Here is a 141,597-nt window from a genome sequence, read left to right as displayed (position 1 = left end):
TCCATAAATTGCCATATAGCATATATTCAACACAAAAAAACAGCGACAATTTGTTGTTGACAAAGGACAGCTGGACATATAAAGGGCCCCATTACATTCAGTAGCTTAGGGCCTTATCAAACCTAAATCCTGCCCTGGATGGTGTGATGGGGCCTGGAGGGACACTGGCTGAAAGGGCTCCGTCTGTACAAGTTGGATTCACTTACACTCCATGGGCTGATTTCCTCCTCGCAAGCAGCTGGAGCCGTGAGATAGCAAGCCAGAAAACAAGCGATCCACCTCCAGCCCATTGTTGTCCACTCCGACTGGCAATGCAACGACTGGCAAACACACACACAGTGTGGGGAGCCTGCATCTTGAGATCTGCTATTGTAGCTTCGGTTCAGCATTGTGGTGGGCAACTAGGATGGTGTAAAATGTGTCTCATCCAGTGCTTTTTTTCTAAAATGTTTAGGGGTACTAATTTTTGACTTAATAAAATCGCCATTTTATAGTTCAAATTGGAAAAAAATAAATACAGTAAATGGACAAAAGTATCTGCATTATTATTATTATTATTACAGTGGTACCTCGGGTTAAGAACTTAATTCGTTCTGGAGGTCTGTTCTTAACCTAAAGCTGTTCTTAATCTGAAGCACCACTTTAGCTAATGGGGCCTCCTGCTGCTGCCACACTGCCACCACATGATTTCTGTTCTCATCCTGAAGCAAAGTTCTTAACCTGAGGTACTATTTCTGGGTTAGCGGAGTCTGTAACCTGAAGAGTCTGTAACCCCAGGTACCACTGTATTATTATTATTATTCCACCCTTCATCATAAGATCTCAGGGCGGTTCACAGAATAAAATGTCTGCCTTTACTTAGATGGTTTTGGGTACCAATACTGGTGATTGAATTAGTCTGCATTTCAGCTCTTAAGTGCTTAAATAGCATATGAGATACCATAACTGCAGTCTCCCTAGATGTGCCCTTCCTGTGAGTTTGATGTGTGCAAAGGTTCTGGATTCTACCCTACATTCATAATTTCTATATTCTAGCTGGTTGGATTTCTGCTTTAAAATCAAGCATATATTCTTCTAACATCTTATGATATTACTTGTGAATTGCCCAGGAGGACATTTTTGTTGCTTTAAAAGGCAGCATTAGAAAACACACACACACACAGAGAGAGAGAGAGAGAGAGAGAGAGAGAGAGAGAAAAGAGCCTTTCACACCTTCAATATACACATGTGTATGCATGCGAAAGTATATGTTTTTGTATTTGGAAAGGAAATGAAGAAAAGGGAAATGAAGAAAATGAGAAACCCTAACAGCTGAACTCATCCTGAGTTCAAGGGGGTTGGCTCCCAGGTAAGTGAGTATATATAGGATTTTCTAAATTTAGTAATAAAACTATGTGTAATTAGATTAAATAAATTTATATCGTGCCTTTCCTCCCCAAGGAACCCAGGTTGAATGGTAGCCTTCGTGGCTCTATATTAGTGTTATTGGAACCATCAGGGTATATATTTCCTGGGAGGACAGTTGTATCTCCTGCCTCCATTTGTATGAGAAGAGTTAGTGGTTGATTATAACATTGCAGGATTTGGCCTTTGGGGCCCTTCAAGGGCTGCAGGTGAAGGTAAATGTGCTTCGTGGTTCCTTGGGGTTAAATTCTGTCGTGTGTCTAAGGTTTTTATCCCCTGCCTCTGAAGAGTCTGGAATATAGATGTCGTGACATTCCAAGCCAGGAAGATTATGTCAGCAGCCTTGGCCACAAACGGAACTTGGTAATCTGCACAAATGTCCTGGTATCAAAACAAAAATGGTGAATGGACAACCAAATCCTCTGTTTTTGAAGGATGATATTATTTCCTTCCCTGTAGCGCAGCACATCTAATTACCGGGATGACATGAGAAATTTGTCCCCTTTTCTGTCCCATTTAATAAAATTTGTTGGCTAAATTGTTGCACCCTTAAGATCCAACATTTGACATGAGTGGGCTTGGTTTTGAAATATGTACAATGATGCCAGTTAGTAACTTGTTTACAAGATTGCACTTGGAAGTACATTTTGATGAACTAGTGAAAATATAAACACAAATATGACCACTTGTAAAATAAAAAAATGTTGATTTAGAAAACATCCTACAAGACACAAATATTTGCAAAAGCATGACCGTTTGGTGTATTGTTACATTAGCTAATCTTGCGTTTGTTTTCCAGACTCCTGGATAAAATTGACTGTTGAATAAGGTACTTGGGCTTGCAAAAACCAGTTGCTCATTGTGACGTACTAAATCATTGTCTGCAATCTTACTATCAGGTATTTGTGATTAGGCTCCAATTATACTGAGAGTTGGTACACATCATATTTTTCAGATTATCAAATATTTGAATGACATTAAAAATGGTTTATGTTGAAATACAAATGAAACTGAACAGAATCAGTATGAATACATAAATAAATACTGGCATATATATTGGGTTTCTTGTTTTAATTGGTTTTAATTGAACGTATGGTTTTTTTGTTTTTGTAAAGATGCTTTGTGGGACACGGGTGGCGCTGTGGTTAAAACCACTGAGCCTAGGGCTTGCCGATCAGAAGGTCAGAGGTTCGAATCCCCGCAACGGGGTGAGCTCCCATTGCTCTGTCTCTGCTCCTGCCAACCTAGCAGTTCGAAAGCACGTCAAACTGCAAGTAGATAAATAGGTACTGCTCTGGCAGGAAGGTAAACGGCATTTCCGTGCACTGCTCTGGTTCACCAGAAGCGGCTTAGTCATGCTGGCCACATGACCCGGAAGCTGTATGCCGACTCCCTCAGCCAGTAAAGCAAGATGAGCGCCGCAACCCCAGAGTCGGCCACGACTGGACCTAATGGTCAGGGGTCCCTTTACCTTTACCTTAAAGATGCTTTGAGTTGCCTGTGGCAAGAAAAAGCATCCAATAAATTTAACTAATTAACAGTTTGTTGTTGTTAACAACTGGATATAGTATATTTACAGTGCATGGTATATTGTTATAGCTATTTTCCTAACCCTATAAAAACACTTTTTTACTGAATTAACCGAAAGTGTTAGGATATAATATTAGGGAAAGAGTCTGTTTCCTGTACAACTTCACAATCTGCTAGAGACTTCTGAAACTGATCTGACAGTTTCCAGTATGATACAATTAATGTTTAGGCTTTCCATTGTACAGGCCCTTACCTGCAGCCTTTGTCTAGCAATTTGCTGACCTTCTGATAGCCTCTGTATCAGATTCCGATGCTAAGTTGTACCATGAAATAATATTTTTAGACATTCATTTTAATCTGGAAGTTTTCAGTACCCAGTGCACAGTCGGGCAGAAATAATTCAATTCATTATATAAGCTTGTTCTTACACCAGCTGTTCTCGGTCTGATTGCTAACCCTTTTCTGAACTAGAAAGACAAAATGTTTCGTTCTTTAAGGATTCAGTAGAGTCTTAGGTAAATATTTAATTTCAGGTGAAGCTGCATTCAGCTGTTGTCCTGATCAGGATGCATCCTGGCAGAACTTGGCTCCAGTTCTGTTGCTAAGTTGACTTTTGCTGCTTCTGGCTCTGCTACTGATGCTGTTTCTTCCACTTCCTCTGCTAATGATGATCTGAATATTCTGGGGGCAGAGACAAACCCATGAGTGTTCTTTCGGTTGACAACCGAGAAAACTAGAATTTATTCTATTACATTTTTATTTTACCTTAAGCTAGCATGCTGTAGTGGTTAAGAACGGTGGACTTGTAATCTGGTGAAATGGGTTCGCTTCCCCGCTCCTCCACATGCAGCTGCTGGGTGACCTTGGGCTAGTCACACTTCTCTGAAGTCTCTCAGACTCACTCACCTCACAGAGTGTTTGTTGTTGTAAGAGAGGAAGGGAAAGGAGATTGTTAGCCACTTTGAGACTCCTTAAGTGGAGTGAAAGGCGGGATATCAAGTCCAAACTCCCCCTCCTCCTCCTCTTCTTCTTCTTTCAGCTCAGGAAAAAGTGATATCCTGATATCCTGGAAAAGGTCCACCCTATTTTATCTTCATAATAACCCTACAAGTTAGGTAAGGCTGAGAGGGAGTGAGTGACTGATCCAAGGGGAATGCCACATGTGAACAGGGAACTAAATCCAATTGCAAGTCTGAAAACTTATCCATTATACCACATAGGCTCTCTTAGAACTTGAAAGAGACCCGAAAGCAAAAGTAGCACACGCAAAGGCAGGGGAGTGTTGATGGAGGCAGAGGAGCAAAAAGATGCCAACCTTCAATAGCATGACACAATTGTTCTGTATGTATGAGCATAGTAAACATAGTTAATATCAGTTGGAATGTAACAGTTTCGGCGCAGGATTCATAATTGCTTTCCTGTTCTCTTCTCTCCAGCCAGGACTATGTCTAGTGATAGACTGAGTTTAATGGTGGTAGTGTATAGTTCAACAAAAGCAGCAAAAGGAAATCATTGGACCTATAAAGACTGAAACATGTAATGGCTCTAAGATAAAACTGAACACATTTATGTATGGGAATAGCTGTATAGGAGTTTTCTCAATAATCCGATGCATTGCTGGCCATTCATTGCATCTGATCCATGTTGCACAAGCCCTAAGCTGAGCCTGCCTTAGTCTCCTGCCCACCTGCATGGCAGAAGGAGACAACTGTGTCATTACAGACTCTGCTGTCTACACGGCATTTTATGTATCTGATGAAAGTATGTGAAAATACACGTAAATTAAAAAATCCATATTTGAACAAAAAAGAAATCCCATTAAAACAATATGATTTGTTTGCTCTTATGTTAATTTTTATGTGAAAGACTTATACCATCATTGGATGGAAAAATGCTCCTACTGCAACTATTTCAAAATTCTGTATTTTGCTTACTTCAGTGGGAGCTGGCAATGTGAGAGTGAAGGGTTATTACTATATGGTCTGTTTTATTCTTCTTTCATTGAGTTCAGTTCCTTTGCTATTCATTTATTTCCTCCTGCTCCTCTCTCTTCTGCCAATCTATTCTGGTAACCAGCACTGGAAAACTCAGTTAGAACAGTAAATCAAAGGAGACATGGATTTTGTTTCTTTTCCTTTTTGTTTCAAAAGAAAAATTACCAAAGAACTAAGTCTAGCTTTTGACATACATCATTTTCTTAAGTGTTGCCTTTTGTTGTTGTACAACTTAATACTATGCACTTTTACTTGGAAAATATGGTGCACTGTCTCTGCCAGCATCTGTAAACCTTTCTGTCCCCATCCCCACCAGGGGCCCTGACTTGTCCCCCACATTGAGGGGGCCCGGAGTCGCATGACGTCATATGCACATCATACACAATTGGGGTGTGTGTGAACCAGGCGCCCCACCCCACAGAGATCCCAAATCTGCCCTACTGGCGGTGGGGGATGGGGAGCATGGAGGGCATGTTTGCAGGCAGAAGGCCGAACTGTTGGGGGGGGGGCGACTCAGCTCCCTGCCCACAAATATTGAGGGGGCCGAAGGCCATTCTGCCCCCTGTAGTTGGCGCCCCTGAGCACCACCATAATCACACACTCTTTCCTGTCAACAAAGGCCAAGATTTCAGGTAAACTGATGATTTAAAAGCCATTAGTTTGCATATAACCCCACCCAAAAAACATACAATATTTGGCTTTTAACTGTTATAGCCCTTCTTCTTCTTCTTCTTCTTCTTCTTCTTCTTCTTCTTCTTCTTCTTCCTCTTCCTCTTCCTCTTCCTCTTCCTCACTTTCGAAGCATACACATGTAAGAGACTGTCCATTCCCCACACCTACCGGAACATCAAATACATTTCTCTCATCTCTCTCATCTCTCACCTGGGAGGGGCCCAGTTCTATAACAGTGTAGGCTTTTACCCTGGGGTGAATGGCTATAAAGCCACCTCCATCCACCAGCTCCCAGCTACATAACTGCATGTTATTTCACACTCCCAACCCCTGGCAAAGAACCAGTCAGCACTGACAGCAGACACAAATATCAACCTCACACTAAAAGGGGCCCTGAAGGTCACCGTAAATTCAGCTGCTTATTGCTCCACTCCCTTTCTGCACCTCCTCAAAGTATCTGGTATAACTTGAAAATTGAAAATCATGGTGCTGTTGTGATGACAACAAGCTTGGCTCCTGGTACATTGCAAGTTGGCCTGGTCCATCTCATGCTTCATTGACATCTTGTTGGCCAGCATTGCATGCTCTGGCTGCTCTCCCTTGGCTGATAGCTGAAGGACAAGATCCTTTTTGCTCTCACTCTTCGGCTCATGCCAAGGATTAAGTACAGTACCTGGGGACATAGGGTAAAAAGCAATGAATACAGCAAATCCTAGTAATTCAAAACCAGAATGTATACAGAGGGAGTTCTTCACAGAGCCTAAAGCTAAAAGGGAAGATACCTCATTTGTTCACACCTCATTCTTCAGTTTTAGTGCACAAATGCCAGTTGAGAGAAAACTATTTTCTCAATGTAATCTTGGCTGTATTTCTGAAGTTTTGAAATATGACCTGTTTGTTTTAGTATTTTTTTCCAGTACAAACTTCTGTACTTCTTCACACTTGTAACAGTGCATAGTTGAACTGTGCAGTTTGCTCCATTAAGATGTATTGTTGTCCACCAACCTGGATGGCTTTAAAACAGGTTTAGACAGGAGAGCCAGGAGAAGGCTCTCAATGCCTACTACATATGATGGTTGTGTTCCACCTTCAGTGTGCCCTACTGTGTACCAATTGCTAGGAAACACAAGTGGGGAGAGTGCTGTTGCACTCAGTGCCTTCTTGCAGGCTTCCATAGGCAACTGGTGAAAACAGGATGCTGGAATGGATGGGTCCTTGGTCTGATCCTGTGGAACTTCCCTTATGTTCTTACATTATTATTGTGTAATTCCAATGCTATGTTATTTCCCTGTTATTCAGCCCATTTAACTCCTTATTAATTTTTGATTCCTATACTATTGCATGTTGTCTAGTATAATCAGGCTTGGGCTCAATTTGCATACACCAGGAATGGGGAATCTTTTGGCCTGATGGACCAGATCTTTATCTCTTATTTGTCAGGTGGGCAGAGCCATACACCATATGATGTCAGCTGATTGATACTAGTCCATGTTGGCCTGTTATAGGAGATAGTTCAAAGGACTTGGTCAGCTCTTCTAAAACACACCACAACCAGCTGATTGTCAGTTGTCAACAAGTCAGTTGTTGAAAAGTGCTGAGCACAGGTTTTGCAAATCACTTAGTGCAGTGCTTCTCAAATGCCTGATATTCAGATTATTGTTGGGTGTATGGGAATAACAACGATGGCAACAATAACATTTATACCCCGCCTGTCTGGCTGGGAAGTGATGCACAAAGGGCTTTGAAAGCTCTGTGCTCAGCACTTCCCAAACACCAAAAAGAGATCTTGCAAAGTGCTCTGAGCAGTGCTTCCAAAGCACTCAACAATCAAGTGGTTGTCAGGCATTTGGGAAGCACTGCACTGCACAAGGGGTTTTTGCAGGTTCTGCCCATTTGCAATTCCTGCAAAGACACTTTTGCCCAAGCCCCACCCCTAATGTGCTTACTCTGTTCCTTGAGAGTAAGCCATATCCACCCTGATGAGATATTTCACTGCTTTTACCACAGAGCCTAGGGCTTGCCGGTCAGAAGGTCGGCAGTTCGAATCCCCGTGACGGGGCGAGCTCCCGTTGCTCGGTCCCTGCGCCTGCCAACCTAGCAGTTCAAAAGCACGTCCAAGTGCAAGTAGATAAATAGGTACCACTCCGGTGGGAAGGTAAACGGCATTTCCGTGCACTGCTCTGGTTCGCCAGAAGCGGCTTCGTCATGCTGGCCACAGGACCTGGAAGCTGCACGCCGGCTCCTTTGGCCAATAAATCGAGATGAACGCCGCAACCCCAGAGTCGTCCGCGACTGGACCTAACAGTCAGGGGTCCCTTTACCTTTACCTTACAGTAATGTAGCAGAACTGTCCCTTACATTGCAGTCCCTTGTACCTTTACTTTGTAATAGTCTGTATACCATTCCATGCATTTGCTGAAGTGGAATTTGTCCTACAAAAGCTTATGACACAATAAATGCTGCAAAACACTTTGTCATTTGTCAGAGCACATTCATGCCTTGTTAATATCATTGCAGTACTACTAATACTAGTCTCTCTGGAATTTTAAAACTAGCTTAGTTTTTTTTTTTTCTTGGCAAGAGAGAACAATCAGTTCAAGGGTTGAAAGCACCAGTAATCTTCTGTTTTGCAGATGGCTTAAGGTGTGGCCCTAACAGATATGGCTGCATTCTTAAACATCGGTCAATAGAAGTGGCAAAGATTCTGGTGCAATTAAGCCTTTAGGTTTCTATTTGGTATGCACTTAAAACATTGATAGCATCCTTTTACTGGGCTTGGTTTTATACATTGGATCACATCACTATAGTGTGAGAAAAACAGACGAGACATATAAAAATAGCTTTGCTGAAGTCCATCTGCAATAGTCATTAAGGTTTTTATCTCTAGATCAACAATTTAAACAATATTAAACATGTCAGAGAAGAAGATGGAGCCGTTATGTAGCTGCTTTGTACATATTGTATAAGCTGCCCGGCTCATATATTCATTTAGCCATAATAATTGTGGTTTTAAAGATACTTTGGGGTCCTGTTTTCTATTGTACTTATGGTAGGACTTTCCACCCTCCTTTTACATACTGAAGGTTTCCTGTATGATGTTAGTAGTGTCGTTGTCAATAATGGTGTACACACACAAAATATATCAGAAAATTATATAGAATCAGAAGAAAGGATGTGCAGTTCAGCTATTGAGCCAAGCAGAATATATTACTGTTCAGTTCAGTTTGGAGTTGTTGATTAGCTTGTTACTTATTGGACTTCTTTTTATGGAATCTGTAATTTTTGTATCCTGTCATCTTTTCCCTGTAATTTTTTACTGTTATTTTATTTTGTTGCTCCCTGCTCTGGGATTGAAATATTCAATGACAAGAGGGTTATGAATATGCATTACAACTACTACAACAAGATAACATTCTGTTGCTAAAATGATTGAATCACACTACCAGAATAATCTTTGTAAAGGGGATCATATTTCAATAAAGCATTTAGCCTTATGTGACATTAGACATGCCTAATGGATTGAAGCTGCCAGTGGCACAAATTGTATTTCAAGAAAGATTCCACTAATTCAGGAATGTCTTTGAAAAGCGTTTTAGTAATACTGAAACAACAAACAAATGCAATCCCAAACAAACTATAGGGCCATCTTGAGTGGTCAGCTGATGCCCAAATAGGTGTTAGCACAAGGGAGACATTTTGTAACCTTTGTTCAGTCTGAACAGGGTGTACTCAGGTGACTTGTTCTGAGTGAATGCCCAGCATTCATGGTCTGCTCATAAATCAAGAGGCATTTTGAAGCTCTGCTTCAAAAGAGAGAATGTCACGTCAATGCCAACATCTGCTGGTATGTCAAGAGTGGCCTGAGACGAAAAGTACTGACTGACTGTTGGAATCAAAGAGGACGGAAAGAAGTAAAACTTTATTCAGTCAGGCCAGGGACTGTATCGCCTAATGCTTGCTGGAATGCACACAGTTCTATTCCAGAGAGAAAGGAACGGATGAATACAATCTCAACATAGTAGGAATGTTGTGAGATGATAAACATGTAAGTTTCCCACTTACGTCTACCCAAGGCTCCCTTTCCCCACACAAATCCAACCCCCTTTTTTAACATAAATAAAACAGTTAAAAACACTTTCATCTCCACCCATCCATTTATTCAGTCTGAGGCATGAACTGGGTTCCCCCACTCAGAGTCTACCCATATTAATATTCCCTTGCATGCAGATTTCTAGATTTCTAGAGCAAGTCTTTCTAACACATGAAATTAAGTTTATAAAAGTTCCCATTATTTGGCAGGACTTCATCCATCACTCCCAAATCAGACTGCTATTACATTCCTCCTTAAGCTTGCCAGGTCACAACCCAGAGAACCATCTTCTTTTCACCCTCTGTGAAGTGATTTCAGCCACAGACTCTCCAGTTTGCCCACTAATCCTCCTCCAGCCCTATTGTTGCACCTTCCTCTTCCCTTTTATCAGCTGTAGGAAGCAGGATTCTTGGTCCACAGAAAGAAGTGGGGTAGCCTGGGTAGGTGGCAGGATGGCATAGATGAACTAATAGAGAAGAGGGCTATAGATTGATACTAGCCATGATTCTGGATGCTGGGAACCACAGGAAGGAAAAAAGATATTGTGACTGGATTCTGCTTGCAGGTTCCCTATAGGCATCTGGTTGGCTGGACTAGAACAGGATGCCGGACTAGATGAGCCACTGGCCTGATCCAGCAGGCTTTTCCGGTGTTCTTATGTTCTTATACTTCTTCACATCTCTGGAGTTAATAACTGTGAAACAAAAACTAAAAACGTAAGTGATTTTTCTACCTGAAGCCAAATCCTAGTGTACCTTTGAGTAGTAAAATGTCCCAAAACAAGGGCTTGTGTGTCTGTATAAGAAGGAAAAGCACTTTCCTTCTGTAAATGAAGGAAAGAGAGCGACCCTGCCCCTTTGCACTGGGCTGGGAGGTAGGTTGGATTCATAGCTGTCAACCTTACCCTTTTCTTGCGAGGAATCCTATTCAGAATAAAGGAATTTCCCTTAAAAAATGGGAAACGTTGACAGCTATGGTTGGATTGGGTGGAGATGGACCATAGCCCTTCCAGGCAGTGCCAGCAGTGAGCAAAGTGTCCCCTTCTGCCCACCAAAAGTGCAGGGAGACAGAAGTGCTGCCACTGTTAGAGGCAGGCAGCAGAAAGCTCAAGAATGTGGGGAGGGCTGAGCCTGCCGGAAGTCACTTGCTTCCCAAGACTGCCACACTGCCAGCACATGATGGCATTTAGTCCCAATCTGGATGGCCTGCCCTCTGTGTTATGCCCCACCTGGCATGCTTGGCAGGGCTGGGGATATGGCAGTGGCCCTACCACTCTGTTAAACCCCACTGGGCAGTGGCTGGGGTTAGGCTTGCACCCTGTATGAAGCAATTCTATGACTCCAAGTTCCCATGTTACAGGCCCTCCAAGTGTCCCTATTTTCCAGGGATGTCCCTGATCTAGAGAAGGTGTCCCGGTTCCTGATTTGATCCCAGAGTGTCCCATTTTTCCTTAGGATGTCCCCATTTTCATCAGAGAAATGTTGGAGGGTATGCATGTTATGGGGGGACACAGGGGGAAGGAGTGAGAACTTTAAACAATGTGGTGGGGAGAAAATGAAATGCAGAAAAATACTGACAGAGAAAATTACCAGCTTCTTGTGTGGGGTGAGAGGGCTGCCTTTCTCTCCCAAAGATGGCGACCTGGCATGTCACAAGTTTCTGCTTCATAGTTACAAAATAAAAATATGCATAATAACTAAGATAAGAAGCTGAAAAAAGTACTTCTCATGAAAGAGAGGCAGATTCTCTTTTATCAACACCAATAATGCCATGAATGTACCAAAGCTACGAAGAAATAGCTCACGTTCTTTTATCTTATTATTGTGCATGTAGAAGCCTGCAATAACTGACATTATGCAAACCCCTGTTTCCTGCTTTTCATCACTGCATTCTAATAGCTCATTCTTTCAGTACAGTGGCTGACTCTGTTTGGTGTGCTTGCAGTTTCTTAATGGTTTTGACATTTCCACTTACTTTTTTGTGCTCCCGTGTTCCAAATATGCCTTTCCTTGGGTGTAAGTGCATCATTAAAGTCATTGCACTGGCACGTAGAAAGCATATTGAGCATGCATTTAAGTGGAAGAGATTTCTCCAGTGCATATCATTGGTATCCCAGTAGGTTTGGCTGGAATTAATTATATATGTGCAGCTCAGCTAAGTGAACTACATGTGATACTTAGTTAGGTTAACTTCAGACAAGGAACTATGTAAAAATGAAAACAGATCTTCCTCTTGGGTATGCTGAGCTTTAGTGATTTCAACCTTTTAAAAACATTGTTGAAAAGTACGCTATTTGAACTTTGACAGCTGAAGTCTAAGCTCCAGCTGCAGAAAAGTACTTCAGGGAACAGATGAAGTGTAGCAGTTAAGAAGGTGAGCTACAAGCTGACAGACCACCTCCTTCCCTACAGACCCTCCTGCGTGTTTCAGTCAACAAAGGGTAATTAATTCCTCTTGGTAATTCCAGCCCCATCAGAAGTTTGAGTGGTGGTGGTCGAACTAATACCAGTGTACTGGAAGAAGCAAAGATCACCAGTGTTGAAGCAATGATTCTTCAACATCAACTTTGTTGGACTGGTCATGTTGTGCGGATGCCTGATGATCGTCTTCCAAAGCAACTACTCTACTCAACTACTCAAACTTAAAAATGGAAAGCCTAATGCTGGTGGTCAACAAAAGAGGTTTAAAGACTGTGTCAAGGCAAATCTAAAAAAATGTAGTATAAACACCAACAATTGGGAAACACTTGCCTGCGAGTGCTCCAATTGGAGAACAGCCTTTACCAAAGGTGTCATGGGCTTTGAAGACACTTGAACTCAGGACGCAAGGGAGAAATGTGCTAAGAGGAAGGCACCCTTGGCAAACCCTCACCATTATCAACTCCTGCCCAGAAACCAATGTACCCACTGTGGAAGGACGTGCGGATCCAGAATTGACCTCCACAGTCACTTACGGACTCATCGTTAAAACTGTTTATGGAAGACACTCTTACTCGTCTACGAGTGATTGCAAAAGAAAGAAAGAAAGAAAGAAAGAAAGAAAGAAAGAAAGAAAGAAAGAAAAAGAAAGTCTGGAAGAGGGTATTCTCTGTGGCAGCTCCTAAATTCTGAAATCCCCTCTTCACAGAGCTGAGTCTGGCTTCATTATAGAACTTCTGACAGATGCTGAAGACACACCTCTTTACCCTGGCCTTAAGCACCTGAGATGTATGTTTTCAGGTCCCACGGTATTTCTCTGAGTGTAATCTGTTTTAACAGTTCTTAATTCTGAATGTTGAACTGTTGCAACCCAGCCTGGGAATTACTAGAGAAAGCTGGGCCATAAATTTATTATTATTAGCCAGAAGCTCTCGGTTTCATTTCATTTCACTTTTAATTTGTATACCACCTTTCTTTATTACTATACGCAAGGTGGTTTACAGCAACAAAATGTACAACAAAGAACAAAACCTTATAATAATAATCTGACAATACAGAAAGTCATAATAAAACATAACTTTAAAATAAAACAACTTATATCAGATAAAGTAATATTCAATAATATTAGAATATAATAGTATACAATAAAAGTAACTCAAAACACCAGTGATTAATAATTAAACAGAAATTCACTCTTAACAATTACAATAAATAGCTAATTACTAATTACAGTTCAAAACTCGGTTCAGTCAAGAATTTATGGGGAGGTTTTAGTCTAGCAATCGCCTCTTAGTTTAGACCACCTCTGCCACAAAGAAAAGATGACACTATTTTTGGCGATGGAGATTGCTTTATTTTGAGGAATTAATAGACGCTGCACATGCTAGGGTAGTGCAATGTCCTACCTTAAATCCATTTTTTTCTATTAAAAAAAATGTCAGTGAAGTAGTTATCATAATATTATATTATTATTATATTCCAGGAGAAGGGCCTTCCCACAATGCCAACAGACTAATGACTATGACCGTTAGCAATTCTAATTTACATTTTAAAAACCTTGACACACCACATGCAGAAAATGATGGGACTAACTGTGCCATTGCTGCAGTACAGAAGTATTGGGAACTTCTGGCCTGTGGGCCAAATTATGCATTTCCACCCACTCCCCAGCCATGCCCATTTGCCCCACACCAGCCATCAGATATGGGACTGGTAAAGTCACAACTGCAGGGAACAATCTGAAGTGTTAGAGTGAGTGGTCAGTTGTTCTTCTGTAAGTGGGACTTGGGTTCAGCGCTGTTTAAATTCAGCACCTAATGCAAGTCTGTTGATTGGAGCTCTCAAGTGCAGTCAATCTCTCTTGCACGTCAGGCAACACAGAATTTAAATTCAGTGCCAAGCGCAAGCCCGACTTGTGACAGGAATCTTTATTTGCAGATGCAGCTCAATTAAAAAAAAAATGTTCCTTTGAGAGTGTGGCTTGAATCCTGCAAAGGAAGAATGGGGGGGGGGGGAATCAGGAATATACAAGTTAAGTCACTTGACAACATGCTTTCAGCAGAAGTCTTAACTACAAAATAACAAACTATTTTGTCAAAAAATTAAAATAGAGATTTAAAAAAATTGGCTCAAGGGGCAAATAAATTCTTCTATAATGTTTCCATTGTGATGAATCTGGAGATACAATAATCTTCTGCTAAAGTAATCTGTTGACACACACAGAAAAAAATGAGTTGTGAGGAGCCAGCAACCACAGTTATAAAACACTCTTTAAAAATATCTTAATAGTATATCTGTTGATTCAGTAGCACTGGAGACAGAGCCAATCTAAGATACTGAGTCAAATTTCAGCCTTGCTAATTATTCAAGGGGTGGGATTTTAAGCTGTGTCAAAATGTGAACTGCAGAAAACCTCACGAACTGCAAACTCAAAAATAAAAGTATTCATTTCAAAAATAAACCACTTTTAATTTTGTTTTATTATGTGTCCCTTTGCATCCCACTTTTTTCTTTTTAATATTCACACATAGGCTTATTTTAGTACTTTATTTAAAGTTACATCTATGAGGTATCATTTGAAGACATTCAGAGGAAGTGGGTGTGTTTTTTTACACATTCAAAAACAAATTGACCGCTAGGACAGCATATATATAAGGCAGCACAAAAGCACTATTCTCAAGGTAATATGAGTTCACCACTGGCAGGACATTTTCTACCATATAAACAAAATATCTCTTGTCTGTGGTTTCTTGGGATAGAAAGTCTATGGTTACATCCTGGAGCAGAAATTTAGGCAACATCCTGTTTTAGGAAAAAGAGAATTGTCCTGATATGTTAAACATTTTCTTATACCTGATCCTCTGAACGATTGAACTGGCCCAGAAACAGAGATGGCAATGGCTGCAGCATCCCAGGGGCTTTCTGAGAACCTAAGAAACAGAATCCATATTGAAGACCTACATGAGTTTGTGTCTGTAAATGTCTTGTTTCTCTCCCCTCCCCCCATACAATTTGTTTCATGCAATTTATACACTGCTAGATTGTAAAAACAAAACTCAGTTTTAAAAATCAGAGTAGGGAGTTTGTCATAGGGCTCATCCACACTTTTGCTCGACTCGCATTTTGATCGCATTGTAAACAGATGAATTCCCCTGTGTCCAAGAGCTTTTCTCGTTCCGAAGCTGTGCCTTGCGAAAATTCGATCTCACCCACTGAACGAAAGCTTGCTTCAGCAAAACCTCTCTTTGGGCTGTCCACACATCTGTTAAGAGCCAATACAGTGGGTAAGATTGGATTTTTATAAGGTACAGCAGCAGAACAATAGGAAAAGCTCCGGGGAAATTAATTGGTACACGATATGATCAAAACACAGGTCAGGTGAAAATTTGGACAAGCCCATAGTAAGTGGCTTCATTCTCTTCTGTGTAAACAGCTTATTGTGAAGTCCTAAAGATGCTGGGGATGATGGAAATCTGAAGGTGGTTTAACCTCTCATTGAAAGCCCTGCTGGGTTTTCAAAAGTTAAGTCAGGAGGGTGGTCTTGGACTCAGGGCCAGCCTAATACATCTAGGCACCTGAGGTGAACACCAAAATGGCACCCCCCTCCCTGCCAGGGCAGGAGGGCTCAGCTCTACATCTGGAACAAGGGGGGGAGAGAAAGTTTGACATCAGGATCTACAGCCGCTGGCAATCCTTTCACCTGAGGCAGTCGCCTCACCTAGCCTCATGGGTGGGCAGGCCCTGCTCAGACTCCTCCATTCTTTTATATTTTTCCCTTTTCCTTAAATAATGGATGGATTTAAATCTCTCCTGAGTTTCAGGGCCTGTTGCTGGCCCCTGCCTGCCCTCTGCCCCCCGGTGCCAGAGCATAAAGCTCTGCCACTGGCTGGACTGCAGTAGCTTTGGATCCTTTGGGTCCAAGCTGTTTCCCATTCCTCCCTTAGCATGTTCCCCTTTGGGCCCTACCAATGTTGTAGCTCTAGCATCGCTTGGTCCAGGGTGTTGAACATATCTGTGGCAGTAGGTGTGGGGCTACAACATCAGTGCTTCTTTGGTGTCCCCCCTTTCTCAGCCAGGCCAGGGGATTGCACCCTTAATGTTTTATAGATTTATTATTAAATTTATACTGTGCTTTGCATTCAAAACATAAGGTTGGCTTAGAATAATAAGATTAGTGTTATTTCTGGTTTCTGTGGAACTGGAAAAAACATTAACTTAATAACAGGAGATCTCCAGTGATAACAGACACCACTGAGAACCCATTAAAATCAACCTATTAATTTGCAGGCTGCTGTTGCCGTATGGCAACCAAAGAGGGCCTTGGCGACCTCATGTCTACACTTGCAGTCTGTAACTAATCATAGCCCTTCAAAGCACAATGCTTGAGCAGGAGGGACCAGGTGATAGGGAGGGGGAGGGGGAATTCAATTCCATTTTTAAAAGGTGAACTTACCTAATTTGCACTTCCTGAAACCATATGAGGAGCAGAAGAACAGCAATCCTTCAAAACCGACACTTCTCTCAGTTTTGCAGTGTAGCCTCCAGCCAAGTAATGTGTACAAAAAAATGCATACACTGAGGTAAAGTTTGCATAGAAATACATGAATTAGTGCAAACCACATTGTACTAAGGAAAATTGCTTTGCAAAAAATGTGTACATTAGGGGAAATTCCATTAAAAAAACAAGTTTTATTAGGAGAAATTCACAATCAAATGCTACCGAATTTTCACAAGGACTTAAAAAAAAAATCACAAACTGCAGTGAAAATGGAGAGAACCAAACTTAAAATGGGGAAAATGAGAAACTGAAATATTTGCCTACCTGGTGCTGACAGTGTTTCCTGGTTTACTGGCACGAGTTATTCCTGCAACACCCCATCCTGTTTATTATTTTGTATCCCACCTTCCCTCCATGGTGCTTCACGTGTCCCATCCTCCCAATTTCATAGAATAACTCTGTGAGGTAGCTACTAGTGACTTGTTCAACTGACCCAGTGAACTTCAAGTCTTAACAGGGATTTGATCCCCCAAGTTTCCTCAAACTATGTCCAGCAGTTTAGTCACCCAGGTTCTCTATTTTGCTCGAGATCTCAGTATACTGCCACTGATTATATGATTAATAGCATCAGGGTCATTGTGTCCCATCCTAAGCATTTATTGCTGGTTTGGTGATTCTAGGATTGGACCTGTATCCAAATTCAGTATAAAAGCTTATTCATACTCAAAAGCAAAGTGGCTGAAAAAGAGAGGAACTGGGAGCTGAAAGTATTGTTTCAAATGCTCTAATTCTCCAGGAAGGCAATGAAATCAGGTGAGAGATAGAGAACATTCTTAGGAAAAATTCCAATGGTTTCAGAGCATCAGAATAGTTGCAGATAAATTTGTTGCGTATCACAGGAATGTGGTAAAGTCTAACCTAGAAAATGGTTTTGTTTCATTTTTGTCCAGGTTCATTTTAACGAGGGAAGGCCAGTTTTGGAAACCTGAGTTTATTTTTTTAATTTCCATTTAGAATATGTGGCTTTGCATAATACATGGGGTTCTTGGCTGCTAGAAAACACTAAGAAGAAAGCTCTGCTTGAATATAGGAATCGTTAACTGAGGTGTAGAATTTCTGCTTGCGCAACACAGAAGGAACCGGAATGTGACTTGTATTTTGAAAACACACTGGTTTATTTTAAATGCTAATATAAAGCTCCTGCAAAGATTTGCCATGTTTGCTCAAGTAATTAAATGAAAGTGAACAGTCAGAAGACCAAGCAGGCAGTTGAAGTCTTTCTTTAGATTGTTGATGAATTATTCCCCCCCCTGCCCCCGGTAATATAGACTTTTTAAAACTAGATCATAATATGGTTGAAATAATACCTGTTCTTATTTACTCCAAAGACCTATTTCTCTCTTCCTGTTGTTGTTGATATTGGCTTGTAAAGTATCAACCTTAGAAAAGAAAAATGTTTTATGGAAACACCACTGGATCCCTGAGAAAACATTTAAAACCAGTTCTGAGGTATTATTTGAATTCCACTGAGCTCACTCTGCTCTTTTAAAATCAATATGGGGTAAACATATCCAGCTGGCCACCTCATGTGGATATTGGCTATTAACTGTTCTCAAGTGTTTGCAGTCACATTATTTTTTTGCCAACTGAAGATTTAATGAGCTCACTTTCTGTCCCTGTACCCATGTTATTAATCAAAATATTGCACAGACCCACGGCCAACCTTTGAAAGAGTCAACTTCATCTCCCTCCTTTCTCTTATTATGGATTGCTACTGGCATGGGGAATTTGCATTTTCATCTAATATTTTTTTTATTCCCACATCCTCTAGTGATAGAATCTTCCAATGTGGTGTCGTTGGACAACCATGGCGCACACCCCTTGCTACCCAGCCAAACCTCCTGCCCTTCCCAATTTATATTTTTAAAATAAATTCAAAATGGTTCTGTTGGCGGTTTGGTTGGTGGGTTTCAGCTATTTGGAGGTGAGAGTATTGCCTGGGTTTTTTTGTGTGTCCATGTTTAATTTGCTGAGGGCAGATATCAGTGTTCTTCCTGTTTTGGATTGGAGTACTGAGTATCACCACTTTTTCTTCTGTGAAATGGGTTATTTTGTGGTGCCCACAACTATTTTTTAGATTTCCAAATGTTACCTCAGAAGGGTCAGGGACACCCACTCTAGTGCAAACTAAGAATTCTGTTAAAAATCAAATTCCCAGGTCAAGATCCCTTAAATTAACATGTGCAAAATTTGCATGTTTTAATGTTTTTATTACATTTTTTTAATCTTCTCTTTTCCTCTAAGGAGTTCAAAGTAGCATGAATAATTTTTGTCTCCTGGCCCCTGAATGTTATTCTCACAACAACCCTATGAGGAAGGCTAGGCTGATAGATAATAATTAGCCCAAGATTACCCAGTGACTTTCAAGACTGGGTGGGAATTTGAACCTGGTTTTCCCTATGCTGATACCTAACCACTATGCAACACTGCCATATATGGGCTTCTCCTTTTGGAGCTACTTTTTCCGTTGAAATCAGTGCAGCTTGGGGGACCTGTCTGTGGAGCCTGAAAGTCTCATTTCCTGAACAAATTTCTAGATTGAGGCACAAGGACCTTATGTCTTTTTCTTTGGTTGTTTCTGGTGCCTATATTGTGCAGAGCAGCTGTATACCACACATTTATTTGGATTAATCCCTGCTTTACTCCTTAAGACTGCCAAGCAGTCTTCTTTCTCTTTTTTTGTCAAGTTCTTCTTTAATGAGTCTTAGGCATAGCTGCATCAACAAAACATATCTTTTTCGATTGTTTTATATACATCTAAAGTTAAGTAACAAAAAATCTAGTTCATATTGTGCTTGTCATGCAGCACTTGATATAAAAACCCAAGAAATTTTTATTGAAGCGTAGCAAGTGGAGATAGGGTTTCTTTGGACATTTTCCCCACCAAGAGCTACAGCAGGAAAGAACAAACATGGCAGACCCAAAGTGACAGGTCAATGTGAAGGTTTGCCGTTATGTTGGCCTCTGTGGCGCTCTGTGGTCTGGAAAGAAGCAGTGCTTAAATGTTTATAGTAGGTCGCTTAGATCTTGTTGCATCCAAGTGTGGACGTACCTTATTACTCAAATTAGACACAATTTGCAAACGCCACACCGTGCTGTGCCAGTTGCCACATATCTAGGGCCTTAGTGATGGAGTAAAAGGAATAAATCTGGTTTTCATCTCAACGAGAATGCACTATGATTCATACTCACGTGGTAAATATGCTGTTGTGCTTAAAGTTCAAGAATGAGACCCATATGGCGATGGGTGTAGCTTCCCATCCCATGCCAAATAAATCACTTAATTCCCCCAGTTCTCACATCTTTAAAGTAGGACATACGCATGTGAATGAAGACAATTAAAAATATATATAAAAGTGGCTGGTTTCATGGTCTGCATTGAGTTGCACCAAATTGGAAAGGATTCCTTCTCAGCCAGCTTAAAATTTTCTATTTTGTTTTGGTTGCATTTCTGGCAGGAAGCTAGATTATTTTGTTGGTGACGAGAATCAAAGCAGCTGCCATTTTGTCTTTCTCAGAAAACCCTGGCCTGAAGAGCTTGTTGAATTGTGCCATAAAACGATGGCTCCCTTCTTCGCCACTCAGTGGGGGTTGGAGCCATTGTATTGCCGTGATTCCACTCTGACTTGCAGGGCCGCTCTGGGGAACGACTGCTCAGAAGTAATACATTTATGCTGCTTAACGTCTATATGAAGCTGTTGGGATGGCACTCATCTCTAGCTCTCCATGTGAATTAAGAGAGGCTGTTCAGGTGCTGAACCAATGTCTTGGAGCAGTGATGGGTTGGGTGACACCTGATAAACTGAATCTAAATCCTGACACAATGATGGTCTTGTGGGTCAACAGTGCTCAGGTCTTGGAATTGAGATGGGGCATCACTCCACCGGAGAGAACAAGTATGCAGCTTGGGGTACTCCTGTCTCTTGAGGCAGTCTCAGTGACGAGGAGTGTTTACTTAGTAAATTGGCAAAATACAGTGACACTTGTATGATTTTACCCCAGATCCAATGGTTTATGGGTTGCTATCTAAATACAAAATAACATAAGAAACTGGCTGTCTACAGTAACACAACATTTATCAGATGATCAAGGCAACCAGGGACTGGCTGTCACCATTCTAACTTGTGTATAGTCTTCCAATAAGCCATTCATTGACGACTGTGGATCTTGATATAGACTGTTCTGGTCTGTTCCAACAAGATAATCCTTGGGGAGGTGAGCAAAATGACTGTGGGTATTTGGGAAACAAGCAGAGTGTGGCAACAACACATGTTTTGGCTGCTTGATATGTTTTTATATGTTTCCTATGGCAATAATTTTTGTTTCTCTTTTACAGCCAAAGTGATGAATCCTAAAATTCTTTGCTTCTAATCAGTTGGATCTCTGTAAAGATTTTAAGGTGAAAACTTCCATCTAAAGTTTCCCTAGTCGTCTGATGCTCTTGTTTCATTTGTTATGCATATGCAAACACTGCACTATTAGGTCATTGAAACAGTATGTGATTAAAACGAAAATTTTCTTAGTATTCTGGCTGGGAATCCCAAAGACTTTAAGCTTTTCGGAAGGGCTCTAATTCTACTGGCTGAGCCGAACTGACCTTTTCTTTCAGGTCAAAGCTTCAGGATTTTTATTTGGGGGGAAGGGCTGGGAAAGGTGCCTTCAGTGGGCCCACCGCTTTTTCACTGTCCTCCATTTGCTTACCTTTCTCTATGGATCTAGTTCACACAGCGGAAGAGTGCAAGGTGAACAGAAGCTGCTGCTTCTCTTTGCTCTGGTCACTGCCCACTTGTTTAGGAGAGACAGGCGAAGATGCAGTGAATATCAAGCAGCAATTGGCCAAGAACCTCCAATGGGGCCGCTGCTGGGATGTGGGTCTTAGCGGGTGTCGTACAATACAGACCCTTGACACGAGCTCTTGCCTTGGACACCTGATTCCCCCTTGCCCTCAATTCCCCTTCCCAAATGGCTGTAGCTCTGTGAGGGGTAAACTAGATTTCAGATGATTTTGGTGGGGATACCATGACTGTTTAAGTGGTACACATGTGCTTGAAATGTATGATGGGAATGTGTCCTTTCACCATCTACACTCCAGAAGATTAAAAAAACAGATACTCTGCTTAAGGGAGTTTTAAAATGAAAGGGAAACAAAGGGCCTTTAAGTTACTGAGATAAAATTGAGGATGGAAAGCAGAGCAATAAGGGGCTAGGAAACATAAATAAAACTAGAATGGGTAGGTAGGTGTTGATCAGGGTTGGGGAACCTGTGGGTCTCCAGCTATTTTGGGATTACAATTCTCACAATCCCTGGTCATTTGCCAGGCTGGCTAGCTGGGGGGGCTACAAACTTCCCAGCACCCTTGTGCAAATGATGAATTCATCATTATATAAAGGGAAATTGTCTTCTTCTGCCTGCAGATAGTGGCTTTGTGGATGTAGTTATTCTGCTGGATTAAATTCTTGCTAGCAAGATTTTAGCATTCCTCTTCAATATTAGACTAACTTTGGGTAGGTGGACAAAGTGTTTTATTCAATCAGCAAAGAAAACAGCTCCAGAGAATTCTTATCAAGCATCACAAATAATAAGGGCTAAAAGTGATGGGCAGGGAAGAGATAGTATGGTTTGCTTATGGATAGATATTTTGGCAAGCTTACAGGCTTGCCAATTTGGAAGATTACAGGCTTAAAGGCTTAACAGATTTTATTAGAATGGGGACAATTCTAGAAACTACATAGCACGCAATCTTCATTTCTTGAGGAGGCCCCCCTACCCCTTTTGGCTATACATAGGAAACTGATTTATACCGATTCAGTGGTCCATCACTCCCAGTATTATCTCCTGTAAGGCTGTGATGGCAGCTTGCACCTGTCTCTACACGGCACAAAGTTTGCCTTGACTAGATGTAGACCCAGGAAAGTGCAACATGGTGTTGTGTGGTGATGGCTGGTTATTGTCGGTGCTCTCGCCTCCCACACTAGTATATTAAAAGCCAATGAGCTCTCCAGAGTAGCAGCTGTCCAGGCTTCCATGCAGGTTTCTCTCCCACCTGAAGAGGCTCAGGACTGAAGTTCAGACCTTTTGAGTGCGCAAGCATGCACTCTGATACTGAGCTAAGGCCCTTCACCTAACATATATCCAAAGATAATGGCAGTAGTAGGAAAAGAACTAAAGCAGCGAATGACCATGTTGGGCAACAGGAAGTTTTATATCAGATCTTCTTCCCATATATCTAATTTTCTGTGGATTAGGAAAATCCTAATTTGTGGGTTGCAGCTATGGATGTGTGCTTTAAAATGGAAGGGAAATGAAGAGCCTTTGTATTAAGATATTGCGCTTAGGGATAAAACTGAGGGTAGGAAGCACAGAAATAAAGGGGTTAGAAACAAAGACAGAACTAGAATGGGTAGGAGGGTGTGGATCAGGGATGGGGAGCCTGCGGGCTTCCATATGTTGATGATTAAAACTCCCACAATCCCTGGCCATTTGCTAGGAGTTCAACAGAAACCAGATGCCTCAGGGTATATGTCACCTTCAAAACAAATAGCTCAGTGACAGCAGCTGCAATGTCTGCTGAAGGTCTGAGGTCCAGTACCTGGAATCTCCCATGTATAGCTGGGAGAGTACATTGGCTAATATCATAGAGATCCACTGCCAGTCAGTATACTGAGTTAGATGGACCAATGGTTTAACTCCGTTTCCTTTGTAATATCTCAGTTATACTCAGGTACTTAGTACTGAGTACTCAGTAGCTTAAGTACGCTATCATCTTTTTTTATTTAAAGCTCACAAGAGGTGACTCTCCTGCCCCAATTATATAATTCACAGCTCCTAAAGTTTGTCCACCAGTTTCTGGGCTCTGTTGTTGTTGTTCTAAACTCTCTGGATCATCTTTTGAAGGCTTCAGGGCTTGATGCCTCTACCAAGCTGATAAGATGGCCCGCTGTACTGTTAAATAATATCCTAGGCTGCTGTGTGCTCTTATGGCTCGCCAAGAAAAGCACTGTTGCTTACCAAAATATCCAGTGAGTCAACATAAACATATCTCCAGCCAGCCTAATATGCTGCTACCTTCTTCTACTAAGAATACATTTAACTTTTATTTTTGTTTTAAAAAGCTATTAGCATCTTCCCACAAATCATTCTAATAAATACAGTTCAGACCACCAGTGAAAATCAGTCCAGGAAAATGCCATCAAATTATTATGATTTCGAAAACACATTTAAATCCAAGGCAGGCTCTCCCTGCAGGCTTACAGACTAACAGACCTGAACAGAATCTGCTGGTAGAATCTAGAGTGAGGAGGTAAAAGCTGATATGTTTGAATTGGAAATTTATTTTAAAGAGAGATGGCTCACTGCAAAATTCCCTGTTGTCATCTGACCTTCTCACATGCAGAACCTCTGCAATCCACTCTATTCTCCCTGCTTGGAAGGGTTTCCAGGTCTCCTGCTTTGGCCCAGTGCATCTAGACCTGGGGCCCAATATTTGGGCTATCAAGGCTGTAAAGTGGTACCTCAGGTTACATATGCTTCAAGTTACATATGCTTCAGGTTACAGACTCCGCTAACCCAGAAATAGTGCTTCAGGTTAAGAACTTCAGGATGAGAACAGAAATTGTGCTCCGGTGGCATGGCAGCAGTGGGAGGCCCCATTAGCTAAAGTGGTGCTTCAGGTTAAGAACAGTTTCAGGTTAAGAACGGACCTCCGGAACGAATTAAATACGTAACCAGAGATACCACTGTAACTCAAATTTGTAGATTGTAGGGCCTGTCCTGGAAGACTGAGGGGTGGGGGAAGGTGAGAAATGGGTGCCACGCCATGCCGTTTCCCTCTCTCCCATTTCCAGTTTGCCATCACCACATTGTTCCTCCTCAAGCCACATGAACTGTTTGCCACTGTTTTGGAAAGAGAAGTGGACGTGGCTTGACACACTGTCAGCAGTTGTAAAAGAGAGGTGGTACAGCGGCACACGTGAGCATTCTTCACACAAGCGCACAGCCAAACCAGTGCTGGATTTACGTATGAGCTAAACAAGCTATAGCTTAGGGCCCCACTCTCTTGGGGTTCCCCAAAAAAATTAAGGGAAAAAAACACCTGGATGTACATTTCCAAAATATAAGATAAAAAACAAATAAAATAAACCTTACATACAGCAAAAGTGTTTTGTGTTGTGTAGGCTCCTGTGGTGTAAGCAATGGGCCCCGCCTGCTAGCCTGCTCCCTAAAATGTCACTGGTTTGCTCCTTTCTATATATAGGGTGCCTACATTCTGCATGTGCAAATGGCTTTAGATACCTATTAGGTCCATAAATTACCATATAGCATATATTCAACACAAAAAACAGCGACAAAGGACAGCTGGACATATAAAGGGGCCCATTACCTTCAGTAGCTTAGGGCCTCATCAAACCTAAATCCGGCCCTGAGCCGAACTATGAAATTCACTTCCACAAAATGTAAAGGATCACACAAATTCATGGTGAACAAGGCTATCAATGACTACTAGTTATGATGGCTATATTATTACTATTACTGCTGCTATAATGGTGTCTCCGAAAAATTTTACATATTACTTGGGAAGACAGGCAAACTAATATCATTGTACTGACAGAAGCAAAGATCACCAGTGTCTTCAACATCAACTTCGTTGGACTGGTCATGTTGTGTGGATGCCTGATCATTGTCTTCCAAAGCAACTACTCTATTCCGAACTTAAAAATGGAAAGTGCAATGCTGGTGGTCCACAAAAGAGTTTTAAAGACTCTCAAGGCAAATATAAAAAAAATGTAGTATAAACACTGACAATCGGGAAACACTAGCCTGCATGCGCTCCAATTGGAGAACAGCCTTTACCAAAGGTGTCATGGGCTTTGAAGATACTCAAACTCAGGATGCAAGGGAGAAACGTGCTAAGAGGAAGGCACTCTTGGCAAATCCACACTGTGATCAACTCCCGCCCGGAAACCAATGTCCCCACTATGGAAGGACGTGTGAATCCAAAATTGGCCTCCACAGTCACTTACGGACTTATTGTTAAAACCGTGTTTATGGAAGACAATCTTACTTGGCCATGAGTGATTGCCAAAGAAGAAGAAGAAGAAGAAGAAGAAGAAGAGCTATAACCATAACTGGATCATTTAAAAAAAGAAACCTGCAAATTGATGTGTAGATGGGAACTCATCTCAATAATGGAAAAATGAGAAACGGGGAGAAGCCAAAACCAAGACACCTCCCCATTCCTAATCGCTATACAGTGGTACCTCGGGTTAAGAACTTAATTTGTTCTGGAGGTCCATTCTTAACCTGAAACTGTTCTTAACCTGAAGCACCACTTTAGCTAATGGGGCCTCCCGCTGCTGCCGCACCGCCACCACATGATTTCTGTTCTCATCCTGAAGCAAAGTTCTTAACCCGAGGTACTATTTCTGGGTTAGCAGAGTCTGTAACCTGAAGCGTCTGTAACCTGAAGCATATGTAACCTGAGGTACCACTGTACACAATCATACATACAAATAATGAATCTTATAAACTTCCTAACTTTGTTGCTCAGTTCAATCTCATGGCATGGTCTATATATGTACTGTGGTATTTTACATATTATGATCTTGCTGCTTTTTATTGATTTTAATTTAGTAATGATTTATTGCAATTGTTGAGAGTAAATTATTTTAAATTATTATTTCCTGATATTTTGAGAGTTAATTTTATTGCGCAATATATTCAAAGCGGATTATCAGCTATTACCTTATTTCATATAAGTTGCTTCTTTTAAAGTAATATGTTTCATTGTAACTTATTTGTATTGGGTCAGATTGTTAGAGGACATGGGATCCTTGTTGCGTATTTTGTTGCTTCTACAGCTTGCAAATGGCCTTGTGCATAGAAAGGTAGTATATGAATGAAAAGTGAAATGAAATGAATGCAGGGGCTGAGACCATAGATGCATTTGCATGCATTGACTCCACCAGCATCCGATCGCAGAGATTTCATTTCTGAAGACTCAGAGATAGAACTGAAGCCTGAAGACTGGCAGCTGAAACAAACCATGGTAAGACTGGTGACTCAAATCAGTGGAAGGTGAGAAGGCTCCCCCCCCCCTCACTGCTTCCTTTTCTTGTCAGGTTTTCCCCTTGCCCTTCTGTTGGTTACAGACTGGCATAGTTTTCTCCATGTTCTGGGGAAATGAGGGGCCTTGAATCCAGCAGATCAAAAGCCTCCCCCAGTCTGCCCCTGACACGCTCCAAAAACAAACCATTCTTGCCTTTATTGCCTCCAGAGCAGCTTGGCAACAGCACAGCTTCCCATTACCTATCATAAATGTAAAGGTAAAAGCAAAGAGACCCTTGACCATTAGGTCCAGTCGTGACCGACTCTGGGGTTGCGGCGCTCATCTCGCTTTATTGGCCAAGGGAGCCGGTGTACAGCTTGCAGATCATGTGGCCAGCGTGACTAAGCCACTTCTGGCGAACCAGAGCAACGCAAGGAAATGCTGTTTCCCTTCCTGCCGGAGCGGTCCCTATTTATCTACTTGCACTTTGATGTGCTTTTGAACTGCTAGGTTGGCAGGAGCAGGGACCGAGCAATGGGAGCTCACTCCATTGTGGGGATTCGAACCACCGACCTTCTGATCGGCAAGCCCTAGGCTCTGTGGTTTAACCCACAGCGCCACCTGTGTCCCTATAATGGCAACTGGCAAAAAGGCCATTATTAAACTTAAGCTCTCAAATACATAGATATGAACCTAGGATGTACAGTTTAGAAGTTATGTTCTGTTTGAACAAAAGTAAATTGTTGTTCTTTTTTTTTAAAATAAATGCTTTCTTAAAAAAAAAAAAAAAAGATGTCGCCAATGTATTGTCTTAGATATGGAAAACGTTAGGTGTACATTGTGATTAGAAGGCTGTAAGCCACAGCAGTGTATTCAGAGCAGGAAAATACAAAGACGAGTGCTATAAATTCATACAAATAATTAGGCTTGGCAGATCTTTTGTTTTCCTTCTGTAGGTAAGACAAATTGACCCAATTGAATATTATACCTCTCTTAAGAATGCAAAACTCTTGAGAGAGTAAATTGCTTTTATAATTGTCTGTTGTTATTTATTTTCTTAATGATTCTGGAGATTGTCAATCCAGTTGCACCAAAACGAAGCATTTATCTGGGATATTTGAAAGGCATGATTTATGCCCATGTACATTTCTCCTGGAAATTTAAAGCAAATTAGAATAGACAACGCAAAATTTTTGGAATAAAGAAACAAAGGAAATATTCAAGTTGTGTGGTCATTTTTGGCTCATCAGGGTGGCACCGTAGAATTGTTTAGTTACAGCCTTCAGATGGAAGCATGGATTTTAATTCTGTTGGTTATGGCAAGGCTTGTGCTTTTGAACACATTTTTTTTTATATAAAAAAATAACGGTGGTGGGGAAAAAAGAGACTTTCTTTTAAAAAACATCCCATGCTGCAATAAATCGGCTTGATGGGTATATACCTCCTAAAATGATTTATGTCAAAGGAACATAAGCAGAACAAGCCTAATACCTATTTAAACACAGAACTAAAATGAAAGTACCGTATTGACCCGAATATAAGCTGCACCCGTATATAAGCCACAGCTTTAAAATTCAAGGGGGGGGGGAAAGAAAAAAAAGACAATACCTGAATATAAGCCGCTCCCTTAAAATTCCGCAGGCACTCACCCCCGTTCTGTTTCACCATATGTCTGTTTCAGCAGCGATATCATAAAAGCCAATTTTTGTAAGGTCATGAATTTAAGCCACACTTTAACTTTTCACAGTCAGAATTTGGGGGGAAAGTGAGACTTATATTCAGGCCAATATGGTAATTAATATTTATTCATAGGGAGAAATGCTGGTAGGACTTCTGCACCACAATGTATTTTATCTGAGAAGAATAAGCAAACTCATAAAAAGCATCATGGTAGTATACAATAACATCATTAAAACATTATAAAATTCTAAAATATTACAAAATAATCCCCACTGAGGGATGGGTAGATTTGGGCTCCATATCGGGCCAGGACTGCTTATGAAATCCATTTTAAGCACAAAAACGAAATATTGCTAAAGAAGCCACAGTGTGTTGGCAACTAACTTGGGTCTTTTATTTTTAGTGCAAATGCAAAAACATACTACCAGCTCTGTCCATACATCCTAGGTGGAATCCAAGCAGAAATGCAGCTGGAGAAAAGCATGGAAGAAAGAGCTTCATAAAACAGCACAGTCCCACCCCCCAGACCATTGTTCCGTAGTTGTGTTCCTGGGCGCTTTTTGCAACTGGTCCTGGTGCTTGCTGCCAAAGAGAGGAGTCCAGTCTCCCCAAATGTTCCCATGGCAAATGTTAGGTAACTTTTAACGACAAAGAGCCCTATTGCTTCAGTGCTGGCATGATTCAATAGATCCCAGAAAGCTTGAGGTCAGTGATAGTTCATAGCATCATAATTCGCCTTCATGAGTGCCAGGCCTACAGGAAGCCCATTCAGGCACCTGATTGTTGCAAAAATATTTTTGTAAACCAAAGGCTTCTCTATTCATTGTCCCAGAAATGTTGTTTTGGAGTTCAAAAGGAATGTATCCGATCGCAAGGCCCCCGAGCCAGGTATTAGGGGAGACGCGTAGATTAAACTATGTATTTCAGATGCAAAACTTGAACCTTTTAGAAAGATGCTGCCATGTGTCTGTATTTTTAAAAAATGATAATCTAAGTGCTCAGGGTAGCCAATGTTCCGGAAAAGCTCTCAGCAGGAACTGTAATATGGAACTCACTGCTGCTTCGATGCTCAGCGTCACCTCAAGACATCTGCTAAAAATAAAGCTATAATGGGTACATTGTTCTTGGACTTTTGTTGTTGTTAAATAGCCTGTTACTACACTATGGACAAATAAGGTTCTTCTTGGCCATCAGTTCATTTTAGCTGTTACTTCTTTTTACCCCACTGAAACACTGATTACCAAGCTTCCCAGCAACTTTTCACTCAAGGAGCCCAAGGAGCCCGTGCTATTTTTGATATCTCTAGCAGCTATTCAACCCACCTACCCCTTAACTCCCCCCCCCCATTGGTTGCCACCAGCTATTTCTTCTTCTGTCTCTTTTCTTCTGTATCTTCTGTACCCCAGAGTGGTCACTCTGGGTGCCATTCTTAGTCCCTCACCTTTCTCATAGGAAGCTGCCTTTACTAAGTCTCAGACCATTGGCCCATCCAGCTCTGTCTTGTCCACACTGACTGTAGTGGTCTCCAGAGTTTCAGGCAGGAGTCCTTCCTACCTGGAGATGCTGAGGTCTGAACCTGGGACTTTCTGCATGCACAGCAGATGCTCTGCTGCTGAGTTATCACCCTTCCTATTGGCGGTATATTCTTTCCATGGGACTTTCATTGTGTTAGCTACACCCTTATAGGGCTTCCGGAACGGATTATGTTCGACAACTGAGGTTTGACTGTATTGTATTTGAAAATGGCAGTCATGATTGGTGCAGGGTTTTGCAAATAAAAGAAAAAGAATTGGTCTAGGCAGGAAATGGAAAACAAAACAAATACTATACATAACAGCATAAACAGGAATCTATAATTTTAACTGGACAAATATATTTCATTATTAGTAAATGTAACATGCACTTAACAAAAAGCTTCTAGGAAAAAAGCCTGTTTCCTTCTTAGAAAGACAGTTTCCACCAATGAATTTTAAGGCGTAGTAAAATTATACTTTCTTAAAAATAAGAAAATTATTAACAAATTAAGGACAAAAACTGTTGCTGGGAAACTTAATTGCCAGAATTGCCAGGATATTTATTTCTTCAGCCCAAGGTCAGAGTCAGACTGTCTTTTATACCTTGGAATTGTTTTAGTGACTAGAACAATAAGTTTATTAGAAACAAGAGAACAAATGTAGGTCCTTCTGAAGCCAAAGGATGGTGTCTCTGGACACTCAATTAATTTCTACGTCTGGCATTTTATCCTCAGGAACTTTGGACACCAAATACTTCTGTCAGTTTGGACAGACTGCTGGCTTGTGCCTTTGATCCAGCACCAACATAGGCATTTGCATGGCCGACTCCTTGTCTCTTTTGAGGCAACGAAACAAAGTTACTATGTCCTTACGGAATTTAGAACTCATGCCAATATAGATGAATGGGTTGTAAAAACTGGCAGATTTGGCAAAAAGGCTGGCTAGGCCACTGGTGAGTGCAGGCACCTGAAACCCACATGCTGACCACATGGAGATGACCGCATAAGGAGACTAGGCCAAGAGAAAGGCTGAACAAATTACAAATGACACCTAGAGGAATAGAAAAGAGGTTGAGGGCACCAAATCTGTAAATACCACATTTCATTTCACATAATACGGCGATTCTAGAATTACTGCAGTTTTTGGAAGAACATTTTAGTTTTATAACTACGGAAATATCCACTCTAAAGAAAGGAAAGCTTTTCAAAAACCTCCATGCATTAACTAACTAAATGAAAGGCAGATTTGTTCTCCCTCTCTGTTCAAAAAAATCATATGAAAAATAAGAAAAAATGGTGTATGTGGCAGCAAAGTTGGCATCTGGGTTTATTGCAGGCTCTGGTACCAGTGTTCATGTTAAGTCTGGTTGCTGTATTATTGTGGGTGAGGAGTTGTTTAAGATCAGGTGGCTGTCTGTAGGCAATGAAAGGTCTTCCTCCCAGAGTTTGATGCCAACTTTGCTGCCACATACACCCAGACAACACCATCACCATCATTTTCCTGCTTGGCAGGGGGTTGGACTCGATGGCCCTTGTGGTCTCTTCCAACTCTATGATTCTATGATTCTATGATCACTGGACCTAACAACATCAAACATACCATCTCAGGTCTATTCAATCGCTCATCTTCTAACATTGTGTATGCCAACAGTCGTCAACAGGTTTACCATACCCATTGAGTCAATCACCCGTCTCCTACCACCCTCCTGAGAAAAACCCCACCCCACCCTCCCACTATATATAAGAGTCTGGTGACTTCTGTTTCAGTGTATCTGAAGAAGTGTGCAAGCACACGAAAGCTTATACCAAGAACAAACTTAGTTGGTCTCTAAGGTGCTACTGGACAATTTTATTTTCCCTCCCATCTGTGTCAGACCAACACGGCTACCTACCTGTATCAAGAAAAAAATGTGTTTTTAAATTTATTTCATTGCATATGTATGTTGTACTGATCCTCTATCCTCTATTTAAGGGATAGAGGTCAACAAAGTGAAGGATGTCTAGGTGAGATTTTTCTTCTCTTCCACCCACCCACCATCAGATGGGGACAGTGCTCCTTACTTGATCTTTGTGTGGCAATTAGAGTTATTTATTTGCAACACATGTATCAAACCCTTCATCAAGGACTTCAGAGTGATATGGCTGGGATTTCCAGAAAGCCTTCCCTCTAGGTACTTGCAAGACCAGCTTAATGTCATGGACGGAATTAAATCAGGAGGTTTCAGATAAAATTAGGGTTGTCATATTTGAAATAGTAAAATTCCTGACACCCACAAAGTTGTTGAGCATTTTTTGGGATTAAACCCGAATTGTTGAACTTTTGGGGGGAAACCTGCCCCCCCATAGTGATTTTAAGCTTTTTGAGTGGTTTTCCATCGCATTTCCCCTAACATTTTGCCAATTCAGCAAAATATCCCCCCAAGCCATTTTTACACCTGAAATCCAGGACATGTCAGGAGTTTTCCTGACGTATGGCCAGCCTAGATAAAATATTGTACTTAGATAAAAATACATTTTCTGCTTATGTGATTGGGCAAGGCAGTATCTTTTGACCTCATACCACTCTCCGTAAAGTAGGGATACAAAAAAACCATATCCTGTAAAATAGGGCTACAAAGAAAGAAAGAGTTTGACAGACCACATTCATTCCTAGATGCCATGAAAATGGAAATGGACCTTGAGTATAAATATTTAGGGAGGAATGAAATGCCTGAATTATTTTAATTTTTAGGCTCTCAGCCTTCAAGGAAAATGTGGTTTATTATACTTTGCACCGTTTGTCTTCTTTGAAAATAGGCATGGGGTTTCAGATAGTTCTCAAACTTCAAACAAAGAATGTGTGTCCTAAGTCTTGTGACAATATCTCAATATTTGTTGAGTTGTATCCAACTAAATCATACAGGTCCAGACCCATTGAAATCAATGGGCTTAAACCAGTCGTGCCAGTTGGGTCTTCTCTTAATATGATTTGCCTAGAGCCAACCCAACAGAATTATCTGACAAAAATGTAAAGCATAATGCCAAATGGCTTTTTGTCTTGGTTTTGTTTAGCCAAATAGTGACTGATCTCATAGGTCTGCTGAGGAGCAGTTTGGGAGCAAGAACTGTGCTTGATTTTTTGCATTAAAGCACACAGTTCTGATCAACAGCAGTGCCATGAGAATCCTTTGTGCTCTATTTCTATGCTTTTTGTTAAGCTGGGACCAGCTAAGCTGTGGAACCATCAATTTTAGCAAACTGCTAATTACTATATTAGCGTATTGATACATTCTCACTTTACTTTCTCAGGTGGACAGGGGATGGAATCCCATTTCACCACCATGAATTTCAATACTGATGATATCCAGCTGTTTCTCTTCTGCAGACCACTTCCTCTCAGTCCAGTTCAGTATCTCTGCCAGTCCGCCTGATATATTCACTGGGGATGTCTCATTGCTATCTCAAATTCAACAGTCCAAGTCTTGACTAATTTTTGTCCCAGGATGGTCTACTCCAGACACACAATCTAGGCTTTATCTTTGACCCTTCTGCTCAACACATCAAATCCTTTCCCTAGTTGCGGCCCCTCTCCCCTCTCCTTGTACAACACTTAAAGAACTCCAGCCTTTCTTCTGCACTCTTGGCTAAAACGCTGGTTTATGCTCTGGCCATACCTGTTGCAATCTTCTTCCCTGGCCATCCCCTATGAACTCTTTTCCTTCTATCCAAAGCTCCGCTGCCAAAATTATTCATCACTCTGATTGCTCAGGATCATGAGATGCTCTTCACTAGGTACAACCAGAGGTGGCTACAGTGCAAGGATTGAGGGGGAAATGTTGGGCTGATGCAGAACATATGGATCTTCTAAAGTGGTGGGCACCAAGACAGAATCATGTCCTCCTGTCTCTGGTGCCATTTCAGCCAGCTCAGATGTAGTCCAGTCCTACTAGGTATAGAATGTGTGTATGTGTGTGTGTGTGTGCGCGCGCGCATGCGCGTGTGAGTGAGAGAGAGAGAGAGAATTCAATAGTTGGCTTTGCACCATACAAATTGGTATTCTACAAATTTGAATGGGATTCGACCCAAGTAAATGAGCAGAATGTATGTTTGTGTGTGTGTGTTTGTGTTTGTGTGTGTGTGTGTGTGAGAGAGAGAGAATTCAATAGTTGGCTTTGCAGCATACAAACTGGTATTCTACAAATCTGAATGGGATTCAGCCTAAGTAGATGAGCAGAATGCAAGCGATGTATACAGGTAAATGAAAAAATAGAATAATTTCATCTAGTTCAATCACATCAGACAAAATGGATGTGAACAATATGCCACTTTTAGGACATGAAAAAAACACACACCTATCTTAAGTTGATTATTCAGAACTGTACCCCCAAAAGGTCATCCTTTTATTTTTGAATGAAATACTCTGCAGATAAAATCCTTAGTGTAAATATGCTTAGGTGAATGTTCGCCCTGCATCTCAGCTGTTTATACAAAGCCTACTAATTCTGTTCAAAGTCAGCCTAAATATTTCCCAAAACACTTGATGAAATCTGCACAGCAGCTGGAAACGCGATGCATATATTATTCCATGCTTCTGAAATATCTGTAATGATAATTCTATTTCTAAGCCTAAAAAAACAAAAACAGAGTGTGAAGTTTTCATAAACTGGATGAAATGAATTGAATCCAACTCTTTTTTGAGACGAAGGCTTCCTTGAATTCCCTGTAATTTTGTTTTTGGCACTTGATCATGGATGATGGGAGCTGCAGTTCGATAGCATCTAGAATGCCACAGCTAAACCATACCTATTTTGATAAAAAAAAAGATCAACTTTTATGTACTCCTATCTTTGGGGGAAGCTCTGTATTAGTTTGGACATTCCATTCAGACTGTTTTGGGGGTCCTTTTCATAAAATGGCTGCAGTCTGGAAGCCACTTGGAAATGGTCTCACAAGGCAGTTTCCTCATGGAGTAGGCCAATAATCCACACCTGGGTAAGGTCACTTCCTATGCGCCTCTAGCAAACAACATTGCAAAGGAGACTTCTCTGTGCTAGAGGTTCTTAATCTATTTAGACAAAGGTCATGGGAATTTAAATAGCAAGGTGTGTATGTTGTGTCCTTATAACTTTCACCAGAGAGTCCTTCTCTACACAGAATCAAATTCCCTCCCGTTATTGTTTCTGATCCCATAAATCACTTCAGGGCAATTTGTTTGAAAGGCATATAAGGCACACCTCAGGGACCTTGGCACAGAAAGTTTCCTTCGTAACCCTAAACTTTCCCTCAAACCTATTCTGAGACATAATTTCCACTTCCGTCCTTATTCTCCCCTAGCCCCATACATAGGGAAAAATGAAACTGAGTAACAAATTGGAGTATTTAGATCTTGATTTCTGTATTTTTTGAAAAAAACAAAACCCCATTGAATTCATAACCTGGAAAACCATGGTCCAGATTTTCTAGAACCCCCTTTCTTTTAAGCAAAGTCAAATATGCCTTGTATGACCACTCAGGAAAACATAACAGGAATGTCTACTTACCTAAAGTCTTCTAAGACTTCAAAATGAGACCTGTTACTCTGCAACAGGCTGGAGCTGTCCATCAGCACTACCTACTGTCCATAGCAGCACACCTATAAGTCAGTGAATGAAGCACCCACAACAAAGCAAAGACAACACCACCTATTGCAACCACGCTGTAACTGCCTATCTGAGGGGATGGATGATGCAATGGCACATTCTGTCAGTTGCTCTACATGACTCAGAGTAATTAGTAGCACCATAAATGCTGGAGGCATTCGAAGTTTCGAGGTCTTGACGTTCACAACTGTCTCTGCGACCCAGATCTGTCTCGCAGGGCAAGCAGAACAAGGTGATTAGGAGAAAGTGAAGCAGCCATTCCAAAAGAACTTGCCCTTGCCCCCAGCCTCAGTTTGTATTTAGACTAACATAATCGAAGCCTGGAAGGGGCAAAGATAATCTAATGCCTTCCTCACCAGCCAGCATTTTGCTTCTTCCTCCTCAATATACCAAATCTTCCAATTTTTAGCAAGCAGCAGCCAGAGAACATTAGTGAAGAATATTCCCAGTGCTTGAGGTAGACCTGCTCAAATGCAAAAACAGTTTTAGATAGCTCAGTGCATTGTGCGATTTCATACATGGGAAATCCCCCCCTTGGCAAAAGGATACAAATAGACTGACATACAGGGGAATCAACCTGATTGGGGTGAGGATTGCTTTTCCAGCTTAAGAGCTGCAATTCCCTTATGGGCAGCCTTCAGGGGCCTGCATGCCAGCGCTGGGCAAAAGTTTCCAGAGGCAAAGTGGGGGGCAAAATGGACAATTCTTACCTTTCTACAATGAGCTACATTCTAGCCATATAGCAGTCAGAGGTTTCTACCCTTCCCATCCTCACCCTCTTTCTAGAGAAGCAAAAGCCATTGTGATAGATGGTTCGAGGATCCATGCTAGCCATGCAAAATAAATCCAGGAGGTTGCAGAGCACCGCTGGCGAGAGGCATGGCCTTGGCCCAAAGGCTGGGTAGAGAGCCCTGGAAGACCACATTTGGCCCTAGGGCCTGAGGTTCACCTCCCTGGACTACATGCTTATCTTGAAGCAAGATTGTCTCAGAATTTTGGCACTAGTCCATCTAACCTACTTCTGAATAACTTGGAACCAGGTTACGTTCAAGCTTGTTTTGTATAGACCTGCCTGGTTAATTTGATCCTTGGGAGAGACACTTTTGGGCTCTATACTTCTGAGGTTTATTTTATGCCCATGAAGACCAGAAGCTGTAGTGAGGCAGTATCTGCCTTTTGGTATGCACTTCCAATTAACACGAGGCAGGCAATTACTGTATTGGCATTTATTTACCGGCATAAAACTCACCTGTTCACCCAGGCTTTCCCTGAAGGATTCACAGAATCATAGAATTGTAGGGGATCCCTAGGGTCATCTAGTCCAACACTGTAATGGTTCTAGGGGTTGCTCGTGCGTAAGTTGCTGCCACTCCTGGCTAGGTTACCTGGTTGAACCCTTTCTGTCCGGATAGCCTCAGGTTTCGTGGCTGCCTCAGTCGCTGGCAGAATCCGTCGGTGGGCGTTTCTTGAACCTTTTCCAGCATAAAAGCTGTTTGAAGCCCAGTCTTCTCCTACTCTCCCTGCGCAGAAGTCTTCTTTGCAGGGAGGGTGTGGGCAGCAGAGTACCCATACTCTCTCCGCTGGTCTCCGGCGAGGAGTCCTGGAGCCACCTCTCCGATTCCCCCATCTGCCCCCCTTCTCCACTGGTGTTACGCTGATTTCCTTCCCCAGCGGATGAGCTGCCTCTCTCCCTACTGGGACCCTCTCCGGCATCCCTCTGGAGCCTTCTCTCCGCCTCCAGCTCCGATGGCAGTTCCCTGACAAACACCCTGCAATGCAGAAATCTCAACACAGAGTTCCCTATCCAGTTTGAAACCACACCGGAGTCTGCTTAACTTTGCAAATGTGGTTTTTTAATTATTGCTGCCTCGCTAGGAAGAGAGATTCCGCTATGTTGTATTAATTTAATTGACTGACTTGTGATGTATTTTTTCATTTCTTTTATGAATGTAATCTTGTTGGGTGATTTTATGCTGGCTCCGATATCTTTCTTGATGCTGGTACAGAAAATCTTGCAAATAAATAACTCCCATGCGCAGCTTCATTTTCAAAATGCAAACTGTGATACCTAATTTCCCCAGGGTGATGAAAGGCCTATGAAATCTGGAGGCACCTTTGTTTGAAATCTGGATAATCACTGCCTGTGATGGTAGGAGCATTTGGCGGGAGGGGGAGGGGGCAGTAAAGGATTTGAAGAAAATGGCACAGGGATATACACACTATAAGGGCTATTTTATAGCCTTGGTAAAATGCTTGATATGTGTTTGATCTTACTTTAGATAATGTCAATCCATAGAGCAAAGTAACTCATCATTATCAGTGAGACACACAGCTCACTTCCTTCCTTCCTTCACAACTTTAGAAAGAAAGTCTGAATGGATTTCCATTCACGTTTATATTGGAGTAAGAGATGTGTACATTGTAATTAGAGATGCTGCAGGTTGTGGTGTTCTGGTCTGGAAATCAGTTTGGTAATTTGGGATTAGAATTCTCCTGAATCTGGGGCTTGGACTAAAATCCCTGTTTATTTCCCACCCATCAGCAAAATGGCTGGTGGGGAGGCAAAGAGTAATTACTTCTTGTCCCAAGAGTTTTTAGTGGCGGGTTGCTATTTGCCCCCCCCCCTTTCCTGCCTGCCATTTTCAAGGCTGCAGAACCCTTAAATCTGTGTTAAAACCCAAGCACTTGGATAAATTCCACTTACATCTGTAATCAATAAAGTTGTGGTCATTTTTAATCCAGATTGTTGTCTGTCTGAGTTATTACCGTATTTTTCGTCCCATAGGACGCACCAACCCATAGGACACACCTTGTTTTTTGCGGGGGGAAATAAAGGAAATCCCCCCCCCTTTATTTCCCCCCCAAAACCAGGTCGGGGAATCCAAACCAGGTCAGGGAACAGCGGGATGGCGGCGCTGCGCCTCCCCGCTGTCCCCCGAGTTTGTGGGGCTGCCCGAAGCGTGGGGCGCTCTGCTTCAGGGCGCCCGCGCGCCGGGCAGCAGGCTGCTATCCGCAGCCTAGGGAGCCCTGCGGGAACTCCCATGGGCTCCCCAGGCTTGCTGATAGCTTCCTGAAGTCTGGAGAGCGAGAGGGGTCGGTGCGCACCGACCCCTCTCGATCTCCAGGCTTCAGCGAAAGCTTTATTCGCCCCATAGGATGCACACAGATTTCCCCTTCATTTTTGGAGGGGAAAAAGTGCGTCCTATAGGGCGAAAAATACAGTAACCATTTATTACATGTAGACACTGACCGGGGGGGGGGGGGCAACACTGAGTGGGCCTGCAACTAACACTCCAATAGCGCAATGGACTTCTGTGCATGCAAATGAACTTCCTCTACTGTTCCCTCTAGCCCCTGTACACCTTCAAAATCAGTTTCAGAGTGTTGGAGGACTGTTTGGAGCAGATTTTGGGGGCAGATAGCTGTAGGAGAAGAAATGGCAGTCCCATTGCACCTGTGGAACTATGCGTGTGGGGCATCGGCAATAACTCCTATGAGTTATGTTATAGAATATAGGACTGGTAAATGTTCACATAGTACAGCGATGATCGCAGATCTCTCAAGACTCATTAGGCTGGTACAAAAGTCTCTCTCCCCACCGGTCAAAATGAAGTGTTTCCCATATCAAAGGCTTTTGAAGGTAAGAAGAACTGAAAAGCCACCTTGTACAAGAAAGATGAAAGATGAATGAATGATTAATAATCTATGCACACACAATTGAATGCCTTCACAGCTAGATAAAATCACACAGCTGAGCTAAAATGGAACATGTTCCTTAGGAGGGATCTGAGCTTAATTTATTCCAACAAATTAAATGAGAAATATTAGTACAAATTACATTCCAGATGCAATAGCCTACCGATAAATTATCACTTGAATTTAACAACGTATAAACAAATTGAAGAAACATCACAGCAGGCAGAATCCAAGTGTTGTGGTTTATTTGATATCATTCTGCATTGTAGTATGTCTTATATATATAGAAGTACAGAATATCCTTTAATAAAAATTATCAGTTTAAGGGATCAGTTGAGGTTTAAATACTATGCACAGGTTAAGATGTTACATGTTGCCATGATCTTTTCTTCACATTTTGTCAAAAGGCCAGATAATCTTTTCCTATTTCTGTCCAAGTTGGGAAAGCTAAATATAAAAAGATAAGAAAAACGTTAGATTACCCATTATACTCCAGTTTATAAGGAGAAAACTGACTTCATCCAAATATTGTGTACTAATGTATTACTAAAGAGAAACAAAGTAGGCAATATTTTCAGACTCAAAATGATTTATTTTATCAAGCATGTTTCATAAAATAGAGCAGGGTTGAGGAATCTGTGGCTCTGCAGATGTTGCTGGACTCTCATCCTTAGACAGGATGTCCAATAGTCAGGGATGATAGGAGTTATATAGCAATATTTGGAGGACCATAGATTCCCCACTCCTGAAACAAAGCAATATTTTTAGTTAAGGAATGATTCTTCCCTGTGGGTACACAGCCCTTCTCTCTTGAGCATGACAAGAGACAGCACAACTGCCTGAATGGGAGACCTGGATGTGTGTCATCTCCACATCATGCTCCATCTCTCCACTTAGACAAGTTGCCTGGGACAGAACTTCCATTTCCAAGATTTCCAGGGGATGAAGGCAAACCAATTTATTTTAAGTCCTACAGGGATTCATCTGCATGTAGGGTACTGTGTGCCCACAGACAAAAGGCTCACATGGGGAAAACCCCCAAAATAAACACCTATAGTACAGTATAGGAGTGAATCATGGTCTCATGTCTTTGCAGAAGAACTCCATTATGGGTACTTGTTATGTAATCATCATCATCATCATCATCATCATCATCAATTAAATTTATAAACCACCCTTCTTCCAAAGTTCACAGTGTGGTTTAAAACATAAAAACTTAATACTCAGATATTACTTTGCTCTAATACTACTAGAAAAAGATTTAATATGCACAAAACATCTTGAAGGGGAAGTATGACCAGCAATGCTAAATAAGCCAAGCAGTTAAACTTTCTGACCACCAGGAGAGGAAGTTACCGTATTTTTCGCCCTATAGGACGCACTTTTCCCCCTCCAAAAATGAAGGGGAAATGTGTGTGCATCCTATGGGGCGAATGCAGGCTTCAGGAAGCTCTCTGCAACCCTTGGGAGACTGGTGCGACTTCGCGCCGGTCTCCCAAGGGTTGTGCAGAGCTGCCTGTTCTGGGGGCTGGGGTTGGAGGAAGCTCGGGCTTCCCCTGCCCCAGCCCCACGCCTGGGGGGGAAATAATTTTTTTTCTTTATTCCCCCCCCCCCCCAAAAAAAAACCTAGGTGCACCCTATGGGCTGGTGCGCCCTATGGGGAGAAAAATACAGTATTTTAGCACTGCTACACAGTGAAGGGAAGATCACTTTAATAGGGTCACCACTTTTACTCGCTCCTGGTTTTTCTAAGGTGCTCTGCTTCACACTGCCCTCCCTTCACATGGGATCAGCAGGCTGCTGTTGAGGAAACAAGTAGCAGCAGGGTAAGTAGAAGCAAATTTGAGAGGCTTGTTTTATGAGTTTCTGGTTCACTTGGGAAACATGCCAATAGGTTGGAAAAGACTTTGCAAATTCACTGGATTGGTGCTGGCCCACCCAAAGCAACGTCTGAGAGACTTGCAAGCCGTTTTCAACCTAGCTGACGAATCGCCTCACATTAATAAAAACATGCCTCAGAGAGCTGTGAAGTGTGCACGCAAAGTGTGTATTCTGCCCCCTCCCTGCTAGCTCTTGTTTCCTCTATAGCACTTCTGTGAGCAGTGAACATCTCGCCAATGCAATGAACCAACAAACTTGATGGGCCTTTCCTGGGTTTTCGACAAATAAAAATACTTGTTGAAAAAACTTTCAGTTGACTTGTGCATTATATTTTAAAATGATAACTGCATGATCATTTAAATTCTTACCTGTTTTAAAAACTGTGCAGCATTAAAGAGTTCACTGCAGCCATATAAGACATGTTTACCTTGCTTGCCCTATGTGAGACAACACAGATTTCATCAAAACATTGCTCAATTTTATATTAAGAAGGCCATTCTACAACTTCAGAGAGGTGATTTTTTTTAAAGAACTGCAGTGTAGCAGAAAGAGAGCTCAGTTTGCCCCCATTTGTTGTATATAAGCAATTAACAACCAGAACAACAATTTATTTATATGCCGCCCATCTGACTGGGTTGCCCCAGCCACTTTGGGTGGCTTCCAACAAATCAAAACACAGTAAGACATCAAACATTGAAAACTTCCCTATACGGGGCTTCCCTATTTAGCCTGTCTTTCTGTTAAAAACATTTTCAAAGCATTTTTAAAATGAACAATATAAATAAAACCAATTCACAATCTAAATTTGTGAATCTGCATTTCAACCCTCACTTGTGTTTCGAACATACCACAAAGAAATGTAATTGTTTGCGGTGGAAAGTTAAAGAAACTGAAGAAATAAATCACTGACTTTACCATTATATAAATGACCCGATGTATTAATTTCATGTGTGTGCTGCTGCCTTCCCATTTACTTCAATGGAGGAGGAAGCATGGTGCACATATATCTGTGTACACATCTATACTTGTGATTAAAATGAAAAAGGAAGTCCACTTGTGTACCCCAGAGAGGCATGTAAAAAAATGCAAGAAGAGATATAATCATAAAAGAAACTCACAAAGTGGTAACATACCTTTACGTAATCAATAAGGTTTTGGTATTCAATGTAATTGCCTCCTCCAACTACAAACACAATTGCCTACAATGCAAAAACAAACGAAACAAATAATATTCTGTAGCTACTGCTGCATGCTAAGCTTACTACAGAAAGAAGATACAATTTTGGCATATTTTTAAAACAGTTGAATTTTTGTTATTTGGATGAATTTCAGGGCATCAAAAAGCCGAGTACCAAGAAGGTACTCGGTTTGTGATGGTAAAAACAGAACTTTTCAGCTGTTTAAACTTTTCGACTGAATCTAAAAACATGGGCACAGCAATCCTATAACCCTGCCAAATCCTTTTGGGGAGGGTAAGATGGGGCACAAATGTGGATCCACTAACTCAGTGGTCTACCTGCCATGGAGACCTTGGTATGCCCATGGAAAAGCTCTGTGGATGTAGATATACTGCTGGAAGCAGAGCTCAATCCCGGGGTTGGCCTTGAATCTGTTAAATCCGAAGCTGCTTTGCTCCTGTGGACAGTCCCCTGGATTTGGCCCATTAACTATGCCAGCCTGAAACAGTGCAGTTAAGTTCCCTTTCATTGGCTTTAATAGGAAGGGTTTAAAAAGAAACACCAACAGTGTTTTGCTGGAGTGAGCTTTGGATGTGGTGTAGCTTCTATCACCAAACCTCCACCTCCAGCTTAGAGAATCTTTTATTAACAGCATTAATTTCTCTCTCTCTCTCTCTCTCTCTCTCTCTCTCTCTCTCTCTCGTGTGTGTGTGTGTGTGTTTATAAAGACAGAAAAATCCCTGGCCTCTTCAAAATTTTGAGGTCCATGTCTCCCTTATTACAATGTAAGATTAGCCACTCTTGTTCTAGAAAATGTATGATTACTGTGGATAAACAGTCAAATTTTCTTTTAATTCTCCAAAGCAAAAAATGTCCATCTAGTAACAAAATGTCAGTTTAAACATTCACTTATTTTTATTGAGTTACTACCAAAGATGCTATTTATTATTGTGATTTTAATTACTTTTTTTATTTATTTAAGGTATTAATATATTTCCCTTCATAATATTTATCTCAGGACAGAATGTGTTTTGATTTACGCCTTATGGGACTTTTTATAGTGGAAATGCAGCATCACATTAAAAATAGATAAATATACAAACATATAAATCACGGGCTTCATCCGATGCTGTCCACCCTTGAAGACAACAGACTTCCACTTGCACAACGGGACTTCACCTACCTCTCTTCCTTTCTTGTAGTCTCCTTCATGCCATCAATTCTGCTCTGAAGGGCTAGAGGACCCTCTAGAGTGGATTTTATTTGGCAGGCTAAGTTTCTAAGGGTCCTCACACAACGACAGATTGTGCCTCATGTATTTTGCCAAAGGCAGCTAATTATCCACACAATTTATTTTGCCATAGGGTTTAGATATTTTATTTTTGCAGTTAAGAGCATTGAGCTATTTATATTTGATCCAATTCTAATTTAAAATAGCAGTTTCATGACAAAATAGTCATTTAATGGGAAAGTATTGAATCATATTTATTTCTTAAATATTTGCAGTCTGCTTTTCTATTTCAGGGAAATACCCGACATCAATCAACATCAAAATAGTAAACTTCATCTAAAAAATGATAACCACCATAACCAATTTGAAAAACTCACCAATAAATCAAAATTTACATTAGATAACATTTTAAAACACTGCAATTTTACTGCCTGCTGGAAGAAGAGCAGAGAAGAAGCCCGGCAGGGCTCCCCTGGAAAAGCCATTCCATAACCTTGGTACCACAACACAGAAGGCCTTGTCCTCATGCTCACACTTCTGGAAGTGAAGGCGCACAGCTGATGTAATATTCAATTAACTTCATTCTGTTTGACCATAATATTGGAGCTGCATATCAACATATTTAAGCTTAACCATTTCTACATTCTATTACAAAATATGATAAGAGAAGTTAAAACTGTTTTTTGTTCTTAGCAACATTTCCCTGTAAAAATAGGGATTTTGTAGGAAAGATATATAAGCAGGAGTCAGAAACCTAGTCTTCTGTTTGAGAACTACTTCTGAATTGTGCATTCCAATACTGTTTTTCATGTGCTTTCCTTCATGTGTAATTCTCTATAGAGGAAAAAGAGTTACTGTTCAAACAAGACCTTCAACTCCAATATTGTACCTGGGAAAGACTTGGAAGAGATTCGGAGCTTGCTCACAGCTCTTTTCCCCAACACAGAGAAGTGAAGGATCAGACCAGTACCTTTAATTGATACTCCAACATTAAAACCAAATACCGATATCTCCCTTGTGCAGTATTGCCTGCACATGGCTATTATGTTGGGACTGGGTCAAAGTTAGGAGAAAAAAGGTGCAGAATGTGTTTTTAGTGTGTACCCATTTTCAGCAAAATGGTGAAATTTTTTTTGAAGTTATGTTTTACATTGCTCCTTAGAAGTGACATTTTACATTTTAAATGGCTCATCAACCAAGAACCTAAACACACTTCTTTACAATTAATTTCTCCTAATATCTTAAGTAAATGTGTTTAAGGCCAGGGTGTTAAGAATGTTGGAAAAGATTAGCTTATGCTTACTTGACTCTTTGAAGATGAAAGGAGCTTACAATCGCTGTTGGATATCATTTAACAAAACTGTAATCACACTAATGATTTCATATAACGGGATCCAATTTTCTCTAAGGAGTGACCAACATCCATTATATTTAAAGCAAATGTTCATACCACTGATTTGGAGAAGTACGATCTGTTCTTACCTCCTGAAATGGATTTTTGTTTCTCGGAACTGAGCTGAAATAAATAAATAAAAACTTTATTGAAAGCTCAGTTAACTTTTAAACATCAAGCATTCAATATTCATAAACACCTTGAACTATAAAACAGGAGCGTTGGTCTTACCTAAAATATGTTTGTGACTGGGTATTAATATTCCTCTAAGTGGGACTGTTTTCCTTCTCCTGCTTGCCAGGTTCAGGCTCGGGGCATTTGTGTAAGGGCTAACTCTTTGGTGACAATGCAATTAGAGAACCTGCTGCTCTAGAGGGCTCAGAAGGCAGAAATTGCCACTGTTCAAGCTTCTAAAAAAAGTTTAAAGCTCCTAAAATCAATCACATATTCTCAAACTAACCATTTCAGGGTTGTCAGGAACAGAACTTTCAGCCATCAAATGCTTGGATTAACAGGAATGTTTTAAAATTTCTCCTAAAAGTTCATAGTGACGAAGATGTATACAATATATTAGGGAGGGCATCCCACAAATGAGGGAATGTCAAAGGCCCTGTCACTGATCACTGCCAACCAGGGAACCCTTAGTAGTGGGTCCACTAACAGGGCCTCCTCTGCTGGTCATAGGGCCCAAGATGGTTGATATTGAGAATGGCACTCAGTCACCTAAACATTTAACTTAAACATTAGAAAAGCACAGGAGGCTCCAGATAAGAGACTGGTTTCTTTACTCTTTTATTTAATGTTACACAAACTGCACATTAACTATATTTCAAACGGCAGGCATCACACTTACTAAAATTGCATGGTAAACTCACCTGTCACTGCCTCGCAACATCTTAGGGTCAAAATACCTGTAGTCATCTGTTTCCTATTTAACAAGAGAAATCTTGGTAACAATTTATTGCTACATTCAGTCCCACAAGTTTGACTACTGTGGCTTCTATTAATCCATTTCCCAACTTACAAATCTAGAAGTATTCATACATAAAAACAAACACATATGCTAGCTGCCACCAATATTCATTCAGTCACATTGGTAAAATACCTATGTTAGCTGCCACCAGCTGGTGGGTGAGGAGAAGAGGTGGCTCATGGGAAATTCACAACTCCCAAACTTTTCAAAATATACTGTTTGCGTAATATGTTCTAGCTGTGAAGCAATATATTAAACTAAAGATGTTACTAGTTTAAATCTCACACTCAACAGTATGGTTTTTTTCCACATAGTAACCAAGATTGCCTGCTCTCTTTTCAAAAATGTAATGGCAATGAATGTTGAATTGATGCACCAGTCAAATTTATTTCAGCCCGTGATTTACTAGTACTATTAAAGCAAAATAAGTTTGTTTTTAGAAAACGTGAGGCATGACATTCCCCCCCCCCCTTTACTGTAGACATCATTATGATATGAAGGATTTTTTCCTCCCTCAAAGACACTCAATATTTTTATTGGCAAATAGCACCAGTTTTTCTGTCTCTACTTTTGCAGTTACTTTTATCAAGGAGGTTGAACAGGAAATAACTCTCACTAGGCTATATTTCCCACATTATATCTGTAGAATTAAAAAAACCTCCTCCCAAGTGAATCTACAACAATTTTCAGAAATTTAGTTTATTCTTGTCCATATCAATGTACAAAAACTTCTGAATGGAATTATCTCATGGAGATTCATCTCTTAGGCCACCAAAATATATGTGCCCCCAGTTGTGTTTGGGAGCTGTTTTTCATGAAGCAACCTCACAGATGTTGGTTTTCCTATGGCATTTACCACCTTGATGGCATATTTGTGTACACCCACACAAATAAGGAAAGGTAATGAGATGATATTGAAATACTTGTTCTATGTTTTGGTCAGCGTCGTCATTCTGTTAAACTGTAAAGTGGTACATGCAGACTTACAGATATGATATGAAAAACAATTTCTTCCTATAATGTTAAAATTAGTAGTAGTTCATGGCACCAAAATTGTGTATATCAGTATTTTAAAAAATAAATTAAATTTAATGCACACCCTTCACTAGCAGGACCCAGAGTGGGTTACAACCATTTACAATTCAGTATTAAAAGCAGTTAAAACAAATTACAGTCAGAGGTATAGGGTGGATCTAGAAAACACACCTCAGGTTTCAAAGGGACTTTACAAATAAAATCTAATGTGCAAGTTTGTTTGCTGTACTTACAGGATTGGACTTCATCTCCATAAGGTTGTCTAAAATGCGGGTGACAGGAAGATTCTATAGAAGAGAGTACTTAATTCAAGTAAATTGCAGAAATTGTTGTTCAATGTAGCTTAGGAAAGAAACAGGCACAGACACAACTGGATCACTTTTTACATGACTAATGGAGCCCTTCCTCATTTGAAAAGGAATACAGTTAGTCTGCTATATATGCCTCTGCCATACTAAAATAAACACACACTATCTGAGTGTTTGTTCCCAGGGTAAAAAGAAAAAAGAGGCAATTCAGATATTGCATTTATTTATTTATTTGGTCATTACCCACCCTTCACCCTGATGGAATAGCATTGAACATACCTGGTGGAATAGCACAGGCAGTCTGGATATTAAGACTGACGGAACTGCGCCCAAGTTAGTAGCCACTGAACTTTGAGTCTCAATATTGGGAAAAGCAGCTTCAATCAGTTAGCCTGCAGCTTGTCTTAAAGCACCTGTTTTTCCCCCCTTTCAAAGCTCTCACTGGGTGCCAACTCACCTGCCACCCTCCTTCCTCGAGAAACAGTCAAGAAAGAGGATATAGAATAATAGGTAGTAGCATGGAGACTAATGGGAACACACAAGTCTTCAGAGATATTCTGGAACTGTAGTAGATTATTCTTGTATCGCTTATCAATTTCTTAACAATTCTAGGTGTCCCATATGAACTACTGAAAGCCAAAGAGTTGCACGCAACTTAAGAAACAGTTTGCCCTTTTCTTTAAAGTTTCTTGTTGGCAGTCCAAGAAATCTAACCCATGCTTATCTAGTTATACTGTGAAATATCACTGGCTTCAAATACTAGAATATGAACATGCTTAATCTACATTGTTAAACACACCTGTTGCTTTAGCACGAAATTCTTGACTCCTTCCATCACAAACTGGGATCCTGTATTCATGACACGTGAGAAAAGGCTAAAACATAAAGAGCACATCGAGCATGATTTTGTGTGCTTTCAGGTGTTAATAATAATAATAATAATAGTGAACTATACCATATGAAGGTAAGAAACAGAAATTAAGCATCAAAGATATGAAGAACTGCCACCACTACCTTTTGTTCTGTTTCAGATTTATCTGAATATCATTTATTTTTAATGCACCTTTTGTTTCTTTGTTCATTTTTTATTTTGTTTAACTGAATTTTTAAAACAAAAAATAAAATTAAATGAAAAAACCTGCACGTGAAACATTTTACCACACTTTTCTTCTATTCACTTAGGATATACACAATCAGACTATTAGCTGCTTTTTTTCTTTTTTTTGCATGGAAAAGAAATTTTGCATCTGCTTTAACCAATGTAATGATTGGGAAGCTCTGTATTAAAACAGTAGAGCAAGGGTTGCTGGTGGGAAACTGCCAAGCAGTGAAATTCTGAATCTTCAGCAAAGCTTCTGCATACCAATTCCACTGCTACTATGAATCTGCTTTTGAATTTATTTTTCTATTGCTTTTACATATATTATACAATTTCATTGCTACTTAAAATTTGTCGAATTTTGGTTCACCCTTTGTTGTTCTAATAGTAAACCACTTTGGGAGTCCTTTGGAACCGAAAGCGCAGGGCAGTAAATTAAATAAATGAATAAATAAATAACCTAAGAGAAGTTAAACCTCACAGGCGGAAGCGATCAGAGGCAGCACTCAACTTGTTCCCAGTAAAAATGAAAGGCTTTTCAAGTAGCAGTAACAAAATGTACTTTGAAACTTACCCCAGAGACTTGGCTGCACTGTTTCCATACGTAGTTGGAGCTGAAGCCATCTTGGCAAAAGCTCTGTGAAATAAGTAAGTTAATATCTACACAATTTATTTTCATCAGAGCACTACTAAATCTACCAATTATACCATGAAAGAAGCATTAAGTTTGAAAATCTAGCCTTTCTAGTCATTTGAGGACGGAACTGCTCTTTACTTCACATCAGAAAGGCAACATGACTAACAATTAATAAGCACATACTACAAATAACACCTGTCTCCTACTTTACTACCTCCCAAATACTTCAGCTCCACAATTCATAAAAATAAACCATTTTGAAAGTATTATAGAGAAAATTCTGTGCTCAAAGCAGAACAAACCATTGCAATACATGTTCAAAGTCAAAGGGGTCAAAGGGGACAGGAGGGAATAGCTTAAAAAGAAAAACAGAGGTATTTTTCAGACAGAATTGTAATAATCTTATCTATTACACTGGCTATCATCCTGAACCTATAAAAGTGTTAGGCCAGTTTGGTTTGGAAATGTTATATTCTAATGCTTTAAAATTTCTGTAATCACTATGAAGACACTTCTCTCCTAGAGATGTGACTAGGGTACTGAACAAAGTATGACTGAAGATGTGGCTCTGACTGCTGCTCCACAACTGTGAGAATCTGGGGCACTACATTTTTAAGCAGAAGAAGTTTTTAGTGTGCATGGTAGTATTTAATGCACTTTTTGTTGAATTGTTTGAGGGGGAAGAGGGACAGGATGAAGTGCCCAGTAGCCAGACAGTAGACATTTTCTTGCAACTCCAGGTCTCTCTAAGTTTTTGCAATATATAATTTCATTGCTTTATGAAAACAAAAATAACTTACTTCCATTGTTTAATGTAGTTTAAGGGACTAAGATTACACCCTGCATCTGTCAACGCTTTTTTGTATTGTTCCAGATCTGCCTAGAATCAAACAGGAGATTTGAGATGTGTTACATGTCTTCTAAATTTAGCAGTAAACTGTCACCATTATTTGGTAATAATAAATCTAACACTTTTACTTCAGGGCATAGAAAATCCTCATTATCTTCTAAACAATCATGACTACAAAAAGCACTGGATATATGCAGACATATTAACATTTCATTCAGAACAAATCATGCACGATTGCTATGAAACTGCAAATTAAGAAGGGTGTTGAAATAAATGAACAAAAGCAATCATTGCCTTCTTTTATGCATCACTTGAACCTATGGTTAAGCTTCTTAACTATGGTTTAAAAGTGACATATGAACTGGGCCACTATCATGTTGTCACCTTACAATCTTTGAGAAACTTAAGACACTGTAAGTTTTAAAAAATATATTCCATGACTCATTACATGAAAAATCAATGCATGGTACTCTCTGTACTATAGATTATATTCTGCTTTCAAATTTCAGGGGTGACTCCATGCCATTATGTGGCCAAAGCAGCAGCACCCATGTATCTACAGACTGTAGGGAAAAAATCCTAAGGAGTTCAGAGATTATGGTTTATTAAAGTTCTGCAACATAGCTCAGACTGAATACCACAGGTCAGGTTCTGAGTGGTTTACAACATTTCTGCAGCATTGTCTAGTGGCATTAGACCCCTGCTGCAGGCTGGAGGACTGTGCTGAGATAGCACAGCATACAGCAGACCTGCAATGTAGTCCAATGTTCATATAACAGGTAAGACGTGAGACTAGTTTGCATTTCCAGTAAAAAGTTCCCCATACCTTGAAGGATGCAGGGAAATTTCATCTATTTTACTTGCCCCCTCAGACCTTGTCCCAGGCTAATCAAACAATCAGCTGCTTGAGGAGTCTCATGCTTCAATGACTTGTATGCAAACTGACTCCACTTCCAAATTTAAAATAAAAAATGCATATTAAATAAGATCCAAGTTAGCATAAAAGAGGAGTCCTACATGTTACTCTTCTTTGTGCAGAATAATTTTTTTAACACGAGGAAGCATTCAAGTAAGGATTCTCCACCTGCAGGATGAAGCGCCTGATCTCACTGTGTGTGTCAGTCAGCTCCTATGAAATACACTTTAGAAAGGCTAGCATTAAACAAGCTACACTCTTCCCTTGCTGTATTACAGGGTATGTTTCATGACGAATGCAAATCCAGAGACTCCTTGGCCATGTGGAAATAGAAAAATAATCTGTATTTTTAATACAGATTATTTTCAGTCACCTCAAATACTAATTATGCTAATTGACTTATTGTATTTTAAGCTGTCTTGGTAATATATTTATAGGAAGTGATCTAGAATTATTAAAAAATGCAATAAATGCTTCCAGTTTCCTGTTACTGCCAAATACGCATTTCTTTATTTCAAGAAAACACACCAAAGCTCCTCACAAATTTGGTTAGTTGTGACCAAATATTTGGCAACATTTCAGAATTTAGCTTCAAGTGTGGCGGCTGGGGAAGCTAGAAAGACCATACAGTACGAGTAAACATGTTTAGGACTGCATTGCCAAGCAATTAACTTTGATAGCATTCTTTCTTAGTGGTATAAAACACTTCCTTGAGATCCTCAACGTTGCCTACCTTTACACACTGAAGTTGCTCTGTTTCTTTGTGCCCACAGAGGCAAGTGGTGAAACAATGTCTGCACATAGTACTGGAGTGAAAATAGCACATTGCTTGTAAATCTCCTACTTTTAAGACTCAGGCCTGCATTTTCTATGCTCTGTCTACAGCCAGTGCCACAGCATACTACCAAGTAAGAACAAAACATTAAACTGGGAAGCATTCCTAATGAAATTGCAAGACTGTTTCATAAAAAATCCATACCTCAGAAGGACACTGTACACAACTTATGTAATATATAAGAAACAGTCGCATCTTGTCCTCTGCAGTTCCCGCTGAGGAAAGAAAAGTTCTGAATTAATTTTCTCTCTCTTAATAATCACCTGTGTAATTAAAAGCAAATCGGTATACAATTCATAGGCAGGAAGTAAAACTTTGAATTGTTTTAATGAAGTGAACTAAGTTTAGTAACATACAACTAAAGTTTTATATACAACTAAATAAGCAGCCCTTAAAAAAAAAAAAAGAGTACTGTAAACAGTTAAAATCTTTGGCAGGGATGCAATGACACTTGTAATGTGGAACGATTTAGGATAACTATGGTAGTATAATAGATGGATAATGGTAAAAGATGCAGGAAATTTAATCTTAAACATGGAATTTATGGAGGTGGTCCGAAGGTTCAAAATAATGTTTGAAATGGTTATATTAAATGTGTATAAAATTATTTTTAAATCCAATAAAAAATTATAATAAAAAAATAAAAAGAGTACTCATGAAGCATGATATTAAGCCTGAAGTATGGGAAGTTGCCATCAGAGGAGGAGGATTTGTCAAGACAAAGTTATCACTCTGGGAGTGTGACACAGCTATCACATCTCTGAAGGACTTTTCCACAGTTGTTCCAAGTCAGCCTACTTGGCCTCAAAGGAAGGTACTTGTTGCCTGAGGGTCAGGAGCTCGTTGCAATGAGGATACACCCACCACTTCTGTCCAGCAGGCAGATAGTAATACGTGTGACATTCTGTACAATACCCTGGATATCGCTCATCCCTGCTGTCTTTCAACCTATCTGTTTTTGTAGCCTATTGAATTGGTTTTCTAGGGAGCTTAGAATTTGTTAGTTCACAAAGGAGAAGGGCAAAGTAGTCTGCCCTAGCCTTCTCACCCTGCAGCCGAACTCGCCTGTTACCTTGGCTTGATGCTTCGTTACTGGGGTTGAGATGCTGAGCTAGCTGGGGTTTTTTATAGCCCTGGCTAGCATCCTCTACTTGCTGAAGCAATTGGACCAGGAGTTCCTGAGGCCTACCCTTTGACTTTAGTTTGTAAGCTGAACGTGCAAACTTTAGAAGACTGGCCAAATTTTAAAAGGTAAGACATTTAAAGAATAAACATACCAAACAATATCATGCAGTGATATATTGTGTATGATATGATATCCAACCGGCAGTGGCATTTTGAGTTCCCAGGCAGAAAGTCTTTAATAGCATGAGCTTGCTTATATGGCAACAATTCTCAGAATGTTATGAACAGAAAGAAACTTTATAGTAAATTATTAATTTTTTACTTACCATCAGGATCAGAAATCATGTCCAAAAGTGATTTATCCAAGGTGGACTTGCTCATGATTTTTTCTTCATATTCAAAATACAAATCTAGTTTCCGTGTCTTTAAATTAAATAAAAACAAATTTGTTGTTAGAATATCATTACTACAGTAGATTTGATTAGCTACTTTTAATATATGAAATTGTTCATATGGTGATTTTCCTCAACCTGGGATAACCTATGATTAGAGATTGGAAGCAGGTCTCAGAATCATATTTGTACACTCCTTCCCACCATGGGAGAAAAAAAGTCTGAATAAGGGGAGCCAACATTCAAATAAGAAGGGTTTGGATTTGATATCCCACCTTTCACTCCCCTTCAGGAGTCTCAAAGCGGCTAACGTTCTCCTTTCCCTTCCTACCCCACAACAAACCCTCTGTGAGGTGAGTGGGGCTGAGAGACTTCAGAGAAGTGTGACTGGCCCAAGGTCACCCAGCAGCTGCATGTGGAGGAGCAGAGACGCGAACCCGGTTCCCCAGATTACAAGACTACCGCTCTTAACCACTACACCACACTGGCTCTCAATAACCACACAATATGTTAGTTTGGTCATTCTCTTCTTCCCATGATCAGAAGTGAGAAAGTAGCATTCAAACCTGTCTTAAGACCTGCATTTATATAACATTTATATGCCATCTTTCTTCCATGAAACTCAAAGCAGCATACATGAAGTGCCCAGGTAGTCTCAAAACCAAGCACTTATCAGATTCAAATGTGCTCATCTTCAGCATGGTTGCTATACTATGTGCCTTTAAACTGTGCTCTGGGGTCTTTGCTATAGTAGTACACACATTCTACTCATGTAAAAACACCAGGCATGCCCCACAAAAAATCCAGAGATGCATTTTAAATAAAAGGACACATTCTACTCATGTAAAAACATGCTGATTCCCGTACCATCCGCGGGCCGGATTTAGAAGGCGTTTGGGCTGGATCCGGCCCCTGGGCCTTAGTTTGCCTACCCATGGTGTAAACAAGTGCAAAATGATGCATTTTGAGGTAGAAAATCTTCATTTTATATATACTCTTATGAAGCCTGAATTGGCAGTGACTGACCAAAATGAGATCTTGGGGTCAGAGTGGATAGCTTGATGAAGATGTTGGTTGAGTGTGTGGCAGTTGTGAAAAAGGTAGCCCAGAGCTTAGTGCTATGCAAGAGGCAGACAAACAACATGACTTTAAGGGCCTTAGGCCCCTGTAAAGCAAAAAAGTACTTGATGGCCACCGTACAGGGGAAGGTGCTAATTGTTCTGCAAATATTTCAGGTCTTTAACTACATTCACATATTCTATGATGCTAGAGTAGTATTTGTCCAATAGACACAATCCTTCTGTCAAACTATTTGTTCTATTATATCTTAAAATAAACTTGTAGAAAAAGTCACATATCTACATTATTGTTTTTGGAAATACTATAAATCTATGAAAAAATTCAACAGAAATCAGAACCACAATTAGATTAAAATAAGGAAATACTATACACCAAGACTGCAACCATGTACCCACTGCTAATGCTTAACTCTCACTGAAACTAGTGGGAAAGAAAAATGCATAAAGGTGCCCAGAACAGCAGTATAAGAATGTTTCCAATAAAATGACAGCCTTTTTTAAAAACAAAACAAAACAAAAAACAAACCCTATTTTGGCTATGATTATTAGTTGCCAAACTCCTAACAGTTTAAACAATTAACCTAAAACAAGGTTTCTTTTATTCTAAGCTTTACCAATAAATATTTGCTAATCCATCCTGGGAAATACTGGTGTGTTCTTTCCAAAATTTTTGCTCAACACTGAAATATGCCAAAAAACTGCCAGGTTCCATGAGCTGGTGATTAATCTCACAGTTCCTCTTGCTGTGCCTTCGAAAATGATCTAACGCAATGTGGAAAGCAGCTGCAAACTGAATCTAAAAATACCACTATTATACATAGTATGATTTTAAAATTACTTCTCAGATAAAGTACAAATGATCAGATCAGGTAATACTACACTGTACGAAGTAACACCCTTTAAATAAGTCTTTGTAAATCTTTAACTGGCAACTCTGTGCCCAATTAAAAAGGTAAAGGTAAAGGGACCCCTGACCATTAGGTCCAGTCGTGACCGACTCTGGGGTTGCAGCGCTCATCTCGCTTTATTGGCCAAGGGAGCCGGCGTACAGCTTCCGGGTCATGTGGCCAGCATGACTAAGCCGCTTCTGGCGAACCAGAGCAGCGTACGGAAACGCCGTTTACTTTCCCGCTGGAGCGGTATCTATTTATCTACTTTCACTTTGATGGCTTTTGAACTACTAGGTTGGCAGGAGCAGGGACCGAGCAACGGGAGCTCACCCCGTCGCGGGGATTCAAACCACCGACCTTCTGATCGGCAAGTCCTAGGCTCTGTGGTTTAACCCACAGTGCCACCCGCATCCCACTGTGCCCAATTACTCTTCTCTAAACTACACTGAAGTCAAAAGGTATGTGTGCGTGTGCATGTGTGCACATATATGTACAGTCTTAAGACACAGTCTAATCCAAATACTTTATACTAAAGGGTTTTTACCATCAGAGCCTTGTGCCTCCTTCCCAACGCCCAGTGCCTCCAGCTTTGGGAAGGCAGCATGAGGGCTGGGGGAGGGGAGGTCAAATTTTGGCCTTCTCCTTCCCCTTGGCATGACAAGGCCCGCAGGTTCCATGCTGAAGTGCTCTTGTGGCCCACTTGGTATGAAAAGTTGGACTGCCCTGAGTTCGATGCTAGATCTGTCATTTATTTTTCTTTAATAATCTCCCATCTTGAGACAGAAAGGGGACACGCTAATAATAATTTATTCTACCTCTGCAGTGTCAAAAGCATCCACTTCACAAAGGACATCAGATTTCTGTGCCTTGGAAGTGGGAGATAGTCAACCATGCAATTATTTCCAAACCACATCCTGCCTTGGAATTTGATCGAAGTCCAATGTAAAGTGCTGCTGTCAATGACCTGCCACCACTTTCCCAGAAAAAAGAGGTGACAAATAAGGCATCAAATAAGGACTGAACGTCACCCACTGCACATTTGACTTCAATCAAATTCTATGGAAATACTGCACTATTATTCAGATCTCATAAAGCTGTCATGAAACGTTCCATGTCAAACACCGCAGGGAAAAAGATGATATTGCTGTCAAATCCAGAGGAGGGGAAATAGTGTGTAAATAATAAAAATATCTTTCAAATAAAATTACACTAATTAGGTGCATTGCTGAAGGTGGGTATTAATCCATGGTATTGTTTTGGGTTACATAGATTGGGCAGCTGGTGATTACAAATTTTCAAAATTCAACTGACGTAAATTATTCTTTGTGAAGTTATTCTCAGGAACCAATAAGCTTTTTAAAAGGAAAGCAGTGGATAAAAATTGCTTGGGTTAGCTATTTCTGATACTGCAGTTGTTCTCTTAATAGCAGCATGATATACAGGCATGGCCTTCTGCTTAAACCTTTCCCTCTCTTTTTTTGTTTGTAAGATGAGAATATGATCTGACAGAATACCAGCTTGTGACTAAGATCATTTCTGAATAAGATAAAAATAAGTTTCTTATTCATTTTTATCAAACATAAGATGCTGTAGCCAAAAATGTAGCCTATAAATTGACAACACAATGATATTCTCTATGAAAAAATGAAGGCTAGAACTTTAAAACTGGCTGTTTTTCCACCCAAAGAATGACCCCTGCTTTAAAAAATAGAACCAGGATTCCAAAATGGAACTAATTTATCCCTTCAGAGTCCTGAGAAAACAACCTTCATTTTACAGTACAGTGGACGCTCGGGTTGAGAATGTGATCCGTGCAGGAGGCACATTCGCAACCCCCAGCATCTGAAACCCACAGGCAGCGATTCGGCACTTCTGCGCATGCACCGAAAACCAGAAGTAACCCGTTCCGGTACTTCTGGGTTCAGTGCAGTTCGCAACCCGAAAACGCGCAACCTGAAGCATCTGTAACCCGAGGTATGACTGTACTCATATTTTTAGCTCTAGATTGAAGATGAGTGATAGTACTTTGCCTAAGGTCATGTAGAGTGTTTGTGGCTGATGGGAGATTTGCATTAGTCTACGGTTTATGCTATTGGCTGCCAAACTGCACCAGTACTCAAAAATGTTGGAGATGATGGTAGTAGCTGCTAATGATTCAGACTCTCATGAAGTGGTGATCCTGCGAGCAAGTACTGCTGGGTGGGGCCCCTTAGGCAGGTGGTAACAATTAGTCTCCCAAAGTGGGAGCATGTGATGGGGCTGGCTGGTTGCCTGCATCCCCCAGCCCCTATAAAATCATTGAGTTAACCTGCCGGGGGCAGGAGAGAACATGCCATTTATTAGATTTGTTGTTTGATGTCCTGTAACTTGTGCCAAGGAAGAAGCCAATAAAGCCTGGTAACCAGCTCAGTGCCTACGTGTAATTGATGAGGAGCCTGGAGGGAGGAATTGGGGAGCTGACTCCCTCCATGACACAGACAACTATGGTTAAGTTTGCACAGCGCGGAAGTGGCACATCATTGCCTATCCATGTAGAGTGCAATACTTGATACTGACAAGTACATACAAGCAGAATTACACTCCTCACTCAAGGCACTTAGGATGAATCCAGCTCAAGCAATTGTTCACTTTAACAGCTCTTATCTACTGTCTCTCTTCCCATCAAAAATCTCTGCTCTCCCAGTTTCCTTCCCTTGCTCATAATAAGGCTTCATCAGTGGCAGCACCACAGCTATAGGAATAGCCCCTTCCCCAAAGGAAGCATAGCAGATCATTTCAGTGGTTCGCTTAAGCGCTCTGCAAAAATGTTAATTTTTGTCTGGCATTTTAATTTGATTGTGATAGATAGTATCTTTCTTGTTCTTTTTGCTGTTAACTTACTTCGTTCCTTCTTCTAAAAATGAAGTTATTGCAAATGTTTTACAGAAGAACACTGATTTCAGAATATTTAGTATGTTAGAAAGCTTCATGATTAATGAGCTTCAAATAACTCTATTTTCCATACCTTTATGTGTTCCAGAACAGCTGTTGCCACATTTGTATGAAGATCTATGAGCCTCTTCTTTTCTAGAAGCTCTGGAAGAGAGCTGAAGAAATTACATACAAACTAACTGTCCGCACTATGTAGTCCAATTCAACTCCATATTTAGCAACCCAAAATATGATATACATATGAGGGAACAAGATAATACTTTTGAGAGACAGTAGTACGCTCAAATCAGCAGCTTCTGAGATACAGGAAATGGATATCCAAAACAAGTTTAGGTTCTCTGTGCCAAGACACACTTTAGACCACCAGCCTTTTCCAGCCTGGTATTCTACAGATGTTTTGGATGACAACTCCCATCAACCTCAGCCGACATGACATCACGAAGGACAGAATTGTAGTCCAAAATGTCAGGGGGAACCAGGCTGGGAAAGGCCGCCTTAGGCCCTACCTTGCTCTACTCACTGGCTCTGTGATAAGAGTTCCCAAGTATGTGACTTGGGGACAGTGGGTGGGGAGGAACTTGACTGGAATCACCAGCCACTGAAAAGTTTTCAATGCCTCTAGGAGTCTCCACCTATAAACACGCACCTGTGATATCTGAGGCTTTTGGTCACTTGGGAAGCAAGCCAACAATAACAGTACCACCAGAGAAGAGATATGGAAGCTTGCTCGGGTGAAGGCAAACACACAGGCAGGCAGGCAGGCAGAACAGGCAATTTCAGCGGGCCATTCATTGAGGCTCCCTAGCCACTGCCAGCACAGGGCAGGCAGGCAGACAGATGGGAGTGAAATCCGCTGTGCTGGCAGTGGCCAGGGAGCTGCGATGCATGGCAGCCTCAAAAAGTCTGAAACCGATATCACAATCTGAACTTCGTACCAGTTTCAGACAAAGAATCGAAATATCACCCAGCTCTAGCACAGGATCAGGATACTGGATATGTAAATCCTATTTCTCTGCCCCTCAGCAAATGTTACAAGATGTAATCTGTAGTGGTATGATTTCAATAATCAGACTTCCTAATCTTCCCAGCCTATAATTTGGCACCCATGTTATCTTATATCATTGGGGTACACTAGTGTGTCACAGTGTTATGCTTCTACTGTGGAACATACTCTGGAGAGTCAGTCAAGCATCCTTAAAACTGAATAAGAAAGAAAACCGATTAAATGACAAGTCTTTTGCAAGCACTTAAGAATGCTTTGGTAATATTGCTTACCTAACAGCTGAAGTTAGCTTAGCTGTGTTATCAGAAAGCATACTTATTGCTCCTTCATCTTCACCTTCTAGTCCCTGGGAAGAAAAATAATTTCAAAAAGACAACCACCACATATACTTGAAGAACAAAAATATGGTGAAAATCCAGTTGAAATATCGAACTTTATAACAGAAGAACCACAATTCAATTTTACACAGGTTTTGAAGAAAGATAAATCTAGGTCTACTGGTTTATATATTTGTTTCATAGAATTTATATATCACTTAACTGGAAAAATAATTTCAAAGCAGTTCACAAAAATCACAAAAAAGGATTGAAAATACTGAAACATTTTCAAGTCTCTTCTGTGAATGGCTCCCTAAAATATGATTACCAACACAATGGGTGAATGCAGACTTCCAACAAGCCCTCTGCCAGACCTTAAAATTACCTCAAAATATAGAGATATTGTTCACTGCTTTCCTAGTGTTGTTGGCAGCTGTCTGCATCAAAAGATACAGTGCGCCTCCAGGGATGAAGTCAAACCACTGGAGAATACCAGCACCTGCTGGGGGGCTGCAGAGACCAGTAACATGTAACTGCTGCCTCCTGTCTCCTCCAGCACCGAAGGGATTTCTTTGGGGTACAAGCCTGGACAGTGTGTAAGGAGGTCCTGGGCTGCCCAGATGAGACGACCCCCCCTCTCAGCCCCGCTGATGTGGTCCAAATGAAAGCAGAGCAATACATCTGGCACAAGCTTGGTTGCAGGAGTTGTTTTCCATGCATCTCTTAAAAGTGCAACCTTGTTAGAGGTTTAAACTCCAGTCCTAATAGGGCTGTGCTGCATTGCCTCTCAAGTCCTCCCAACTCCCCCTTCCTGTGCATTTACTTCCTGGAAACACCCAGTACATTTCTTGAATGTCAACATTTTAAAGCACTGTATAAATTCCAAGAATAATATTTTAAGTTAGATATAAGCAAACCTTACCATTATACTTTTAAGCCTCTTGACTTCATCTTCCTGAGCTCTGTAAGTTTCTAGCTCTTGCTGAACCGACTCGGCTACCTCTGGGAAAGGGCTAAAGAGATTATGTAGGCACTGTTTAAATCTACACTTTAAATTAATACAGTCTGTAAAAAACCCGGCTTCCATAGTCCTTTATTCACTTTCATTCAGCCCACCAACCCTTCATCGCAAACACACCTGGGGCTGCACACAGTAACTCAGTACCCTTCTCTTTTCTCCTTGTTAAAACTGTTTTTTTTTTTAAACGAACCCTCACTGTCTCTCCATCCCTGCTTTACTCAAACCTCAATTTTCTTCTCAGTGTCCCTCTGCCTAACTTCTGCCATTGTTTGAGGAGTCCAGCAAGAAGGACACTGAAAATTGGCTGTTTTAAACCTCCTCTTCTTCTATTCCTCAGCTGCTTCATGTGAGAGAGATAAACAATGTGAAGCCTTCAAACATTTCATAGTAACTTCCCACAATTATGTATTTCACTTCTCGTACCCTGTGTTGTCTTCGACATGACGTTCTAGATTCAATGTAGTAATTTAGAAGATATTTTATTAACAAGCAAACACCAATCTATGTGTAACACCCATCAAGTGACCTTAGTCTTCTGTAACGGAATAAGCTGACAGATTTGCTATTAAGATTTTATTCATCTTAAATATAGAGTAACATATATCATCATGTTGTGTAAAGAAGGCTGCAAAACTGGAGAGAGGAGGAGTCATGAAAATGGGAGTGGTCTGTGTGCAAGGGAGAGGAGGGTGGAGGAGGTGCAAAGGGGGTTAAAAAGGAGGGAATAAGAGGAATGGGATTGAAGCAGGGGCATGAAAGGGTCTGTAGAATAGAAGGGGGTGGCTTCATAGACAGGCAGAAGGCGAAAAGGCTGCTTAGTAGTTGAAATGTGTGGGATGAGAAAGATGCAAGAGGTTACTATGGGGGTTATTTGTATTCAAGGAGAGTTGAACAAAAGGAAGTTGGGGTGAAGGTGAAAATGAGTGCAAAGCAAGCCTGAAGAAGAGAGACGTGGCTTTGGAAATGGGGTTAGGAAGGTGAACAGTGACCTCCGTAGTGGCATGAGGTGGGAAGGGGTTTGATGTGGTGGGGAATGGCAGAGAGATTGGTAAGTGGAGTGAGCAGGGGCAAAGCCCCTAGTTAGTAATAGACCTTGAAGCAGAAGTAGTTAATTTAAAATATCCAGCTTACCTTCCTTTATGCTTCTGCCAAAATTTATCAGCTGCAGTTAAATCATATGACTTTTTATTTTTTTTCTTTGGTCTAGCACCTGCTGGGGAATTTTCCATTCCTGAAGACTCTTCCAAAACAACTCTGTTCAAATGAAAATCCTTTAAAGAAAATTATATGGATTAAACATTTTTGCCTGCTGCCCCACAATGGAAAGCAGAATATTCCTAATTCAAAATGGGATTATAAAAAGGACAACTGTTGAATGTGATTCTGAATATGCAGACCAAATGAAATATCATATTCTTTCTATTAAATATGACATTTTAAACGCTGCCACAAATTGTGCTAGTTTACTTGTAGTCTACTCTTTGTACAAAAGCTTAAGAATAGATATTATTATTATTATTGGCTTTTTCCATTGGGCAACTGTTGCAACTTCTGAAAATTACAAAACATTATTTGGCTATGTTTCTGCAAAACATTCAGACGCTTTTTAATTTGCCTCCTTCCTCTTTTGTTCTGAGAATGCCCAGGCAATCCAAGACAACCTGGGAAATGGGAGGGGTGGGGATGGAAGAGAATATACGTTGAAAGTGAGAGAAAATAAGGTTCTCTTTTTTCCTTGCTGTGGATTACCCTCTCATCCTCTGAACTGGAGTCTGCATTGTATGAAGAACAGCTTGGAGATGGGATAGAGAAAAGAGAGACAAAGGGAGTTCTTTAATTTTGCCCATATCTACCTCTTCTCATTCCTGGAACCATTACAGGCAACACAAATGAAAGGCACCTCTGGATTATTATTATTATTATTCAATGCATTTACACCCCACATTTCCTCACACAGTTGGTGTTTGGAGAATTAAAAATGGCATCTCCCGCCTAGAAGCTGCAGCTACCAATGCAACTTGCTGTAATTGCTTCTTACTTTAAAAAAGATGGCTAAAAGTTAGTAACTGTCATTTTTCTCTGCCTAGCAAAAAGTCAAAATGGAAGAGTCACACATTATATTAAGCACTACACACAACTATAATAAGTATTTCACACTGGCATATGATTGTGTTCAAATAATAGCATGGAATTGTAGAGCTGGAAGGAACACCAAGGGTCATCCAGTTTAACTCCATGCAATGTAGAAATCACAACTAAAGCATCTATGGCCATCCAACCTTTGCTTAAAAACCTCCAGGAAAGGAGAGTCCACAACCTCCTGAGGGAGACCGTTCCACTTTCAAACAGGTCTTACTGTCAGAAAGTTTTATCTGTTGTTTCATCGGAATGGCTCATAACTTGAAGCCATTGGTTTGAATCTTACTCTCCAGAGCAGGAGAAAACATGCCACTACAGAGAAGGTCCATTCTCATGTTGCCATAGTTTCAGGTATTGTGGTCCTGAGTCATTTAACTCGCTATAGGTCAAAACCAGCACTTTGAATTGGGTCTGGAAACTAAGTGGCAGCTAAACCAGGACTGGCATTATATGCTCAAATAGTCTTGCCCCGGTGAGCAACCTAGCCACCAAATTTGGGTCTTCAATGGCTTTAATTCAACAGCAAATGGGAGGATACTGCAATTTTCCAAGCATTTTCTCCTTATACTGACTGGCATTATTATACCTCAGCTCCATTTATATCTATTTTCCCAACCAAAAATATGGTAAAACTTTTGCATCGGTGTAGGAAGAACAGACTCCAATGCTTCAGGTGGTAGGGATGAAATGGGGGAGATGAAGATGTCCCATGGACTACTCAGTTCATAAGAACAGAAAGAGGATCTAACAGACTGATACTGCCATGGGAGGGGTGGGGAGAAAAAGAGAGAAAAGAGTTGGGTAGGAGAGCGCCAAGCCTACTCTTTGCTTTGCTTGACTCCTCTAGTAAAGAACTGAAAGATATTAATGTGAATTATGGGGAAATGTCTACCCCACTCAGGAGAAGAAAAATATTTTCTGTACTTTCACAGAACACAACTTTCTGACTCCCAATGAAAAGAGTAATGCAATTCTCCACAGATCAACCTGTTTATAAGCAGCAATGGTACAGTTATTACCTAAACAGATGAATTGCTATAAATATGTAGCTGGAATGGCATTTGGTTCAGCATGCCACAATCTCCCTTGAGTGCATCAGCCAAGAGAAAAATGAACATTGATTTACATAAAGAAGAAAAAACTTATGTAACTTTTTCCCATTACAAAAATAAAAATTCCATAAAAGGGATAAAATGCCCCTAAATAAATTATACTAGCTTTATGAAGTATTAATTCTGAAATTCAACTTGTATGTCAGAAATGTTAGAAAAACATCTATAAACTCTATTTAAAATGTTTCCCGGAAATATGCTTTTAAGAAGTGGTTATTATTTGAATTTCAAAGGTAACTGTATCCTAAAAACAATTTCATATTTCAGAACCCCCACCTGCTTTAAGACATAATATACATTTTCTTGAAATAGTTTATTTTTATTAAGATATGTGATCAGTATTCTCCATAGGCAAGACTATAATGAGTGTCTGTGCAGATGGAGCGTTGTAATAACATGCTGTTGAATTCCACCCATATTTTATTGTATTACAATTTGAATACCATACAAATCAAAATATTATAAATTAAAAGTAGCAGCAAATATACAATTAAAAATCAATATGAATGTTTAATGTGATGCATATGCTGTCTTCAATCACAAATGCACAAACATACCATGGACCACCTGAATAAAGCTCGCAGACCACTAGTGGTCCATGGACCACAGTTTGGGAATCTCTGGTCTGGGTTCATAAACAAAAATGAAGGATTTTTCAAAAAGAAAGTTAATATGCCCAGATTGGTAGCATGGGGAGTTGTCAAGTCTTAAAAGACTGATAAATTTATTATGGCATAATTTATGTAAGTGGACTCTAGTCTCCTTCAGATGCATAAAGTTACATGTAGATGTAGAGGCCTAAAATAGTCTAACAGGGCTATATCAGCTCTGGTTAACAGCTATCCATAATTCTTTAGGTTTTCTTTTCCTAGTGAAAAAACAGCAACTTATAACCACAAGACTGTCTTGTTATTCTTTGAGTTTCTTAATATGGAACATCTACACCATCTTGTGGTGATGAATAATATTTTAATGTTTAATGTTGATAGTTGTGTTATGAACTGAATAGGAATTATAAAACAGTACTAAATATTATTCTGATGATATGTGCAAACTTCATGAAACATTCAAACAGTAAACTAAAAGCTTTTGTTACAACAGGTAAAAATGATCCTAAGTATTGGCTATATTTTATTTATTGGCTATATTTTATTTAAATTTCTATACCTCCCTTCCTCTAGGGATCACAGGGCTGTTTACAATATAAAAACTCAAAAACACATAACATAGAAAAAAACAGTTTAAAAGGCCATAGATTTTTTAATTAGCCAAAGGCCTGGAAAATGAGGAATGGTTCCTATAGATATGTAACAAAGGCACCAGGCGAGCCTTCTAGGAGAGCATTCCACAAATGGGAAGCCACCACTGAAAAGGCCAATTCTTGTGTTACCTCCCCTCCAGACCTCTTGCAGAGGAGGCACACTAAGAAAGGCCTAAGATGATGATTACAGGTTCGGGTAGGTCCATATGGGGAGAGGAAATAGTAAGTTATTGTGGTCCCAAGCTGTTTAAGGCTTTATAGGTCAAAACCAGCACTTTGAGTTGGGCCCGGAAAATTAATTGGCAGCCAGTGAAGTCAGGCCAGGATTGGTGTTTTATGCTCAAACTGTCTCGCCCTGGCCGCTGAATTCTGCAGCAGCTGAAGTTTCCGAACCATCTTCAGAAGTAGCCCGACATATACGTTGCAAAAATCTAACCTAGAGGTTACCAGAGCATAGCCAACAGAAGTTAAGCTATCTCTGTCCAAACAGGGGCACAGCTAGGCTACCAGCCAAAGCTGTTGGAATGCACTCTGGACCACCTAGGCCACCTGAGCCTCAAGCAACAGCAATGGATTGAGACGTATCCACAAGGCACATTCCCTCTTCTTCAGAGGTACTGTAACCTCATCGAGTACAGGCCACCTTCCTGTCTGGCCTAAAGGAACCACCCATTAACAGTGCCTCAGTCTTATCCAGATTGAGCTTCAGTTTATTAGCTCTCATCCAGTTTATTAGCGCTCATCTCATATCACTGTTATTACTGCATCCACTATGCACATCACACAAGTTCAGTGGTCTACAAATATGGTAACCAACGCATATAAAATCCACCTCATCAGAAAGCAAGTACAAAAGCAATATACTTGTAGAGCAGCAAGTGAAAAATCAATCTCACTGACTACTAGAAATAATGAATGGTTATGAAGTCCAGCCAAAATTTGAGGAATTTGACAGCACAACTGTCATTATGTGAAAGTTAGGTAGTAACCAAATTTGTACTACAGCAGACCACAGCCTCAAATTACATTCATAAACAGTTATAATGGGAGGGAAATTATGGTTCAAACTAACAGCTATTTTGCACATGTAAGGATTTCTGTTTTCCTTTATGTGGAAAGAAATGGGTTTTTAGGCAGTTTTACCAGCCATGGATGGGGAATCTGTGGCTCTACAGATGTTGTTACTCAAACTCCCATCAGTTCTAGCTAGCATAACTGATGGTCAGGGATGATGGGAGTTGTCATCCAATGCTATCTGGAGAGAAACAATTTCCCCATTCCTGTCTTAAGGCAAGCACTGAACCAAAGTTTTACATTATTGAGCTGGTAATAATAATAAACAAAGAATATATAGTCACAAAAAACAAGTTTCTTACCAGTACATCGTGCACTAAGGCTTGGTAGGTCCAAGTATGGTGTAGAGGAGTTGCCAAATCGATGTTTCTGTCAACAAGTACTAAGAGAGGTCTCTGGAAACTAAATAAAAATATTAAGTTAATAACCTGAAACATATTTGGAATATTTCTGTGGCCAAATTCATTGCCAAACCCTGCAGAATAGTTACGAAATATGAAGCATTTTGCCACCTGCTATACAACAACAACAACAACAACAACAACAACAATAATAATAATAATAATAATAATAATAATTTATTTATACCCTGCCCATCTGGCTTGGTTTCCCCATTTTAAAATCATTCCATCATTTTAAAATCATGTAGAATGTTTTTCTCTCCTTAGGATTTTAAATCCCAATATTGCTATATCTTCCAGCTAAGCAGATGAAAAGCAATGACATGCTGCAAATCTGCAAAGCATGAATACATATAGGACTTTAAAAAGGGCTGCTGAAAAATACAAGTAGATGTTGATACCTGAATTGTCCAGCTCCAAGTGTGTCACCTGTGAAAAGGCTGTTTCTGGCATCTCTGAGGTTCTCCCGGAGTTTCTTATCTAGTTTCTGAAAAAGATTTATCAGAGCTTTCATATATCCATAAAGGTAAAGGTAAAGGGACCCCTGACCATTAGGCCCAGTCGTGGGGTTGCAGTGCTCATCTCGCTTTATTGGCCAAGGGAGCCGGCGTACAGCTTCCGGGTCATGGGGCCAGCATGATTAAGCCACTTCTGGCGAACCAGAGCAGTGCACAGAAACACTGTTTACCTTCCCGCCGGAGTGGTACCCATTTATCTACTTGTACTTTGACGTGCTTTCAAACTGCCAGGTTGGCAGGAGCAGGGACCGAGCAACGGAAGCTCACCCCGTCGTGGGGATTCGAACCGCCAACCTTCTGATCGGCAAGTCCTAGGCTCTGTGGTTTAACCCACAGCGCCACCTGCATCCCCATATATCCATAAATATAGCTAAATATAACAGAATGAACCTGTCAATTTCCCCACAGCCTATATGAGGACGAAGATGAAAATAACGAGAAAATGGTCCATGATGAAATAACGGTAGAGAGATAACCAGCTTGAGATTACCTTCTGGAATTGAAAAGGTGGGGTATAAATATCTCAATAATCAAGGAAAGCTGAAAGATCCAAACTTGAGAATGGAGCATTTTAAACTTACTGTGAATGCTCCTTTTGGGAATGTGAGGGAGACAATGGGCTCAGTAAACACTGGCTAAAGATCCACTACCCAGACATAGACAGGGGTAAGGTAATGAAAGTAAAAGCTTAGCAGCCAACCCTCACATCCTGCCTCCAGTTCCTGCCCTGTTGCCAAGTTCTTGCAGACCTTAAGGAAGTGAAAACCGGGAGACAAAACCAAGAGGAAATTCAAGAAGAATCGTAATCAGGAGAAGGAAAAACTATGAAAAGGCATGACACAAAGAGGATGTCTGACAAGTTCAAATGTTGGTGAAATTGCTGATATAAAAAGGAGCCAACTGAAAAGGCAAGGTCAAATAGAAAACTGGATGCCACTCAACCACAAGGATTGGTCAGAAGGTCTTGTGTGTGTCCCCAGAAGCAGCATTCACATTATTCAATGGTTTGTGCTCTGTGAGAGCCCTTCAGTAAACAATGGGATGTGCTCAAGCTACTCATCATAAACCAGGTAACTGTGCTACAAATCTCCAAAACAGAACCATTAGCAGAGTGAGCAGCAAATGCTGCTGAAGTCCTGGTGGAATGAGCTGAGCTGTGGTGTTTAAAGGTGAGGGATATGTTGGATCTCATAAGCCACTACAATAGATGTTGAAAGCTTTGCTAAGGTGGAGCAAGACAAACAGAATGCAACAAACGCATGTGTCACTGCGGTAAAATCAGACATCAGATTTCCTGCACTTTTTCTTTTGCACAGCTATTCTTATTTGTTCTTGTTTTTCCCCCAGAAGGAATCTTGAATGCCCAGGCTGAGATAAATTAACCTATTCCAAGCAAGGCAGGGAAAGGAACTGGAGCCAATATGAGGGGTGGCTGCTAAACTCTTTCATTTTATTATTCCTGCCTGTCTTTGGATGGGACTGAACCCATTGTTTACTGAAGGGCTCCTGCATGCTCATAGAGAAATGTCATTTTCCTATGAGCCATCAAAATTTTGTGATAATGGTTACATTAGATGTCCCACTTAGCTAACACTTCCATTGTTATTGTGATGACTATGTGAACAGCATAGACACCTTTGGTGTCACTTTTATTGCATAGCAATGCTACACCATTCTGCAATCTTTTCTTTTTCATGTGTTACCGTCTTTGAAGGCTGAGTGTTCATACACTGCCTCCAAAACGATTTAAGTTCATCTACATTCTGCCTTTATTCTTTCATGGAACTCTTGGAAGTGTACACAGGGTTCTGATATTATCTCCCATCCAAACACTAAGGCGATCCAAATCTTTTCATAAGAAAGCTTCATGAAACAAAAAAATCTTAAGTTGGCACCGAAACTTAGTACAGACTGTGCCAGATTGCTTTTTCTATACAAAAAGCACCACACTATTTCCTGTTGAGGACAGTCTGACACTGCCAGTCACCACTAGACATGCCTGAGTGGCATATTGCAAAGATTAGGCCAGGTATAAGGAATAAGGTGATCTTTTAAGTACACTACCCCTAGTTCATGTACAAATACACTGTGTTCTCAGTTCATGCCCTTGAGAGGCACCAGATTACATATGGGCCATTTTTAAAAAGGGGACAAACAGGCCTTTCCACTTTACATCACAGCTATCTCCTCCCTTCCCAAGTATTACTGTTTTAAAAATATTCCACTATTGTTGCAAGCTAGCATAAGCTCAGTACTAAACCCACAATCTTATGCACACTTAACTGGAAGTAAGTCCCGCTGAACTGAATAGGACTTGTGTCTAAATACACATGCATAGGGTTATGCTGGACCAATAAAGAAGCTCTATCTTACAAAAAACTGAATATAATTTAGAGTTCTTCCCATATCCTCAACCTTGTCTCTTTCATATGCCACTAGCTTTCCTTCCTAGACTACAGGAGTGCATGCCAGGATGTAATCAAAGACACATAAGACACATGCACCTAGAAGCAAGGGGGCACTGCATACCCAGGTCAGTTAAGAGGCAGCTAGCCAAGAACAACATACAATCCAAGACATGGGAAGTACTCAAAGGTGGTGGAATACTCCATGATGGAGAAACCATCACATCAACCTGACCTCTGCTGGCTTACCATTAGCAGGAGCTGGTTGAGCAGATTTTACTGATAAGGCCTTTTAAAACTATTCCCTCCCACTGGAACCAATGGGAGGGAAAATAATTATGCCCAGAGTTTGCATACTTATTAAATTGTGCACAGAGTGCACAAGCCTAAGGCTGGTTTATGTAGCACTAAACCATAGCTTAATGCAGTGTTTCCCAACCTTGGGCCTCCAGCTGTTTTCGAACCACAATTCCCATCATCCCTGACCACGGGTCTTGCTAGCTGAGGATTATGGGAGTTGTAGTCCAAAAACAGCTGGAGGCCCAAGGTTGGGAAATGCTGGCTTAATGCTATGTCCAAACCCAGAAATTCTACTGCACATGTCTTCCTAAGAATTGCAGTGGATAAAAACATTCTTAGATTGTGTCTGTTTAGCTTGGGACACACAAGTGGAGTTACCATGACAATGTAAAGTTACATTGACCGTTCTGTCTCCTCTGTGATATAGCTCAGTAAAAACAATTGTCTGTCTGCTGTTCGGCTTTCAGTTAAACAGTGATTCTCCCTTCATGATGCCTGTCATACATATTTCAAAAATTAATTCAGTTGGGATATTTCACAACTCACCACTGCCACCATTTCTGCTGCTGTTCCCCTTGAACATCGGATTATTGGAATAGCTCCTATTAAAAAATAAAAATTGATTTTTTGGGGGGAAATGCTGTTATAGAGTCTACTACGTTTCTTTTAGGATAAATGGCTTTTACATTGCCTGCTACCAAGTTAATTTTATTAAATAAATATGGGTTAATAATATTTAAACAAAGCTTATGAAAACTTTCTAAAGTGCTGAGAAATTCCCTTATTCAGAGGGAATTTTTGAGCATTTTTTAAAAGGCTAGCCAATAGGAGATAGCTAGACACCTCTCAAGCTGTTAAATGTATTTCTTAGTTCTCCAAAGGGATCATTTTGCAAACCTAATACAGGACATATCTACTTTATATCTTCCAGGAGATTTAAGTAATTGAATTGTTTGAAACCACATTCTGAAACATCACATCTTGAGTGACAGATTATCACTGTCATAACAGGACATGCAAACTTAAATAGGGAAGCTTTTCCTGAATAATTCTTAATTTTTAATCTTTAGCCAGATACAGATGGGTAAATTGTAAGCTCTGAGTTCAAACAATTCATATATCAAGAGCATCTAATATCTATCAGTATCTTTAATTCCTACAAATTATTAAATGTTCAAAGAGAATTACATGAAATCATATCATACTGTTGCTGTCCTCGGTCTAGGACTCTATTTCTTTTTTGACAACATTTACAGAAGAAATCCTTATTTTACAAAGTCCAAGCCAGTGCAGAAATGAGGTTGTATCCAATGAACTGTTCCACCAACGCATGGACTTCCACTTCTCGCAAACCCTCTCAAATCTGTTCTCCCAAGTCTCTGTAGCAGATTCAGGGAGGTGTGCAGGGAGAGGAGCAGTGGAACAGGAAGAACCTTTTCTCAATTACTTTGCTATACAACACCCATAGGGTTGGATCCACAAAATCCAAGTGGAAGTGGGTGGGCAGAATATGATTTCTCCATAGCAGCTCCCAAAAGCCTCTCCAGAGGTCTGGAGGATACTGCTGAATGCGGCAGGAAGCTGAGGGCAAAGGGGAGGTCCCTGAAAATGTGAAAATTTCTGCATGAGCAAATTCACTTAACCATTGATCTGTACAATTCCTATGCTTTCTTCTCCTCTCTTCCAGCTGAATTCACCCTACTTCATGTTTCACTACTATTCATGGTGCAAAATTATTTGTGTGCCAATGTTAATTTCAAGCATGATGAACCATCTTCAAATTCTTTTTTTAAACCCTGCTTTATAACAGCATTTGAAGCTGGTTTGCAAACTCTAGGAATAGGTAACCATGAATAGAGCTCAATTCTGTAAAAACAATTCAGGGCACTGGGCATTTTTGAGGAAGAGGTGGCTCACTTTATCCTAACCACCTCCTTCGAATGACATATGACTTAATGTAGAGGGAATTTCACAGCATTCCTTACAGAGGTATGATATTTAAGAAACCAACATACTTACCAAGTGTAACAAAAAAACAGAAAAGGCTGTCTACAATTGTATCCATTACAGTCTCCATTTCCGTGTCTGTTATATCTGGTCTGTTGATGGCTGCAATACCAAAAAGGGAGAGGAGAAAAATATCAGATTACTGTACTGTATAAATTATGTCTATGTGTCATTCACTCTAGATTAAAAGCTGAAAATTCTAGCAGACCAAAACAATTTTAAAATTCCAGGGTGTATCCAATGCTGTCTGTTGTGTGAGAGGTTATCAACTTAATCTCTTCCCCCTGCAGCCTTGCGTGCACCCTCAAAATTTGTCCCAAAGGGATGAAGGAGAGGAAGCAAATTTGGGGGGGGGGGCACGTAGGGGACTGCAGGGGTGATGAGAGGAAGCAGCAACCTTGTCGCATGAGCAGCAGTCTGATTGCATGTTGGATTCTACCCTCCATTTATGTTTCTTGCCTGATAGTAAAGATATATATCCTGGGTCTATGACACAAAAATAAGTTACTCAGTCTAAACAGCAGAAAGCACTTTATGTGCTTACTTTCATAAACTTCAATATTCCATTACAGCTCAATAATAAATGTAGGCAAGTAATCAAGGCGAATAATGGGAAATGAAGTCAGTAGCAAAACTCCACACCGTCACCAGCATTAGAATGTCTGAGTGCACATACAGAATTACACCATTATGTTCTCTTAAAATGCTAGACGTTTAACAAAATAACTGTTTTTAGAATAATCCACCTACCACGATACGAAACAAGCTCCTTGTTTTGATTGCATAATAAAAACATATCATCTTCCAAAGTAATGAAGTTGAGATATTGGTCAAAAACCTATACATCAAAACAAAGGGATCATTAGTAAAAATAACATGTAAATGATTGGTTTATATTGAATCACTACTATATCAAAACATTATTTTTATTTAAGGAACAACAAGGGCTTATATGCAATAGGAGTATTATCTTTGCAAAATAGTTCCAACCTGCACAAACTGAAATACCCAATTTTGCCAACTCCCAACTTAAGAACCCCACACTCCAAAAAACTTGTTGAATCAGTTTTGAAAGTAACAGGTACTCCAATATGAATGTTTGGAATAATGTACTTTACCTTAGCTACTTGTGCTACTGCACTGGCACCCAGAGCAGCATTTGCAATATCTTCCAGTTTACTTCTTGAAATGGCAGAAATAAAATTTAAATAATAATATTCGTAAAGTTGGTTTCTAAGATCCTGAAAGAAAAAAAATGAATGTTAAAAACACCAGAATTTTTTAGATAACAAGTATACTTTAAAAATGAAAGCCTTTACTATACAGTAGTGCTTCTAAAAATTAATCTCCTATAAGGCAGCATAACCCATGCCAATAACAGACAGTATATACAATACTAGGGAGTTTTGCAGAAAATGTTCTTCTGAAGTGTCAGTGTTTAATCTGCAGTGTCCCAAAGCTTAGTTTGAGGTGCACCTCCCCAGTCCTATATTCATTTGTATGTATGCTGACATGTGGGAAGCATGCTCGAATGTCTCATGCAAATAAAATAAATAAAAAACTGGGCAGAACACAGTGGTATGTGGTTTCATTTGTAATCACCCCAAGTTTAGTTAAAATTCTTGCTCCTTACTTGCCAGTGGCCTAGGGTAATCATTTGTCAAGTTCATATTCCACAAATACAATGCTTTTGACTGGTGAGAATGTGTGCATGTCTGAGTGGACATCACTTCTGGTTATTAAGATGTCTAACATGGGATAGAATTAAGCTTATTCAGAAAAGCAGTTATTCTGTTATTTTGATAAGCAGGGGTAAAGCAGCTTCCCATTTAATATTATCCAAGTATCCACAATTCAAACCAAAAATTAACAGAATATGCCATTTCTTTATTTAGCCTGTTTTGACCCTAGTAAGAAGCTTTTCTGCTGAGCTCATTTGGGTAAATTTTGAATATATTGATTAGTTCATTTTTCTGCACATTGTGTTATTGCATCTGTCCTGGATTAGATCTGTCTAGAGAAGAACTCAGTCTGAGATTTGAGTTTAAAAGCCTCTGCAGTGTCTGCATGTGTCCTGCAGGTGTCAGCAATGTTAAATTGATATGCTGGACATTCATTCACTAAAAACTGCAATCCTAAATTGCACCAATACAAAGGTTGTGGCCTGCCCTGTATGGGCTTTGATGGGAGAAAAAATTAATCTATGCAACCTGATTATATATAATTCCACTAATACCATCTGTTGCCTCAGCTTGTATAATATACATTAAATCTACAGGAATGGGGCATAATGAATCATTTTCATGGTCATGGTTCCAGAAATCACTCCAAGAGGTATCTCAGATTATGAAATGTTACATTCAAATCACCTGAAAAGCTTAATCAAATTAAGAATGTTGCAACAATTCTGGCTCACTCCCTTTACAAAAGGTGAAAATCATATTGTCATAATGCTCAGAGGTTGGGGTAAAAGAGAATGAAGGGTTTTTTTTCCATGTGAAAAGGAGATTTGAGTTATACCTGATATTCACTGCTATATCAATTTCTGGATTTTAAGAAAAAGTTAAGCAAGCCAGCCAGTGTTACAAACTGAGATATGAAAGCTAGGAGCTAAATGCACCTTAAACCTAGGTTATGGGTGCAATAACGGAATGTCTAGGCAGACTTTTTTATAACAAGAATCCAAAGCTGAAAATGAATGAACTGCGGCTAAAATATTATGCTCATTTTCACATGATCTGGTCCTTCCCCTGCCCACTCCCCTAATATTCTTAAGAGGGTCTCTTCTACAGTCTTCAGAGAGTAGCTGGAAGTGGGGAGGCAGAAAAAGGTCTTCCTTTCCTTCCACTCTGCAGTTTGAAATCTTGGGCACAGTACTGCACCCAGAGCTCAGAAGCTGCTCATGCTAATGAAATTCCCTGTCGCAAAATGAGCCTAGAACAATGGGAGCTTCGAACACTTGACACCTGATATATTTGTACACACTAGCACAGGTAGTAGATAGACTTTAAAACTGCAAGGAAAGTAGGAAATAATCATACAAGACAACACGTTTGCAGGGGCTACAGCAGTAGCAAGCTGTCTCTCCTAACTGCCAACGACACTTAAGAACCTCTTTGATCCATAGCATAACCACTGTAAGTAGTAAGAGTATTTTCTAAGCAGTTGGCTCATCACTGGATTTGCTGATGTGGAGTACATGCTGCAAACAATGAAGTCACAGCCCTAACATCTATGCAGCTGAAGCATAAACACTACCTTTTATCTGGCAGTAAAACAAAGTCCAGTTTCTTGTGTTACAACATGAATTTTTAAACTCTTACAATGGACATTAAGCACGTCACACTACCTGGCACAGCCTGTCAATATTTTCCTCTGTTGGCATTACAAAATATATTGCTGGAACGTCTGGAATAGAATCTCGATCGGAGTGCAGAAGACTGGAAATAAAAGAACAAGCTTCATTTGTGAACTGTTTTACTCTTTCTTGAAACAAATGGAACAACAACAAAAAGCCCTAGAAACAAAAAAGGCTTCAACAGCTTCAATCGTATGCACACTTGCTTGGGCAGAGCTTGACCGTGCAATCAGCCTTCTTCCAAGTAATCATCTATTGGATTGGGCACATGGCACTTTCTACATAATTTGCTGATGCAGAAGTAATGCTAGTTTTTCTTTAATTGCAGTTTAACTGAAAGCCTGCCCAAGGAAGGTGTATTCCTTTCTCTCCTGTTCCCTTAACTATAGTTAAGCAGTTTGTTGACCACATATCATGAATTGCAATCAAGGTTAACCACGGCATCTCAGTGTACCCATTCATAGCTTGTATGATTAGTCTGAAAAAAGGAAAAGGAGCTGTCTCAGGTGTTTCAGAACTATGACTTGAAAAGGTAGATTGCATAGACTTAAGTATAATGAAAATATGTTTTTCAGATATGCTCTTACTGTATGCCCAGTAACTTGCAAAATTAAAACTACTTTCAGCCTTCTCTTAATTTTGTAATCAATGTAATGGATTTATGTACTGTTTTAGGTAAAGACTGGCATACTTAGACATGCCAGAGCTTCAGTCTGCTCTTTACAAGAGAGAATACATCACTGTAAGCATAACTAGCATCCTTCAGCTTCCCGTTATTGACCAGTTACCCAGCTGGTGGTTTAACATGCAACCTTATCCTCCTCACCATAAAAAACCACATGTTTTTTCAAACAACGTATAAAGTAACACAACTGCAAAACGTATACATATAGATACATACAGATGTAAAGTAATGCCCATGTCTCTTAATTCTTTCACTGACAATAATGGAGATATTATATCTTGGCCAAATCTGTCATAAATGAGAACCTGCAACACAAAAACACCTATTAGCATAATTCCAGTAAGGAACTTGACATATTTAGGGGAGAGGATAGGACTCTTTTGAGGTCAACCAATCAGAGAGGAAGAAGAATGCTATGGTCAGGTTTTATTAGTTGCATACACACTAAGCAAACTAGAAAGCAATGTCAGTGCATGGATCACCATTCACTTCAGTGGGGCCTGAGCAGAGGTTGTGCAGCAGCTTTATGTCCATGAGCTTGTAATTATTTAACAGATAAAGGGGTCTTAAGCAACATTTCAGATTTGAAGGAGTTAGTCACATTCTCATATGCTTTGAAATAAATACAGTGGTACCTCGGGTTAAATACGCTTCAGGTTACATACGCTTCAGGTTCCGCTAACCCAGAAATAGTACCTCGGGTTAAGATCTTTGGTTCAGGATGAGAACAGAAATCGTGCTCCGGCGGCGCAGTGGCAGCGGGAGGCCCCATTAGCTAAAGTGGTGCTTCAGGTTAAGAACAGTTTCAGGTTAAGAACGAACCTCCGGAACAAATTAGGTATGTAACCAGAGGTACCACTGTAATTTCCTTTAAAACAAATTATTATTTAAAAAATATGAAAACAACAGGAAAGCATTAAAATTTTTTGTTTGACATTGCAATTTTTTTTAAAAAAATAAGGGCAGCCTGTCATACAAAACCAAGAGAGAATCTTTGGACATAATAACTAACCATGATTTATTGTGAAGGGAATAATTCTAGATGAACCATTGGCTAAAATGCTTTTCCTGCTCCCTCCAGTGCAGTTGAATTAACTGTTTTTATTAAACACAGTTTAGTTTCTAAATCAATCAATCTCAATGTTATGTCTCAAGCTTCAACTGTACAGTGGTACCTCTAGTTACGAACTTAATTCGTTCCGGAGGTCCGTTCTTAACCTGAAACTGTTCTTAACTAGAGGAGTGCTTTCACTAATGGGGCCTCTTGGTGCTGCTGCGCTGCCGGCCCCCGATTTCCATTCTCATCCTGGGGCAAAGTTCTCAACTCGAGGTAACTCTTCCATGTTAGTGGAGTTTGTAACCTGAAGCGTTTGTAACCGGAGGTACCACTGTATTTAATGTTGTTTGTCAAAACCAGGCAGCTTCATAATATATGGCTTGTTTCAAGCTAATCAGAGTTAAGATTAACTGGAGTTTCTCAGGGTCACACAACACAGCAAGCCTCAAACAAATGAAAGAAACGAAAAGCTTCAGAGCTCCTCATTGCAGCCATGCCAGAGAAGGAGGGAATGGGGCAGTGTGCATCTGATGCTCACCTAGCTAGTTCCTGTCAGAATTAAAAAAGTGTTTTATGATGACATCTGGACTTAAAAACCAACTGGAAAAAGTAACATGCACAATAAAGGCTGAAATGGTTCTATCATGCAACATTAAAAGCACAGTCACAAACAATGTTTCTTAAACCATTAGTACAGTTTCCTCAATAAAATCCATCACCAGTGTCAAATATACTACCAAAGGAATTACTTCTATCTACTCAGTTATGTTTACTTTCACAGAGCTCTTCTTTATGCAGTTCTATGGGGTCACGAAGAGTCGGACACGACTAAACAACAATATAATTAAAACACTTTCATTTTCATTATCAGCAATTGGTCCAAATCAACAACCTATTTCGTAAAGCTATAAAATGTCATTTTCAAGAACAAGGCAAATAAGTTAATTTGAAACTAGAAATGATTACCATGGATGTAAAATTGGCATATAGTTTGACTTACTTTCCATACTGGTTCACCTGTACTGTTTTTAACAGGTGGCACATTGAAATTCAACATACGTTTTAGAGCCACTGAAAATGAGAGAAAAGAGGATTTTGAATAGTTTTGAAAACGTATGACTAACCACATAAAATCTATTGAGAACCTTTTCAAAATATTGCAATCTGACTATATGTTATTTAGAAATAAACAATGTTAGAGTTTATTTATTTGAGATTATTGTAGTCAAGCAGTATATAAATTGCTAAAATAAAATCAATAAAGAGGCCATGGCTACTGTCTTATTTAAATTAATAACAACATTTGTCAAGATGTGTGGATATTGTAGCAACTGAAGAGACAAGAACCTAAGAGCAGAAACCTGGTATTGTAAAATAACAGTGTGTTTCCATTGTACTTCCTATGTACCAAAGCCTTCTTATACTCAGAGACATAAGTATGATGAAAATTGATGTGAAAGTCATATTAGATATTCCCAAGGCTCTTCCCTGAGACTAAAACTTTTAAAATAATCCATGAACAAACACATGAATGGGAACAAAATGGCAAAGGAGATTCAGCAGAAAGTGTAAAGTGTTGCACACAAGGGCACTGAATTTACATATATGCTGTCAAGTCCAAACTGGTAGTGACTTCTCAATATCTCCAACATAAGAAGAATGAAACTGTAATAAAAAGTGTGTGTGTGTGTTGAAGTCTGATGAAGAAGTCTAGTCCTAAACCCAAACCCCGACATGGTTGAATCCGTGAAGATTTCAGACACCTTTGCAGTATGTGTTCCAGAATGGTTTCTTGAAACATTTCTTACTAATAAATATATGTTCAGTATGGAATGCTTTGGCAATTACAAGCCATTGGGACATACTACACTGACCTGCTTCTGACTGGATAACATAGGCAAATCTGTTTGTTTGAAACAACCTTCCCCAACCTGGTAACCCCCAGATGTTCTGGACCACAAGTCCAACCAGTGCTGATTGCGGCTAATGGGAACTAGTCCAAAAACAACTGGAGGACACCAGGTGGAGAAACTCTGACCTGAAGGGCTGTGCTTCAGTTTGGAGTAGTAACACCAGCCATTAAAATCACAGAAAAACACCCAGTCTAAAACCATCACGATCGCATAGATGACATGTTCAGAACTCCTCGGAGCACAGCTTGAAAAGAGGAAAACAATGCTGACTCTGATAAACCTCAAATCCTTTGAGGATGATGCGTGTAAGGTATTAAAGGGGCATTTCTTGGGGATCATTTGTTCTTGTATCTTCTAACAATGCCTTGCAAATTGCTTAACGCGGGTAGGCGGATGATGCAAAGGCTGCTTTTAACAACTAATAGCATGACTCCACTTTATGTTTAAGGGCTCCTTTGGAATAACTGTAATGTCTATGAAACTGTGACGGCAGTCTCTTTGTGGACATGATGGGGTGGGGTGGATTCCCCCCACCTTTTTGTACCAACTTAAAACTCCGTAGTGGTCTATGAAGTACCTACTGCCCTATAATCCCAAAGTGTTGTTGCTGTTCTTATAAAACCCGAGGGTTGGAGGCAGCGAAAGAAGAAACACAGCCGCGCCAGGAAACTAAGAGCAGGATGCGGGGTCAATACAGGGAACCCTCTCGGCGCCTTGGCCGCCACGGGGCAACCCTCCCCCCCCAAAGTAGGGCAGGGCTCCGCTCCTCCAGAAGCGGGTCGGCCAGCCAAAGAGAGCCTTCTTCGCGCGGGTTTTAAAGGAAGAGGCCCCGCAGAGGATGCAGAAAGGAGCAGGCCGCGCGTATCCTCCGTGAGGTAACAAAGACGCCGCGAAACCCTCCCGCCGAGGAGGGCAGCGGCGGCGGCCCCGCCGCACCCCGCGGGCTCCCCGGCAACAGAGGGCCGGCGCCCCTTCGAGCCTGTCCCCGAGAGAAAAGCGGGGAACTCACCCGTCTGCTTCTCCCGGATGCTGGCCGCCATCTTTTCTGCCACTCAGGCCGGCTCCGCCCCCGTCGCCGCTACAGCAGCCGGCAGACGTGGCGCCCCGGCGAGGCGGCCCCTGCTGCTGCTGCGAGCGACCTGAGGCGCGGCGGGCGGAGCCTCCTTGCCCGGCGTCCCCTCTGGCTCCTCGTATATCCCAGCCGCCGGCGCCGCAACTGGGGCTTCTCGGTTATCTTCGGGGATGGTTGGAAGAGGAGAGGGCGGCGGTTTCCCCCTTCTGCTTCTTCCCACCGCCGGCTCTTCTCCCACTGAGGCGCTCGCGGCCCTCGCGCGGGACGGGGTTGGCGGTGCCGGATGGGGCGGTTCTGAGGTGAATTGGCAGTGAGGAGCCAAAATATAGGGAAGAGGGAGAAAACGCCACACATAAAAGTTACTGCCTAGCGGCCGGTAGCTTCTTACGCTTGAAACAGCTGTTAGAAAATATACAGGGTTTCATGGGGAAGGGCTGGGCAACATCCTAGATCTGACCACCATGTACCCCCCCCCCAAAAAAAACCACTTTTCTGTCTCTCTAGTAAAAGACTCGCATAAGATCATCATAATATTCTCAAGGCTGCAATCCTAGCCCCACTTACCTGCTAGTAAAACCTCCTTAGATTCTGCTGGATTTACTTCTCAGTAGACGTGGGTAGCCTTGCTTCCTAAATTATGATTTACCTCCAGGGCTACCACTGGTTTTATTATTCTTTTGTGATGGCTTTTGTTGTTGCTAAACCCAATAGTCACACAGAACCTCTGTCTTCAGAAGTACCAAATATTAGCGGAAAGAGAAGAAAGCCATTGTGGGAGTAAGAATCTGGCTGACATTAAGCCATATGCAGAGTAGACCCACTGAAATGAATGGAAACATGATTTCAGTGGGTTTGAGTATGGCTTAATTGGATATGGCATTGTATTTATATTATTTTGCCATATACTCTTATTCAGGGCTTGTATTCCTAACTGGATAGTCCAAGTTTGGCCTAAAGTCACAGTTCTCCAGGCTAGCTAGTCAGAGAGGTTTACAAAGTGCTAGAAGCTGACATTTGGTCCTGTACACAAGCACTGTTGTTATTTAGGGAAGCTTCTTAATGTTGAATGTTTTACTGTTTTTTATATATGATGGAAGCTACCCAGAGTTGCTGGGGCAGCCCAGTCAAATGGTCAGGGTACAGAATAAAGTAATAATAATAATAATTTAGTCTACCACAGCAATTCATACACAAACCCACAAAAAGAACTGCTTTGGTGTGTCCCCCGCCCCATTAATTGGCCACTGTTGGGAGACAGATGGAGGAATGTGACTCTGTTGATTCTTCTTGATCTCTCAGCAGCTTTCAGTACCATCCACCATGGTATCCTAGAATACCAATTGTGTTGGAAGCATACAGGCAGCCAGTGTGGTTCTAGATCCAATTCAATGTGCTGCTTTTGACCTATAAAACTCTATGGCTCAGAACCCCAGTATATTCTGGCATGTCTATCCCAAACATACCTGCATCCTTCTCCAGAGCCCATCCCCCTCTTTGGGGATGCTTGGAGGGTGGTAACAAGGAAGAGGACCTTTTCAGTTGTGGTTTCATTGGTTTAATGCCTTTTGCAGTGAAGTCGACCTGGCATCTTTGTTTCAGCACCAGACTTATCTCCTCCACCCAGCTTTTGATGGATTACAAATGGATGTTTTGCTACTGCTGTGCCGGTGATTTCCTGTAGCTGTTATAGGGATTGTTACATTTTTGTGGCATAAAGTATTACTATTTGTTTTTAATGTGTGATAAGTCACTTGACCGGATGTGGGTGGCACTGTGGGTTAAACCACAGAGCCTTGGACTTGCTGATCAGAAGGTCGGCGGTTCGAATCCCCGCGACGGGGTGAGCTCCCGTTGCTCTGTCCCTGCTCCTGCCAACCTAGCAGTTCAAAAGCACGTCAAAGTTCATGTAGATAAATAGGTGCCGCTCTGGCGGGAAGGTAAATGGCAGTTCCGTGCGCTGCTCTGGTTCGCCAGAAGCGGCTTAGTCATGCTGGCCACATGACCTGGAAGCTGTATGCCGGCTACCCTGGCCAATAAAGCGAGATGAGCACCGCAACCCCAGAGTTGGTCACGACCTAATGGTCATTTACCTTTTACCTTTAAGTCACTTGAAGACCTTTGGGTAACAAATGACTGACAAGTCAAATAACAGTATTTTTTAAAAAATATAATTTAAAGGTTGCTTTATGGGATAATTATTCTTACTGAGCAATATTACCACCAGAAATGTGTAGGTCCAGAGCCCTACAGCTTCCAAACCATCTTCATGGCAGGGGAGGAGGGAAAGTGTGCCAGAAGGAATAGTCTTCTTCCCATTGGAGCAAATGGCACGGGGATGGCATGTTCCGGCTCATTATGTGGCATAATTTCCAGCATGTTTGTGTCACTGGGATTTCAGGGTGTTAGGATTCAGCACATTTGCTTCTTCATGCTGCTGCCCATTCTCAAGGACCAGCAGGCAAAACATTGCAATTATGTCCTACCTTCCAAGGAGCTCAAAGGGACAAAGAGTTTTGCTCCTCCCCATTTGCAGGGTAGGGATTTCAACCCTGGTCTCCCAGGTTTGTCCACTACATCAATAGTGTAGCCTTTGTGAAGTGTATAGAAGCATTTTCAGAGGCATGTTTTTGGTGGAAGGGGGTAGTCTAAATTTGGGAATTTTTCTGTCTCATCCTTCAACCCCTCAGTGGAAACACTAAGTTTAGTTTATAATCTTTTCCATAAGTACCTGAACAGGAATCATATAAAATATGAGGGAGGAATGGGAATCCCCTATCACACTTTAGGAAGAAATAAATCAGTGTCATTTGTGAATCTTCAGAGCTATAATATACCAATTTTATTTGTAAAATGAAGCTAGGTAAGTAACACTGGACTATGATATAAGATATTCCTGTTTGCACTATTAACATTGTATGGTAACATGAGGATTATAATGAATCCCAGATGAAGCAACACCATTGTTGCACATGAACATCCTCAAAAGAATCAAGTCCAACTACATTTGAATGCATATATATTTAATACTGTTAACTGACACATCATTGATTTATTGCACTTTATATACAGTACATGTAAATGACGGTTCTCCCATAATACATTGCTGCAAGTAATAGAAGAGCAAACAGACACTGGAAGCCATAGAAAGCCCCAGGAAATAGATATTACAGTTTTAAACAAAAACTAATATTTACAAACTTATAATTGTACATGCAAATTTGTATTCTACACTATTTCTACATAATGCTAATTGTTTAATCCCCCCCACCCATGAAAGAGTTCAATCATACAGAAATGGTGCCTTCCTTTAATCCAAATTACAGAACAAAAAAATCAATGAATTTAAGAATGCTATGATAAAAGCATTCAGTGAAGTGTTAAAGGTACCTGAGCTGCCATAAGGAATACTGTTGCCCTGAATTGACATCTATTTGCGGATTCCATTCATTTGCAGTATATCCTACTTATGCTAGTATAGATGTAGCATTACAACTCTAATAAAGTAGTACATATTCAAATAATCACAATTAGGAGAACTTAAGAGGTTCACATCCTGTGCACAGAGGTTTTAAGGCAGAAATAGCACAACAGCATTTTCTTTACTCCTAGTACTTTAACCCAACAAACGGCTAAGCTAACAAGGTCATAAAATCACAAAGTGCAAAGAATAGATTGCCAGGATGCACCAATCATGGGAAGTAAATTAAATCCACAGATACTGCAATATAAAATACAATGATCCAGACTTCTGTAAGGAACAGAGATTATACAGTAGACCAGTGGTGTCCATACTTTTTTCAAAGAGGGCCAGATTTGATGAAGTGAAGGGCCATGAGGGCTGACCAAAGTTGTTGACCTTGTTTTTTAAGATTGTAGTTGTGGAGCTTTTTTTAGGATTGAAGTTGTGGAGGTCTTTTTAAGGGCCCCGAAACGGACTTTGGACATGCCTGCAGTAGACCAACATGTTTATAAACTTAGAGGGTTCTATTCCATGCTGTATGAATAGAGCTTCTCTGCCCCCAAACATCTCCAGAGGGTCCCCCAACCTTCTGGAACAGATTTTGAGGGGGGCGGAATGCAGGGAAGAGGGAGGAAATTCCATTGTGCAAATGGAAAAGCTTAATTGAATACAACCCATAGCAGCCCAAATTTTTGCTAGTTTGGGTAGCCAGCAAAATCTCTGCATTCCCCAGTACAGGAGGAAGCTCATTTCCAATGCTTAGCATGACATGGGAGGTCTTTTAATGCTCAGCATGTCTGAGAGGTCTTTTAAGCAATTCTCCTCCCTGTTCTTAAGCTCAAGGAAAAGCTCAAGGAAAAGATTGAAGCATGTTTATATGATGCTTATGATGTATCTGGAGGATTTTCAAAGCACAGTGCAACTGCAAATATATAGGCCTGCAAAACCCAGGGCAGGAGCAGGACATAAAGGAAAGCCATATACAATCCAACAGAAAACACTGGAAAATTATCTTTTTGAGTAAGTGAAATACTTTACAATACAGCGGATAACTCAGTTGGTTACAGCGTGGTGCTGATAACACTAAGGTTACAGGTTCAATCCCCATAAGATGCAGTTGCATATTCCTGCATTGCAGGGGGTTGGACTAGATGATCCTCTGGATCCCTTCCAACTCTATGAGTCTATTCTAAGGTTCTATACTAAGGTTCTACAGGACTCACAGTGTTGTATGGAATGTTTAAATGTAAGGATCTATGCTACACAGAGAATAATAATTCCTGCAACACTGCAATTCAAGATGTATTTCTACATATAGTTTGTTGCCATTCTCATAACAGGCACATATAGGGCCTTCAATGTGTGTGGATTTCTGCTTGCTTTCATTTGAACTTTGATATGAGTTCGGAGATACTCCTGCATGGTGTAGTGGTTAAGAGCGGTGGACTTGTAATCTGGTGAACCGGGTTCACTTCCCCGCTCCTCCGCATGCAGCTGCTGGGTGACCTTGGGCTAGTCACACTTTTCTGAAGTCTCTCAGCCTCACTCACCTCACGGAGTGTTTGTTGTGGGGGAGGAAGGGAAAGGAGAACGTTAGCCGCTTTGAGATGCCTTAGGGTAGTGATAAAGCGGGATATCAAATCCAAACTCCTCTTCTTATTCTTCTTCTGCATGTCCTTTTGACATGACCCTTCTCTTGAAGTCAACCTGACCTTTTCTCTCAAATGATTGACATCTAAGTGTCCATGTTCTGTCTTAAGTCACTTATAACTAGCACATAAGAATATGCTTACACTTCTATGAATTGCAACACCTTTACACACCAGCACATTTTTCTAATACCAAGGAAAATATTTGGAATGACTGTAGAACGGAAATTTAATTTTAAAGCAGCTGGGATACTGCACCACAGCTGTATTCAGTGTCATAAAGCTCTGTTATTATTTTAATATATATATATATATATCTGACAAAAGTTAAAATGAGGTATTATGTTTAGCTTCCTTATTAAAGTTCATAAGTAATAGCTAGGATACTTGAAATTCACTTAGAATGTAAAATATTTTCTCATCAACAAACCAACAAGTCAAAACTTACACAAAAACATGATTTTCTGGCTATATTACAAACCAATGTAAAAGGGATTTGTGAATCTAGTTGTCTGCTAGTGAATATTTGATTACAATATAAATGGATGAATGGTACAGTACATCAGCAGACAATTATGTCACCAGTTGCCTTATGTTATGAAGTGGGGCTGTGCTAAGGATGAGATTGGGGCACAGTGTTAAAAAGAAACCAAATAATGCAAAATGGTTTGGAAAGCTTTGTTTGTTCATCATTTTGAATCAATGTTCAAAATGTAAAGACTGAGATTAAGCCATTTCCACGATCAAGTTGCAAGTCTGTGAGGATGAACGTGTGTGTTATCCAGTAGCAGCTAGCAAGCTTCTTAAATGCTTCATCATTCAATTTTCAGCATCCATGGTAGTGACTAATGCACTTCTGATTCTAACCTTAGAGTACGTCTGATGGTGCAATCCATAATTCTTTTAAACTTCTCGTAAGACTTTGTTATTGGAAGCTCTAAACAATTAAGGTGTCTCTTTCCAACAGGGTATTTTATATGCAGAAACTTAACTGCAGGCTCAGGATCAAAGCCAATGGGTGGGATATCACGAATGCCAGTTGCAAACACTAAGATGTCCTCTAGAGTTACTGCTGACTCACCACCTAGACCAAGAACGAGGAATTTGATTAGCTGAAAACAGCTTTTACAAGATTTTCACATTAGAAGGTAAGAGTGACTCAAGCTAATGATAAATTGACCATAGTTAATCATTACTGCAAATGTAAAATGAAACTAAAATTCATAGGCAAGGCTTGTCTTAAGAGTTTGATAAATAGGAACTGAAGTCTTTTTTAAAGCCCCCAACACATTCCAGATTCCTAGTTCAGATTCATTTAGGTGGGTCCATTTTTTCTTACCTTCTGTTTCCTGTAAGTAACCCATCCAGAAATCTAGACTTCTGGCTTTGTCTGCTCCTGGTACACAGTGGATAGCAAAGAGATCACCAAGAAGTTTTGCTGTAAGTTTCTCAGGCTTGTGACATAATATGCTACAGAATGCATCAGGATTCATCTGCATTTTTTCCAAAACACCAAGTGTTTTCAAACCTTGTCTAAAGCTAAGGGGGAAAGAGACAATGCATTGAACCAAGAAAGTGCTATGAGGTTTTTTTGTTTTTAAAAAGATAGGAAAAAAACTGCCAAATTCATTTGCATACTACAAACACCACTTTAAATTTCTAGAAGCAGTAATTCCTTAGGGCTTTGCTGGAATTATTAAAAACAAAACAAAACAAAACCAATTTACTGATATATTTCTGTACATGTACTAGTCAGAATACCCTTGCTGGAGCTGGTACCAGCTACAGATTCTAATCAGTAATTTATTTTAGAGCTTCTAAATTTTCCTGAAAGCTACTCACAACAATGGATGGTGTCCAAGTGTGGCATCCAGCTTACAGGAATTTCCCTCTTTTCCCTCCTCCCAGGCAGCCCCAGTACACTCCCTGAAACCGTTCTGGAAAGTTGGGGGATCCTGAAGGACAGATTAGGGAGCAGGGAGGCTATAGAGGCAGCCAAAAAGGGAAATCCTGTCACATCCACAGGTAAAATGATGAATCTCGCCCCAGTGAAAGAAAGCTGCAGAGCTTCCTCCCTTGGGACACTATTAAGTATATTTAAGTATTCATCCAACAACTCAGTTTTTCAAATTTGAAATACCAAAGATCTTTAAGCATTTTTGAGTAACAACGTAAGATGAACAACATTAAGAACAGGCCTGTGGCTCACCTAGGATCATATTCTCACAGTGGCCGACCAAATGTGTGAGAGAAGCCTGCAAAGTGGACATGAGCGCAACAGCACTCTGCCTACTTGCAATTACCAGCAATACATCTTTCACTTGGTGTCATAATAAAATTTTATATTTTCAGTACTAGCAAATGAGAGGGGAAGCCACCACTAGAACAATAAATTCTTCATAACACGTGAAACTTGACTTGTAAAATTTTAATTTATAAATGCAAAACATGAGTTAATTCACATGGAAAGAGTGTGGCTACAGAACCCTGGAGTATAAACTGCAAAAGTATAGTAATGGGTTCTATGTGCAAAACAAACCTTTCAAAAGGTAAAAGTGTTCTCTTTATGACATGGTAATTCAATATCTCATTCACCAACACATTCTTATCATGTAGAGCTGTTACAGGTTTCAAACATCCAGCAATGGCGAGATATTCAGAGCAATCACTTATTGCTGATTCTAAGCTGTTCAGAGTTCTTGCAGATTTTATCTACAGTAAGAAATCAAACATCAACTAGTTAATTTGATGAATAAATTTAAATGAATGGATGCAACTTCCTCTTTGTTTCAGATCTTATGTCTGATCACTTTTGGCTGACAAATAAGTGGCACATATATTATGCCAACTATTGCTGAGAAAAGAAATGCCCTCAATACCAAATTGATTTAAAATTAAGATGTTAAAAGAGAAAAAAATACCAAGACCCATCCCTATAGTGCTATGCAGTTGTAGAACAACCTACCTTCTCTATTGTCTGCAGAACAGTCACATCAGCAACATCTTCAATAGTTGGTTTCACATTCTCTGTGCCATAAACAAGGCAGTCAAACAAGGTCTTGGAAAAGAAGCTAGGAGATGGCCCTCCATGAACCAGAGAAACTGCTATCATTTTTCCAGCTTCATAGTATAAATTATCTTTAAGAGCTGAAAGTACAAAGTATGTAAAATAACTCTTGTGCTTACTAAATGCAGCTGGGATGAGCCCCAATCAATCTAACCAACTGCACACCTACTTCAATATTCTGTTTCCCATCCAATAAAATGCCCCTGGAAGCCCAGAAAAAGTGCACAGAGGCCACAGCTCTCTTCCCCCATTTGTTGCCAGCACTTAGTGTTCAGAGGCACCATTCATCTGAACAAGTGCCCATCTTCCATGAATTTATCTAAATCTATGTAAGCCAACTGTACTTATGTGATACAAAAGAAATGGGCTGGACATTTATGCTAAAACTACCAGGACTTGTCTGTTTCCCTTCCCCACTGCATAGCCAACCCCTGTGGTCACAAAAAGCTGCCCTGGAGTTTTAGTCAGAAAGGAAACTGAGCCATCAACTCTACTTCAAGAAACAACTGGGGCAAATGCTCAGGGTTTTTTTTGGTATGCCAGCAAATATGCTCACCAGAGCTTAACAAAGACAATTTTCATTACCCCAAAAACCATGACTTAAAACTATTTAATAGTTCTCCTGTCCCTTGATACATAGTAAAACACTAGAGCAGAAGGTGTCTCCTCTACTTGTATTGGTTTTTGTTACCTGGACAGAGTCAATAAAAACTCAAAAATACAATTACCAGCACCCCTCTAATTGTAGTTGCTCCATCCACTACTACCAGTTTTGCTATTTCTGAACAGCCTAAACAGCAAAGAGAGTAAGGAGACTCCTATATAACTAAGTGAATATTCCTATTAATATTAATTGGATAATTCGTATTACTGAACTTGCAGTACACAGCCAGTGTGGTGTAGTTGATAGAGTTTTTGAATTTAGATTGTGGTAAGATCTAGGTTGCGGGTGGCGCTGTGGGTTAAAGCCTCAGTGCCTAGGGCTTGCCGATCGAAAGGTCGGCGGTTCGAATCCCCGCGGCGGGGTGCGCTCCCGCTGTTCGGTCCCAGCGCCTGCCAACCTAGCAGTTCGAAAGCACCCCTGGGTGCAAGTAAATAAATGCGGACCGCTTACCAGCGGGAAGGTAAACGGCGTTTCCGTGTGCGGCTCTGGCTCGCCACGCTGGCCACGTGACCCGGAAGTGTCTTCGGACAGCGCTGGTCCTTGGCCTCTTTGAGTGAGATGGGCGCACAACCCTAGAGTCTGTCAAGACTGGCCCGTACGGGCTGGGGTACCTTTACCTTTACCTTTAAGATCTAGGTTCAAATTTCTTCTCAACCCATGCAGTTTGTTTGGTAGGAAGACACTTGCTTAAGATCACCTAATTCACCTCACAGGCTTGCTGCACACCAACCACATCAAGAGTGCTCAGAACCCAATGGATAAGGGAGAAAGAAGCATACAGTTGTATCTTGGATTTCAAAAGCCTTGGCTCCCGAACAAATCAGCTCCTAAACAGTCGAAACCTGGAAGTGAGTGTTCTGGTTTTCGAATGTTCTTTTGGAAGCCGAATGTCCAAAAGAGCTTCTGCGGCTTCCGATTGGCTGCAGGAGCTTCCTGGACGTTTTGGAAGTTGAACAAACTTCCGGAACAGATTCCGTTCAACTTCCAAGGTACGACTGTACCCACTTTCCTCCAAAAACATTTCAAATGTTTATAATTTAGGCTTACCTTGAGAATCAAAAGACAATATTTTTGAGGAATCGCCTTCAAAGAGCGAGGAGTTCTGAAGGTGAAGAATCAGTAATAGAAAAAAATCTCCCTTTGATGAATCCATATGTGTTTTTGTCCTGCAGTTTATGTACTTTACTTCAATAGTATTGGCAGGATTGAAGCTCCGCTTTTGAAATCCCTTTAAGGCGCTATCCCAGATGTTTCGTCTATTGATATTCAGTCTTGTTCGTTTGGTATTAATTTGTGATCTTAATTCCCTCAGAATATTGGAAACTTTTCTTTGCTGCACTACAAGTTGCCTGCACAAAATAAAAGGACTGTTTTATTAGCACAGCATCTACTTAGGTATGTACAGCAATAGTTCTGGGTATATATAACCATGTAACCTCAAGTTGCTCTATTTCCCCCCCAGAATAAATTACTAATGGCATCCTAATAAGTAGCTCACTGAAACTGCTAACAGCATGATATCTCTCTCGCTCTCTCTTTAGAATCAGCATACTTACTACTCAAAACAATTCAATAACATTTAAATAAGGAAGCACAAAGTTTCTTGTTGAGAACAGGGTCAGACAAAATGCTGATAAACAGCTGTGCACCATCTCTTTAAATACTATGTTCCCCACTCAGGTATGTATCTCAATAAAATCAGTGTAGTGGATTGTATCTAATACTATACAAGCAGACTTCTACTAGTGTGATGGGGGACAAGCAGCCCCCTGTGCATCTCAAAAATATGCTCCAAAAGGTGTCCCAACCTGGAGCATATTTTTGAAGGTTTATGGGGGCTTCAGATGCAGGAGAGGAAGGAGCAGTTGCATATAACCCCCAGTCTCTATCTAACCTTAAAACAATGGTCTGGATCAAAAGAATCATTAAACTATTTCCACGAGCCTAATGGGCAATATCTAATTGTGATATCTTGATACTGCAATGAACTACTATTTGTGCAAATGTTATTTTCCTGTCCTTTCTTCCTGCCTCCAGCCAAAGAATCTGCTCTGGAAGGTCAAAGAAACATTTGGAGCTGATTTGGAGGCCAAGTCAGAAGGTGTGTGGGCAAGAGTAGAAGGGAAAGCCCCATCGTGTATACTGACATGACACTGGATCTCAAAGTTGTTTCATACTTGTTCTCCTGCCCATAGCAGTCCCCAGTGGGAGGTAAAAATTCCACTGGGCTGCAAGCTCAGGGTCAATCCCTGCCCCCAAATTCAATCATTCGGTATAAAATAAAAAAAATTGGCTGACAGTTCAACATTTACTTACGTTTTTCTTAGTGTCAGATTCCTCACGGAAGGACTAATCACGGAGGAAGAGGATATCAGTCTATTGTTTGAAGAGGGGAGATCTAGTTGTGAACACTGAGTAAAGGCATTGGGGCATATCTTTGGGGACCTAGAAGGGAAGAAGCCCAACCACCTTGTTAGTTGAGTTAGCCACACCCTGACTCAGAAACAGCTGAGTCAGGATACAGGTATCTCCAGCATACAATATTGTCCATGACAAGTGTACAGTCAGTAAATTACATTTGTTTTTTTGTAAATGAGTACTTCAGGCATGAAGGATTGCTTTTAGATGCAAACAAAATTAGATTTGCACCATGTCCTTAAACAAATTACATGCTTTATGCTACTCCCCTTTCAAAGAATACATTGCAGGCTGCTTCTGAAGTCCCCAAGTTTCAGAACAGCTTGTTGGATGGAATGAAGAGCTGCTACAAAAAACTCTGGAACATTAGGTTGACTTCATGATTTAGCCCTTTGATCAGTTATTATTTTTAGGCTCTAACTATAATTTGATAGTGCCAATGTTCACACAAGCTTTGCCACATGAATGAACAAGAATGAGCTGCAGCAAGCCTTAAATTTGATAGCACATCCCCACTGTCCAATCCCAGTGCAGGCTGGAGTTCATGAACAGAAGGTTGTGCTTTTGATTACCCACCATTTGCCACATCCTCTGGATCTGGAATTGGGGTTAGTCTTAACCACAGTTAAACATGTCAGTTTCAGTAGCTATGGTTTGAAGCTGGCACTGAAAGAAAGTACAGGGAAGGTGGCTGCTTGGTGCTAAAAGGCAAGGAATTCCATAGTGTAGGTGCTGCCACACTAAAATATCAATTTCTCACAACTGTGGAATGAATATTACGTGGCACCTTCAACAGTGCCAATTTTGGTCAAGTGACATATATGGAGTAAGGTGATGCCGCAAAGAAAACATTCCCAAGCCATTATGGGCTTTATATAACAACAGTTAAACCTTAAACTTGGCTTGAACAAATCGGCAACTAGTACAGATCTCTGGGCAGAAGCATTATGTGCCGACAGGGCCTTACTCCTGTCAGCAACTATGCTGCAGCATTCTGCATTAACTGCAGTTTCCAGGCAAAGTGAAAGGGAGTATACTGAGTTAATCTAATCTTGAAGTCACCAGTGCTTTCCCAGCCCAGGAACAGCTGAAACCGTCATACCAAATGCAGCTGGTAAAAGACACTTTTAGCGACTGGGGCTACCTGGGCCTCCAGTGGCAAAGCTGGGTCCACAAGAACCCCCAGACTGCACATCTGCTCCTTTGGGCATGGGGGTGGACCGCAGCCAGGACAGGCAACTGACCAATGTTACAGACTGCAGAACCAAAAGAAAGAACTCTCAACATCCCCCAGCCATGTGGGAAGAGCGAGCATAAACATGAGGTTCACTGCAGCTCATTCCTGTTCATTTACATTGCGTTCAACTGTGGTTTAGCATGATGTGTGAACACTGCCTGTTTGTTTCCACACAGCTGCAAATGAAAGAACATCACATGCCTGACAAGGAAGCCAAGATGGGATCCAGGAGACTGTCTCGGACATTTGGGTGACGGCTCTTCCAGCAAGCTATCGCCAATATCTGTTTTTTCTGGCATACTCCGAGAACGCTTTCGCCATTTCTGACAGTTCCCTGTGTAATGAAATTAACACAATTTCTCATCCAAAATCTTTTAAAAAGTTTAAATCAATTCAAGTAGAATGGTGAACAGTTTCATACCAGTTGATTTGGCAAGGATAGTTCTACATTCTATGCATTCCCAATTTTGCTCCCAACTTGTTAATGAGGAACATGCCAAGTGAGTTCCACTCGAACCACAATATTGACAGCGCTTTATTTCCCATTTGCTAAAAGAAAAGAAAAATGCATTTTAAAAATTAAGACCGTTAAACTTAAAAAAGAGAAGAGTTAACTCAATGTAACTAGTTATGGCTTCACTTTGCATCAGTATATTTCCCAAGATGGGACATAAATTTCAGTTGCAACATATATGTGGTAAAATGGGAGGTGCAGATCAAAGATTACCAATATTATTTTATATTTAATATATTTACCCTGGCTCTCTTTAGCAAAGGATACAAGATACCTAGCAATAATAAATAATACACTTTTAAAAAGAATCAAACATAACTCCACAGCTGCAAAAGCACACTGGGCAGGACTCAAATGTTCTATTCCGCTCACAGAACTAGCCATTCAGTTCAACCTAATGGTAACTCAGCTCTACAGATAGTCAAAGTATGCCATCCCCCAATGCCTTCTAGAAAAGCCACCACTTCATTGAAGGAATAAAAATAATGATGAAACCTTCCTAGTGATGGCATGGGACATGGACCAGGTCCTCTAATGTTGACACACACATAGGGTGCATGCTTTCCTGTTTCTTCAGAGTTTCAGATTTCTAAACATGAAGACCTAATGACTAGCAACATAAAATCAATATGCCAATATCTTATTACAAGGAAACAAAAACTCACCAGGCAATTTAAGTTAAGGGTCACTAGTTTTGTTGTCTTAGTATAATTCCATATATAGAATAAGGTGATCAACAGCTACTAACTATAACAATTATGTTCTACCTCCACAGCTGGCCCTATAGTGGGGCTTCCTACAGACATCTAGGGAAGGTCATTGCAAGAACAGGATGGTGGACTAGATGGGCCTGATCCACCAGGCACTTATGTGGTCATCATCATGTCCAACTGACTTTGAATTAAATTAAATTAAATTAATTATGGATGGAAGCAGGACAAGATGACATTCCTATAAACTACGAGCATATTTAACATGCTTATGTCCAAGGACCACATTTATTAATACCTATCAGGCTCATTGTAGTTTCTTCCATTTTCGCAGAGGCAGACATTGATGTCACATTGTTGGTAGCACTGAAGAAGGTCCTGGTATGCATTCTCTTCCAGTTCCCAGGAGGCATCTCTGGAAACATTAAAACTTATTTGAACATTTCAAGCCTACACTGCAGCTTTCCTTGTTTCAATAGTAATATATGATTTTACTATTATCAAGAAAAGATGGAATCTACAGAAAACCAGTAGCTGTTGGATAGTCTATGCTTTTGTAATTCAGATCTCCCATCTATCGGAGCAAGCTGATTAACCCCATGGGTTCCTGAACAACCAGCATTTACAAAATTTGGAAAACTTCAAAAAAAGATTTCCCACATCCCTTTCTAGGGTTAAATGTGGCTTTGTATTGTGTGTGTCTTGACAAAAATCATTTGTCTCCTAATCTAAGTCTCTGTGCCTTCGTCTCTTAAGAAATGAGTTGTTAAAATACTTTGCAGTAGCTAAAATGTTCAGTTCTTTCCATCTTGCATCTTAATTTCAACCTTTACTATTAAAACTAATGAAAAACATGCCTCCTGCCCTTAATATAAACCCATGAAAAAAGCAGCTTAATAGAAAAATGATACAAAATAATACACCATAAATTTCAAAAGAGAATTAACCATGTATATCTCACTCTCCTGTTAAATATACCTAGTGGTATACAGCCTTAACTATAAACCTGTGCAATATATTCTTAAAAATAAAACAATATTTTGGGAGGTACTTACCTTTCTGGAATATGTAAGCCCATTCTCAACATTTCATTCTGAAATTTCTCTTTATTATTACATACTGGGCATCTAAAGAAAAATACCCCTGCACTTAGCGCTTGACACTGGATCCAAAAGAGAGAAAAACGATCAGTAAATCAGACAAGATTCTGGATGCTGGACAAGATGAGGGTACAACACAATATCTGTAGTGGGCTATACTAATGACAATTTCTTTAATGCTTATTACCATTACTATATTTATTTATATCCTGGCCCCCCCCCCCCCCACTCAAGGATGCCTGTGCAAGTGAAGATCCCAGGTCCCATGCAGGTTCATATGAGAAAGAAAAACTTTCAGATAGCCTGGGCCTAAGCTGTGTAGGACTTTATAGGTCATAACCAGCACGTTGACTTGTGCTCGGAAACAGACTGGTAGCCAGTGGAGCAGTTGTAACATTGCCTGCTATATCCTGTTACTTTTGCAAGTGCTTACTAGTTCGGAGCTTGTAAAGCTTTCAATGCAAAAAGCACATTTACTCCACATTATCAGTAGTTATGGCTAAAGAGTACAGGATGAGTTTGGCAGTTCTATCCTGGTTTCCAACAGAAAACTGATTTTCCCAAGTACATGCTACTGCATTTGCTCATATTCATTCCTTTTATCGTCCTCCCAAATCTATCTAATGACATTTAGATTGTAAACTTTGAAGTAGGGATATGGAAATTTGTTTGTGTACATGCATGCTTATGCTACTCTAGGAAACACCACTGATGCATTATAAAACTTTATAGTTTGCTCCCATGCCAGTTGTTACAGAATTTGTGACTCTTATTTCAGTTAGCGTTTAGTGCAGGGGTGGGAAACCGTTTCTCCCTGGTGGGCCAGATCTGTCTTTGCCCTACCACCATGGGTAAGATTTGCCAGGTGGGTGGAGCCATCACCTAACAATCATCTGATGTCGCAGCGATATCAGGTAAAAAGCCTCTCTAGGAATGTTCTGAGTGTGCCTCTATAGCAATCAAGGCCAAACGTGGCCCTCCAACTGTTTTGGGACTACATCACCCCTGACCTCTGGTCCTGTTAGCTAGGGATGATGGGAGTTGTAGTTCCAAAACAGCTGGAGGGCCAAGTTTGGCCATGCCTGCTCTATAGAGGCTTCTCAGGTTCATGAAGCAGTTTGCATAGAGAATGTTGCTAAATATGAAGGTTTTAGCAGGGGTTTCAATGCAAACCCCTTCCTGATTCTGAAGCAAGGTACACTCCCACTGCTCATCAGCTGATCAGGATCAGCTGATGGGTGGGTAGGTGTTCATCTTGCTTCAGCAAAGGAATAGTAAGGAACTCACTTTAAAGTTCTTTGCTTGAAGCTGAATTGGTCCCCAACCTGAAATGAAGTCTCCTGGAAGAGGGCAAAGCTGCCTGGCTCCCCTGAACAGGAACATTCAATTCTGCAACATTTTTATTGCAGGTCCTACTTGAATTAAACTTTACAAGTGCTTTCCATCATTGTACAGCATACTTCTTTTTAGTAGTAAAAGGAAGTAATATTATTGTGGTGTTCTGGACATACCTGCAAACAGTCTCTATGAAACCAAGCGTTTTTGCAGCATGGACTTGCCAAAATGTTATACGATGGTGCATGTTCAACCAACTCTAAACATATGGTACACTGTGATGATCCTTTAGAGGTTGGGGAACGTTTTTGTGTGGGTCGGTGTTTCCAACAGTATGACCTGAAAAATACAGAGCCACTGCAAGGTTATTATCTGTAAAAGCTTACTGACATTCCAAGCAACAAAGAAACATGGGGCAACTTAAGACCAACAAATTTCTCTTGGCATAAGCTTTTGTGGGCTGGAATCAACATCAGATATATGAAGTGGTCACCTAAGTGGATACGTATATATAAACAATGTGTACAGAGAGAAGGGTGTTTTTAAGACCCAAAGTAAGCCAAATAAGCAAGCAATGAATGAAATAGCAGTAGAGGTGTTACATTACTATGCACAGCAGAAAAGTTCTAACCAATGGTGATATCTGATCTCTAGGGATTTGGGAGGTGTTTATGTGGTTGCAAGATGAGAGAAGAGCAAGAGGGATTCCTGTTTTTATGTGAGTGGAACTCTGTCGTGCAAGTGGGACGCCACAACTAGATATCATCCAATTTATATATCGTAACTCCACATTAACAAGAACTTTGCAACTTGCAGCTTTTTGGCTCTAGTTAATTTTACTAAAAGTTAATGAAAATAACTTACGGAAAATTTTCTCTGAATTGGAAAATGCATCCTCTCTCTACCCCACAAGGAAAGTGGTAACTTCGTTTGCATCTGGACGCCACACAACCAATTGAAGCACCTCTTTTCTTACAGATAGCACATTTCTAAAAACAAATACCACCAGTTGTTTTAATTTTGTTTTAGTAGTTATTCTAACCTCTGCTTAGAATAAGAAGCAACATATAACTGTATAAAATGTATATTAAGAGAAATGCACTGTTGAATAATTTATCACAACTAGTCAAAACAATAACAAGCCTTTTCTCAAATGTTCCACGAGGTGGAAACTCGACTTACGTACAGCTCTACTTACATACCGTTCCAGTTGTGACCTTCAGTAGGTGCTTCGACTTATGAACTTTTCTCTAGATATGAACAGAGGCCTTGCCAGCAGCCCGGAGCTAGCCCAGCTGGCTGCGGAGCAGCGCTGAGGTCTCTGCTGCTGGGGAGAGGGCCCCCATCCCACCCCCGAAGCTGTGGAAGAGGTGCCGCCTGCAAAAGGCACAGCAGGGCGCACTGTAGCCCCAAACCCCGCCGAGGAACTAACCTGAGGAAGTCCAGAAAAAAGCCTGGCCTGGCAAGAGAAAAAAGTGACCCTGGCCGAAGTGAACCAGCTCTTTACTGACCCTTGCCCCACCCCCAGCTTGTAGCCAGGTAAGCCCGCCCACCCTCAGTGCACGTAAGGAAAAAAATGTTAATTTTTTTCATCTACAGTACTGTCTTATTTATTTTATAGTTACAGTACATTGATTATTGCCTTCATTTTATGGATCTATGGTCTTGTTACACAGTAAAATCCGTGTTAAGTTACTGTTTTAGGGGATGTTTCTCATCGTCTAGGACGGATGAATTCACTTTTCCATTACTTTCTATGGAAAAATGTACCTCTACTTATGTACATTTCTAGTTATGACTGGACCTCCGGAACAGATTATGGTTGTAAGTAGAGGTTCCACTGTAGTTCATTTTTCTATTATGTAAATGAAAATGTAACTAGCTTTCTTTTCTCTTTTGGTTCACTGCAAAACCAAGCAATAATCCTGTCATCTGCATAGCCACTCATTCAGAATTGTCCATTATCACTAGTATTTTGTATACAGAACTCCAGCTATTGTGAACATTTAAAATGCTGGTTTTCGATCTTTCAGATTTGCAAATAACTTTATATAACAACAGAACAGCATTAATGGCTCTGTCTTAAAAATATATGTAAGTATCTTACTCCCAATTCCCACTCTACATCTTCAGTACTTCTATTTGTGGCAGAAACTTCTAGCATGCTTTTGGCATTTCCAGAACCGTTAGTTTAGAGATTTGATTAATTTTGCTTAACATCAATCACAGAAGTTAACTGTTTTTATACAGTTAATTCTACAGGTTACCTGAGAAGTGATTTGGCTTTCTCAACTTTAAAAAAAAGAAAGAAGCAGGATTGTTTACTACAACTAATTTTTTTAATTCCCTGGGTTTTATTCACTGCTATCCTAACCATTAACTAGAAATGACTGCTTAATGCTATACAGATTTCTTTAACCAACACAGTTGCATCAATATCTGCCTATAATGCCAGAGCAAGACTGTAGCCTTAGTGAAACTCAAATATATCATATTTTAGTATATTGTACTGGTATACATGGGGACGCGGGTGGCGCTGTGGGTAAAAGCCTCAGCGCCTAGGGCTTGCCGATCGAAAGGTCGCGGTTCAAATCCCCACGGTGGGGTGCGCTCCCGTTGCTCGGTCCCAGCGCCTGCCAACCTAGCAGTTCGAAAGCACCTCCGGGTGCAAGAAGATAAATAGGGACCGCTTACTGGCGGGAAGGTAAACGGCGTTTCCGTATGCTGTGCTGGCTCGCCAGATGCGGCTTTGTCACGCTGGCCACGTGACCCGGAAGTGTCTCCGGACAGCGCTGGCCCCCGGCCTCTTAAGTGAGATGGGCGCACAACCCTAGAGTTGTCAAGACTGGCCCGTACGGGCAGGGGTACCTTTACCTTTACTTACTGGTATACATGATGCTATGTCCTTCTGGTCAGATAACTCTTTGGAACAGTCTCAACATTCAAGATATATTCTTACCAGTCTTGCAGCTCGATTAATTTCTTTTTGGATGTCCTCAGGTAAAAACCCATAAAAACCTTCTTCGTCTTCACCTCTCTGCCAAATCCCACTTGACATTAACTACAATAAAGGAATGGATTACTGCTAAGTTATAAAAATGATAACATTCCACTTGAGAAAAAACATTACTGAAGAAACCCATGTACAAATGCTCTGCTCCAGCTGATCATAATACCACCCAAGGAGGTGTTGGTTTTCACTGTAGCAAAGTACTTAGAACTTTGCAGGTTCAAAAGAAAATACTTACCACACAGTAATAATGAACAGTGAGATTGTAGTCCTCGTAAGTCCTCCTTTCCCCATACTTTTCAGGACGGTCATCAGCCCGTTGACAAAATTCACAGGCTAAAATATTAAGAAGCAATTTTATATAGTGCGTTAGTTCTCTGAAATGCCACTTTTTCTTTAGATGTTTAACAGATGTTTCAAGTTGTAAGATATACCCTTTCGACACAAAGCAACAATACCTGGACACAATGGGTTGCATCCAGTATCCCTTCCATTCGAAGAAGGGACTGAGATCTAGCAGATGCTCCTGCTAGAGGAAAGTGGGGAGGGGGAGGAGGCATTGTGTGGCATGATGTTCAGAGACAGGAATGCGCTGCAGTGAGTGCTCCTCCCTTGCACAGCTGGGGAGGGGGTTTGGAAGCACTGAATGAGGGGAGCATGACCCTGAAGCTCCCTGTGGTGCATTTCTCTGTGCTGAACTATGTTTTGGCACAGAGGCCACCCATATTTCTGGAACAGTGGCAATTCACAATCACAGACACATACACTCCCTCTTCAAAAATACGGGAACATTGCATCCAGTTGTTGAGTTCAATAGGAAAAATCAGAACTAAAACAAAATTGCTAGAACACTGAAGATTGTCCAACATGGGGGTTTTAGTGACTGATCCAGTACGGATAACAAAGCCAAGAACATGATACATAGACGATGAAGCATTCTATGTCTGAAGATTTGGGGCAGGGACTGCAAATCTAATTGCAAGGTTAGGTATCAGTTTAAATAAATCTTTCAAATTCCATCTGCCAGTAATTACTGCAGTGCTTGTTTGTAGCAGGTTAGTGTGGTACAGAGGTTAGATTAGGACCTGAGAGACCAAGGTTCAAATTCCATCAGCTAGAAAGCTTACTGGTTGACCTTGACCCTCTCTCAGCCTAACCTACTTCACAGTACCTTTGGGAGGATAAAATGGGGAGGAGAACAAGGTATGGAACCTTTAGCTCCTTGGTACAGCTAGGCTTATTAAGAATGGGGCAGAGTGACAATGTCCAAGAATAGTGAATTATCCAGCCCCTGAAACAATTGTTACATGAATTTGAAATGGCAAATTGCACCAGCATTAAAAACACAGTTCTTTTTTTGTACAAATCCATGATTGGCATTTGGTTACATTAATTCAGGCTTCCTCAACCTCGGCCCTCCAGATGTTTTTGGTCTAAAACTCCCATGATCCCTAGCTAGCAGGACCAGTGGTCAGGGATGATGGGAACTGTAGTCTCAAAACACCTGGAGGGCCAAGATTGAGGAAGCCTGCATTAATTAAGTAAACATGCACGGTACTTACTCAATTTTTGAAGGCAGCCAACAATGTTATCACTCATCCTAGCGTTCTCCTTCCAACTGTTAAATATGGAAGAAAAAAAAAATCAGTTGCAGCATACCTGGTATTAGTCTTTTTAGTCTAGTACCATACCCAGTATTCTCTGTTTCAAATTAAAAACAAAGTACAGGAAACAGAATTCTTGGTTTAACTACTCAGTATACATTTCTGCTGTTATGACAAATCTGGCTTCAGGTTTTGTATTAATCAGTAGTTCATTGAAATTTGCCGTTATTTTTAAAAGTAGCCACAACAACATTTTTAGAATACTTGGAATTCAGAAAAGCAAATACTTTATCTTTTCGGTGGTACAAAATTATCTGGAAGAAAATAAGCTCCTAGCGTCCTTGCAGTTAGCTATTTTGTCTCTGTGAGTCAGCTGAGAGTCCTGCCTTCAGTCTTCATCCAGAAAAATAAGATGATAAGGAACAAGTGAAGAAAAAGAAAAAAAGAGGGAAGGAGGGGTAGGGGAGGGGATGAGAGGGGAGTTGAGTTTTTGTGTCAACTGAAGAGGCAAGCAGTGAGATGAGATAACAGGTCACAAAGGTTATTACTTTGGAGCAATTAGGTCACAAAGGCTCTTGTTCTGGGACAGTATAGTTGTTATCCAACACTCCAGAAAGGTACCATATGAGCCAGTAAGCTTATACAAAAGGCTATTTTGCCATTATAAATGCCTCTTGCTCCCTTGGAATGACTTGGAATGCTCCCTTGGGTATCAATTTAGTAGATTGTTACCCAGTAAAAAATATCAGTGGTAAGTTGAATTTCTAAGCCTGTAAAATAAGACACTTTGCAACACAGCAAACTCCAAGATGCAAGTATCTTCCATGCCTAGTGTAAAGTTAATACTTTGCTTAAAATCCTTTTTCCCAAACACAATATGTCAGATTAGGTTAGCCTCCAACGTCCCACTTCTCCAACAAGCAGAGATATCAGAACAGTTTAGTTTGGCTAGCTGGAAAGGAGACTAATGAATTCGCACCACTATCACTGTATTACACTGACCAGGTGTAAAGATCTGAATGAAAAGCTAATTTTATTTGTTTTAGGAATACAGTATGCACCAATAAAAAGTTCTGAAACTGATACTACATAGAAATCCTAGTTATAAGCTCCATGCAGGATCATCCATTTGGGAGAAAACAGGTCTGCAAAAATAAGGCTTTTGCCTGCTGCTCAAAAGACAGCTTGCAGGGATTTTATTCCACAAACAGAGCTCCAACAAGAGATAACTCTCTGCCCACCCCCACTTCAGAGGATGGCTTCCAAGAGGGACATTGGTTTGAAATTGGCAAAAGGCTTCTGCTTTGGCAACAGTATTTAGCTGACTATACAAAACAACCAAATCACAAACCCTTTTTTTGTTGATAATTGTTTTTAGATTACCTCTCCTGAAAAAATATTCTTTTCTCAATAATGTCCAAAGGCATTCAAGATCCACAAGCTCTAAGTATTTCAGCAGTGATATCATCTGTACAGGTAGGGTTTCCTGTGTAACATGGACAGAAGCAGATGGGAAAGGTTACAACCTTCGCTATCTTCGATCATTCCTCTTACAGAAAAAGAAACTGGGAATATTTTATTATCCTAAACACTTGTCTATCCAGAAATAAGCAAAATACTCCTGAGTAAGCATCTTGAGGATCACAGCAGAAGGTTCCTAAATTCAGCAGATGGATAAAGAAAGGTATGCATCTGCACAGAGTCTTAATGATATTTATCAAACTTTCATTTCCTCTGCAGGCTTTTTTGTGGGGTGGAACTTGGATTATCTGGATCATGCTAAGTAATCAAAACACTGTTTTAAAAGCTTTATTTTTCTATTTCCAGACAGGTACAACATGGGCTACAAAAATACATTTCATAAGTCAAGGCTGATACTTTTTATCAAAAATTAATAAACGTAACAAGGCAGGTTTTATTTCAAACTTGAGATGGTGTCATGACTTCAGATAAAACAAAGGCAAAGAAAAGGATCCAGCTGGGGGGCTGTATCCTGGGCTTCTTCACCTCTGGCAAGCCACTTTGACAGATGGGTGGGACTCTCCACCTGTCAATCACCTGATGTCACAATGATTTCAGAGAACCTATCTGCCTCTTTTGCTGCACCTCTTCAAGTCCAAGTAGCACTTGAAGTCATTGCTGAACACCATTTTCTTCACACCCTGCTTTCAAGCAGGGACAAGCTACATTCCGGAGTTCCCTGTTCTCACTGGGGCCTGAAGACACACCAAACAGCTGATTGGTGCTGACTTCAAATCCCAATTTGGCCAGGGATCCACCCCACCTGGGAGCTCTGATTGAGTACTCCTGAATGGAACCAACCCTAGCAGGTCTTGGAAGCCCTGCTTACCAAGAAACAAGCAACAGTACACTTTACAGCAGGCTTCCTCAAACTCGGCCCTCAGGTGTTTTTTTGGCCTACAACTCCCATGATCCCTAGCTAGCAGGACTAGTGGTCAGGGAATTGTAGTCTTGAAACATCTGGAGGGCTGAGTTTGAAGAAGCCTGCTTTACAGCTCCCAGTTGTTCATTTGCAGCCATGTTTTTAACTGCTCCACACGTGATGTCATATAAACCACTCTGAAGATTTTCCCAAATCAAATGGTACAAAATTTTTATGAAATAAAAAATAAATAGAAAAATGACTTGGGGCATGGCTTGGAGAAAATGGCTTTGTGGGTAAAATTAGGACCCCTCCTGGGCCAAAGGTTCTCCACTGCTGAGATAAAACAATAGAACACCTGCAGCCAGCAGTCACTTTTGAGAACTATGGAAAAAATGTTGTGTGTATTAAAAAAACAACTTATTTTGGAGCAACCTCTGATTTCAAAGTCAAATCTACACTGCCACAGTCAGTCAGTTTTAAATAAAATGTTCTAAACAAACAAAACAAGGAAAGGAGACAGAATTTCAAATGCATGTTTTCCCTTCTGTTAACAGGCAACAAAGACAAGCTTTGCACTTCAGGAGCTTTCACAGATGCCATTTCAGTTCACTGTATGTGTCCTGAATTTAAATATAAAATGGTCTTAAGTTCACATTGTGGTTTGTGACAGCCTAATGCTACCACTTGAAAGGAAACCACTGGGCTATTTGTTTAGCAAATCATATTCCGTTTTTAGCGGAAATGCTCTCTAAATTGAAGGACAGCTCCAAGCAATAATAACCAGCCTGCATGTATTATACACTGCAAATCTGAAATGACTTAACATTCCTGAACTTAGGAAGTATCTTAGAGTCTTTTAGCGCAGTTTACTCAGAACTGTCCACTGAATTCAATAGGACTTGCTTCCTAGTACTTTGGACTTACAACTTACAAACCTACTTAGACTGTAACCCAAAGAGTAACTTAAGAAATCTCACTAGAAAAAGGAAGATATTTCAGCCTAAGGTTCTAGGGTGTTCAATGGAAACGGAAGATAACCCTATGAAACAGAAGCACATATATGGATGCTGAAATACGTCAACTGCCTCAGCCCTTTCACTACTTACAAAAAAGAGTGTTCCAACCATAAACAGTTGCTAAGTCACAGTGATCAACTTGACAGTAATAATAATTTTATGGGTTTCCCTAACCACTCTAGGCAGCTCACAGCATATATCAAAGCATAATAAAACATCAAACATTAAAAACTTCCCAATACAGCGCTACCTTCAGATGTCTTCTAAAAGTTATGTAGTTCTTTATCTCCTTGACATCTGAAAGGGGGGGAGGTGTTCCACAGGGAGGGTTGCCACTACCAAGAAGACCCTTTGCCTGGTTCGCTGTAACTTCTTGCAGTGAGGGAACCAGCAGAAGACACTTGGAGGAGGACCTCAGTGTCCGGGCTAAACAATGGGGGTGGAGACACTCCTTCAGGTATACTGGGCTGAGGCTGTTTAGGGCTTTAAAGGCCCAGTGGGGAAGAGTCAGTAAAGGGATGTTATCTGCTTAGGGCAGTGAATGACTGAAAGCATCACCACAGTGGTTGGGAAGGAAGAGACAAATGAGAAATGAACTGAAAAATGGCTCCTTGTCAGCTTCCAGCCTTGTAAAATAATGGCACAAAGGGGAACAAATGCTATTCTCTTTTTGTAAGTGCTTCCCTGGGTTGAGTTGTTTTTTTATTTCTGGCATCGACAACTGTGTGGCATACAGAAATTCAACAGGTAAAGCTTTTCCTGACATAAAGGAAGTGATGGGAAATGGTTTGTTTGCACCAGCTGAATTCCTGTATGACATGTTTCCAGACTATAAACCTGCCTGCTCTTTCAGTTCTGCATTTCAGGCTCTACTCCTAGATGTCATTTTCAAAGCTGAGGTGGGTAACTGGGATTTAGGGACTCTTCAGTGATGATGTCCCAGTTGTGAAATAGCCCCACTTTAGTGCATTACACTAATGCATAGGGGAGGTTCCCAGTGTGAGAATTAGTGATCAAGCTATCCCCATCCAGGAAAGGACATAGTGTAGCACAATTGTAGTTGATGGTAGGCATTCTTCTTTCCCATTATCTGTGATTTTGTTTTTCTGCTTTAAATTGTTTTAATTTACAATTTTACCTTCAAAAGCCACAGTATAAAATGATTCAATTAATGATTTTAACTTTTTGACAGGTGAAAATTTTATTATTTAGAGCTCTGAATGAAAACCCTATCGTTTCCTTGTTTTCCCCTTAAATTTATTTTGTTTTAATTGTAATGTCAAGTGTTGAATTTAAGAATGTTTTTGAATATAAAATGCTAGCTGTTAAATGTAGAAAGAGCTCTGTCACAATAAAAATATATATGTGGAAAATCATATTCCTGGGGATTTCAAACATATAGAAAACAGGCATCAGTGGGAAGAAAGAAGGGCTGTATAAAATAAAATCCTCAGTAAACAGCCCTTTAAAGCAAACAAATAGGAGTTTTATCCTACCTAAGAAACTTACTTTAGCATAATCTACTTTGAACCAACTTCACTATACTATGCATGTTTACTTAAAAGCACGCCCAACTGAATTCAATTGGGTTTACTTTCAAGTAAGAGTGCATGACTAGGCAGTAAGTCTTGCACAAAACACAGCAAGTCTGATATGCACAGGATTTCACTGTAATTCATCAGCCTTAATGGTATTTTCTGTAGCATGGCTGTCCCTCAAAAAAAATTCTTCTTTTAAGCATGTTAAAGATTCTCCTACTGTATTTCTTTGAGCAGAAGTAACTCTGTCAACCACTCGAAAAACTGTTACTAGACAACAGTACGTTGCCATCTGAAAGAAGAGCTGGGAGGGGGCTGTACAGTATATCTGTCTTCTCTTCCCCCATCCAGCCAGGATGCTCTGGGGGCATTAGTGTGTGGTTTCTCTCTCTACATATAGGATGTGGAATACTTATAAATGTACTCCAATATTACAGAACACCAGTAAAACATCCAGTATCTGGCACTTTAATTACAGTATATACCTTTAGGCAGCAGGCATAGAACATTCCTCTTCAACCAGCCTTTGCTGATTCACATTCAATTAAATGTGTAGTAGGAGGGGAGATTTTTTGGTTTGCCTTTGTTCCTATTTTTATTGTGCATTTTGTCTTTTTTATATTGTATTTTTATGTTGTACCACCCTTCATCTGTAGATCTCAGGGCGGTATACAAATTTGACAGCAATACAGTGGTACCTCAGGTTAAGTACTTAATTCGTTCCAGAGATCTGTTCTTAACCTGAAGCACCACTTTAGTTAATGGGGCCTCCCGCTGCCGCTGCGCCAACGGAGCATGATTTCTGTTCTCATCCTGAAGCAAAGTTCTTAACCCGAGGTATTATTTCTGGGTTAGCAGGGTCTGTAACCTAAAGCGTATGTAACCTGAGGTACCACTGTAGTAATAATAATACCAAAGGAAACTGAAGTCAGGTAAATGCTTCTCACCACTCATACCGTAGGATGCGCCCAGGAACATCAGCATCACCCTCCTATATCAACCATGATTTGCACCCGGATCCTAGTGAATATTTACTCCGAAGGAAACCCACGGGGTGAAAGAAAACAAGGGCCCTAGGGATGAAGCCAATGGCTCACCTAGTCCAGCATCCTATTCTCACAGTAGCCAACCAGATGCCTGTGGGAAACCCGCAAACGGGACCCGAGCACAAGAGCAACTGGCATTCCGAAGTAAACCCCACAGCAGTTTACTCTCGTGTAAGGATGCTGCAAAACCGCAGTTAAATGCCAAAGCAGCTGCTTTGCATGCAAAATGTCCCACGTTCTCAGGGTTGGCAGGCGCTCCCTGCCTGAAATCCCGGAGAGCAGCTACCAGCCCGTGCAGGCAATACTGAGCTGGACGGGCCGATGCTTCGGCGTCTCCCGGAGCGCCGCGTGAAAGGCGGGAAAAACGCCCTCCCTGCGCGCGCCCTTCTCCCAACCCCCCGCGGCCACCATTCCTGCCCCGCGCACGTCAGGCTCACCTGCGCGATCCGTAAAGCGGGCAGACCCGCACCCTCCCGCTCGCACGTCCACTCCAAAATAACCGCCCGAGCATTCAAAACTCCAGCATCCGCTTGCGTCACAAAGGCGGCCGAGGACGCGAGGAGGAAGCTCCGCCCCGCCCCGCCCCTGGTCCTTCCGATCGCTTGGTCGGACGCTCGGCTGCTCTTGCCTTAATTAAGCAGAATTCCCGGATCTCCGGGGGACATCTGTTAATCGGACGCTCGGCTGCTGCTGTCTTGGTGCTCCTCTTCTCACTCATTCAGTCTCTTAGCCGCCGCTGGAGGGAGGCGCTTGCAGCGGCTTAGCTTCCCTTCTCCTCCCGCGGTCCGAAGCCTTCGGGGCGACGCGGGGTCGTAGCGGCAAAGCCTCTCGCTCGCCGGGCACTGGCTTCAGTTCGAGCGTGGCTTGCTCGTCGGGGACGTGCATTTTCGCCCCAAGTTACCGAAGCAGAGCCGGGGAAGGTTGCGCGGGGCTTTGGGGGAGCGGAATATCAGCCACCGAAACGGGAGGCGCCTCGCTCCGCTATACTTGCGTTCTTGCTAGTAAAACCCCATTGCTTTTTCCTAAGTAGATGGGTGCAGGATCGCAGTCCTAACTGCTTGCGCGGAAGCAAGCCCAGGGGATGTACTCTCTGGGGAAGCAATTGCGGGGAGGATCGCAACAGAGGGGCAGGGTGCACGCATTTTACAGCTTGTCAGTTTGCGCCCCAAGCTTTGCAGCATAAACAAGAGCTGACACACACGCGCGCACCCCTTTACTGACAAATAAACTCCAGTGTGTTGGCTTCCTATAAGGCAAGCTGAATTATGAAGTCTTAACTCAATTAAAAGGGTAACGCTTCCAAACCTTCATGTTGGCTACTGTGTGAACAGGATGCTGGGCTAGACTGGTCATTGACCTGATCCAGCAGCAGGCTCTTTTCCCGTTATATTAAAGCTGTATATGTCGTAAATTAAATATTGATTCCCTGAGGTGTGCTGTTCCCATGTGCTGTTTTCTGAAAATGGGGTGTGATTTGTGAGAACACTACTGTTTCATTTTAAAATCTCGGAAACTGATTGTGAGAGGTAGGGTGAAAATTCAGGGCACAGTAATTTAAATTGATAGCGTTATAGAATTGTAGAACTGGAAGGGACTGTGCAATGTAGGAATCTCAGCTTAATAATTTTTTATTTGTACCCAACCCATTTTGACTGAGTTGCCCCAGTCACTCTGGGCGGCTAAAGCATCCTACATCTGTTTGCTCCAGGGATACTATTTTCCAGAGATTTGCTGCTTTAATGATGAGATATCTTCATTTGCAAAGCAATTCGTTAGCACCCCTACTGAGGCAATAAAAGGGTTTTCTTTTTGTCTTTCTAATGAACTGCAAATACTCTGCCTCTATGTATTTCTCTACCACATATAAACTCCTCATAGTTTATTTGGGGTTTTTTTTTTGTTTTTCGGCCACTTTAGTAGTTGTGACCCCTCACCTCCCGCATCTCTTCCATTTTTTCTTGTGCATCTAAGAGCATTAGACCCATGCAGCTATTGGTGCGCTTCCAATCTGGCCATGGTTAGCTGATCACTAGCGTTACTGCTGCACTGAGCCTTGGTAGGTTGACTGGAAACATGATGCATAGCTAGACATTCAGGAAATGTGCTACCACATAGTTGTTTGATATATTCATTACAGCTGTACACTGTGTTGTCAGGAGTTCCTTCTTGACACAACAGATACTACAAAGTAATCTAATTTGTCTCCAAAATAGCAAACACAACATTCAGATAAAATGCTACCTGTGCAGCTCTGCCCAAACATTTAAATATATGTTTGTACAGAGAATCATACAGTGGTACTTCGGGTTACAGAGGCTTCTGGTTACAGACTTCAGGTTACAAATTCCACAAACCCAGAAATAGTACCTCGGGTTAAGAGCTTTGCTTCAGGATGAGAACAGAAATCACACGGTGGTGGCAGGAGGCCCCATTAGCTAAAGTGGTATCTCAGATTAAGAACAGTTTCAGGTTAAGAACGGACCTCCAGAACGAATTAAGTTCTTAACCCGAGGTACCACTGTAGATTGTTTTCCAGTGAATCTAATGGGGCTTACTTTCAAATAAGTGGGCAAGGAAAGCCTTGTAGCCTTAATTACAAAATTAAAAGATAATTCCTGGTATGTAATACTTTAGACCGGAGATCAATATTAAACTGGCTCACCTAATAGTTCCGTGGTAATTAAGTTTCACATATTCAAACTTCCAACTTACCACTTCTTAGGTGTATCACTTTGATGTTTGCCATAAAATATAACTTTTTTAAAATACAGCCCTCTTCTATTATATTCTTACATCCTTGTGTGAGTGTTTTGATCCAGAAATAACCTCTGGCTGTGCTGGGTGCCTTTTAAATTCAAACATGCCACCTTCTTAGCAGCAGGAATTTTTTCACAAAACAGCAATTTCAGGTCTCTTGTTACAGGGTTGCTCGGATAATAAGTAGCTACGTGAGCAGCAGTGCCTGGGAATGATATTTCCCCTGCTGTGTGACCATGCGGCTTCACTGGGGAGAGCTCAGATGTTGCCTGTACGTTTGCGTTACTTTGCTCTAATGTGGGTCACAAGTATAATGTGTTTATACGAATGCAAGATCATTCTGCCACATTCCTTGGTCTTTGAAGCACGGCACAGGCTCAATTGCTCTTCATTTCCCTCTTCCTTGTTTCACACTTTTAATGGTTCGTCTTTTCAGATGCATTTGAATGTGAGTTTCAGATTGAGCAGAAGCCCAATTAAATGTGAGTCAACTGAACACAGGTAGGATTTGGCTTGGTGCGGCATCCAACCCATACAATTTTTGTTTCTTGCACCTGTGCTTTGAAACTAGTTATTCAGGTTTAGCTGCAAACTAAAAGATATTTGGGCTGAGGGGACAGTCTAATTTTAGGTATGCAAAGTTCTGATAATGATTAATGTAATTTCCAGTTGTTTCATTAATTCATCCATCAGATGGGTCACAAGATTCTCATTGTTAACTACAGTGTAGAGATAAATGCTAGCAAATGTCCCATATCTCCTCAACTTCCAGCCAACCAACCATGAGACACAGCTTAAAAATATGGCTGCCAGACTTCCTTGGTATCTGCAGCACTGCATCTCACCTAGGCGATGTTGGCCGTGACTGCTAAGATGTGACCAGTAATTGCCAGATTTCATTTTGAGAGACAGCAAGCACAGTTTGACTTACTACAGATCCCTTCGGATATTTTGAAAAAGCATTCCTGTACTAATTAAAAGATTAAAATGTTAGAAAGGCATGGGAAGACAAAACTGCTCCTATTGCAAAGTTAGAGTGAATGTGTGCTTAGTTTTAAACAGCCATTCAGGTAATTTGAACCTCCCCCACTATGGCAACTACGTTATCACTACTGGTTTTAGTATATTGGATGTAACTGGATGTACATATAGAAAAAGGATAAAACTCCCAGTAGTCAATTGCAATTCCACTTGATGGGTCATGATTTGGTAGCCCTAGCAGTTACTTATCTGGAAGTAGTAGCCTAGTAGCTGGGAAGCATTTGTGTATTTTCTTTATCCCATTTTTCCTTTCTCCCACTTAGGATTATCATTTTAAATATTAAATAATACATGACAGAGGTGTGGATACTCGGTTCCAGTGCACTGGTAAGAGCTATCACAAGTCTTTGATGGTGATGGCCATTGACAAATAGTCCCTGCTACCAACAGGTTATAGGACGCGGGTGGCGCTGTGGGTTAAACCACAGAGCCTAGGACTTGCCGATCAGAAGGTCGGCGGTTCAAATCCCTGCGACGGGGTGAGCTCCCGTTGTTCGGTTCCTGGCTCCTGCCAACCTAGCAGTTTGAAAGCACGTCAAAGTGCAAGTAGATAAATAGGTAGGTAAACGGCGTTTCCGTGCACTGCTCTGGTTTGCCAGAAGTGGCTTAGTCATGCTGGCCACATGACCCGGAAGCTGTACGCTGGCTCCCTCGGCCAATAAAGCGAGATGAGCACCGCAACCCCAGAGTCGGTCACGACTAGGACCTAATGGTCAGGGGTCCCTTTACCTTTACCTTTATCTTTACCAACAGGTTAAATTGCTCCAGCACTGTCAACTTCCAGTTTCAACCTCATGCACCTGCTTTTCTCCTTCAATCAAAACTTACAGGAGAAAGATTCATAAAACTGTCCATTGCATGTGTTTTGGTAAAGATGAGATCTTATCTGTGAACAAGAAAGAGCAAAGTATCTATGATAGCTTTGCTTCCTCTTGTCATTGCCTTGGGACTTGCAGTATAGATAAGAAGGGCTTGTGATTTCACAAAGTCAGAGGATGCACATTCGTCTTGAGGCTTTACATTATGAGTTAATTTTTAGTGCACACTTTGACATAAATTGACCCAAGTTCATTGCCATTAATTTCAGTGACTCTACTTGAGTAGTAGTTTCCTGCAACTCTGTTGTTTCACTCTCTGTCCGTTCTCACAATTGTCATGCTCTTATTCCCCACTCAGGCCTGGCCTAGTTACCGTATTTTTCCTTGTATAGGAAGCCCTTTTCTAATGAATTTTTTTAGTGATAAATTGGGGGTCGTCTTATACACAGGCTAATATGGTGTCACAGCAGGGGGGCATTAGAAAACAGCTCAACAGCTCAGCAAACTTCAACAACAGGGTTTTTTTTGGTTTTTTGCAATTTCCCAAAAATAGGGGACATATTATACATGGGGTCATGATACATTGAAAAATATGGTATATTATAGAAAACTCCCCTTATTTCAGTACCGTATTTTTGCCAGCACAGAGTTTCACAGAGACTTTGGTAATGGGACCACTCTGATGGCACATATGGTTTGATGCAGGGAGTTCACCCTCCTCCTCCTCCTCCTCCTCCTCCTCCTCTTCCTCTTCTTCGTCTTCTTCTTCTTCTTCTCTGCCCTGTAGTTCTTCCATCATGTTCTGTGTGCATGGATCCTTAGCTTGTGACTGCTTGATTACACCAAAGCCATTTCATACAAGTAGTCCATCCTTGTTTACAATAGTATTGAAACTTCACCTTTGTAGGAAAGTCTATTCTACTGTCCTTTTATTTTATATAACACATAGATCCTTATATCTGCTTATGGACCAGGGTATACTATAATAGGAAACTGTTTTCTCAGAGCACCTATTCACACATGATAATATCCCTACCACCATCTTAATGCCTTTTGTGGCAGATGCTTGAATATGTTGCAGCATGAGTGAAAATAGACGTGTGTGTTCATTACAGTTGACAGTGTACATATGGACACATATGATTTTCTACTCGGAAGAAGTGATACTGATGGTTGTTTTACCGCTACATAAAGTAGCTTTGTAGAATAACGAGTCACCACTAGATGGCATCAAAGAATTTCTTAGTTATCCATAGCAGAAGAGACACCAAAAAATCATGAATTACAAAATGATTTGCTTCAGTAAAATAAGTGATCTATACTGATAAGCAGTGCTTTTTTATGGGGGGTACCCAGGGGTACGCATACCCCTAAACAGTTTGTGAATCTAAGTTTGGCTTCATTGAGGGGCAGTATTTCAATATGAGTAGGAAAATGAAAGTACCCCTAAACTTTTTTTTTGAAGAAAAAAAAAACTTCTGATAAGTGAAGGTATAAGGATTCAGCTGCCGAATTCCATTAAACTCTGGAATACAGATGCCACAAACTTGAACAACTATAAAAGAGAATTAGACAAATCAATGGAGGGGAAGGCCATCAGTGTCTGCTTGCCCTAATGGTTTTGCTTTACATCCACTGTCAGCAGTTTGCCCCTGAATACCAGTTGCTGGGAATCAGAAGAGGGTAGAATGCTGTTGTGCACACACTCTGCTTGTGGGCTTCTCATAGTTGCCTGGTTGGCCAGAGTGAGAATTAAATGCTGGACTAGATGAGCCATTTGGCTGATCCAGCAGGACTCGTCTTAGGCTCTTATTCTCCAAGCCATGATTCAAGGATGAATGTATGGAGAGCAGATAGTCAGCTGTTGTGACCTTCCTTTTGCACTTTTTTGGCCCACGGTCAGACTCATACTTCAGGCTTATTGAGAGCTGGGCTTAATTTCTGCTTTTTCTTTAGTTCCTAGGTAAACCTCCCTTTCTGCTAACAAATGTAGAATGCAACTGTCTCGGAAGCAATCCCTATTATGCTCGATTAGACTTACGTGCATAGGATTATAAACCTTTGTGTTTTGAAAAAGCATTCCTTGTCTTGCTTGCTCAAGCCTGCTGCTACTTTGATCCCTGGCCCTGCAAATGTTGTTCTTATCATTCCCACTACTTGCTCTCTCCCTGCATCCAGTGGCATAGCTAGCCGCTCAGTGCCTGGTATGGGGCTGTGCCCTGCAGCCAGGGGCAGGGCGATCTGTCCGTGGGGGAAGCGAACTGCCCATGGTGTCGGGGCAAACCTCTCTGACGCTTGGAACCTCTCCGCCGCCTCCCCCTCAGCCGTAGGGCGGCTGAGGGAGAGGCAGTACGCAGATGCAAGTCTCACGCTGCTGTTTCAGGCAGCGGCGAACCTGCAGGCACCTAAGCCACCACGTCACTCCTAAAAAGTTTGGTGAGCCCAATTTTTTATTTATTTTAAACTCATTTTCTCACCCCCCCCTCAGTGATGACACCTGAGGTGGACCGCACCCCCCCACCCCCCGCACCTCCTTCCTCCGCCACTGCCTGCATCTGCTTCAATTGCCTGGGTTGCCTTTCTGGAATTGACATCATCATCATCATCATCATTATTATTATCATCATTGTATTTTTAATAGGTATAGAACAGGAAAAGCAACATCCCAATTACAAACAAGAAACGGACCATAACAAGGGATGAGAAAGCAAACATAGTTTTAGGCATGTATGGCATACAAAAGTCATAATGGACAAATGTAAAAGTTTGGTTACAAAAGAAGATCATCAGTATTAAACTCAAGCAAAAGACACCAAAACATTGCATGATCCAGTCAAGTATATTTCCACATATGCCAAGCTTGTGATGACAGTTGTCTAGAAAATAGTGTTATCAGCTTATAGAGTGCCCGGGCTCCCCTTCTCATTCCTGGGTGCCAAACTCTGGATTTAGCATGTTAAAATGCAAGCCAGGAGCCAGTTTTGTATTGTGCTGCTAAAGATGGGCCATTAGCAGGGAACAAGGGCAGGCAGATGGGTTACCAGCAGAGCAAAGACTCTGTGCCAGCAAATGGTTGCAGCCGTTCCCTGAGCTCTGGGCATTTAGCAGAACACAATACTAGAGTACTGAGGAGGGAGATTCAGGATTGCAGTTGAGGATGATGCAAACTGGAGGGGAACAGCTGCAGCTTGCAAGCTGCGGCAAGTTGGAGAGTAGGTGGTCAGAGAACAATGTGGGCTGACAATTTTAATTGGCCACTGGAGCAATTGGAGAAACAATGGGAGTGCAATGTTTTGAACCCCTCCGTCATAAGTTCAGGTTGTATATATGTGTAAATAAACCATATGTCATAAAGACACCACAATCTCCACTGTGCCTCATTTCCAAAGGAAACACAAATCCTGGACCCCTGGAATCTCGCACCATTGGGAGATTGGGATAGTGTGTAACAATATATTGTTTGCTGTAAAATAAATAAAGGATTCTTGTCCTTGTCTAAATTTTAAATGATGTACGATTTTTTTCTGTAATTGCCATGTTCCACAAAGAATGATACCACCTGTCCAGCATGAGATCTTGAGCTGTTATCAATTGAGTTGTAAGAACAAGACGGGCTGCTACAATCATATAAACCATTATTTCCTTTGATAATATGTTAGCTTTCCCCCCATCAAAAATATTTAACAGCATCTGTTTAGGCCAACATGTAATCTGCTCCTTAGAAAGACCAATCATTTCTGTGTGAACCAACTTCCAGAACTTTTTAACAATGGTACAATCACCATCGGTAGTGGCATGTGCCATTGTGCCACATTGCCTGAAGCCTCTCCAACATAATGGTGATATTGATGAGAACATTTGAGATAGTTGCCTTGGCATGCAGTACCACCTGTGGAGTGAATTTGAGTGTGTTTTCTTGAAAAAAGCTGGATACTGATTTCAATGGGCAAGTTTCCCAAAATTTGTTCAAGTCATTAATCTGAATTGTTTTTACCAATGTCTGATTCCCATACTTTCATAAGTGTTCTCATGGAGCTAAAAGTTACAGTTTAAAATTTTGTTTTTTTTTTAGATCAGAACTTTTTCACCTCTTCTCATTTCGGTCATTAGGTTCTCAGTTTAGGTTAATGGCCTCAGGGCTTCCCTTTTCATATAGTATTTTGTAATGAAGCTGAAAATTTGATTGGAAAATATCCAGATTGTTTGGAAGCTGTCTGACCTCTTTTTGAGTCTTGCATATTATTCTATTTTTGGCGATGTGCACCAATGGACAACCTGAGCGCATTTGGTTCCGTTTCCCTTTTCACATTCAGCCGGCTGAAATTCTTGTACCATTTTTCACTCATGTGCTGGACTTTCCTTTTCAGTTTATGGCATGGCATATGTAAAGTATGAAAAAAATTATAAAATGCATTTATAGTCCTCTTTTTTCCATGAAGTGGTTTACATACAGATCCCAAGTAAGCTATGTACACATTGACAGCTCGAAATATGGTGAGGCTTTTCTCTTCAGCTGTGTTTTAAGTTGCAGTCTTGTGCTGCTGTACAGACCAAAGAAGAAGAGGAGTTTGGATTTGATATCCTGCTTTTTTACTACCCGAAGGAGTCTCAAAGCGGCTAACATTCTCCTTTCCCTTCCTCCCCCACAACAAACACTCTGTGAGGTGAGTGGGGCTGAGAGACTTCAGAGAAGTGTGACTGGCCCAAGGTCACCCAGCAGCTGCATGTGGAGGAGCGGAGACGCGAACCCGGTTCCCCAGATTACGAGTCTACCCCTCTTAACCACTACACCGGAAAGTTTTGACCTTATGCTCATAACCTAATTTGTTTTCTTGTGCCAAACGCCAGTTCACTGAAACTGTCACCTGCGCACGTGCTATAATCTGTGCATGTGCAATGGCTGCATGAAATGCACACAGCATTTAAGCGCAGCATCCATTTTCAAATCAGATGGAAACTAGTTTGAAGGAAAGCACATCAAACAGGATTATTTCTTGAGAAGATACCTATGGAGAGTGGTTAACATTTTGTAGTCCTTGGCTTCAAACACCAGTGGTGGGAGTGCACTGGAATCAGAGTAAGCAGTAATATACACACTGCTATCGTCTCCCGTCCAGGCACTGACCACAAACTCCTCCTTTTCTGGAGCAAGGTGGCTGCATTATGAACCTTCAGTCCACTAAATTGAACCGACAGGTGCACCTGTCGGTTCAGTTTAGCTGAATGTATATCTTTCTGTTTGGACCATTGGCAACCTCTGATAGCCACACTGTACATGTGCTGGCTTACTTCTTCTGGTTAAATTCTAAAATTGCACCAATCGGAACCGACATGTTCTCTCTCTTGCATGCCTATCTGTGACCAAGAACTTTAATCGCTCGCTGTGAAAGCTGTTCTCTCCCTTTGTGAAGCCAAAAGCATGTGGGGTTTCCTACACCTCCTCTTGTCAGTCTAGATGATTCATGAGGCAGAGTAGGCTGTGTGCCCTATATCAATACAATTACATAATCAGTACCTGTAAGTTAAATCACTCTTCACACCCACTAGTGAAAAATATGACAATAAAGCTATTCTCATTATGATTTTGCTCCACTGAAAGTAATTATATATAGCTAGAAACTATAGTTTCAAGCATTATCTTCACCCCATACCTAAAACTTTTTGTTCTCCATAGGTAGTGCTGAAAAAAGAATGAGCCCATTTCTGAAGAGGCAAAGTATATAATTTTTTCCCCCATGGCACTATAATAAGGCAGGAAAAAAGGAGGTAAGAAAGGGCTTGATTAGTTAATTGAAGGTCCTGTAAATGTCAGCAGTGGGTTCCTGAAAACTGGATCTTTTGATTTAGGGGCCACTTCCGCAATGCAAGCCATAGTTAAACATTAAGTGTGTTTGTGTGTGTGTATAAAACCTCTCTCCTATATATGACTTTCCCTCAAGCAAAGGGTCAGGTTCCTGTAAAGATATTCCACAAAAGATGCTTATTGTTGGGGTCTGATCTAGATGTTACACTTTACCAAGTGTTATTTTGGATAGTGTTGATTGTTTGCCTTTTACTGTCCGTTGTAGATGTTTGGCTATGTTGTGTGGTACTTTGAAAAAACAACAACAACTCAGTTCTGTGGTGGTGCTGTCACAGGGCTTCTTTTCCCATTAGGGACTTTGAAGAATTCTATCCCATGAGTCCTTGCTAGCGTTTGAGAGGCAGTTGCTGAAGAGGTTGCTGGAGGTTTTGTCCTCGGTGAATAGGGTGCCTCTGTTGCAGAATGTGGGAGTTTGAAGTTCTGCCTTTCACACCCCCTCATTTGTTAGGAGTTTTCCCCCCAACCGTGGGTTTCATGTCATTATTACTGTTTTCTAAATTACAGTGCAGTATGGTAATTAAAATTAGGCTAGAAGGTCAATGCAATGTGTTGAATGTATCTGTACATTATGCTGGCTTTTAAAAAGTTTTAAGACAGGATCATAGGAAGCTGCCTTAGATCAGATCAATGGTCCATTCAGCTCATTATTGTCTACACTGTAGAGGAGCAGTTTCTGAAGGTTTCAGATGGGGTCTCTCCCCCAGTGTTACTGAGAGCTGCTGAGGACTGAACCTAGCATCTTCTGCATATGAAGCAAATGCTCGACCACTGAACTACGTATAGTCCTTCCCTGTAATATATTTTTAAAAATGTTCTAAAAATCAGACTTAGGCAAATGATTTAGATGCTTCAATCCAGAAGAGATGCAAATATGGAAGCAGACTTTGATTACTTGCCGTATCAGGAACTGTGTGCGCGCATTTGGACATGCAAGCAAGTGTGCACGTTGCCTATCAAAAGGTTTTATAGTTATCAGAAGGCTTGGAAGAACCCTACATTTTACATTTTACCTATTGAGGGGGAAAAGAAACAAAACAAAAGGGGTGGAGACCAGTGACGAGAAGAGAGTATGCTCAGTGGATGCAGAATGCTGATTGGCTGTTTTGTGTGTTTGTGAAATGGATTGGGGGTGGGGTGGGGCAGGGAGTAGGATAATGAAATGGAATAGTTCAAATCCTGAAAAGGGAACACTCCAGACTGCACTATTTTGTTGCCGCAATAATGGGGTAACACTAGGGAAACACTGCAGAACATATACAGTGGTACCTCAGGTTACATACGCTTCAGGTTACATATGCTTCAGGTTACAGACGCCGCTAAGCCAGAAAAAGTGCTTCAGGTTAAGAACTTTGCTTCAGGATAAGAACAGAAATCGTGCTCCGGCGGCGCAGTGGCAGCAGGAAGCCCCATTAGCTAAAGTGGTGCTTCAGGTTAAGAACAGTTTCAGGTTAAGAACGGACCTCCAGAATGAATTAAGTACTTAACCTGAGGTACCACTGTACAGTAATAAAGCAGAATAAATCCACCACTAATGCACTGTTATTGTGTCAAGACTTAAGAAAATGTTGCCAGTGGCGTAGCATGGGGGGTGCAGGGGGGGCCGGCCGCACCGGGCGCAACATCTGGGGGTTAGGGTTAGGGGGCACAAATCCACGGGTTAGGGGGCACAAATCCACAGGTTAGGGGGCGCAAATTACTTGCCTTGTCCCGGGTGCTGACAACCCACGCTACGCCACTGAATGTTGCAGAATACATCCACAACAAAAAGCCAGTCTGGAGGGGTTCTGAGTGACTCTGTAGGCCTTGAGTTTCTTTCCTATTATAGGCTGGGAGCAAATTGCAGGAATGCAGTTTCACTCAGGTTTACATCTGATGTTCCTAACTCCTGGCAGATAATAGGGGGATGCTTGATTTGGCCTGATATATGGCTAGGAGACACTCATGCTTAAGCAAATCTCCCATGCTGGAACTGCTGCTCTGCTCCTTCTGGCTGTCGCAGTTATATCCAGAGCAAAGTCAAGTCTCTGCTTGAACTGCAGATGGTAGATTTCTAGACTTCTTTAACAGGGTCCCTCTTTTATGATCTAGGACAGTGGTGGCGAACCTATGGCACGTGTGAAGCCTACAGAGAAATTCATTCTGTGGAGGCTGTGATCAAATGGCAGCCGAAGAAACAGCTAACAACAACAACAACAACAACAAATTATTTATACCTTGCCCATCTGAGCTGGGTTTATTTATTTATTTATTTATATTTATTTATTTATTTATTTGTATGTGCGCACATGGATAATCATTATCTCATATTAAAAATTGGGAGAGGGTGGCTCTTAGTACAGCCCTCCAATGTACACTAGTGCCCGAAATTGTGGAACCTTCTGGAAAAAATGTATTTCCGATGTTTGATGGCTCATAAAATCACTTTGTTTTGGAGTAATACCAGTGTGTTTTTTCTGTGGGGACACAGGGGAATGCATACCCCTTAAAATTTTGTGAATTTAACGGGAGAAGAAATTCACTGTATTTATTTTTCCTGATTTGAACCGTATTTATTTTTCCCTGGTGGTGATTTTCTTGAGTCAAAATGAGAGTACCCCCTAAACATTTTTTTTTAAGAAAAAAAGCACTGAGTTATACCATAAAATTATATATCATTAGAAAGATAATTTAGTGAAGAATGTAATGCCATAAATTTTATGAAGGATTATTTATTACAACAGCAGTCATAAAGAAGAAACATGAAACACACAGAAAAAAATGAGATATACAACTTAAATTGCCATGTTGGCACTTTGTGATAAATAAGTGGGTTTTGGGTTGCAGTTTGGGCACTCGGTCTCTAAAAGGTTCACCATCACTGATCTAGGATTTTTGTGATGGTCTATACTTTTAGACTGCTTCTCCTAGACCAAGTTCATTGAACTAGTTCAAAAATCTCTGAAAGTAGTTTCCATAATTCCCAGGTGGACTAAAAGCAAATTAAATTCATTTTAGGGTACAACTTTTATAATTCATCCTCATGGTTCATCCCAGCCTCATAGCTTTCATTTAAAAAGAGTCACACAGACGAAAGTGAGAAAGCAAAATGTGGAGGCACCATCCTAAGGTTTATTAGGCAGATACAGAGACGCTGCTGTTGCTAAAGCTGCTCACTTAGTCACTTAATCACTGCTGAGCAATTGGAAGGAATGTGATGCATTTCCTGGATCTTCCTTGCTGAAGAGATTTCGACCACACCATACATTTAAAGCACATTCAGCACACATTTAAAGCACATAACGTCCCCTAAAGACTCATGGCAATTGTAGTTTCTCTAAAATTCCCAGTTCCCCTAATAAACTATGAGAAACTAAAAAAGTAGCCAGGGTAAGTGATAAATTGAACATATGCAAAAGAAGAGACAGCCCCTGTATCTTTTAATAGGTACAGTATGTAGAAAAAGGAATTGTTGCAGCAGGTGTAGGTTTCCAGGTCGTAATACTACCATTACAATACAGAAGACCTGGGTAGGAATTGATTTCAGGGCATGAATAAAGCAGTGGAAGGAGAGATGGGGGAATCAAGACCAGAACTAGAACCAGGGAAACAACTTGATTCAGATATGGTGGTGCATGAGCAGGCAGACTTACAGACAGGGAGGTTCTTTTACTACTTAATGACAGAAATTAGATTGAGTCTCATTATTCTTAAATCAAAAGTTAATCTCAATGGATTTGTGCCGTCATATGCTGGATGTTCTGTTAAATAACTATTTGCTACGAGTTATGCTGCCTTGTCACTCGAATGAGAGGGGAAGTTCACATCGCTGTCCGGTTTTTTAGCTAAGCCCACATCCTAGGCCTGATTTGCCCCTGTATTGCACTGGAAACCTATGGGCCTGTCCAATTTCACTATCTGTTTCTTTGATTTATTCTGAGGTGAACCACAGACATAAGAGCATAAAATTAAGCTCCATTTGAACTGTGCAACTGATTGATTAATTTTGCGAGGAAAAAGAAGTCAAGGGCACTAAAGAACAGGTTGTTCGGCGTGCAATGCAAGTGATATTTATGAACACATAGTAGGTGTGCATAAAGAGTATGTTTGTGTAAAGTGGTATTTTATTGAAGAATGTGATGTAGGTTGTCATGGAGATTAAAAGCTTTGAAGTGCTTTTCATTGGTGCTAGTTATGGTTGCTGGGCACAAGGATATTAGTTCTGGCACCCTGAATCTTTCATTGTTGCAAAAATAATTGCACTTTCATCTGCGCTGCAAGGGCTATTGAAGTAGGATAAATAAATGTAGACACATGAACACATCTAAGTTTAAAGGTAAACACGGTGCCCTTGTGACACGTCTCTGGTCAAAATGATGTGGCTGCAGCTTCCACAAACAACTCAAATGCTTGTTTTCTGTTGCACGGCTGTTCAGGCCATTTACAAGATGTCATTACAAGCTGTATAGAATCGGCACTTGCTTCAAAAGGCAAAGGCGACGGAGAGGTATCGACAGCCTCTGCGTTGCTGGTAAATATAAAGGGGTCCTTTAGAAGCAAAAAGGCAAGCTGAATGAAAAGCTTGTGTTTCTGTGAGGAGAGTCTGGTATACGGTATTTGTATAACAACTCCAGCCTCACTTACAGCTTTTTATATATATCTAAAAAGCAGAGCAATTTCTCCAACGATTAGGCGGACAAATTACATTGACAAGTTTTACTTCTGTGAAAAGCTCTGGACTGTCTGTACAGGAACACTGTTGTTTTGCCGAATTGCTTTGGGTAACTTCTTAACCAATAAATCAATGGCAGGAGCTACAACCTTAAGCGGCAGGCGGTCACAAGCACAAAATAGACATCAAACGAGTTTTCAAAACTGACTAAAAGTGATGGTGATTAACTAGAATTATAGATATTTATATTTAAACTGACACCACAGAATACTTTTGAATCTTGACAGATATGTGGAATATTTAAATGCAGTAATTGCAGTTACGGGACCTCCTGGGATTAACCTGTTCGAAGGGTAGTGACATATTACAGGTTTGGGAAGAAAAGAATACGGAAAGGGATAGAAATGAGATTAATTCATGCATATACAAGTATGCGGTGTTATTAGTATTCTGTTCTAGTCTACCTTTGAAAACACACAATGTTTTAGAAGTTTCTCTTCGTTCTCTTGTAGCGCAGTTGTGTGAGAATTTACTCAGATGAAAGGCCCAGGGTGTGTACAGTGGAGCTTTTTCCTAGGTGGTTGTGGATAGCATTCTGATAAAGTAGCATAAACTGTAGACTAGCTGGCAGTTAACAAAACTACCACCACATATCCTATATCTAAACTATGGTTTTGTTCTATAGTCAGAATACTTATACAGTGTATAACCAATGTGACTGTATTTCAAAGGGAAAAGGGCTTCTGTTCTTTTAAGATTTAAGATTTGGGATTTAATTTGTAAACACTCATTGGCAACCTATCTATCTGTCATCTATCTATCATGAGGTCCAGCGCCGAGGGCCTTTTGGCGGTTCCCTCGTTGTGAGAAGCAAAGCTACAGGGAACCAGGCAGAGGGCCTTCTCGGTAGTGGTGCCAGCCCTGTGGAACGCCCTCCCATCAGATGTCAAAGAGATAAACAACTAACTGACATTCAGAAGACATCTAAAGACAGCCCTGTTCAGGGAAGTTTTAAATGTGTGACATTTTAGTGTATTTTTGGGTCTTTGTTGGAAGCCGCCCAGAGTGGCTGGGGAAACCCAGCCAGATGGGCAGGGTACAAATAAATTATTATTATTATTATTATTATTATTATTATTATTATTATTATTATTATATCATCATCATCTATATCTATCTATCTTTCCTGGAAAGTTGATCCTTGATCCAAATAAAAGGGGCGGGGTGGGGTAGAATTATGGACTGGTATTTGGATGTCAGCAACTTACTGTGGTCGTTGCAAAAAACTTGCATGCACAAGTCACACAGAAGACGCTTTCCTTGAAGCACCCGTAGTGCCATCACACTACTCAGTGGAAATAACATTTCCATGCATTGCTGATCTGGATGAAGTCACTTATCCACAGCTGGATTTGTGTGCCCTTTAGGTGGCTACAGCTGCACACAGGAATTATATGAGACCCAGGACTAATCTATACCGATCGGTTAAAATGTTATAAATGCGTTATAAATGTGTGACACCAGAGGGCGCTGTAGAGCAATGTAAAATCGTCAATGTAAAATTGCATTGAGAGCTACATAACTTTTTTAAAAAAGCATTTTTACAAACAGTATAGATCTAGCCCCAGAAGCATGGCGAAATAAAATGCATGCTTGTCATTTTTGTACTCCCTGTTGCCACTTCTGGGCAATGTGTGAAGTAGCTCTTCTGGTTGCAGGAAACCAGAATGCTGAATATTACTCACTTGACCAGGGTATTTTTATTTTTTTATTGCCACTTTTTGGTGATACATACAACCACAGGGAAGAAATAGAATTGTGTTGTATGTCAATGTGCAAAGGGCAAATTGCAAATGGACTCTGTAGCTCTCGTGTCCTCTCATCCCAGCATTCAGATGTGATCATTAAAAGAATCCTTCAAATGTATTTGTTTGGTAATCAATTCTGGAATTTCTAGCTGGACTTTCTAGAATATAATCAAGGCGGCTTACAAATGTTAAAACAAACTGTGTAGCAAAAATATCTGGTGAGTGTACTAAGGGGCTGCATATCAGTGGTAGAGCACTTACTTGCCATGCAAAAAGCTCCCCATCGTCTCCAGGGGAAAAACCTTAATCTGGAACGCCAGAAACCCATTGCCAGTCTGCATTGGCAGTAGTGTGTTAGTTGGATCAATGGTCTGACTTGGAGTGAAGCAGCTTCCAATGTCCCTTTGAACTGCTGATTTCATTATGCAGTGAGAAAAAAGAGCTTGTTATCAAACTTCCCTTAAAGTGCAATCTTACACATGTTTCTTCAGAAGCAAATCCCTGCTTTATTCAAAGGAACCGACTCTCAATGTGTGGTTTTTAGGACTGCAGCTTTATACATATTTGCTTTGCTGTCATCCTATCAGCTTGAATGGAAGTTCATTAGCTGCATTTTATGTTCTACTAACGTGCCCATGACAACAACAACAACAACAACAACAACAACACATTATTATTATTAATATTATTATTATTATTATCCTGTTGTTGTTAATTTATTTATACCCTGCCCATCTGGGCAGCTCCTAACAATAATAATAACAACAACAACATCATCATCATAATAAAGTGATAAAGCATCAAACATTACAAACTTCCCTAAAATGTTTTTAAATATTATTTTATGTTATTTTTAAGCAGATTGTTTTACTGCATTGTTGTTTGCTGCCCTGGTGTCAAGAACTGGGCAGAGGAGGAGGAATGGTGGAGACCGCCACCCCATCCTGACCCTTCCAGGGAGGAGGAAGAGGACGACAGTTTAGAATTACAACAGTGGTTTGCGGGAGGTCATAGCTCAGAGGCAGATGAGGGGGAAAGTTGGGAAATAATGGGAGAGGAGGAGCAGGCAGAGCCGGAGCAGCAGCAGCAGCAGCAGCTGGCTGGTTGTCATTAGAAAGCATTCCAGACCCACCTTCTTCCAGAACCCGGCAAGCCTTAAAAGTAGGAGAGCAAAAAGCTCAAAGACAGAGGGCACATAGCAGCACCCGTAGAGGAGACAATATGAATGACGAATGAGAAAGTGGGAGAGAAGGGGTGGAGATTCACTCGGGATGCCATTATCCAAGAGGCTGGGTTCTAGAGCTTCTCTCTGTAATGTTTGAAATAAAAAAGTACGGTAAGAATCTTTTCCTTGTCTTTATATTATCCTGGGCAACCAGCTGGGAGCCGCTGACAGCATCCTGATATCTGAGCTCTATTGGGAGGAAGGATAGAATAGAAATTTATTAAATAATAATAAAACAACTTCTGGAGGGCTGCAGGTTTCCGATCCCTGACCAGCACCACATTTATTGTTGTTATTAAGAATTACATCTTTCAGTCAAGTGATTATTTGGGTGCAGAATTTAGTGTCTAGGCTGCTTTCATAATAAAAAATGGGAAACAATTTATAGCTCTGCAGTGCACCAAGTAGGTATGGTGACTCACAGTATTAGAGGAATCAGAGCTGAAAAAAGCGAATAGACATAACGTCACATTTTATTGCATTTTTAGCTTGTCACAGCCTTTGCGTTTCTACGGTAAATGTAGCTGTATTTGCATTTATTCTAATGCTCAGTGCCTCGCTTCAGAGTTGTCCAAATGATGTATGTAGGCGTTAAAAGCATTCGGGGGAAATGGAAGTGTTTGGATAAGACTTTCGGTTTTTTAGATGTGTCATAGTTCAAAGTCATTAGAGTCTCGATTCTTTCAGATTACCTATTTTCTTTTCTAAAAAATAAAAGAAAAAATAAAATACCGGCTGCAGATCATCGGCTTCAAGCTTCCTCAGATTCCCTTGGGAAGGCACATTGACACTGAGAGCAAACATGACGTGCTCAGCTCATATGACAAGTTACAGCAATTGGGCTTGCATTTTGCTACTTTTTGCATGTGCATCCTTCACTCATGTGCTGTCAGCTGCAGAGTATGAACACAATTCAAAAATGGAAGAGGGTTTTAAATTAATGCATCGCATGAAGGCTGTAAGGCATAGGTCCTAGGCAAATGTTTTAGTTTAAACTGACTTAGAGCGGTACCACATAAGAAACATATGTCGGCTGCCATAAAATAAGGCCTATATTGAGTTTCTCCTTCATCTCTGGAACGTCCAATGCCGATTAACCTGTGTCTTGAGTCTTAACATCATTATTCTGAAAGCCTATATCAACGGTTGGCAGTGCAGAACAGGCAGGAGGTCATCGCTCACCTGCCTTCACAGTCTTCAGCATAACTACGGCAGAACCGGATTTATGGTGGCGAGTACAATCCCCCCAAAGGGATGCGGGTGGCGCTGTGGGTTAAACCACAGAGCCTAGGACTTGCTGATCAGAGGTTTGGCAGTTCGAATCCCCGCGATGGGGCGAGCTCCCGTTGCTCGGTCCCTGCTCCTGCCAACCTAGCAGTTCAAAAGCACGTCAAAGTGCAAGTAGATAAATAGGTACCGCTCTGGCGGGAAGGTAAACGGCGTTTCCATGTGCTGCTCTGGTTCACCAGAAGTGGCTTAGTCATGCTGGCCACATGACCCAGAAGCTGTACACCGGCTCCCTCGGCCAATAAAGCGAGATGAGCACTGCAACCCCAGAGTCGGTCATGATTGGACCTAATGGTCAGGGGTCCTTTACCTTTACAATCCCCCCACAGGGGGCTGAGCCACAGGGAACTGATCAAAAATGATGATGAATGATGATGATGATGACAAACAGAAGGTGAGAGGGAGGAGGGCATGCAAGTAAGAAATATTGAGGGGGTGCCAAATTTTGTCCTTGCTCAGGGCCATATTACCAAAGTATGACCTGACTGCTAGCTCCTGTGCGACAGCTGGGTGAGGCATGAAAAACTCAGTGCGGTGTGGCTGCTGAGGTGGAGCCAATCCAACAATGCAAAGGAACATTTAAGTTGTATTGCATATTATGAACCAGTAGAGGGTATTCAACATGGGATTGCCATTTTTGGCAGTAGCCTTGCTGTTTTTGAAAAGCTGTATCTCTTCTCTTTGAGTTTCAATTTTTTAAATTAAATTTCTGTTTTAAATTTTAGAATATTCACTTAAACAACCTTAAATTATCAATGACTTCCCCTCCTCTCTTTCCATGGTTCATTTTGCACAACATAAATCCCTGCGTATTTTATATAAACTGAACCATTCCGTATTCCATTATTACATCCATCAAAACTTATTTACACTGTTGAATTTATCTTAATGCGGCCCACGTTTTCAAATAAACACAAATTTCCTCCATATATTCAATAAACATTTCCCAATCTTCTTTAAACATACGTTCTTCTTGTTCTCTTGTTCTATATGTTAAGATTGCAAGCTGCACATATTTAATCAATTTAAGTTGCCCATCTTGTTTAGTTGGGACTTAGCTCGTTTTCCATTTTTGGGCTAACAAAACACGGGACGTGGTAGTGGCATATATAAATAAATATCTCTTCCCTTTGTAGCAGGCTGGGTTTACTTATATAAAACATCACAATTCAGGTGCGCATTGTTAGATTCAGATACCATATCTCTATTAAAGATAGGAACCGAAGAGTTAGCTATTTCAAAATTAAGTCTAGGTGTGCAGCAATGCTGGGTTTTACTATGAAAGAAATGAAAAATAATTTAGCTCCTCTGTGGGGTTTCCACATTGAGAATTTTGCATGGGTTTCTGATGGATAGAACTGGAGAGTGTAGGAAGACGATCAGTTGAAATGATCAGTGTCATGAATCATCCTCTTATGGAGAAATTGGGGCTATTTCCTTTTTCTTCTTTACCTGAGGAAGGGGGAGAACAAGGGGCATGACAGGAGCATATGAAGGTGGGATGGATACAGGGAAAGTGGATCGAGATAAGGACTAAATCTCCCCAAACATCAAGAGGATCATTCAGTGAAGCTGGGAAGCAGCAAATCTGGGACAATGAAAAGGATGCATCAACATACTGGATGGAACATATCATAGAAAATTGTGATAGTCTTTTTTTAAAAAAAAGGGGGTGGAGTGGGTGGGGCTTGAAAAAGAAATGCCCAAGATAAAATGCCCTTTGTCTTCCCTACCTTTGCAATGAAAATACAGTGGTACCTTGAGTTAAGGACTTAACTCGTTCCGGAGGTCCGTTCTTAACCTGAAACTGTTCTTAACCTGAGGTACCACTTTAGCTAATGGGGCCTCCCGCTGCTGCCCCGCGATTTCTGTTCTCATCCTGAAGCAAAGTTCTTAACCCAAGGTACTATTTCTGGGTTAGCGGAATCTGTAACCTGAAGCGTCCTGAAGCGTCTGTAACCTGAGGTACCACTGTATGCTGTGCTGTCATGTTGCTGAGTCGACACATATAATATATTATAATTGAACTTTGAATATTGAAAGCAACTGTTCCCTGCCCCTTTCTAGCTATGTTTCAAAGGAATATAGGTGGAAAGCCTGCTAAAAGAGCACTTAAACCTTATAGCAGTAAACATCCCAGCCAGTATCTCCCATGTAGCTCATGAAAGGTCTCAGTCAATACCCCCTCAAAATCCACAATACAAGAGAGACTGTTTGCTTGTCCTTCTCAGTTCCTCTCCTACATTGAAACAGATATCTATTTTGCCCAGTAACTCCCCCCCCCCACAACATAGACCACAATCTACCCCCGCTGAAATGCATGGAAGATATGCAAGAATATTACTGATTTGGCACAAGAGAAGATTCCAGTGGATTGTGCCCATAATCTTTTCATATATCACTTTGTATTTATAGTAAGTTTAAGAAAGACAAAGAAAAGGAAGAAACTGTTTTGCTTAGTATGAAAGAAAGCCACAAAATGAGCATTCAGCATGAGGAGTATGTCAAGGAACAACAGTACCTTATACAACACTCTGGAAAAATGGTAAAAAGTACAAGTGTTCACACCATATTGTAAAGTAAATTCTTTAGAAATTGCTCTGTTATCTCAGAGGTAGCAGACATACCATATGCCGTGTCTAGCAGTTGCTATGGTAACTACTCTTAAAATTTTAACACAGGAGAAATGGTTGCCTAAAATCTCCATGGCTTGGGAGGCCATATTCTGCTCGATGGTTAATGCCCTGAGCTTCATTAAGAATCTTAATGCAGATTTAGAGTTCCATTTTAAAAAAATGTATTTAAATTGCATCATAATTGTGGGATATGGTAGTATTTGATACTTCTGGTTTTAGGTAGGTTCACACATTACAGTTGTGATACTGAACCTGCCTGAAACCTTATTTGCATTGTGGCTCCTTAATATGGAACCTGAGGTGTGCAGTGCGGTGTATCTTGTATGCATGTATTGATTGCCCCAGTCATGGACAGTCTCTGTGTCATCACCCAGCTATTCTAAAAGTGGCACACTGCATCCAGGAAGCTATAGCAGTGAGATGGGCTTGGCCAATATTGCAAGTCACTCTTATGACCACCATTTTATTATTATGCAGAGGCTGTTTCAAGTGGTCTTCACCTGGCTATTGCACAGCACACATTTTCCCATAGGAGCAAAACAAACCACAATACACTCAGCTAAACAGCTGCAAATATAAGGTTTTAAGTGTGTTTTAAGTGCATTATACAAATGAGACACTAGATGGGGCCAGTGAGCTGATGGCAAATTCTACATATATTTTTAAATGTTTTTTTAAAAAATTCACAGCATTTTTTATATACAAGTAAACGAGTTCAGTATACAACATTAATGCCAGTCCTGTCTACATTTCCTCAATCACTGCTTGAAAAAAAAAACATTATGAGAAGCAAGAAGAGGTCCATAGCTAAATTGGGTGGGGTGTGTGTGAAGTGCCTGTTTTGGAATATTGGGGTTTTCCAAAGGGAAAGAGTAGGCTTATCTTTATAATATATTCTCTAAAACGGGCTCCCTAAAAACGTTACCTAACTCAGAATTTGATGGCTGCTTTCTTTCCTCACAAAACAGGAGTACCCAGTTTTAGGAGAATAAAAAATACCGGCAGTTTTCACAGAAGGAAAAAGGGTGTGCAGAACAAGGCCAAAACCAAAGGGGTCTAGGGGTCAAAATACCTCCTCTGTGAGGAAAGCTTAAAATGTTTGTGGAATGTTAGTTTTTTTTGGGGGGGGGGGGACAAGTAATGGAACGGGGGAATTCTAGACAGCATGGTGAAGATAAAGTACATAGATAATTTCTCTCTCTCTCTAGAACCTGAGGTCATCTGTCAAAGTTATTCTCAGGATAGAGAAAAAGAAGGGCTTCTTCCCCAAAAGCATACAATGGAAATCACCACCACAGGATGAAGTATGGCTACTCACTACCACAAGGTGAAGTTTAAAGCCAACTTAGATGGCTTTAAAAGGGGGCATTAGACAAATTCAAGGAAGATAAGACTATTAATTGCTGCTTCTAGTAGTGCTGCTAGCTCCAGGATCAGAGTCAGCATGCCTCTGAATACCCTGGGGGACTAACAGCAGGCGAGTGTTGATAGAGTTAGCTGCAAAAACATCTATATTTTTAGACAGTGATACAAGATACATATAATGGCATTCATAGGGTCACAGAAACACGCAAGGGTTATACTGTGTAGGGATGGATGAATCTGTCAGTTTTGGTTTCTCTCTGTTTCTCCTTTTTTGGGTCTTATGTTTGGTTCACCTCATTTCCCCATACTTTTCTGAATTTTTCATTAAACAGCCTCACGAAAATTCGCATATATTTTCATCTGCATTGCTGCTAATATGCACAGTATAATACACAATTTTGTCTAGTATATGAATAACAGAATGCATTTTTTATTTTTTATTTTCATTCATGCACAAAGTTTTCCACTAATCTATGCAGTTTTGTACGCATCCTTTGGTTGGAGAACGGCACCACAAAATCTGGAGAAGGGCAAATGACCTGTGTTTCGCTTCACGTACTGTTTTGCGAAGTATGAAAATACGTTCATATTAAAATGCGAATATGATCTCCTCCATCCGAAATGCTATGTCGATGTAGTCAATTGCCCATGTATAATCTTCACTGCAACATCACTTTAAAATATCAAGCAGTGGCCCCATCTGCAATACACATCTGAAGCATCATCATACCACTTTCAATAGTCATGGCTTCCTACCAGGAACCCTGGGAACTGCAATTTATTAAGGGCGATGAGAGTTTTTAGGAGACCCTTATTCCCCTCAAGTGTGCCTCTGAATTTGAGTTAGTTGTGGTAAAAATAACAATTAACCCAGATGGTCACATGTGCCACAAGAATCACCACAAGAAATTATCAATATTTGAGTAAGCAGTTACCAGATCATAGACTGAATGACGGACGGATTGATTGCATTTATATGCCATCTTTCTGTGAAGTCACCTAATTTTCAAAAGCCAAAACAAATAGATGGTGCAAAATATAAAGTTGGCCCTGGGGGTTGGGGAGGAACAGTTTGACTTGAATGGGCCCTGATGTTGGCCACATTCACACCATAAATTTAAAGAACTATGATACCACATTAAACAATCATGGCTTCCCCCCCAAAATCCTGGGAGCTGTGGTTTGTAGAGGCTGCTGAGAGTTGTTAGGAGACCCTTATTCCCTTCCCAGAGCCACAGTTCCCTGAGTGATTTCATAGTACAGTCATACCTCGGAAGTCGAACGCCTTGCGAGTCAAACGTTTTGGCTCCCGAATGCCGCAACCCTGGAAGTGAGTGTTCTGGTTTGCGAACATTCTTTGGAACCCGAACGTCCAATGCGGGTCCGCGGCTTCTGATTGAGCTTCCTGCAGCCAATCGGAAGCCGCACCTTGAATATTATGGAAGTCGAACGGACTTTCGGAACGGATTCCGTTTGTCTTCCGAGGTACGGCTGTTTTTTAAATGTTTGGTGTAAATGTGGCTGCTGTCTTTGCATGCACGCTCTTCTTCCTTCACACATGGCAGTTGGTATCCATTCTCCCTGTGAGGGGACAGTCTGGCAGGAGCAGGCCCTGGTGTGGTCTTTGCCTGCCTCTCTTGTTTTTTTCTTCCTTTCCACAGGGATGTTAAAAACCTGGTAATAACTAGCAGCCTCCACAGTGGACAATACTACAGTGGTACCTCAGGTTAAGTACTTACCGTAATTTGTTGTGGAGGTCCGTTCTTAACCTGAAACTGTTCTTAACCTGAAGCACCACTTTAGCTAATGGGGCCTCATGCTGCCACCGCGCTGCCAGAGCACGATTTCTGTTCTATCCTGAAGCAAAGTTCTTAACCCGAGGTACTTTATCTGGGTCTGTAACCTGAAGCGTATGTAACCTGAAGCGTATATAACCTGAGGTACCACTGTACACTGCAGGTGCTTTTTCTATATATTAAAGATTTCTATCCAACCATCCAAACGGGATTTTAATCTCCTAAATGTTGGTGCATTTGTGAGGGTCGGTGGCAGAGGATCGGCCAAATACACACCAAGTCTCAGAATGTGGCCACCTCTGCCTACCCCTGATTCTGGACAGGTGCATTACCTGCTCCCAAATTTGCTTTTTGGGATGGAAAATAGATGGGCAAAAACTCTGGGGAGTTCTGAAAGCACATCAGTTTGATTTCGCAATATTAGGGAATCTGAACAACTAAACCATACTCCTTCGTTTTTGGCTCAATTATATTCTTTCAAAGGATGTGTGAAAAAGTAATGGGCCACACAATTAGTAATTATAAAAGAACAGAGTTGCCTGTGTTTTTTTGGAACTTGTGCATGGAGAGCTCAAATGTTATCGTTGCAGGATTTAATTTAACGATCATTTATTCCCAAACTTGGCTGTGTGCTTTCATTATTCTCCATGCCCTGGTGTGTGTGGTTAAATGACAGAATCATTGGGAATTCTGCACATGTCCTCATCCCAATAAACACATTTTAGATGTGGCATTTTGGGGCATTTAATCACCAAGTATCCATCTTGTCTTTGAAGCTGGCTACATGCTACAGTGGTACCTTGGTTTTTGAATGTAATCCATTCTGGAAGACCGTTTGACTTCTGAAACGTTCAAAAACCGAAGCATTTACTTATGGAAGCATTTACTTACGGAAAACTAAATACGGAAGCAATATGGCATGTTCAACTTCCAAAAAGCGTTTGAAAGCCAAAGCAGTTACTTCCGGGTTTTTGGCGTTCGAAAACCAAAACGTTTGACTTCTGAGATGTTCGAAAACCGAGTTACCACTGTATAGGCTAAATGGTAGCTATAAGCTGCCTCTGATAGGGCTGCCTCCAGGTCTGAGGGACCCCTTTTGGGCCTGCTTCATGTGCATCGGTTTGAGACTGTGAGGCTCAGTGAGGCCCTCCACTGCTGTGGGGAGGCCCGGCCCCTCAAGTTTTTGGGGGCTCAGCCCCATCCCTGCAAACTTTGGTACCATAGAGTTGGTGCCTATCATTCCCAGGATTCTTTGGAGGAAGTAATGTGCTTTAAATGCATGTGGTGTACACAGCCAGTGAATCATGCCAGTGCAAAAAGAGTCCCTCACTTGTAGCAGGCCAGGGCAGCCCATTCTCCCAGAAAAAAGCAGTGTTGTGGAATGTTCTCTCCCAAGCCGTAGGGAGAAAACTGCAGGAAACTGTTCACACCATTTCATTTCTTCACTGTTTATCTGCTCTACACAGACTTACGGACGACTCTAGGGAAAGAAAAAACACAAAGGATGATATAACTAACAAACATGACGTGACTGACAACTGGGCAATGAGGATGTACATTTTAAAACACAATACGGAAACGGTGAGAATTCATTAAAGAAAGCAGTGGTAGGCAGGCTGATTGGATGAAGATGACTTCATTCCTGCTTGATGGTATGTTCTGCAATAATTCTCTGCTTGACATTGTGTTTGGGGCTGCAGAACATTCATGATTTCAGTCTGACCCCAGCAATTCCACCTCCTGCGTGGAGAGCATTTGCTTGCAGGAGGTGACCTGCCGCTGAGTATACATCAAGGCACTGATGTTCACAGTATAGCTGATAACTGGTGGAAATGAAATAATCTGTATTGACACATTTGGAAGTTTCACATCTTATCCTACTTAACATGCTAACGTGATAATTGCTAGACTGATGATTTTTCCAGTGACACATCTCCCTTTGTCAATATTTAGACCTGTGTATAGAAAGCTTATCTAACACACCTGGCTAATTTTCACTTAATTTAAAAATAAATGGAACATGTTTAGCTTGCAGGGTTAGTGGAACAAAAATAAAATGGAAAAGGGAAGGTTTCTTTTTTACCATTTTCTTTCTTGAAATATATGCACATTGTAGAGTTACTGATACACAGGACTAGAGAATGGGCAATAAGGATAATGGATTCTCTCCTAAATCCCCTCTTTTAAAAACTTCATTCAGGTCAAAGGTTGGCAAAAATTAATTCCACTGACATAAATCCTGACTTGAGTGCTATCTATTCACCATTCTACTTATCAATTTATTTATGAGTACACACACACACACACACACACACACACACACCAGAGATTGTAGGGAGGCTTATGAATAAAAACAGTGGTACCTTGGGTTACAGACTCCGCTAACCCGGAAGTAGTACCTCAGGTTAAGAACTTTACCTCAGGATAAGAACAGAAATCGTGCAGCGGTGGTCCAGTGGCAGTGGGAGGCCCCATTAGCTAAAGTGGTACCTCAGGTCAAGAATGGTTTCAGGTTAAGAACGGACCTCCGGAACTAATTAAGTTCGTAAGCAGAGGTACCACTGTGCAGTCAATTGAAGCCACTATTGGTGATTTTTACTGGAACTGTAAAATAACAGGGTGACATCTGGTTTTGTATGTCAGTGAGCAAACTGGACTTCCACACACAGAAATTCCTCTTCCTTTCCTGATCCTGCTCTTTCCCATGCACCCAAATTTTGCTCTGGGGGGTTGGAGGATCCTCCTGAATAGATCTGATGTCACAGTGGGCTGCAGGCAGAAGAAATTCAATTGCATAAGAAATTTCTGTTCACATGACATTTCCCAGAATGTTTAAAAACTTGTTCCTTGTTCCCAGCACCCTAAGTGGTGAGATGATTTTGGGACAGCACTCTTCTGTGTTTGATTTCCTTTGGGAGGAGAGATCACTGTAAGCTTCTGGCATTTTGTAGTAACACAAGAAGCTGCTGCCTTATACTGAATCAGAGAATTGGTCCATGGCTGGCAATGCGTCTCCAGGATTTTAGTCAAGGATCTCCCAGAGTCCTACCCAGAATTAATCCTGGGACCTTCTGCATATCCAACAGATGCTCTTCACTGCTCTATGGACCACCCTTGATAATATTTAACTTATTTACAAATATGCAAGCCATCAAATACACCAGCCTTCCATATAAAGTGAACCTACCCTCAAGTTTCATTCCTCATTTTCTTTTGTTGCTATTAGGACAATGTCTGAATGATGCCAAAAGGATTCAGAGTTTGCGTTCCTATTTGTGTAGCATTTTGGCCTGCTTTCTGCCAACACCTGAAGACATTTCTTCCCGACCAGTTTTTAATTTTGCTGTGACAACTATGTTTTTTAGTTCTGTTCTAGCTCTCTTTGGTCTTATAGCAACTTTTTTTGATGTAATGCTATTTTTATTTATTTACTGCATTTTTCATGATTTTATAATTGTTTTCTTTGCTTTACTAGCTGCTTTGAATGACCTCCCTTGGAGTGAGAAATGTGGGTTATTAATTTTTATCACACATCTCTCTCTCTCTCTCTCTCTCTCATCTATCTGTCTATCTATCATCTATCTATCTATCTATCTATCTATCTATCTATCTATCTATCTATCTATCTATCTATCTATCATCTATGTCTATCTAATCTATCTATCTATCATCTATCTATCTATCTATCTATCTATCTATCTATCATCTATCTATCTATCATCTATCTATCTATCATCTATCTAGTCTGATTTCCCACTATGACAGCCAGTGTAATTTTTCATTTGATAACAGCCTAGTGCTCCTGCCCTGAATGCTGGAGACATTACTAGCCATGATGCAGCTGAATGAAACATATGAAGACAAAAGAAAGATTCTGATTTACAATGTCAGTTTTCAAGTGGTGGCTGAAGTTCCAGAAGGTGCTAGCATCCTGATCTAAGGTCACATGAGGATTGTCACACAAGGCAGGGCATTCTTAGTGGTAGCACCATGTCTGTGGAAATCTGTCCCAAGCTAAATCATGTTATACTTCAGCTGTGTTCAGGCGCATTTTGAAAACTCGCCTGTTTGCCCAGTCCTTTTGGGTGTGATTGGTGTTAGGTAGGTAGTATCTGCTGCTATTTTTATGGATGTGGATCTGTTTGATGTTTTATATATTTTTATGATTAATGCATTGTTTTATGTTGCTAGCTTCTCTATGTTCCTTTTTGGGAGAAAGGGTGGGATGTAATAATGACCAATAAATAATATAAAGGTGGGCTACACCAATAGCATTCCTGTATGAACTACTTCAGTAAGAATTCCAAGTAGATGTCTATGATTGTGCTGCTTAATACAAGGAGAACGATGGAGAGAGACAGAAAGAAGGAAAAGAGACAAACAGACAGAGAGAGAAACTGATATACATAATATTAAAAGTAGGTCCCTTGTCACAGGTTGGGGTTAAAGGTCAGGTCTAAAAACTTTAAAGACGTCTGTCCTATAGAACATATGTGTATAATATCCCTGGATCTTGTTAGCAAGCAAACTTTCAAGTCAACTTGTATCCTATAATGCTTCACTGTTTTATGGTATAATCAACAACAAAAGTAGGTCCAAGATTTGGAGTTTGAGATTCCTGCTGCTTGAGTTTTTCATCATTGGTAAATGTTTGGCAAATGCTGATTGTGATCAAAATACAAACATAATTTTAAAAAGAGAACTTGCATTACCAACAGTTTAGGCTGTTGATTTTGTCATAACTTTGAGAAGGATACCAAATTCAGTTAATGGGTTAGAAAATAAGGGGGAAGGGCACGTGCATGAATATATTTATGTACAATGACATTATGCGTTTTTAGGTCATTGTGAACCATTAAATCCTTGAAGCTCTCTTCTATCTACTACTTACTGCATCTGAAAACTAATGCTTTGCATGGGTCCTAATGACTATGGCGTAAGTGCAGAACTATAAACCATAATGTGACACTCTGAATGCAGATACATCCATGCAATGTGGGGGATCATGAAGAAGCCAATGAGTTATTGTTCCGTATAGTGTGCTATCAAGAAGAGTGTCTCTTCTGTTCTTACTGCTAGAAAGGTTTCAGACCGATTGGATTATCTGTGTTTGCAAACTCCTCTTTAACCCAACTGCACATGAAATCCCCTGCCTTGCTGCTTTTCAGACTATGAGTGGCATCTGTCCTTACCCTGTCATGCCAGCATAGCTTTGTAGCACGGACTTGTTTTGTGAAACAAGCCTAATTTGCAGTGCTAACAGTGGGCAATCACTAATCTTTTTGTCTCTGCTGGCTGTGTGATTATGCTGCATTCAGCGTTGAGATCTGTTTTGAAATTCAATTTTTGTTCATTTATTCCCAGTGTCACAAAGCAATCTGTTGTCAAGTCCTGTTTTGTACATTCACGGGGAAGAATCAAGCAAGAAGTTTGTTTCTGCGTGATCATCATCATCATCACCACCACCACTACCACCACCAGGCCTTTATCTTACAGCTGCATGTTCATTAATGTATTTTGCTTTTGTCTCTATTCTCAATTTGTGCTGAGGAAAACACATTTCTCTCAAAGAGTTTGCTTTTATTGCATGTCTGATACTTTGCCCCTTGTGCTGGGAGTCTTTGCATTGTGTTGTGATTGCCTCCACATTTATTAGAAACAAATCTGGTCTCTGCCACTTGTTTACCCTCATTGTGTCTTTATGTATGGGTATCTGTTTTTAATTAGGCACACTCTAAATCATTCACTGCTTGCTAACACTTTCATTGGGGAAGCACAGTTTTCAGTAACCTCGCAAATATCCTGAGTTCTTTGCAAAATCAAATCCGTATCTCAAAATAACTTTGTCATAGTCTCTTGTTAGCAGTGACACACACACACACATATATGCAGACATACAATCAGTCTGTAATTAATCCATCTGTTAGCTGTTCAATTTTACACTGTGCATTAATTATGTGCTTATTTTCCACAATGCAATGGTCAATGGTTTATCCTTGTGTCAGCTGACTAAGAAAGGATGCAGCTAGCTCATGATACACACTCATTAACTCCATTTCCATTTGCAATCATAATCCACAGCCCAGACAAGACAATGTTAATCTGGATTTACTGCTATTAGTCAATGGGGCTAAATCAGCCTGAAGCACCATATTTAAGCTTTGATGGTTTTCTTTGTTTTCTTTAGAAGGAGTAGCCCATTCTATGTCCAGAGTGTAGGGTTTCCCATAATGCTGTAATCAATTTTTTTCTAAAATATTGTGGCTAGTAAAGTACAATATCACTACTCACATTGCCTCCTTAATTCTAGAACATATTCAGGTGCATCCTCTGATGATTCTCTAGGCTAGCCTTCAGAGCCCTCCAGACTACAACTCTCATCAGCACCAGCTAGCCTTGGAAATCAGGCTTCCCTGCAGCAAGGAAGACCCCTGGACTTGCGGAGCCTTTGGTGTGTTCTGGAACCCTGGAAAACCGGGGTTCCAAAATGTATGGGAGCTTTCATGAGTATAGCAGGCTCTTCTGCTGCAGTCATCTTTTAACTTGTGGAGGGCAGTGGGTATGGACACAGTGTGGCAGAATAAACACACTTGTGCATGCTTCCCCCCTATGTTCATTCAAATCCACATATCAGAGGTGGCTAACTTTCAGTCCAAGCCAATTTGGGTGTCACAGGGATTTACTGGAGGAGGAGAGGTAAGCCCCAATGTACTAGCAGAAATCCTTTTATAGGATTGTGCTAGCAGAACGGTTTAGTTGAATCTCCATGTTGGAGAACCTTCAAGGCTCGGATGCATGGGTCATAACTACTAGAAAACATGTGTTCTGTGTAGTAGGCCTAACCCTGTGGAACTCCACCCCCCCCCGAGATTATAAAGGCACCCTCCTTGCCTCAGGTGCATAACTAAGTCTTTTTTTTTGTTCCAGCAGGCATTTTAAGGTAGGGTTTTGTTTTATTGTCCATTTTCTGCAGATTGTTTTTTATGTACGCTGCTTAAAAATGTGAATAATTAAGTTTGGATAGAAATTACCGTATTTTTCAGTGTATAAGACTAAGTTTCCCTCCTAAAAAATAATGTCAAAAATTAGGGGGAGTCTTATACGTGGGGCCACCTCCCTCCATTTTCTTAAATCTGAGACCCCCAAAATACGGGACGTCTTATACATGGGGGCATCTTATAGATGGAAAAATATGGTAAATAAAAATAATATCTCCAGAATCATTCTCTCCAAATCTTTCTCTCTTTTTTATTTTGTTACTGGTGTGGCAGTCAAAGTGATAATAGTGACCTGAATGAGGTCACTCAAGAAATCTATGGCTGCAATTTAAAGATAGGAGGCCTTTGTCTCAACTTTTCTCAAGTAAGAACATTTACTTACCATCAATCTGTGGTCACTGCAGTATTGCCAAGTTGTTATAAGAAACTCTTATGAATCCAAATTATGCATTTGCACTAACAAGGCTGCTTAGGATCTTCCACATTATTTACTAGAATGTAATACCTTGAACACATCTGGACAGGAAGTGCAACCCACAGAACAGCAATTTGTGGTTAAAAACCCTGAAATAAAAACTGTGTACCAGGGTGATTGTTTCTGTCTTGGCTGTCACTGTATATCTTTGGTTTGTAACAATAAACATGATTGATTGGTTGAAGTCCAATATTCTTTCCACTGGATCATTCTGTTTGTCATATTGCTTTTCACTTAGTCCCTGTTTGAGAAAGGACAGAACCCACCATGTGAAGAAAGGCCTCTTTTTAGTCAGCATGCTTGACTCTTCCAAAGACATGATTATAGATGAGCTTCTTCTTGCTTGCTTGGCAATTTCCAGCTCATTGTCTCATCTCATGTTCCAGGCAGTGCTGCCAAACAGTGAGTTCTCACCATCAGCCGAGGAACATTTTTTAATCTCATCATGCTGCTGTTATTGTGAATTACTGTTTTGGTAGACTGTAAATCATATGAGCTGTTGGCATCACAAGGTGTGTTGCAAGGGAGGGGGAAGCCCAACTTGTTCTCACATCCATACACAGTGAAACCTCAAATACCTAATATCTAAAGTGTTTGGCTGGTCAGAAGTTTGGATGAACATAAGGTCCACTTCTACAGGGCTCTGTTGCCAGGTGTGTTCAGATAAGGAATCCGCTTTACAATGCAATTTGCAAAACAATGTCCAGAAACTCTCAAACTCTCAAAAACCATATTCTCCAATCTTGGCTAAATATTTTCCAGTTGCAATTTTCAGGTTGAAAGCAGTGATTCTTGCGGGGTAAAAATAATTCCTGGGAAACATGTAGCACAAATATTCACCTTTTTGATCCTTCTCATTGTTTCCCATATCTGCTGCTGCTTTGAAGCCATTTTCCCCTGGCTGCTGCTGTCTTTTTTCTTCTTGGATTAGTCACATGGGTGATCTCAGCCAATTGGGCATCATGAGGTAGACAGGATGACATTGTGGCACAAGGTACCAATGAGATTATTTAAGTATGTGATGATGTCATTTAAAGTGAATGAAAATACTTCAGGGTGAGGAAATGCCTCCAGGATTAGACAGCCACCACTTCTTCTTTTTCATTTATTTATACTCCACCTTTCCCCCCCAAGACACCTTACAGATAAAAACAAGACCCGATAAAAACTTAGTGAACAAGATTCAAACCCCCACCTTATTTTGTTTCATCCCATCTTTGAATCCAAATTTAGAAATATGTGCATGCTTTAGTGGGCTGCCCAGTGCCCATGTGAACCTGAGAATGGCCTTTAATCCAAGTGATGGTTCCATGGTGTAAGCTGGGACACGGCCAAAAACTTGTTTAGGAGGGAGAGAGGGAGAGGCAACCCCCTGTTCCTAGATGCCCTACTAAAAGAGGCATTTGGTGCTATCAGAACTCCAATCCAATGCTGGGATGCAGAGACCCACTGTTTGGAACTGTGGATGTAGCAGTATATTGCATGGCTGGAGCAGAATCCATTCAGAATGACAATCCAAAATGAAACAGATGGTTTTTTAATGCCATAGGAACACTGGAAATGGCCTTATATTGGTCAGACCACTGGTTCATCTAGCTCACACTTGTCTACCTTGACTGGCAGCAGCTGTCCAGGATTTCCCATCTGGACCTGGACATTCTGAGAATGGAGACTTGGACCTTCTGTGTGCAAAGCAGATGTTCTACCATGGAGGAGAGCTCTGCCACTGACTGTTTGCCATGAAGGCAAAATCGAATCTCCATGTTCAGAGATAGTATTCTGTAAACCAGCTTTGCCCAGACTGGTGTTCTGCAGATGTGTTGGAGCCAGTGTGGTGTAGTGGTTAAGAGCGGTAGACTCGTAATCTGGGGAACTGGGTTCGTGTCTCCCTCCTCCACATGCAGCTGGTGGGTGACCTTGGACTAGTCACACTTCTCCGAAGTCTCTCAGCCCCACTCACCTCACAGAGTGTTTGTTGTGGGGGAGGAAGGAAAAGGAGAATGTTAGCCGCTTTGAGACTCCTTAAAGGGAGTGAAAGGCGGGATATCAAATCCAAACTCCTCCTCCTCCTCCTCCTCTTCTTCTTCTTCAACTCCAACTCTAACCAGCTGCAGCCAGCACAGATGTTCCAAACATCTAAGGGGACCAGGTCTTGATGTCATCTAAGCTGCTAGATTTCTGCCTCTGTGTCTATTGTGCCTGAATAAAGAAGGCTCTTGACTCCTGCTATTGCTTTAAATAAGAACATCTAGTCTAGCATCCTGCTCTCACAGTGGCCAAGCGGTTGCTTGTGGGAAACCAGCAAGCAGAATTCAAGCACAACAGTAGTCTCCCCTCCTGTGCTTTCCAGCAACAGGTTTTCAGAAGCATTGCTGCCTCATACTGTGGAAGCTAATCATAGCCATTGTGGCTGTTAAGAGCCCTCTCTATGAATTTAATCCTCTTTTACAGCCATCTAGGCAGGCAAGCTGGAAGGAAGTTGAGTGTGTTTCTCCACAACCATGTCAATAGA

At 40.9% G+C, this 141,597-nt stretch overlaps 2 protein-coding genes and 2 long non-coding RNA genes across 11 annotated transcripts; 2 read left to right on the top strand and 2 right to left on the bottom strand.

Moving 5' to 3' along the window:
- Window positions 1–39,441: 39,441 nt before the first annotated feature.
- On the bottom strand, window positions 39,442–79,688 carry SCFD1 (sec1 family domain containing 1). 3 transcript variants are annotated; one of them, XM_083452694.1, is made up of 25 exons: window positions 79,552–79,688; window positions 77,630–77,700; window positions 75,789–75,877; window positions 74,879–74,969; window positions 72,648–72,770; window positions 72,280–72,367; window positions 71,542–71,631; window positions 70,069–70,124; window positions 66,701–66,786; window positions 66,201–66,300; window positions 61,444–61,583; window positions 60,214–60,304; window positions 59,247–59,320; window positions 58,045–58,126; window positions 53,006–53,102; window positions 51,699–51,769; window positions 49,754–49,833; window positions 48,891–48,953; window positions 48,017–48,092; window positions 47,143–47,196; window positions 45,777–45,829; window positions 44,991–45,024; window positions 42,233–42,298; window positions 41,468–41,536; window positions 39,442–39,665 (listed from the first exon to the last, which is right to left on the bottom strand). In XM_083452694.1, the coding sequence occupies exons 1-25, from the start codon at window positions 79,580–79,582 to the stop codon at window positions 39,642–39,644; spliced, it is 1,899 nt and encodes a 632-aa protein (XP_083308820.1). In that variant the 5' UTR covers window positions 79,583–79,688; the 3' UTR covers window positions 39,442–39,641. The 3 variants fall into 3 exon arrangements, with proteins under 3 accessions (XP_083308820.1, XP_083308821.1, XP_083308822.1); XM_083452695.1 differs by lacking the exon at window positions 79,552–79,688 and adding an exon at window positions 79,124–79,260; XM_083452696.1 differs by lacking the exon at window positions 75,789–75,877.
- On the top strand, window positions 79,402–94,187 carry LOC310683638. Of its 5 annotated transcripts, none has more exons than XR_014514458.1 (7): window positions 79,402–79,417; window positions 85,691–85,871; window positions 86,632–86,748; window positions 89,168–89,302; window positions 89,767–89,849; window positions 90,492–90,555; window positions 92,286–92,423. It is a non-coding gene; the product is annotated as an uncharacterized lncRNA (long non-coding RNA). The 5 variants fall into 5 exon arrangements; XR_014514459.1 differs by lacking the exon at window positions 79,402–79,417 and adding an exon at window positions 79,632–79,771; XR_014514457.1 differs by lacking the exons at window positions 79,402–79,417; window positions 92,286–92,423 and adding exons at window positions 79,788–79,913; window positions 93,668–94,187.
- Window positions 85,388–106,884, bottom strand: G2E3 (G2/M-phase specific E3 ubiquitin protein ligase). The gene is given in 18 exon segments (XM_083452603.1): window positions 85,388–85,587; window positions 85,590–85,807; window positions 86,063–86,262; window positions 87,263–87,435; window positions 87,689–87,870; window positions 89,502–89,803; window positions 90,771–90,899; window positions 92,311–92,443; window positions 92,531–92,658; window positions 93,632–93,748; window positions 94,389–94,495; window positions 95,945–96,107; window positions 96,633–96,757; window positions 98,728–98,829; window positions 99,017–99,114; window positions 100,341–100,396; window positions 101,766–101,868; window positions 106,806–106,884. Coding segments are annotated over 17 exon segments (2,322 nt in total). The 5' UTR covers window positions 101,810–101,868; window positions 106,806–106,884; the 3' UTR covers window positions 85,388–85,542.
- On the top strand, window positions 101,876–137,287 carry LOC310683654. Of its 2 annotated transcripts, XR_014514478.1 has the most exons (4): window positions 101,876–102,066; window positions 116,659–116,750; window positions 129,660–129,778; window positions 136,977–137,287. It is a non-coding gene; the product is annotated as an uncharacterized lncRNA (long non-coding RNA). The 2 variants fall into 2 exon arrangements; XR_014514477.1 differs by lacking the exon at window positions 116,659–116,750.
- The last annotated feature ends 4,310 nt before the right edge of the window (window positions 137,288–141,597 follow it).

The sequence above is a fragment of the Podarcis tiliguerta genome (assembly GCF_965153285.1).
Source record: "Podarcis tiliguerta genome assembly, chromosome: 1".
Classification (NCBI taxonomy): Eukaryota; Metazoa; Chordata; class Lepidosauria; order Squamata; family Lacertidae; genus Podarcis; species Podarcis tiliguerta.
This window is presented reverse-complemented; position numbering and strand designations above follow the sequence as displayed.

What these genes read in the sequence shown, in the direction of transcription:
- SCFD1 (XM_083452694.1), bottom strand. Translation starts at nt 79,582, where the DNA reads ATGGCGGCCAGCATCCGGGAGAAGCAGACGG. An exon ending in CAGGTGAACCAGTATGGAAA is followed by an intron (nt 75,878 to 77,629) that starts GTAAGTCAAACT and finishes TTTGTGTTGCAG; the next exon opens with GTTCTCATTTATGACAGATT. An exon ending in ATGTTGCGAGGCAGTGACAG is followed by an intron (nt 45,025 to 45,776) that starts GTGAGTTTACCA and finishes TATTTATTTCAG; the next exon opens with CTCAGTTCCGAGAAACAAAA.